Source organism: Tachyglossus aculeatus, chromosome 22, assembly GCF_015852505.1.
Source record: "Tachyglossus aculeatus isolate mTacAcu1 chromosome 22, mTacAcu1.pri, whole genome shotgun sequence".
NCBI classification, from domain to species: domain Eukaryota; kingdom Metazoa; phylum Chordata; class Mammalia; order Monotremata; family Tachyglossidae; genus Tachyglossus; species Tachyglossus aculeatus.
In genome coordinates, this window is record NC_052087.1 from 27,309,398 (window position 1) to 27,426,976 (window position 117,579).

At 48.4% G+C, this 117,579-nt stretch overlaps 1 protein-coding gene and 2 non-coding genes across 8 annotated transcripts; 2 read left to right on the forward strand and 1 right to left on the reverse strand.

Moving 5' to 3' along the window:
- The first annotated feature begins 2,187 nt into the window (after positions 1-2,187).
- LOC119944208 lies at positions 2,188-2,325 on the forward strand. Its single transcript, XR_005455707.1, has one exon. It is a non-coding gene; the product is annotated as a small nucleolar RNA SNORA7 (small nucleolar RNA).
- A 30,277-nt stretch (positions 2,326-32,602) lies between these two features.
- On the forward strand, positions 32,603-100,056 carry PRDM11 (PR/SET domain 11). Of its 6 annotated transcripts, none has more exons than XM_038764575.1 (8): positions 32,603-32,656; positions 72,174-72,295; positions 72,873-72,976; positions 73,550-73,812; positions 75,155-75,222; positions 91,361-91,548; positions 95,789-96,430; positions 97,845-100,009. In XM_038764575.1, the coding sequence occupies exons 2-8, from the start codon at positions 72,180-72,182 to the stop codon at positions 100,007-100,009; spliced, it is 3,546 nt and encodes a 1,181-aa protein (XP_038620503.1). In that variant the 5' UTR covers positions 32,603-32,656; positions 72,174-72,179. The 6 variants fall into 6 exon arrangements, with proteins under 6 accessions (XP_038620503.1, XP_038620501.1, XP_038620502.1 ...); XM_038764573.1 differs by lacking the exon at positions 32,603-32,656 and adding an exon at positions 33,160-33,680 and having other exon boundaries at positions 97,845-100,056; XM_038764574.1 differs by lacking the exon at positions 32,603-32,656 and adding an exon at positions 33,160-33,680 and having other exon boundaries at positions 72,179-72,295.
- LOC119944347 lies at positions 42,380-42,517 on the reverse strand. Its single transcript, XR_005455835.1, has one exon. It is a non-coding gene; the product is annotated as a small nucleolar RNA SNORA7 (small nucleolar RNA).
- Positions 100,057-117,579: the final 17,523 nt, after the last annotated feature.

Here is a 117,579-nt window from a genome sequence, read left to right on the forward strand (position 1 = left end):
AGAAACTAAGATAAGCACTTTACACTTGGGATACTCTCACACCCAAATCACCCTCTTTCTCTATAGCCTTAAAGTCTATCTGCAGCCCACAGGCCTGCTGCATAATCCTGAATTTTTCAGGGGTTACCAGCAGCATTTACCTGCTGAAACAGCACACTAGTAGAAGTCTTTTTTGGAACAGGTACTCTGTCTAACCTGATTAAGTGCTTAGAGCAGTGCTTGACACATACTAAGTGCTTAACAAATTCAATAATAATCTAATAATAATTAGCTACTGTTCTAGCAGGTGGTGCTTTTGCAATCAACCAGTTGATGGTATTTGAGAACTTACTGTGTGCAGAGCACTGAATTTAGCCCTCAGGAAAGTTCAATACAACAGAGTTAGTAGACACACTCCTGCCTCAAGGAGCTTACAGTCTACAGTCATTAAAAGACTCAGCCTCTCCACAGTTTTCTCATCTGCCACATCAGAGACTTGGGGTTGATTTCCATCCAAGGTAGCTCACATCTAGCCATTGATTAACTATGCCCCAGTCCCCCCAGAATTCTGACTCCTCCCTTTACCAGATTCTAAATGTGCAAGATAGATGCGGTAAATTGATTTATAAATTTACTAATAGAAACTTATACATACCCTTCTGGACAATTCCCTTATGCTATATGGGGCCCTAAGTTTGATTGCCTGCTTATCAGTTCCCTGTCCTTCTCCTGGGATTGCTGTTCAAGGGAAGAAACTGGAGGAAGTATCTTATCCAGAATCTGCACAGATCCTCCCCCTGCTCCCCATTCCTGAGGCCTGCGATTTGGGGAACTGGCCTCGACCTGATCTGCTTAAAAGTTCATCTCTCCAGATATCCAACAGTAAAAGATGGTCATTGTGTGAACAGAATTGAGTTCATTGCCTGGGAACCTAGAGAACCACCATAGGGACCCAGACTGAGCCCCCCCTCCTTCCTCTCCCCCTCATACCCCTCCCCATCCCCCCCCCCACCTTCTTCCCCTCCCCACAGCATCTGTATATATATTTGTACATATTTATTACTCTATTTTACTTGTACATATGTACTATTCTATTTTATTTTGTTAATATGTTTTGTTTTGTTTTCTGTCTCCCCCTTCTAGACTGCGAGCCTGCTGTTGGGTAGATACTCTCTCTATATGTTGCCAACTTGTACTTCCCAAGCGCTTAGTACAGTACTCTGCACACAGTAAGCGCTCAATAAATACAATTGGGCCCCTCTCTAAATCTCTTTCCAGAATCCCCTCTCTCCCCTCTCTCCCCTGAGTGGTCCCCCTCTAGACCACCTTCTTCAGACCCCTGCAGGCAGGTTCACAATCTTACTAACTTCAATCACATGTGACAGTGTTGGTCACTTCCCTTCTGACTCACATACTATATTGCTCAGGCTTAGCATATGCTTGGGTGTTACATACTACACTTGTGTTACATAAGCTTGACATAACCATTCAGATGAGTCTCTTGGGACATAAAGAGTGTCATCTTTGCCACTGCTCATGACTGATGTCATAGTGAGTTCACAGGTCAGCTTTAGGGGATCTGTTTCACCTATATCTCAGCAGGGTTTCTCATCAGTTTCCAACTGGGACCGCCTACTCACTTCCTGCATTATTTCAGGCATTCTTAGCATTTCACACACAATCCACTGTTGTTATCTTGGGGAGGTGGTAACCCTGAAAATACAACACCCTAGACATCAGAGGCACCTTAGCCCTTTGTTCCCTAACAGATTTGGGTGTGGGAATGGGCCCTGGACAGAGGGGCAATTATCAATCAGTCCATCAATCAATTAATTCATCTGGAGCTAGAAATCAAACCCAAATTAGCACTCAAATAAGGGATAATACATTTATGGGATTATAGTTGGCCCCCAACATTTCTCTCAGCAGAGACCTGTTTCTATCCTCCTGGAATACAGTCCCTGAAAATTCCTTACAAACAACTGAGCCAGGAAACACTGTCCTAGATCCCCTGTTTATGTCCAAGCTTTCTGGACTGCAGTTTACCTCATAAATGGGACCTCAGCCTTGTCTTTGACCTCAGAAGCACTAAGCTAAGAGTGGAGCAAGAGAGGGATGCCAGTGTCACCTTGCAGGTATTGGGTAAGACAAGGAACACTCAGGACCAGTTTTCCAAATTTCCATTTATGTAGACTCTTTGGAACCAAACCTCTCTCAGGGTTGCACCTGGAGAGTTTCCAGTATACTACCAGTCTCAGCTAAGGGAGGGAGAGTCAAGCAGAGGCATACCCATTCCATTCCTAGCTTGGCCAGTGGCTAGCGAGTGGAAGGCAATCTGCTACAAGTCAAAACTCACCAATGCTGGGCAGCAGCGGCATGGGAGAGAGTCGAGGGCAGACACTCGAGTTTACTGCGTGGAAAGTGGCAATGGTAAACCACTTCCATATTTTTACCAAGAAAACTCTATGGATACACTACCAGAATGATAGCAGATGGAGAGCGGGGTGTTCTCGAGGAGATTGGTCCATGGTGTCACTATGGGTCGGAAATGACTTGACGATACGGAGCAAGATGGCACCAAAACTACAAGAACAAAGATTCACCAGCCCAGTTCTAACATCAGTTTTGACATCTGTTTTGCTGTCACTATGTTGGAGTCACTTGACACTAGTGCCAAATGATGATCAGCTCTCCGAGTCTTCCCTGTTTGTCTAATTCCTTTCACTTTCACCATGGCAGACCATTTTCCCTGCGAGCTAAGAGCAGAGTTTGGCATGAACCTTCTGACTGACTCACACATGCTCGCTCTCATTGTGGAAGGTGGGGAATGGCAGGGTCACCCAGGGCTCACAAGTGGCACAATGGGGGTAGCGTACACATGATCTTCAAACCCTGGGAACCCAGCCTCTTGCCATGTGAGCTTGTGGGCTCTCCCCTGTCCTGGGATCCCTTCTTCTAAATGAGGCAGCAGCAAGGGCCATAATCCTCGAAGGCTTTGGGTGGGCCGACCCCAGGACCCATGGGCTTCAGGTGTCTCGAGAAGCATTCATTCATTCAGTCGTATTTATTGAGCACCTACTTTGTGCAGAGCACTGTACCAAGCATTTGGGAAGTAGCATGGCCTTGTGGATAAAATATGGGCCTAGGAGTCAGAAGAACCTGGGTTCTAATCCCTCCTCTGCTACTTCCTTGCTGTGTGACCTTGGACAAATTACTTCTCTATGCCTGTTACCTCATCTGTAAACTGGGGATTAAAACTAGATCTGGGACTCTGTCCAACTGAATAGTTTGTATCACCCCAGCCCTTAGAACTGTGTTTGACATATAATAAGTGCTTAACAAATACCATCATTATTAGTAGTATAGCCCCACACTCTACATTCCCAGGATGAGCTTTCTCCCTAGTCAGAGTCCCTGCTTGGCCTAGGGAAGGCAGAACAGCCTTATTAAAGGTGGTTCAGAGATAACCTCCCAGAAAAAATGGTTTCTGGGAGGAAAATACAGGTGGGCTGTCTTTTGGGAAAAGGTGTTTGTCACAAGGACCAGCTGGAAAATCATTTACCTCAGGATTGAATTCCACTGCCCATTTTGGCAAAGTGAGTCCCCTGGCCAGTGACCCAGCTCCTGAGCCTGATTTTTTTTTATGGTATTAAGTGCTTACTATGTGCCAAGCACTATTCAAAGCACTGGGGTAGATACAAAGTAATCAGGTTGGACACAGTCCATGTCCCTCGTTGGGCTCACAATCTTGATCCCCATTTTACAGATGAGGTAACTGAGGCACAGAGAAGTTGAGTGACTTGCCCAAGGTCACGCAGCAGACATGTGGCAGAGCCAGGATTAGAACCCATGACCTCTGCCTCTCAAGCCCTTGCTCTTTCCACTAGGCCATGCTGCCCCCAATTTATGATTTATGACTTGGAAGGTGCGGGGAGGGAAAGAGAGAGAGAGAGCAAACGAATGTGCATGCATGCTGCGTCACTAACCCATTGCTATCTGCTGAACCAGAGGGGAAAAGGAGTTTTATCCAGCTCGATGGGGTTGAATGAGGTTTGGGACTAGAAGTTTTTAAGAGCAAAATTTGCTATGACTGCTTAGGGCTGTCCAGATGTGATCATGGAAGTGTTTGGGGTGGGATGGGATTTCCCTTCAGTTAAGTACATTCCATCCTTGTCTCAAAACTGGGTTAGCAAGGAAGATTGTGGGATCTCTGCCCTTGGAGATTCAATTCATCTTGTCTGCTATTTCACTTATTGGAAGAAGCTGTCAAATTGTAAGCTCCCAAGGGCAGCAACCACACCTACAACTTCTGTCTAGGTTCCCCAGGCATCTGAAAGAATACTCTGCACACAGTATTTACCCACATTGATGATATTTTTAAAGACAAAAATAAGTAAACAACTGCCTCTTGGAGAGCCTCATTTTCTCCTACTCTTCTCTTACCTGGCCCCTTCACTCCACCCAGACTCTCTTATCAACTAGTGGTATTTACTGAGCACTTACTCTGTACAGAGCACTGTACTAAGTGCTCTTATTCCCTGACCCCTCTACCAGGGCTTCCCAAACCCAGGATTGGCACATCATTCTCCAAACATGCCATGGCCTTCCCAAGCTCCCTCTTATCCCTCTCTCAAAAATCAACCAATCAGTGGTATTTGAGTGCTTACTGTGTGCAGAGGACTGTACTAAACACTTGGGAGAGTACAACATAAAAGATTTCCTGCATCTCCTCATCTCTAAGAATGCTTCCCCAGCTATGAGGAGTTGGTAGATGAGACACTCTCGTGATCACTAGGATAGGGTCTGTACAGATCAAAGTGGGGAGAGAGCCCCTTTTTGCTATAACAAGATGCTTAAGGAACAAAGGGCATGGTGGCATTCCTGTAGACATTGGTACATTCATGGACTGGCAATGTGAGCCCGCTGCTGGGTAGGGACTGTCTCTATATGGTGCCAACTTGTACTTCCCAAGTGCTTAGTACAGTGCTCTGCACACAGTAAGTGCTCAATAAATACGATTGAATGAATGAATGAATGAGAAAATCTGAGAAGAACACAGACTGGCTTTTCAGAGGCCCAGCTCTGCCACTTGCCTGCTGTGTGACCATAATTAATTAATTATGGCATTTGTTAAGCACTTAGAATGTGTCAAACACTGTTCTAAGAACTGAGGGAGATGCAAGTTAATCAGGTCAGACCCAGTCTCTGTCCCACATGGGCTCACAGTCTTAATCCCCATTTTATAGATGAAGTAACTGAGGCACAGAGAAGATAAGTGATTTGCCCAAGGTCATACAGCAGGCAAGTGGCAGAGCTGGGATTAGAACCCAAGTCCTCTGACTCCCAAGCCTATACTCTTTCCACTAGGCCATGCTGCTTCTTTGACAAGTCACTGAACTTCTCTGTGCTTCAGTACCTCATTCGTTACCTGTTAATGATGATGATGATGGCATTTATCAAGCACTTACTATGTGCAAAGTACTGTTCTAAGTGCTGGGGAGGTCACAAGGCAATCAGGTTGTCCCACGGGGGGCTCACAGTCTTAATCCCCATTTTACAGATGAGGTCACTGAGGCACAGAGAAGTTAAGTGACTTGCCCAAAGTCACACAGCTGACAGTTGGCAGAGCCGGGATTTGAACCCCTGACCTCTGACTCCAAAGCCCGTGCTCTTTCCACTGAGCCACGCTTCTTCTCCCTCTTACTTCGATTGTGAGCCCCATGTGAGACAGGGGCTATATCTGACCTGATTATCTTTTATCTAACCCAGTGCTTAGCACACGGTAAACGTTTAACATATCAAAATTATTATTATAATGCTTTGAGTAGTGTGTTCTATTTTACAGGGGAGAACGATGGTGTTTCCATCTCAGTGGAACTTAGGAGGATGGGATGGGAAATTCAGATGCTTTACAGGAATATTTACATCTGCCAGTGGCCAAGCAGGGATAGCTGAATTACTGGGCATTAGTTTCTGAAAGAACCTATCCTGCAGCCCCAAGACACAAGAGCTCTCAGAACTTCTCTTTCCCTCATGCGCAGCAAATGGAAGTAGCAATGATGACTCTGATGACTGCAGGGCAAGGACCAGGAACCCAGTGGCTTCAGGTAGAATGATTCAGAGCCAGAAAACAATTACAATGGAATCTCCAGTCAGGATTCCTGCTGGACTGGTCCCCCTCATAGGGTGCTCTAGATCACTGTTCAGCCAGAAACTTTCCCCAGATGATAAGGCCACAGCAGTTAGTGCCTGGATCAAAGCCCAGGTCACCCGGTTCCCAGAGAAGTGCTCTTCCCACTGGATCAATAGCAGAGGGGGAGCAGAGGAGGAGAAAGGAGAGGGATGGAGATACAGGTAAAGAGAGAGTAGGGAAGAAGGTGAGTGTAGCTCTTCCCAGTTTCTTCTTCCACTGTCCCATCTGCCCAGTGGAAATGCTGTCCAAGACTGGCCGGTTTACCTAAGACCAGCATGCTGCCTCCGCCCAAGTTGTGGGGCCCTGTGCTTGCCCCAACTGGCCTGGTCCAAGTCTCCCTCAGGCTTGCCAAACTAGGGCTCTGGGGACTATGGCCACCTGACATACTCCCTGCCTGGGACCAGCCCGGCCTCAGCCCGGACCTGGACACCGCAGGCCTGGAACTCACAGGGTTCTAATCCCAGCTCTGCCACTTGTCTGCTATGTGACCTTAGGCAAGTCACTTCACATCTCGGTGCCTCAATTAGCTCATCTGAAAAGTGGGGAATGGGACTGTGAGCTCCATCTAGGACAGGGACAGTGTCCAACTTGATTTGCTTGTGTCCACCACAGTGCTTAGTACAGTACCTGGCACATAGTAAGTGCTTAACAAATACCACAGTTATTATTATTATAGGGTGGCAGCAGCAGCAGCTGACATAAGCAGCCACCTCCCTCACCCTATGACTTTTCCCAACAGGGATCCTACCTGTTTCCACTAGGTTGGTCAGTTCATTCCTCCCAACAAGGGTCCTTCCTGTTTCCATTAGGTTTGTCTGTTCATTAACGTTTCCCTTGGATCCTAAAGGGAGGTCCCCAAACTGTACGTCTGTCCCTCCCAAATTGGGATATCTGATCACCTCAATTCAGAATGCCTCTGACTTCAGGCTTCAGTCGCCACCTCTCCCTGTCCTCTGGGCCGGCCCAGAGGGAGGCTCTGGAGCAGTTCTGGACCTGCTAAGGTGGCCTCTGGTCCCCCCTTGGAGGACGGATGATGCAATAACTGGACTCAGAGATTGCTGTTTTCCAGGTTCAAAGGTCAAGACAGGGAAGAGTGATTCTCTGCAGGTGTGTGAATGGACAGCAATTAATGGGCTTGCTCTGAGGGCTTGACAGACATTCACTAGATTGAGACAGAGAGCTTTTCACTCACATAAAAACAGAGGGTGTGAAAGGGGATGGAAGTGCAGGGTCGGAGACCAGAGATGGGAGAAGGCACAGATGAGACCAAGTCTTTTCTGACTCCACTCTCCAGCCCTCACGAGGTTCTGCACCCTGGCCCAAACCCTCCGGTGAGGCTGTGTGCAGGCACCCGGCACCAGAAAATACTGGCTGTAAGGTCAGGAGGGCCACTTGCCCAAGATCACACAGCAAACAAGTCATTTCACTTCCTCTGTGCATCAGTTACCTCATCTGTAAAATGGGGATGAAGACTAGGAGCCCCATGTGGGACAGGGACTATGTCCAACCCCATTTGCTTGTATACCCCCTGCCCAGGGCTTAGTACAGGGTCTGGAACATAGTAATCATTCAACAAATACCATAATAATAATAATAATAACAATAACGAGGGGTGGGGGCTGCCCAAGATGGATGGGGTAATAGTGAGAAGCAGCATGGCCTAGTGGAAAGAGCACGAGCCTGGGAGTCAGAGGATCTGGGTTCTAAACGTGACTCTGCCACTCATCGGCTGTGTGACCTTGGGCAACTCTCTTTACTTCTCTGTGCCCTCCTTCCTCAAATCCGCCAGGCAATCACTCTTCCCCCACTACAGAGACCTACTGAAAACTCACCTCCTCCAAGAGGCCTTCCCAGACTAAGCCCCACTTTTCCTCAGCTCCCACTCCCTTAAGCATCACCACGACTCAATCCCTCCCTCCCTGCCCCACAGCACTTATGTTTATATGTATATATCTATAATTCTATTTATATTGATGCCTGTTTACTTGTATTGATGTCTCTCTCCCTGTCCCCCCCCCAAGACTGTGAGCCTGTTGTGGGCAGGGATTGTCTCTCTTTATTGCTGTATTGTACTTTCCAAGCACTTAGTACAGTGCTTTGCACACAGTGAGTGCTCAATAAATACTATTGAATGAATGAATAAATAAAATGGGGATTGAGACTGTGGAGTTTCACATGAGACATGGACTGGGTCCAACCTAATTATCTTATGCATATCCCAGTGCTTAGTACAGTTCTTGGTGCATATCAATCAGATTTATTGAGTGCTTACTGTGTGCAGAGCACTGTACTAAGTTCTAGGGAGAGTACAATATAACAGAGTTGGTAGATGTGTTCCCTGCCCACAATGAGCTTTCAGGCTAGTAAATGTTTAACAAATGTCATTAAAAAAAAGTGGCAGTCTAGGGGATCAGGGTCTGAAGATGGTGGAGAGAGCTCATAGTGGAGACTCTCTACCGCTTCGAGGGTCCCCCGTTCCAACCCCATTTTAAGCTGCTTGAGCACCTTTCTTCCAAGGACTCTCCACAGCTGTCTCCTTCAGATTTGTTCTGGTAAGTCTTTCCTGAGATGGCAAACAAGTCAAAGTTACAAAGTCACTTTACGACACCAATAATTTATCTTTAATCTGACCTGTTTTTAACTGTTTGGCCCTTCCATTCCAAAATTTCCTCACAGATTTGAAAAGGCTGACTCCATTCATCACAAATGAACGCCTGCCTTTAACTGCCTACCCAGACTCCTTCTACACCATACCTTCTGAAAGGAGGGGCAGAAGTAATCATTCCCATTTTCCTGATGAGGAAACTGAGACCCAGAGTGGCTGAGGCACAAACCTGAGTCATGTGGTGATAGGATCTGCCAAAGCCTTTTTGAAAAGTCCCTGTAGAATCCACCTGTACCCTTAACTGGGGAAATGGTGAAGCTCTGATTAATAAAACTGTGGTATTTGTTAAGCACTAACTCTGTGACAAGTACTGTACTAAGATCTAGGGTAGATACAGTGTGATCATATCAGACACAATGTCTGTCCCAGATGGAGCTCACGGTCAAAGGAGAAAGGATAAAAGTTACTTAATTGTCATTTTACAGAAGAGGAAACTGAGGCACAGAGTGGCTAGTGACTTGCCCAAGGTCACACAGATAGAAAATGGCAGAGCTAAGATTAGAACTCAGGGCCTCTGATTCCCAGGCCCATGCTCATTCCACTAGGCCACACGGCTTCTCATTAGTCCAAGCTGACTTTGCAAGGAAGTTGCACGAGAAGGAGTGTGGCTAGTGGATAGAGCACAGGCCTGGGAGTAAGAGGGTCCTGGGGTCTAATCCTAGGTCTGCCACTTGTCTGTTTTTTGTTTTTTTAATGGCATTCGTTAAGCGCTTACTATGTGCAAAGCACTGTTCTAAGCACTGGGGGGATACAAGGTGAACAGGTTGTCCCACGTGGGGCTCACAGTCATCATCCCCATTTTACAGATGAGGTAACTGAGACTCCGAGAAGTTAAATGACTTGCCCAAGGTCACACAGCAGACATGTCTGTTGTGATCTTGGGCATAAGACAAAGACAAAAATGGGGAGAAATACTGTGAGCCCCAAATGAGATACTGACTGCATCCAACCTGATTACCTTATATCTACCCCAGTACTTAGTACAGTGCCTGGAACATAGTAAGGCTTAACATTCATTCATTCATTCAAATTTATTGAGCGCTTACTGTGTGCAGGGCACTGTACCAAGCGCTTCGGAAGTAACAAATACTATTATTATTATTATTATTATTATTATTATTATTATTATTATTATTAGTCCAGGCAGGGAGTTCCTGTTTCCCCAGCAACCCCTTGGACCGGAAGTCTCCAGCTCCCTGGAGCCCAAGAGATAATAAAGGTGACAAGGTTATGTCTTCAGGGGAATTGTAACTAAGGTGCCTCACCTCTTCTTCGCCCTGTGTCTTAGAGAAGCAGCATGGCTCAGTGGAAAGAGCCCGGGCTTTGGAGTCAGAGGTCACAGGTTCAAATCCCGGCTCCGCCACTTGTCAGCTGTGTGACTTTGGGCAAGTGACTTCACTTCTCTGGGCCTCAGTTACCTCATCTGTACAATGGGGATTAAGACTGTGAGCCCCCCGTGGGACCACCTGATCACCTTGTAACTTCCCCAGTGCTTAGAACAGTGCTTTGCACATAGTAAGCGCTTAATAAATGCTATTATTATTATTATTATTATTATTATTATCATGTCTCAAATTTGCTCTGGGCATCTGCCTGGGCCTGGTCCTGCGTCGTCATCTAGTGGTCACATTGAACGTTGCCGCTCCTTCGCTCGTTCTTCAGACTTCAGGGTGTCCAAGCCCAAAGACCTTTCCTCTTCAGAAGGAAGCAGGGAATGAAGAAGAAGAACCCTCTAATACGATGCCAGCTTTGTGGGAAGAGCTTTGCCCACATCGAAGGCTTTGGCAGGGACCTAGGTTCTAGCTGCTGGGAAGCTGGGCAGGCCCTGGGAAGCCTCTGAGAAGCAGCATGGCCTAGTGGATTGAGCACGGACCTGTTACTGTTGTTTGTTTTATGGCATTTGTTAAGCCCTTACTATGTGCCAGGCACTGTTCTAAGCGCTGGGGTAAATGCAAAGTAATCAGGTTGGACACAGTTCATGTCCCTCATGGAACTCACAATCTTAATCTTCATTTTGCAGATGAAGGAACGGAGGCACATAGAAGTTAAGTGACTTGCCTAAGGTCATACAGTAGACAGGTGGCAGAGCTGAGATTAGAACTCAGGTCCTTCTGACTCCTAGGCCAGTTCTAATTCCAACTCCGGCACTTGTCTGCTGTGTTATCTTGGGCAACTCATTTCACTTCTCTGGACCTCAGTTACCTCATCTGTCAAATGGGGATTAAAACGGTGAGCCCCATGTGGGTCAGGGACTTTGTCCAACCTGAGTAGTTTGTATCTACTCCAGTGCTTAGTACAGTGCCTGGCACATAGTAAGTGCTTAACAAATACCATGAAAACAAAAAAAGTCTTATCTGTGCCCCAGCCTGAGGAAGGAACCTCTGCTCACTTATGAGAAGCAGCAAGGCATAGTGCATAGAGCACAGGCCTGGGAGCCAGAAGGTCATGGGTTCTAATCCTGCCTTGGCCACTTGTCTGCTGTGTGACCTTGGGGAAGTCACTTCACTTCTCTGGGACTCAGTTACCTCGTCTGTAAAATGAGGATTGAGACTGTGAGCCCCACATGGGACAGGGACTGTGTCCAACCCGATTTGCTTGGATAATAATAATGGCATTTATTAAGCATTTACTATGTGCAAAGCACTGTTCTAAGTGCTGGGGAGGTTACAAGGTGATCAGGTTGTCCCACAGGGGGCTCACAGTCTTAATCCCCATTTTGCAGATGAGGTAGAAGGCACAGAGAAGTAACTGACTTGCCCAAAGTCACACAGCTGACAATTGGCGGAGCCGGGATTTGAACCCCTGACCTCTCCCAAGCCCGTGCTCTTTCCACTGAGCCACGCTGCTTCTCTGGATCAACCCCAGCGCTTAGTACAGTGCCTGGCACATAGTTAAGCGCTTAACAAATACCATTATTATTATTATTATTATTATTATTCTGGTCTCCCTGCATTGAGGTGTGCAGCTTTGTCTTGCTTGACCAGGTTGGGGAGAAGGGACAGCACCAGCCACACATTCCAAACACATTTCCAAATTCCAAATAAGAGAAGCAGCCTAGTCTAGTGGATAGAGCATGGACCTGTGAGTTAGAAAGACCTAGCCTCTAATTCTTGCTCCACCACTTGTCTGCTGTGTGAACTTCGGCAAATCACTTAACTTTTCTGGGCCTCAGTTACCTCATGTGTAAAATGGGGATTAAGACTGGGAGCCCCACGTGGGGCAACCTGATTACCTTCTATCTACCCCAGCACTTAGAACAGTTTTTGGCACATAGTAAGCGCTTAACAAATACCATAATAATAATAACATAGTAAGCACTTAACAAATACCACAAAAAAAGTAGTTGGGATAGCAGAGCAAGTTGGTTTTGCTGGATACAGCACTGGCCTGCCCCAGCAGTGAGGAGCCTGACAATGTCTCCTTTTTTTTTTTTCTGGTACTTGTTAAATGCTCACCATATACCAGGAACTATCGTAAGTGCTGTGGTAGATACAAGGTAATTAGGTTGGACAGAGTCCATGTTCCACATGGGGCTCACGGTCTTAATCTCCATTTAACAGATGAGGTAACTGAGGCCCAGAGAAGTGAAATGACTTGCCCAAGGTCACACAGCAATCACGTGGTAGAGCCAGGATCAGAATCCAGGTCCTTCTGACTCCCAAGCCCACGTTCTATCCATAGTGTTTCGACTGTTATCTTTGTTTTCTTATGTCAGTGTCCTGGGAGTCAGAGGCTGGTTCTGAATTCTCATTCCTGTACCTCTCCCCAGCTCCCAGGACAGTGCTCTAACACAGTATGCACTCAATAAATACCACTGACTGACTGAATGCCTTTCCCCAGCTCCCAGGACAGTGCTCTCTCACAGTAGGCACTCAATAAATACTATTGAATGAATGAATACTTTTCCTCAACTCCCACAGCGGTGCTCTCACGCAGTAGATGCTCAGTAAATACCACTGACTGAAGTAATATGTTTCCCCAACTTCCAGGACATTGCTCTCACACGGCAGGCACTCAATAAATTCCACTGATTGAATGAATATCTTTCCCGAGCTCCCAAGCTAGGGCTTTCACGCAGTAGGTGCTCAAGAAATATAACTGACTGACAGAATGAATAAGTGCATGAAGCCAGTCCTGCATTTTTAATCTTCCAGACAGACCTCACCCACAAGGAAGTCAGCCTGGATTCTGACAACTCAGTTCTGGATTCTTTCCAACTTCCTTAACTTCAGCAGGCACAAATCCACTCATAACCTGAGAGTCTACCAAAGGCTCCAGTGGGCCTGGAGGAGAGGGAGCTGGGAACCCCTTCCCCCCAGCCCAAGACCTCCCAGAACTCGTGGACTCCACCTAATGCTGCTGGGCCTGATGGATGTAAGAGGGGCCCCTGAGGAGACAATAGGCCCAGGGCAGCTGGCCCTTCTGCCCATTAAATAAAGTAGTTCTAACCCACATGATAAGCAGCTTGGTCTAGTAGAAAAAGCATGTGCCCCAGAGTCAGAGGACCCGGGTTCTAATCCTGCCTCCACCAAATTACCTGCTGTGTGACTTGGGAAAGCCGTTTATCTTCTCTGTGCCTCAGTTCCCTCGTCTGCAAAATGGGGAATAAAAATCTGTTCTCCTTCCTACTTAGAGTGCGAGCCTCACATGGGACCTGATGATCTTGTATCTATCCCTGTGCTTAGTACAGTGCTTGGGCTTTGCAATAGTAGTAACAGCTTTGCAATCAGTCAAGCAAGATCCATAATTATTATTACTATTATCATCGTTAGATCTGCTGCTTGTCTGTTGTATGACTTTGGACAGGTCACTTAACAGCTCTGTGCCTCAGTTTCTTCATCTGTAAAATGGGGATTAAATGCCTCCCCTCTCTCCTTCTTGGAATGTGAGCTCTATGGGGGACAGGGTCAGTGATCCATTTGATTATCTTGTATCTTCCACAGTGTTTAGCACAATACTCGTCACATAGTACGGGCTTAACAAATACATCATTTATTAATAAGCATACACTCAGCGAGCTACAGCACAGTGCTCTGTCCACAGTAGAGGCTTAGTATATGCTGTTAATGATGATGATGATGATGATGATGATATCACTTTCTGTCCCTCAGCTTCTTTAAGGATTTAGGCCAAAGTCCAGGATGACTGGGCCATTAACCTCTGAGGTTCCATATCCTTTCTGCTTGGCCTCACAAGGGCTGCTCTTCCTGAAGGAGCTGGATCCCCGATCGAGTCTCTAACCGATGCTCATGGGACAAGAAGTTGATAGATATTGTATTGTACTGGACTTTTAAGTTTGGAATTCAGTGGAAAAAAAGCCAATGAGAGTCATCTTAAGCCTTGAAAAATTCAGCAGTGCCAGGAGGCAGAATGAGAAATAAATCAGATAAACAGTGCCTGCATAATCAGAGTCTATGTTCCAGCTGGTATTGCTACATAAAAGCACTCCATTGCTTAGATTGCATTTATTCTCACCCCTGTCTCCAGGGAGCTAGGCTGGGGATTACTTGTCCTCATTTTAGTGTTGGGAAAACTGAGGCCCAGGGAAAGAAAATTGTTCTATCAGAGTCACGGTTGATTGGTAGCACATCCAGGCCTAAAATACAATTTTCCTGACTCTCCTCAGGCCACTTGAACCCCTAAGCTTCCCATTCTCATAGGAAAACCAACCTGCTTTCATTTCTCAAGCTCAAAGTGACAAACCCAAGGTGGAGAAATAGCCTGGCCTATAATTAGAGCATGGGCCTGAGAGTCAAAAGGACCTGGGTTCAAATTCCACCTCCTCCTTTTGTCTGTTGTGTGACCTTGGGCAAGTCACTTAACTTCTCCATACCTTAGTTATCTCATCTGTAAAATGGAGATTGACATTGAGCCTCATGTGGGACATGGACTGTGTCCAACCTGATTGTCTTGTCTCTATCCCAGCGCTTGGAACAGTGCCTGGCACATAGTAAGCACTTAACAAATACAATAAAAAAAAACAGTGGCCTCCTAGATGGCCCAAGAGATCATGGTAACTAATCTCATCCTGGCCAATGACACCTTCAGAGAGCCCAGCTCTTGCCTATTTCATTATTTAGCTCATTGTTAATTGGGTTGGTCAGGTCCCTGCCTGGTCCCTATTGGCCACACTCTAAAACCAGGTAGTCTACAAAATCCCCAAGAGTAAAGACCCTGGTGGGGTAAGCCAGACTTGGTCAGGGTGCTTGGCCCTGGGGGCCAACAGATCATTAAACTAGGGGGATGGATGGTCTCCTGGTTAGGAGTCTGGGAACCAGCATCATCTACCAATCTCTGCTACTGCTGTTGTTGCCCATTTTTTTCTTCATACTCTTTATTTTTTCCAAATGGTGCTTTTTAAGCGCTTATTGCGTGTCCCATACTCAGCTTTGAGGTAGATACAAATTAATCAGGACACAATCCATGTCATTCATTCAAACGTATTTATTGAGCGCTTACTGTGTGCAGAGCACTGTACTAAGCTCTTGGGAAGTACAAGTTGGCAACATATGGAGACGGTCCCTACCCAACAGTGGGCTCACAGTCTAGACATGGGGCTCACGGTCTTAATCCCCATTTTACAGGTGAAGTAATGGAGGCACCAAGAATTTAAGCGACTTGCCCAAGGTTACACAACACCTAAGAGGTGGAGCCAGGATTAGAACACATGAAGCAGTGATTACAACCCAGGTCCTTCTGAGTTCCAGGCCAGTGCTGTATCCACTAATGTTTCTCATCCTTCTGGCCGGCCTTCACTGTTGGGGCCCCTTCTCTCTGCCTTCTCGGCCCGTTTTGGTCCTCAGTTTAGTGAAATTCACTAATTAATTTGTGAGAGGATGGAGGAAACCACCAGCCCCAATTACTCACGTCCCGCACAGGGACCAGATGATGAAACTCCTCCTGAAAGAGGCTGGCAATGCCCATGATGGCCACACGAGGGAGCATTATCTCAGCTCATTGATCGACCTTGTCAGTTCATTCATTCATTCATACATTCATTCATTCACTCAATCGTATTTATTGAGCGCTTACTGTGTGCAGAGCACTGGACTAAGCGCTTGGGAAGTACAAGTCGGCAACATATAGAGACGGTCCCTACCCAACAACAGGCTCACAGTCTAACCAGTTGAGTCCAATTCTCCCAAAATTAAAGCTTATCAATCAGTCGATCAGTTAATGGTATTTATTGAGTGCTTGCTGTGTACCGAGCACTGTTCTAAGCACTTGGGAGAGTACAGTGTAAGGTTGGGAAACAGTATGGCCTAGTGGAAACAGGACATGTCTGCTTGTCAGAGGTCCTGGGTTCTAATCCTAGCTCCGCCACTTGCTTACCTGGTGAATTTGGGCAAGTCATTTAACTTCTCTGAGCCTAGCTCATCCCTCATCCCTCTAGACTGTAAGCTCACTGTGGGCAGGGAATGTGTTTGTTATATTGTTACACTGTGCTCTCCAAAGCGTTTAGTACAGTGCTCTGCAAACAGTAAGCGCTCATTAAATACGATTGACTGTATGACGGATTTCATTTCCCTCATCTGGAAAATGAGATTCAGAACCTGTTCTCCTTCTTACTTAAAATGTGATCCCCATGAGGAATCCAGTTATCTTGTATCTACCCCAGCACTAAGTACAATGCTCGGCACATAGTAAACCCTTAACTAATTCTTCTTATTTATTATTACTATTAGTTGACCCAATCTCTGCCTTCAAGGTGCTTCCAGTCTAGTGAAAGAGCTTACAACATGTCTGGTAAAGAGAGACCTAGTAGTACAGTGCTCTGCACACAGTAAGCGTTCAATAAATACGACTGAATGAATGAAGCACTTCAGAAGGATTGACTGTTTTCAGCCACTGGGAACCATGAGGTAAAAACCCTGGAACATGGTTTCAGACAACTCTTCCCTTCAAAAGGAGGTGCAATCAGCTCTATGTTGTCTATTTTATTGTTATATTGAATTTTTCCAACCACTTAGTACAGTGCTCTGCACACAGTAAACTCTCAAATACGATTAACTGACTTCCTCCATAACTCCTCCACCTCCCTCCCCTCCAGATATGGTGTTGAGAACAGCTAAGATGTGAGGATATTTACTCATTGAAATCAGCAATTAAAAGTTTAGAAGTTTTGAATATTGGACTTTCAGGGATCAGACTTTCAGGGCTCTTGGAGAAATCACCTAGTCCATCCCCTGTCTCCAGCAGAGCCATCATTTAATTTTCCCAGATAGATGAGATCCTTCTCTATTTATATTCAAGGCAAAGTAGTAATCATAATTGTAGTCACAGTAGTAGTAATAGTACTTTTTAAGCACTTACTGACTCAAGGATGCCCCCCTGTTCACACATGCAGCTATTATAAAAGAGGGAAGTCAGCCTTTCACACCGTTTTCCCCAGACTCATATCTCCAAAATCCCTTAGGCTCAGCTGAATTTGGAGCTGATTTAAGATTGTCCTTCCTGATGTCCAAGAAGCAGCACAAGGCCTGACCAGGACAGACACAAGAGGGTGGGTTTTTGAGGCAAGTGTTAGCTCTTGGAAAGGGCCAGGTGAGCCTGTATCTCACCTGCCAAGGTCCTCGGGGTACATTTATTAGGTGGAAAGGCCCCCGGAGGGGAGAGTCTGAAAGAAGCACTTAAATCTGTATGCTTGGGTCAGAGCTGATTACTATCTGAACACAGAGATACTTCCGAAACAGTTTTCCATCCCAGGGCTAGGTTAAGCAGGGACCTCCTGTGTCAGAATCAGTGAAGCAAAGAGAGCCAGGGCCATGGGCTGCTGTGGAAGCTTTTTAGCCTTCTCTCTCAAGTGGATTCTGACTTGGAAGATGTCTTCTACACTGTATGTTCATCCTCTAAACTGTAAGTGTGATAATAATAATGATAAAAAATTATGGTGTATGTTAAGCACTTACTATGTACCAGACACTGTACCAAGCACTGGAGTGAATACAAGCAAATTAAATTGAATATAGCCCCTGTGTCATGTAGGGCTCATAGTCTCATTCCCCATTTTATAGATGAGGTAACTGAGGCACCGAGAAGTAAAATGAGTTGCCCAAGGTCACACGGCAAACAAGTGAAGCAGTGTGGCTCAGTGGAAAGAGCACAGGCTTTGGAGTCAGGGGTCAGGGGTTCAAATCCCAGCTCTGCCAATTGTCAGCTGTGTGACTTTGGGCAAGTCACTTACCTTCTCTGTGCATCAGTTACCTCATCTGTAAAATGGGGATTAAGACTGTGAGCCTCCCCGTGGGACAACCTGATCACCTTGTAACCTCCCCAGTGCTTAGAACAGTGCTTTGCACATAGAAAGCACTTAATAAATGCCACCATTATTATTACTATTATTAAGTGGTGGAGCTGGGATTGGAACCCATGACCTTTTGACTCGCAAGTCCAGGCTTTATCCACTACACCATGCTTCTTCTCTTAATGATGTTCATTCATTCATTCATTCAATCATATTTATTGAGCACTGACTGTGTGCAAAGCACTGTACTAAGCACTTAGGAGAATACAATATACAACAAACTGATACATTCCTGCCCACAATGAAGTCACAGTTTAGGGAGACAGATATGACTATAAATAAATAAATTACAGATATATACATATGTGCTGGGGGGATGAGAGGGAGGCTGGCTGAAAGCAAGAAACAGCAGAGCAGAAGAGAGTGGGAGAAGAGGAGAGGAGGGCTTAGTCAGGTAGGTAGGGGGCATGTCTATCAACTCTGTCATATTGTACTCTCTCAAGTGCTTAGCACAGTGCTCTGCACACAGTGAGCACTCAATAAATGATTGATTGAGTGCTAAAAAAGTGAGAGATCTTCCCAGAGAGGAAACAGTTCACCCAAGCAATAAGGACTTGTCCAGGAGAAAATTGCAGGGTCCAAAGGGGTAGCAATAATAATAATGATCACAATAATCATAATAATAATAACTGTGGTATTTATTGAGCACTTAGAGCCAAGCACTGTACGAAGTGCTGGTGCAAATGGGTTGGACACAGTTCAGGCAGCCTGAACCTCCTACAGCAGCAGCATTACCAGGAAGCATGAGCAGAGAAGCGGCATGGCTCAGTGGAAAGAGCACGGGTTTGGAGTCAGAGGTCAGGGGTTCAAATCCCGGCTCCACCAATTGTCAGCTGTGTGACTTTGGGCAAGTCACTTAACATCTCTGTGCCTCAATTCCCTCATCTGTAAAATGGGGATTAAGACTGTGAGCCCCCCGTGGGACAACCTGATTACCTTATACCTACCCTAGTGCTTAGAACAGTGCTTTGCACATGGTAAGCACTTAACAAATACCATCATTATTATTATTATCATTAATACATAACAGTTACCTTAGAAATCCCCCATCACAGAACCAGGGCTCTATATTTTATCCCCACAGATCCAACCAGCAACTTGGAAAGACATTGCTCTTGAGAGCACTAGTAAAACTTGAATCAGACAGGCTCCCGTGCTCGCCTTCAAAGCCCTACTAAAATCACATCTCCTCTAGGAAGCCTTCCCTGACTCATATCTGATCTGGCCACCCTATTTCCCCCTTTACTGTATTAATAATAATAATAATGATGATGGCATTTGTTAAGCACTTACTATGTGCAAAGCACTGTTCTAAAAGCTGATAATAATGGTATTTGTTAAGCACTTACTATGTGCCAAGCACTGTTCTAAGCGTGATTAGAAGGTAATCAGGTTGTCCCACGCGGGGCTCACAGTCTTCATACCCATTTTACAGATGAAGTAACTAAGGCACAGAGAAGTTAAGTGACTTACCCAAAGTCACACAGCTAACAAGCAGCGGAGCGGGGATTAGAACCTATGACCTCTAACTCCTAAACCCGTGCTCCTTCCACTAAGCCGCGGGTATTACTTATGCATATGAGTCCTTACTCCCTGAGCATTTATGATGCTGACCCCAACCCTATTCCAACAGCACTTATGTGCTTATCTTTACTTGTGGTTTCTTCTCCTTTCATATAATTTACTTTAAGGCAAGGATCCTATCAACTTGTCTGTTGGGCACTTAGTTCAGTGCCTTGCATACAGTAAGGGCTAAGCATTCACTAAATATCATTGATTGACTAATTGAATCTTTTTTATGGTATTTGTTAAGCTGTTTATTTTATGCCAGGCACTATACTTAAGTGCTGGTGTGCATACAAGAAAATCATGATGGACACAGTCCCTGGCCCACATGGGGCTCACTTTGCTGGCTACCAAGAAGCTAGAAATGGAATCTGCAATCTCTCTCTCTCATAAACCTGCTTATGTACAAAGGAACACCCGAGGGAAAGAGATATTAAGGGAATTATCTCTGCCAGCGATGACTTCACTGGGGATAACTCAGCAGTCTCCTGAGGGTTTTAACGTATAGATATCCAGGAAGGAAAAGATCAATAAAGCCTGGTGCATGGGATGTAATTAGAAGTAATGGGAGGCAATTAAGACAAAGAAAATGCTGGCTAAAGGTCAGGAAAAACTTCCTAATGGTGAGAAAACTGGCTGCTGGATCCTCAGCTCCCAAACAAAGACTGGTCGCAGAGTGGATTACAGAGCATTGGCCACTCAACTAACCCCAATGAGAAGACCAGTCTATACAAGGGTAATGAGTGTTTCTAGGTCACCTCATGACTTCTTTTACCCTCTCATCTACACCCCCCAAGGGAACTTAATAGCAACCAAATCAGGTTAAGCCATTCAGATTGCAGTGGTGGGTTCTAACACACTTCACTCTGAGCTGGCAGTTATTCCTAGGGAAGTGGTTTGAGTAAAACTAACCTTCGAGGAGGAGGAAGAGGAAGGAAGGAAGAGAGAGGAGGAGGGACGGCAGAGGTGGAGAGAGAGCTCACTGTGTCAGCTATGTAAGGAGGCAGGAGAACATAATGTTTTATGGGGACTGTTTCACACATATGAGAAGCAATGCATCGTAGCAGATAGAATACAGGCCCAGGAATCAGAAGGATCTGGGTTCTAATCCCAACTCCACCACTTGTCTGCTTTGTGACCTTGGGCACGTCATTTAACTCCTCTGTGCCTTAGTTAGCTCATCTGTAAAATGTGCATTAATGCTCTCATTTGGTACATAGAATGTGTCCAGCCTGATTAGCTTGTATCTACCCCAGCACTTAGTAGAGTACCTGGCACTTAATAAGCGCTTAACAAATACAATAAAAAAGGGCCCTGTTGGAGTTCAAGTAGCAAGTCCCCCTCCCCATCCCCCCGCCTTACCTTCTTCCCCTCTGCACAGCACCTGTATATATGTATATATGTTTGTACATATTTATTACTCTATTTATTTTACTTGTACATATTTATTCTATTTATTTTATTTTGTTAACGTTTTGTTTTGTTTTGTTGACTGTCTCCCCCTTCTAGACTGTGAGCCCGCTGTTGGGTAGGGACCATCTCTATATGCTGCCAACTTCACAAGCGCTTAGTACAGTGCTCTGCACACAGTAAGAGCTCAATAAATACGATTAAATGAATGAATGAATGAAGTAGCACACTTGGGAAGGCCAAATCAATCCTGCCTAGTTTCCAAAGTCCTTTCATGAATGATGGGAAAGGAAGATATCTCGTTACTTTGGAAGTGTGCCACTCTGGAAAGACATTTGGAAAAGTCACCCTAAATCTTCATAGTTAACAAATATTTCTTGAGGGTCCACCAGGGGCAGAACTTGGTATTAAGGAGCTTGGTATTGTTTTATCAAGTGAATACATACCAAATTCTTCCTGCTCACTTTTCCCAACAGGGAGGACACCTGGGGTGTAGAAGAGCAAATGACCTAGACAAAACATTAATAATGTGTTTCCACCTAGGGTCCTGGAAATTCCCCTTACTGAAGGCAAATCTCCCCTCACCACACACTTGCTCTGAGTAACAATTTTCCCAGGGGAAATTTAAAAAAATGTCCATTTCACTAGTGAATTTCTTATGTATTTGCAAAGACCTTAATATGGAGCAGAAGCAGGTCAGGTATTAATAAAGTCCCTAAGAGAGGTAGATCAGGGATGAAATGTTTTGTGTTTTTTTAATTTTGTTTTTTTTTCTTTATTTGACCCTGGGATCTCCCACTCCCCCATGCTACACCATTTATGGCCAGCCAGCCCTTGTTTCCTATTTATACTTGAAGAAAGCACACTGATGTCAAGATCCACCTACATACATGTGTGCTTATGTTATTGAACAGGCCCCGAAGTTCCAGCTGCCATGTGCACATGGAAAGGTCATCCCTGCTTGATAATAATAGTGTCTTAATTCCCATTTTACAGATGAGGGAACTGAGGCACAGAGAAGTTAAGTGACTTGCTTAAAATCACAAAGCACACAAATGGCAGAGCCAGGATTAGAACCCATGAACTTCCAGGCCCATGCTCTACCCATTAGGCCATGCTGCTTCATGTTTTCAGCCCTTGGTGGTGTTTTCTCTTTTGCCTCCTTGCCTCTCTGTATTTTTCTGCTCAAAAATAGCTTCTCCTTTCCTGACTGCATTGAACCATGCAGCTCTACCCTCTGCAGTTTTCAGGTGGGACTGTAAACTCCTTGTGGGCAGGGATCACATCTTCCAACCTCATTGTATTATACTTTTCCTATATACATGTATATATGTTTGTACATATTTATTACTCTATTTATTTATTTATCTTACTTGTACATATCTCTTCTATTTATTTTGTCAGTATGTTTGGTTTTGTTCTCTGTCTCCCCCTTCTAGACTGTGAGCCCGCTGTTGGGTAGGGACTGTCTCTATGTGTTTCCGACTTGTACTTCCCAAGCGCTTAGTACAGTGCTCTGCACACAGTAAGCGCTCAATAAATACAATTGATTGATTGACTGATTTTCCAAATGCTTAGTGCAGTGCTCTGCAAACAGTAAGCACTTAATAAATGTCACCGATTGACTGAGTGATTGATTGGAATGTAGCATTTCCAAGGCTTTTCTGTGTCCTTAAAATATTTCTTCTGTCCTCCTTGTTCTCATTTTCCCAATTTCAGCTCACCATACAGTTATTGGGTATTCCGTTTTCGTTCATTCTCCTCATGTGTCCAACCAAGGTTAGCTGTGTTGAGGTAAGCAGACCCTCAATGCGAAGAGACAGACTATATTTCAGAAGTTCATTGTTTGTGATCTTGGTTTCCCATTTGATATTGAGCACAGTCTGTAAATGACAATGAGGAACTGCTCAAGGAGTCCGGTGTGGCATTTGTATGGAGTTCAGGTCTCACAGCGGAAGAAAACCATTTCCTACCTTCACCAAATAAAGTGACTAATCTGAATACCTAGGCAGCCCTATGGTTCTACGACCCCAAGTGTGTCTACACGAGAACAGAAAGCAGACCCCCCCCCCCCCCCCCCGCCATCCATTCCCATTAAAGGAGAGCATGTTAGTCATCCAAGCACAATAAACAGGCCTGTTCCAACTGCAGAGGCAACAGCTGAAAAGAAGTGATCTGAAAATTATCTTTCAGGGCAAAGGTTTCTGCCGAAAAGACTGGTGGACAAGAGTATCCATTATCTCATAGAGAGAAAGTGTCCTTTTCATAACATGGGGAAACCTGGTGACTAACCTATTCTAACAGGCCCTCTGTAAGGAGATAATAATAATATCAATGATAATAAAATAATTAAAAAATCAATACTGTATTAAGGACAGGGGTAGGTACAAGATAAGAAGATCGGACAAAGATCCCCGCCACTTGTCTGCTGTGTGACCTCATCATCGATCGTATTTATTGAGTGCTTACTGTGTGCAGAGTACTGTACTAAGCGCTTGGGAAGTACAAGTTGGCAACATATAGAGACAGTCCCTACCCAACAGTGGGCTTACAGTCTAAGTGTGTCTTCTAGACTGTAAGCTCGTTGTGGGCAGGGAATATGTCTGTTATATTGTACTCTCCCAAGCGCTTAGTACAGAGCTCTGCACATACTAAGCACCCAATAAATATGACTGACTGACTGACCTCGGGCAAGTCACTTCACTTTGCCTCAGTTACTTCATCTGTAAAATGGGGATTAAGACTGTGAGTCCCATGTGGAAGAGGAGGGGCTCAGTCTGGGAAGGCCTCCTGGAGTAGGTGAGCTCTCAGTAGGGCCTTGAAGGGAGGAAGAGAGCTAGCTTGGCGGATGGGCAGAGGGAGGGCATTCCAGGCCCGGGGGATGACGTGGGCCGGGGGTTGATGGCGGGATAGGCGAGAACGAGGTATGGTGAGGAGATTAAGCACTTAGTACAGTGCTCTGCACATAGTAAGTGCTCAATAAATATGATTGATGATTAGCAGCAGAGGAGCGGAGGGTGCGGGGTGGGCTGTAGAAGGAGAGAAGGGAGGTGAGGTAGGAGGGGGCGAGGTGATGAAGAACCTTGAAGCCCAGGGTGAGGAGTTTCTGCCTGATGCGCAGATTGATTGGTAGCCACTGGAGATTTTTGAGGAGGGGAGTAACATGCCCAGAGCATTTCTGGACAAAAACAATTTGGGCAGCAGCATGAAGTATGGATTGAAGTGGGGAGAGACACGAGGATGGGAGATCAGAGAGAAGGCTGATGCAGTAGTCCAGACGGGATAGGATGAGAGCTTGAACGAGAAGGGTAGTGGTGTGGATGGAGAGGAAAGGGCGGATCTTGGCAATGTTGCGGAGCTGAGTCCGGCAGGTTTTGGTGATGGCTTGGATGTGGGGGTGAACGAAAGAGCAGAGTCGAGGATGACACCAAGGTTGCGGGCTTGTGAGACGGGAAGGATGGTAGTGCCGTCAACAGAGATGGGAAAGTCAGGGAGAGGGCAGGGTTTGGGAGGGAAGACAAGGAGTTCAGTCTTGGACATGTTGAGTTTTAGGTGGCGGGCAGACATCCAGATGGAGATGTCCTGAAGGCAGGAGGAGATGCGAGCCTGGAGAGAGAGGGAGAGAGCAGGGGCAGAGATGTAGATCTGGGTGTCATCAGCGTAGAGATGATAGTTGTAGCCGTGGGAGTGAATGAGGTCACCAAGGGAGTGCGTGTAGATCGAGAACAGATGTTTGTACATATTTGTTACTCTATTTATTTATTTATTTATTTATTTTACTTGTACACATCTATTCTATTTTATTTTGTTAGTATGTTTGCTTTTGTTCTCTGTCTCCCCCTTTTAGACTGTGAGCCCACTGTTGGGTAGGGACTGTCTCTATATGTTGCCAACTTGTACTTCCCAAGCGCTTAGTACAGTGCTCTGCACACAGTAAGCGCTCAATAAATATGATTGATGATGATGATGTGGGACAGGGACTATGTCCAACCCCATTAGCTTGCCTGTACCCCAGGACTTAATACAGTGCCTGGCATATAATAATGCTTAACAAATACCATTAAAAAATAAATAAAAATGATTGATTGATTTGGACCCCAAAGCACAAAGAGGTTACAGGGGCTTGCTTGGAGTTGAACAGCAAGTTAATGGCACAAAGGAAATTGAATATCCAATATCCAAGTTGAAAATATTCTCCATTCTATCCATATATATTCATATATTCATTTATACATGTATTTATTTATCTTTACCTTTACACACTTTCCCCAACTCCTAGATTCATTATTTTTCCTCTGACTCATCCTAAATATACTAAATGTTGGATTAACTTTGAAAAGGCTGCCCACCAGTACACCTCTTTGCATATCTGAGAAAAACAGTTGCTTTCTGGAGTGTAACATTATGAGTGTACAAACAGTCCACAGCAACACAGAACAGTATTTACACAAATGCAAGAAAACAGCATTCTTGAAATGATCCTTCTGGGGGAATTTAGATGGGCAGACTATAATTACCCAAATTGGGGTAATTGGAGAGCTCTCATGAACAATTAAGAGGTAATTTTTTTTCTTCGCTTACCATCATCCACTTCGCTTACCACCATCCACTTCACTTCCTCAGCTCCACCATCCAAATCAATCAATCAATCAACAGTGCTTATTAAGCATGTACTGTGTGCACAGCACTGTTCTAAGTACTTTAAATCAGTCGTATTTATTGAGCACTTACTGTGTGCAAACCATCGTACTAAGCATTTGGGAGAGTAGAATGTAACAACAGACACATTCCTGCCCCCAACAAGCTCAAACTCTAGAGGGGGAGAAAGACATTAATATAAATAAATGACAGCTATATACAGATATATACATATTCACTTGGGAACGTACAGCTCAAAAGAGTTGATAGACACATTCCCTGCCCACATTAACCTTACAGTTTAGATCCAAACATTTATCCTGCCCTGGAATTCCCAGAAGCCTGCACTTATTTCCATGTTTTATCTTCTCTTGGACCCCAAGATTCGTATTGAACTGGTAACACAATTTACTCTGAACCTGCGGGGATGCCAAACTGATCTTTAACAAACTCCCCTCACCCCAAGGCCAGTTGAAGGTCACTTCTTTGTCTTTGGATGAGGGGTGTCCAAATGGTGAGTTCCCCCGACCCAGTTCCTGGCTTCCCACCTCTGTCTTGCTCTGGGCATCTGGGAGAAAAGGGAGTGAGGCCAAAAGCTGAGGGCCGGCAATCACCTCAGCCAATCCCTACATCTCCCGGCCATCTTGGACCCCAAGAAGGAGTCAGCCCAATCACTTTCTGCTTCTGTGGAGAAATCTCCAGTCAGTCATCTTCTATCTCTGTAGGTAATTAATTGACTGGATAAAGAAGTTGACATTTTGAGGGGCATGTGTCCCCTGGGGTGGTTGTAGTTGTGATGTAAAACCACAAGCAGGGTGGGGCAGGTGTGTGTGTGTGTGCGGGGGGGTTGTCTAGAAGAGTCATTCCTGGAAAAACATAAGGTGATTTGGGATGCTGAATGTTAGTTTTTGTATGAGGGGAATGGGATTTTGTCAGGAGACCAGATAGAAGAAAAAGGGCAAAGGAGAAATAGTCCTTTCTCCAACTGGGAGAAATCTTTCTTTTGGTCCAGTTTCCATTGCTGAATTTCCCTCATTTTCCCAAGTCTCCAAATTCACACATTACAAACCTCTCTCTGCACCCTCCATCCCTTATCCTTTCCAAGGAGAAGAGACTAAAGAACCCAGGGAAATGTTAGACCAAGACCTCTGGGGTTCAGCTTTGAAGATGCTTGTATCTTTGGGACAAACATTTCTAAGTGCATGCTAAGTCCCTCTGCATGCATTCATTCAATCAAATTTATTGAGCACTTACTGAGTGACAGAGCACTGTACTAAGCACTTGGGAGAGTACAATAGAGCAATGAATAGACACATTCCCTGCCCACATCATGTCTCCATCATGCATTATGTCCAGGGACAATAATTAAGGGAGAACTCTATCCAACCTCCAAACATGTTGGAGGGAAGAGGATCTCATGCTTTCTGAAAATTAGAATTCTTAAAATGACCTGAGTCAGCTTCCCAGAGTTAAATTTGTTTTCTACTATGCTTCCCTACAGGTGGCTCACCCACCCATTGGGATATTGCTTATGTAGCTTGAGTCTAGTTTAATGATACTATTGAATGAACAAATGAGTGAATACTAGAGCCCCATTCTCCCAGAGCATAGATTACTGTAACCTTGGGAGCTTTAGGAGGAGGACCCCAGCAGACTGTTTAGTACATTGCAGTAGTGTGTGCTCAGTGTTTTCAGCAATTCTAAACAGTCCCCTGGTAGTCTGAAAGAGTTAATGACCTCCCTCACTCTCCCTTTGGGTTCTGAGAGAATTGGGCTCCATTATTGTTTATATTATATTCATCATATTCACAATAATAACCACCCCACATTTACCACTTTTACTCCAAGGAACTCAGAAGCTTCACATATACATATTATACTATATATAAAATACATAAATATAATATTCATAATATACAATATATAATATATATTTACATTAATTTCCTCACTACCCCTTAGAGGGCAGAAAAGGACAATCATGACTATCCTCACTTAGGTGAGAAAACTGAGGCTCAGATAGGCTAAAGGGACTTGTCCCAGTTCTCAGAGGATCTGACAGCCATGTTCACATTATGCTTCCTAACTTTGCTGTGAGAGACAGAATCAATCAATCAACGGTACTTATGGAGCATTTACTATGTATAAAACACGGTATTAAGCATGCTACAACACAACAGAATTATCAGACACAGTCGCTGCCCATGATGAGACAGAAAATTGCATCACTGATGTAGAGTTGACAGGGAATTGATACTTGAAGTGGAAAAATGATTTTCCAGGTCAGAGGGAGATGGTGGTGAAATCAAGAATGGAACCCAGAACATCTGGCTCTTGCCTGGCATGAAAGTTGAGGCATTTGCAGGGGAATTGTAAACAAGGAAGGAAAAGAGTGGTTTGGGGCCCGACTGACCCAAACTGGCCATCCACACTAGGTAGTTACTGAGTTCTCAATTCTCCACTTCACAGGACCTGCTTAGATAACTGGAGTTCATAAAGCATCCACTAGAGTGCCTACACTCCTGATACTTTCTGCCCCAGCCCCAATTTTACTCACTTTTCCTAGTTCCTTCACAAGTCAGGTGTTCACTAGTGAAGTCAAACAGAACGAATTTCCTCACTAGGCAGCCTGAAACAATAGAAAGAGCAGAACATCAGGAGTGAGGTTGGACCAGGCCCTAATCCTGGCTTTGCCACCAGCCTGTTACATGACCTTGTGCAAGTCATTTGTCCTCATGGGGTTGCCTCATCTGTAAAATGGGGCTATGATACCTTTCATTCATTCATATTTATTGAGCTCTGTACTAAGCCCTTAGGAGAGTGCATTACAACAATAAACTGTTACATTCCCTACCTACAATAAGCTTACAGTCTGGGGGGGAAGACACACATTAATACAAATAAATAAAATTACAGATATGTACATAAGTGCTGTGGGGCTGGGGAGCAAAGGGCTCCAAAGGTGATGCAGAAGGGAGTGGAAGATGAGGAAAGGTGGGGCTTAGTTCGGGAAGGCCTCTTGGATGTGCCTTCAATAAGCCTTTGAATTAAGGAAGACTAATTGTCAGATTTGGGGCAGGGGGGTGGGTGCTCCAGGCCAGAGGCAGGACGTAGGCTAGGGGGTCAGTGGCGAGATAGGCAACGTCGAGGCATAGTGAGGTTAGTACTAGAAGAGCGAGGTGTACAGGCTGGGTTGTAGAAGGAGAGAAGCGAGGTGAGGTAAGGAGGGGCCAAGGTTGTGGAGTGCTTTAAAGCCAATGGTGAGGAGCTTTTGTTTCATGCGGAGGTGGATGGGCAAACACTGGAATTTTTTGAAGAGCTGGGTGATATGTCCCAAACGGTTTTGTAGAAAAATGATCCGGGCTGCACAGTGAAGTATGGACCGGAGTGGGGAGACAGGAGGCTGGGAGGTCAGCAAGGATTGGACAAGTGATTGTATTAACATAGTAGCAGTTTGGATGGAGAGGATGGGGCAGGTATTAGTGATGTTGGGGAGGTGAGACTGACAGGACTTAGTGATGGCTGCTTGCCCTACCTCAGACTATGATCCGGGGGAGGTGAGAGACTGTGTCTGACCTGATTATCTTGTATCTACCCCAGTACTTAGCATAGGACTTTGACATCTAGTAAGTGCTTAATAAAGATCACCATTAATAATACTGATGTCATTATTATTTACCTAGAGGTAATCATCTGGGAAATTTTAAAAGAAAAAAATTCCACAAGATTCCCTTTCACTGTTATCTGGCTACTTCCTGGACAGTCTTGTTGCAACGTGACAGGGAAAAACGTCACACACCAGGAGTTTCTAGAATGAAGATGCTTCCTCTGCCATTGACTAGGGGAATAAGGAAAGTTCCCTCTTCCCCTGACACATTTTCATAACAACATAACTGATCTTTAACTCAAACCACTTTAACCACTTTTTTCCCCCTCACACTGTCTCTGTAAGGCTAGATGGGGCAAATCCCCATTTGACAACCAAGGAAATCGAGGCCCAGAGGGTGAGTTCAGTGACAAAACTAAATCTCTGCACCCCTAACCCAGTGATTGTCTACTATTTCTGTTGTACTCTCCCAAGCGCTTAGTACAGCGTTCTGCACACAGTAAATGAGAAGCAGCATGGCCCAGTAGATAGAGCAAAGGCCTGGAAGTCAGAAGGACCAGAATTATAATCCCGGCTCCAATGCCTGTCTGCCTTGTGACCTTGAGAAAAATCACTTCACTTTTCTGTGCCTCAGTTACCTCATCTGTAAAATGGGGATTAAGACTGTGAGCCTCATGGAGGATGTGGACTGATTAGCTTGTAACTACCCCAGCACTTAGAATAGTGCCTGATAGTAATAAGTGCTCAATAAATACCATTAAATACCATTGATTGATGTGATAGTCACCTATCTCCTATTTTAATGTCTCTCTCCCCCTGTAGATCGGCAGTTCCTTGTGGTCAGGGATCACGTCTACCATCTCCATTATATTATACTTAGTTCTTAATACACTGCTTTCCACACAGTAAATGCTCAATAAATACCAATTGATGTGAAATATTTGTCTATTATTTTAATGTCTCTCCCCAATAGACTGTAAGCTTCTTGTGGACGGGGATTGGGTCTAACAACTCTTTTGCACTGTACTTTCCCAAGCACTTAGTACAGAGCACTTCACAGCAAGCATTCAATAAATGCCATTGACTGATTACTTGAGTTTATCTATCTACTTCATGCTACCTTAGAGTTTGGAAGACATGGGGCTTTATGTTGTGTGTGTTGTGTTTAGACTCTAGCACACTGAGGACAGCCAATAAATATCAAAAGCGATACTTGGTGTTTCATTTGGCAGTGCAACAGATTTTGACATAAAACTGAAGGCTTGGAGACAACACTGACAGAAAGTGCATTTATTTCTGTAACATTGTTTCTATTTATTAACTGAGCCAAATGCCCTTCTCATCCATCCTCCGATAATTTGCAAAGAGCTTGAAGCCACAAGAAAGAACTTTATTACAGTCTCTAGCCTATAAGCTCGTTATACGGCTGGGAACGTGTCTGCTAATTCTACTGTATTGTACTCTCCCAAGCACTTAGTGCAGTACTCTGCACATAGTAAGCGCTCAGTAAATATGATTGATTTGCTTTGCTCTGGTGATCACTTTACAATTTTAGGGCATATTACCTTGGTAAATGCATTGGTTTCTGAACGGCCCGCCACCCCCCCCGCACCCCGTACTCTTGGACGCTGAATGTGACCCCCATTACGGATGGGGAAACAGGTAGAGATTACCCAAAGGATCCAGTCGTCGGGGCAGTAATAAAACTGTCACCAAATAAAAATTAGCAGAGTAGATGCACACTTTGTCTTTCTCATCTCCTCATTTTCTTTAATCCTTCTAGACCGTAAGCCTGTTGGGGGCAAGGATAGCGTCTACCAATCTAGTATTGTATTCTCCCATGCGCTTGTATTCTCAGTGCTCTGCAACTCAATAAGAACTCAACGAATACGATTAATGAGATTTAGGACTCATCCCAGGTGGGGAAACTGAGGCACACACTACCCGAGAGAAACGATCATTGGGACAGAAAATAAAACTGCCACCGGATATAAATTCATCCGTGTCATTTGATCCTTTACTGGGTGCAGTACACGGTACTAAGCGTTTAAGAGAGTACGGTAATGAGCTGAATAGAAACAGTGTCTGTTTGTCCTCCTCCTCTGCTTTTCGTAATATGTAATCCTTCCCAAATGGGATTTAAGGCCCCATTCCGGATGGGGGAAACTGAGGCACCGGTTATCCCAACGAGCCAGTGGATGGGACAGAAATGAAACCGTTACCGGATTGAAATGAGCGGAGTGGATGGATGCCTCGCTTCGCCTTTGCTCCTCCTCCCCTCCCGATTTTATTTAATCCCTCTGAATAGGATTTATACTACAAACCGGTTTTAAAGAGTTAACATTTTGACCCGACCCCCAACTTCTCTCCGCAGAGCGGTCAGATTTTCCTTTTGGGGGCTTCATCTCCGAAAGGCAACCGGAGTCCAACGGGTGAAAAGATGCGGGGGAGGCGGAGCCCCGGGTTGACAGGTGTCGGCCGCTGGGCTCAGAAAGGGTTAAAAATAAACACGCTCTGCCCACTCCCCAGATCTCCAGGGTCATTGCAAAACTTAGACTGCGATCCCACCGTTGGGTAGGGACCGTCTCTATATGTGCTTCCCAAGCGCTTAGTACAGTGCTCTGCACTCAATAAATACGATTGATTGGTTGATCGATTGGCAGTCCAGGGGCAGGCCTCTGCGGGTGCCAACCTCAGGACCGGCAGTAGCCGCAGGAAAATGGAAAAAAATCACACACACACACACACGCAGGCACGGAAAACTTTCCCATTCCTGGAAAACGCGCCCCAATTCCAAAGCGTCCTGGGGAATTGCACAAGCTTCGCCGTCGGGAGCCTCCCCGGGATGCCGGGCTCGTTGGCCCGGGGGAGGCGGGTTGTGCCCCCGCGGGGCTGCAGGGCAACGGCGACTTTCCCCCCCCCTCCCGTGGTCCAAGTTGGGAAGCGTCTGGTGTGTCCCAACTCCGGCCCCTGATTTGGGGGGTCCGCGTCTGCCCCAAACGCCGCTTTCTTCCGTTTTCCATGTCATTTCCTGTACTAATAAGATGGTGGTCAAAGCTGGGAAGGAGAGAAGCAGCGAGTCGCCGTCGCCGCCGCCGCTCCCGGGCTGCGGGCGGTAAAACTTTCCCTCGCCCGGGACTAGCGAGCGGGCGGGCGGGCCGGCGGGGGGGAGCTTCCCGCCGCCTCTTCCCGGCCGCCTCCTCCCGGCCGCCCGCCCGCCCGCTCGCCCGCCCCGCCAACCCCCTCTCCCTCCCGCTTCCACCGGGCCGGGCTGCGGCGGCATTCCCGGGGAAGGTGAGTCAGCCCCGGCGGTGGCCAGTGTGGCCAACGAAAATGGCTTCGGGAAGCGGCCGGCGCTCTGCCAGCCGGATCCGCTGGTGCAGAGGCCGCGGGCGGCGGGGAGGGGGCCGGGGGGCTGCGGGACGGGAGGGCGGGGAGGAGGAGGCTTCGGGCCCCCGAGAGGGGTGGGTTAACCCTCGGCAGGTAGCCGCTGCCGAGCAGTTGGAGACGGTGGTCGCCGCCGCCTCCTCTTCTTCCTCCTCCTCCTCCTTCCACTCTCCTTGTTACAATGTAGCCTCCCTCCCTCCACCCGGTTACGTGCTTTCCTTTGACGGACGTCTGCGCCGGCCAATGGGAGGGCCGGACGTCTCCGCCGGCCAATGGGAGAGGCGGACGGAATGATACAGCAGGGACGGGGTGGGCGGGGCTTAGCGTGTCGGAGGGCCCGCCGCTGCCCCCCGTCCCCCCCCGGGGGGCCCTCCCCCTGCCGCCCCTGGACCCCCCGATTCCCTCCAACCCTCCCGGGCAACCTCGCCCCCCCCGTCTTCGTCCGGGGCATCTCGCCACCATCGCCGTGCCCCCCGCCCCCGGGAGCTCATCTACTTTCCGTTACGTGCCACGAAGCCGGATCGCCGGGCGTTGCTTTTTTTTTTTCTTTGAGTTGGCAACGCCGGAGGGCCCTCCGGAGCCCGGATCCCCCCCGGGAGGGGACCCTCTAATGCCGGAGGAGGTCAGCCTCGGGGCTCGCTGCAGGCCGAACGCCATGCGCAGGTTGATGCAAGGAGAATGCAGGTAGCCCCGCCGGCCTGGAACTGCCCGCCGAAAAGTTCCGGGCCGGACCCTCCCCCTCGCCCTGAGCCCAGGTGGAGGGACCTGGCCCTGAAGGACGCGAAAACCTACCGGGTGTGGACCTGAACTCAGAGCAGAAAAATGCGAAGCACGTGTTTCTTCCGAGACTTATTGTTTAAGACCCTGTAATGTAGAGCAGAAAGGAGAAGTCATGAAACACACCCAGTTCCTGGCACCTGGGGAGAGTAAGGTAATCGTAAAGACGTTTCTCTTGATGCATAGAAACTCTTTTGCCTTTCGGGGTCAGACCGTGGACGGAACGGGCTCCGTTGATGTATGTGGCCTAATCTGCTTTATTTTCCGCCACCTCTAGTTTGCTCCATCGCGTTTTGCTGGAAGGTACCGCAGGAAGGGCTCCTCGGAGGTGTCAGTGGGATCAAAGAGTACCTGTACCATCCTTTGGTCATAGCTGGAACTTGGGCTTTGCTTAGGCACGTACCTGATGGTCAGTCAGATGGTATTGACTGATCGATCGCGGTTCCCTTTTGCGTGAAGATCAGGAATCGATCAGTTAATCACTGTGGTTGATCGAGGGCTGTCATTGTCCAGATCACTTTACTGATACAATAAAGTTGGTAGAAGCGATCCCTGCCCACAATTATTTTACGGTCTGTTTTCTCCACACAGCGAAATGAAGTATCCTAAGTCATTGCTTGTTCCTTTAGTAGTTTTTTTTTTTGGAATATTTATTTGCTTGTCTTTTACGACAGTCAAATCGGCTTCCTCCTCATTGGCAGCTGAATACACGTTTCTCTAGAAAAGTTTAAAGAAAATAATTAAGATAAGTCCATGATGGCTTTTAGAGGGAAAGTGTAGGGATGTTAGGTCTTTCCACATCATGAAGTCTTATGTCCTTTTATTGGCTATCAGACTTCCTCCAATTATCCGTAGGTGCCACAATAGCAGTCAAAATCCTAAGCTGAATGGACCACTGATGTGACCCAATACACTATTTCTTCTATTCCGCCAATGGACAGGAATCCCATCACTTATATTCCATGGAGTAATCCCTTTCTGCCCCATAAATTCAGTAATCAGCCCTAATGGAGCCTACATTTTTGAAGACTTCATAGTTTAACATTTATATGATTCATTTTATATCTGCAGAGTGCTTTTACAGTCCTGTTTATTAGAGAGTCATAATTTCCTCCCTGGCATTGGTTTTATAAGTTGGCATGTGAATGGGGGAGAAATACATCAATCCAAGGGAAAGTTATTCCTGCACTTTAGGGGGCAGGTGGAAAGGTCTGAGACAGGGGTCCTGTGTCTTTCATACTCTTGGAAACTTTGGGTACTGGGGTCTTGGCAGAATGGAGAAAGAAAGGAAATTTGTGAGCATTCACCTTAATGGCTAACAGCAAATCTCTGTCCGCCTAGGTCACCAGGTTCCCTAAGGAAGATTAAACTTAGGTACCAAAATATTCATCTCCCAGTGATCATCATGCCAGTGGGTGAATTACATGAGTCCAGTGAGGTCCAGATTTGGTACTTTAATGGTGTGTGTGAGGCTTAGAAAAGTCATTCCTTTTGGATAAGGTGTGGTGTTTGCTAAGAAGGAGCATTCTACAAGGAATTGGGAATTTGAATTTGGGGTTAGTTATGGTATTTGACAAGCTCTGGAGTAGATGCAAATATAGTGGATCAGACACAGGCCCAGTACCTCCTAGGGAAGACAGATGAAACTAAGATAAGGGACCTCAAAGAACAGCTAGCAGGAGTCACCGAGGAAGAAAACAAAGACAAGTAATTGAACAGTACTCTGAGATTCTCTAACTCCTTTTTGAAGCCCCTATGATCTCTTCCTCCCTCCTTTCCTCCTCCTGACTACTTTGTGAGTTACATTTGTGACAAAATTTGAATCTTTACACTTGAGCTCCCCTGCCCCACACACTTCCCAACTCTCCCCTACTCCTACATTCACTCTCTCATCTTTCCCAACCATCTTTATTAATAATAGTTGTGGTATTTGTTAAGTGCTTACTGTGTTTCAAGCACTATTATAAGTGCTGGGGTGAATACAAATGAATCAGACCTGATAGAGTCCCTGCCCCACATGGGGCTCACAGTCCAAGCAGGAGGGAGAAAAGAGTGAATCTTCCTTGTACAGATGAGGAAACAGGCTCTGAGAAGTTAAGTGACTTACCCGAGGTCACGCAGCCAGATGAGTGTCAAAGCTGGGATTAGAGCCTAGGGACCTCTGACTCCTAGCCCCGGACTATTTCCAGTATGCCTTGCTGCTTCCTGGAAAATGGAAGAAGAGATCGGGAATTGTATAACCCCCAAATCGTTTTCAGCAGCAGGACCAGACTTGGGTGTGGGTGACCCAGGCTACTCCCAGTGATGCTAGACCTGGTGAGCTCCCGGCTTGGAGGTGCCAATCACGAGCCTCCCACTGGCAAGATGAAATGAATACTGTCGTATCATCAGATCCCTAGTAAAGCTGGGAGCCCTTTGGTCAGGAAAACTGTCTCCAAGTTGAAGGATCCTATATCTGCTTCCAGTCTCACCAGTAAGAGCATTCCATTCTAGAGGTGTTGCTTGGGGTTCTCTCCCCTTTTTTTCTCAGAAATGTGGGTTCACGGGAGGGGGAATAAGCACACCCATCAGTCAGCTGGGGGAGTGTTCCCAAGGATACTAGTGAACAACTGCAGTGGGCCCTACACAAACTCACCTCTTCCCCCCTCTTTGGTTTTGGCAAAGTAGATGAGTCCTTCGGCCGGCAAGAAGTGCCATTTAGCTTGAAGTGGCCCTGATGAGCAGCACTGGGAACTTACACCCCTGCAACTAGGCTTTCTGGGCATCAACTGATGAGGAAAAGTGATCACCTTGAGGGAGCCATCTCCCACTCCCTTCTGCATTGCCCTGATTTGCTCTCTTTTCTCTTTCCCTCCCCACCCCCAGCCCCAAAATACTTATGTACATAGCTGTAATTTCATGTTTCCCTTTGCTCTTCCTACCCCTCCCAGCCCCAAAGCACTTATGTACATAGCTGTAATATTATTTATTTGTATTGATGTCTGTCTCCCTGACTCTAGACTGTGAGCTCGTTGTGGGCAGGGAATGTCACTGTTTCTTGTTGTATTTCACTTTCCCAAGTGCTTAGTACAGTGCTCTGCACACAGTAAGCACTCAATAAATACAATTGAATGAATGATCACAGAATACCAGACATTTCCTTGCCCTGGGAATGCCAAGAGTACCAAGTGTGAGAAGTATCTTTGGGGCCACAGGACACTCTCCAGGGAGGCCATGGAGTTTATTATATAAGGTCTCCCTCTGAAGCAGGAAGCAGAGGCAGTCTTTGAATGGACTGTTGCATGACAGAGGTCTCTCCAAGGGGATGGGGTAAAATGACAGACCTGACCTAAAATCGTACAATCTTGGGGCTGGCAGGAACCTAAAGAAATGATCTTGTCATCCCCCTGATTTTGGATGAAAGTGCATGTTTCTTCTGCTCTAAGCCTAAATGCCTCCTGCTGTAATTTCACAATTTTCAGCTTCCAGAGTTTCTGGGGAAGGGCAACCATCTTCCAGATCTTTAGCCCAGGTCAATCAATCAATCGTATTTGTTGAGCGCTTACTGTGTGCAAAGCACTGTACTAAGCGCTTGGGAAGTACAAGTTGGCAACATATAGAGACAGTCCCTACCCAACAGTGGGCTCACAGTCTAGAAGGGGGGAGACAGAGAACAAAACCAAACATATTAACAAAATAAAATAAATGGAATAGATATGTACAAGTTAAATAAATAAATAGAGTAATAAATATGTACAAACATATATACAGGTGCTGTGGGGAAGGGAAGGAGGTAAGACAGGGGGATGGAGAGGGGGACGAGGGGGAGAGGAAGGAGGGGGCTCAGTCTGGGAAGGCCTCCTGGAAGAGGTGAGCTCTCAGTAGGGCCTTGAAGGGAGGAAGAGAGCTAGCTTGGCGGATGGGCAGAGGGAGGGCATTCCAGGCCAGGGGGATGACATGGGCCGGGGGTCGACGGCGGGACAGGCGAGAACGAGGCACGGTGAGGAGCTTAGCGGCAGAGGAGTGGAGGGTGCGGGCTGGGCTGTAGAAGGAGAGAAGGGAGGTGAGGTAGGAGGGGGCGAGGTGATGGACAGCCTTGAAGCCGAGGGTCCTTTGCTTCCTGACAGCTCAGAACTCTATCAATTCACCAGGAAACCCAAAGATTTTATTTTTTCAGGAAGGTTTGCCACCCCGTTCTTCCCTCTGTTTTTACTCCTGTCATCCGCACTGCTCCCCTAGGACAGCTTACTTTTCCCCGACTTTCTCCCCACTCCACGGCCTTATCCCTCTACTATGCTGTTTCCCATTTATTCAGAGGTGTAGTATACTAGGTGTTTGGGAAGTACAGAATAATGAAGTGTCATATTACCTGTCCACTTGGAGCTTCCAGTCTAATGGGGGAAACAGACATAAAAATATTTACAATTAGATCAAAAATAAAGCAGACATATACATAGCTGGAGTGTGTGTGTATAAGTTCGTAAGCGCCTCCAGCCTCTCCCCTTTCCAGTCCAGTCTTTTTATTTTTTTTTAGTGGTTTCCATTAAGCCCTATGTGCTGTAAACACCAGAATGTATATAAGATAATCAGGCACAATCCTTGTCCCACATGGGGCTCACATTCTATGAATCTACTATGTTGGAGAAGCAGCGTGGCCTAGTGGAAAAAGCATTGGCCCAAGAGTCAGAGGACCTGAGTTCTAATCTCAATTCCAGCAGGTACCTGCTGCATGACCTTGGGCAAGTCACTTAACTTCGCGTGCCTTAGTTTCCTCAACTTTAAAATGGGGATTCAATATCTGTTCTCCCTTTTACTTAAACTGTGAGTCCCATGCAAGACCTGATTATCTTGTATCTACCCCAGCACTTAGTACAGTGCCTGGCACAATTGTTCAAATGCAATTGTTAATCTATTTTGCTACTGATATCATATTTTTAAAATGTTTCTCTCTACAATGTCTTTGCATTTCTCAAAAGTTACCTATTCAATCTTCATGTCAAAGTAAAGCTCCTACCCATTGGCTTTAAAGCATTTTGTCAGCTCTCTCTTACCTATAAATCCATCAATCAATTGGTCGTATTTATTGAGTGCTTACTGTGTGCAGAGTCAGTCAGTAGTATTTATTGAGCACTTACTGTATGCAGAGCAGTATATTAAGGGCTTGGGGGGGTACACTATACCAATATAACAGACACATTTCCTGCCCACAACAAGCTTCCAGAGCACTGTACTAAGCACCTGGGAGAGTACAATATACCAGAGTTGGTAGACATGTTCCATGCCCACAAGGTGTTTACAGACTAGAAGGAGAAACAAACATTAATATGAATAAATAAATTCTGGATATGAACAAAGTGTTGTGGGGCTACAGGGAGTGATGAATCCAAGTTCAGGAGTGACACAAGGGAGAGGGAGTAGAAGAAATTAGGGCTTAGTTGGTGAAGTCCTCTTGGAGGAGATAGGATTTTAATAAGGCTTTGAAGGTGGGGAGAGTGATGGTGTGTTGGATATGAAGTGGGTGGGGGGGAGTTCCATGCCTGAGACAGGAGGTGGGCCATGGGTCAGTGGTGAGATAGAACAGATCAAGGTTAGTAGGTTGGCACTAGAGGAGTGAAGGGTATGGGCTGGGTTGTAATAGGAAATCAGCGAGATAGTTAAGAAGGGGCAAGGTGATTGAGTGGCTTAAAGCCAAAGGTAAAAAGTTTCTGTTTGATGCAGAGGTGGATGGGCAACTGCTAGAGGGTCTTGACTGGGGAGGCATGGGCCGATTGGTTTTGTAGAAAAATGATCTGAGCAGCAGAGTGAAGTGTGGATTGAAGTGGGGAGAAACAGGAGGAAGGGAGGTCAGCAAGAAAGTCAATCAAGGTAGGCTAGGATAATTACTCGAGAAGTACCGTGGCCAAGTGGAAAGAGCAGGGGCCTGGGAAGAGGACCTGGGTTCTAATCCCAGCTCTACCACCTGCCTGCTGTGAGAACATGAGCAAGTCACTTAAATTCTCTGTGCCTCAGTTACCTCATCTGTAAAATGGGGAACTAAGACTGTGAGCCCTTTATGTCCAACCCAATTATCTTGTATCTACCCCAGCACTTGGTACAGCACCTGAATCATAGAAAGCACTAAACAAATATCACAGTTATTAGTATCGTGGTAGTAGTCTGGTTGGAGAGGAAAGGATGGATTCTAGTGATGTAAAGGTAGAACCAGCAGGATTTGTGGACAGATTGAATTTGTGGGTTGAATGGGAGAGGTGAGTCGAGGATAATGCCAAGTTTATGGGCTTGTGAGACAGGGAGGATATGGTGCTGTGCACAGCGTTGGCAAAGTCAGGGAGAGGACAGGGTTGTGTGGGAAGATGAGCTTTTATCCATTCTCTTCTACTGTACCCCACCTTGCACTCTCACTTCCTCCCAAACTCACTTGCTCACTGTGCCTTGATTCTTAATTCTCTTACCAGTGACCCTTAGTATAAGCCCATTCTTCTGTGTGAAACCACCTCCTCCTTCAAATCCAGCAGATCACAGTTCTCCCTATTTTCCAAACCTTTCTGGAATTCCTCCTCCTCCAGGAGCCCTCTTGAAATCAGTCCAGGTCACATCTGCTCTGCGATCATCTCAGCACTTTTTCATTCATCATTTCTCGTTGTACCTTTATGCATATCATTGAATGTGCTATAGTATTCGAGTACCTCTTCCTCCTATTTGTACATGACTTTCTATCTGTCTCCATGGCTAGAGTGTAATCTCCTTGTAGGCAGGAAGTCCATCTTCTTGTATTGAACATACCCAATTACTGAGTACAGTGCCTCAGACACAGCAGGTGCTCGATAGTTGCTAAAATAATAGTAATTATGGTACTCGTTAAGCGCTATGTGCCAATCACTGCTGTAAGTGCTGAGGTAGATATAAATTAATCAGATTGGACTGTGTCCCTGTCCACCATACGGCTCACAGTCTTAATCCCCATTTTACAGATGAGGTAACTGAGGCCCAGAGAAGTGAAGTGATTCACCCAAAGTCACACAGCAGACATATGGCAGAACTGGGATTAGAACCCAGGGCCTTCTGACTCTCAGGCCCGTGCATTATCCACTAAACCACACTGATTGGAGGGGTGGGACCTCAGATTCCCCATTGCTCCAAGCCCCAGTCCCTAAAAAGACAGCCCACCTAGGGTTAAGGCTGGAATGCACTCAGTAAATACCACTGAGTGATTGAGTCAAAGGTGGGAATGGGGATTGATGCACCTTTGCAGCACTGGAGAGAGAACTGGTTAGAGCAGGGGATCATGGCTACACATGCATGACCCAATCTTTGCTCCCCTTCCACCCATCACGGGTGTTGATGCAGGGAATGGGGCTTTGCAGCTCTAGTAGAGGCTGTTCAGAAAACAAAATGCCCACCCACTACATGGGTCTGTGAAGTGTCTGAGGATTTCCCCTCCATATAACTAAATGATATCGGGTTTATGGCCGTTTCCTGACTTCCTCAGATAAGATCTGTGCCACAGAATGGATCCTGGTGTTCAAGTCACTAGCGGTTTTTTGTCTTTCGGTTTGGTTTAAGACTGTGAGATCATTATGTGTCAGGGAACGTGTCTGCTAATTCTGTTGTTTTGTACTCTCACAAGCGGTTAGTACAGTGTTCTGCACATAATAACTACTCAGTAAATACGATTGATTGGTATTGTCTACAGTGATGGGAAAGACGGGAAGGACAGGATTTGGGTGGGAAGATGAGGAACTCTGTTTTGGATTCAAGTTTGTATTTCCTCCATTCAGTAGCTGCCCGAGTCTATCGGAGAAGTTTAGAGTGAGTGATCAATCCCAGAAGACATGTCTGAACACAAGGTTGTCTTTTCCTGGATCTGTGACTCGTAGGTACAAGTGAAAGTCGCAAACAGTTCACTCAAAACCCTCTCTTCTACCCAGCAGTGGCATCATTTTGGCCAGGGAATATGTCTGCTAATTCTGTTGTATTGTACTTTCCCAACCACTTAGTACAGTGCTCCACACATAGTAAACACTCAATAAATATGATTAATTATTTAATTGATTGATATATACATAAATGCTGTGGGGCGGGGGTAATCAAAGAGTATTTTAAAGCCCAGCCACCTCAGGAGAGAAACACTCCTCCTCCCACCCCGAACCACTCTCCTCTTGCCCGGGGGGCTTTGTCGCTCCTTCAACCTGTCTGGGTGTCCTCTAAGACCACTCTCAGCCACTCCCTCTTCTGCCAAAGGAAAGGAATTGGGACCTTTCTTGTACTCTCCCAAGCACTAGTACGGTGCTCTGCACAGAATAAGCGCTTGATAAGTACCATTGGTTGATTGATTTGAAGGAATTCTAGTCCCCACCTTCCTCTGGCCCTTATAGTTAGGAATGATTGTAGTTTATTTTAGTGCTTATCACATGTCAGGCATTGTAATAAGCTCTAGGGTAAATCAATCAATCAATCAGTAGTATTTGTTGAGTGCTTACTGTTGAGCACTATAATAAGCACTTGGGAGAGTCTTGTCTTATGCTGTCAAGTCGCTTCCGACCCACAGCGACTCCTTGGACACATCTCTCCAAGAAAGCCCCACCTCCATCTGCAATCGTTCTGGTAGTGTATCCATAGAGTTTTCTTGGTTAAAATATGGAAGTGGTTTACCATTGCCTTCTTCCATGCAGAAAACTTGAGTCTCCACCCTTGACTCTCTCCCATGCTGCTACTGCCGAGCACAGGTGAGTTTGACATTTAGCAATCAGTCAATCAATCGTATTTATTGAGCGCTTACTGTGTGCAGAGCACTGTGCTAAGCGCTTGGGAAGTACAAGTTGGCAACATATAGAGACAGTCCCTACCCAACAGTGGGCTCACAGTCTAGAAGGGGGAATTAGCAGATTGCCTTCCACTTGCTAGCCACTGGCCAAGCTAGGAATGGAATGGTTAGGCCTCTGCTTGACTCTACCTCCATTAGCCGAGACTGGTAGAGTACTGGAAACTCTTCAGGTGTGATCCAGAGAGGGAACTTGGGAGAGTACAACACAACACATTCCCTACCCACAATGAACGTACAGTCTAATAATAATAATAATGATGGTATTTGTTAAGCCCTTAATATGTGCAAAGCACTGTTCTAAGCACTGGGGGGATACAAGGTGATCAGGTTGTTCCACGTGGGGCTCACAGTCTTAATCCCCATTTTACAGATGAGGTAACTGAGGCACAGAGAAGTTAAGTGGGTTGCCCAAAGTCACACAGCTGATGAGTGGCTGAGCTGGGATTCGAACCCATGACCTCTGGCTTCCAAGCCCGCTGAGCCTGTCCACTCAGCCATGCTGCTTCTCTAGAGGGAAATACAATAAATACATAAATACAATACGATCAGATCAGACACAGTCCTTGTTCCACACAGGACTCACAGTCTAGATAGTAGGGGAAACAGACATTTAACCTTTGACTCCCAGGACTGCACTCTTCCCACTAGACCACGCTGCTTCTCACTCTTGGCTTTCAATAGCTGCTTCCTGGAATTGTGATTGAACTCTCACTGTATTTAATTCGCCCTTGGGTGGCAGTTCAACCTTGGAGAAATCTGGACTGGGATGCTGCTGGCTCACATTGGCTTCAGTCTGTCCATCTGTAAAATGGAGATACAGGAAGCTGTTCAGAGAAGTAGCAATAGTTTTGAAAAGGATTTATAAGAGTTCTTCAGTAGTAGCTTAATGATTGGTTGTTAGAAGGGTGGATGTCAAAGACACCTATCCTCCTTTTAATGGTAATATGTTCCAAGTGCTTAGTATAGTTCTCTGCACACAGTAAGCGCTCAATAAATACAGTTGAATAGATAGAGTACTTACCATGTGCCAAGCACTGTCCTAGATACTGGAGTAGATAAAGAATAATCAGGTTGGTCACAGTCCCTCTGCCACCCAGTGTTCATAGTCTAAGGGGGGTGGGCAGGAAGAGGTATTTTATTTCCCTTTTCTAGATGAGGAAACTGAGGCACAAAGACGTTAAGTGACTTGCCCAGGCAAGTGCAAAGCCAGGATACTCTTCCTCTAAAACTCTTTGGAGCTACTATCCTGTGGTGGATGGACCACTATGACCCTGTATGGCATTTTTCTTGTCCTTACTTAATGTCTACCCTCTCTGGCTCAGAGAAATGTTGGGAGATGGCCTGTGACCCTATGGGTGAAAGCACTTTAAGGCCTATCAAAAAAAGGTTCTGTAGAACTTCAAGGTCATCTTTAGTCTCTAGTCCTGGAACACACCCCTTGACTCCTCCCACCCCTGGCCCATCCTTAAAGCTCAATCTCTGACCCACAGGTTTTTGGAGGTCCGTGACGGGTGTGAGACTTGCACAAAAGGCATCTAGTTGGCTTAACAATTTGTCTGGGCATCCTATCAGTCTTGCCAATCCTGGGGAGAAGGGGTTGAACTACCACCAAACGTGGCACTGCCTTACCCCGCCAGTCATATGACACAATCTGATGCCATGCAGCCATGATTTAGCTAGCCGGCGCAGCACTCCCCAGCCCGGGCAGTGCTTCTCGGGGTCCTGCCCTCCCCATTTCAGCTCCTGCCAAGGTGAAAGCCATGTGTGCTCGTATCCTCACTCGTGCACACAGCCCTCTGCTTCCTCTCTGTTCTTTGATCCAGTGGTAGAAACCAGGCACGCTCATGTCACCTTTCACCCACATAGCCACTCTGCCTTCTCTCTGTCCCCTGCTTTAGTGGTGGAAACCATGAGTGCTCACATCCCCCTTTACCCATACAGCCACTTCACCTTCTCTCTGTCCTGTGCTCCAGCAGTGGAAACCATGTGTGCTCGTGTCCCTCCTCACCCACGCAGCCACTCTGCCTCCTCTCTGTCCTCTGCTCCAGTGGTGGAAACTATGTGTGCTCGCATCCCCCTTTGTCCATGCAGACCCCTCCGCCTCCTCTCTGTCCCCTGCTCCAACAATGAGAATTACACGTACACGCTTAGAACAGTGCCCTGCACACAGTAAGCCTCAATAAATGCAATTGAATGTGTGTACTCGCATATCCCTTCATCCACACACACTTCAGCTTTGGAGGAAAACGCGTGTGTTTCCCTGGCAGACAGTCCACTCCCCTGCAGAAGTCCTGTCATCCTACAGAGCTTCATGGAAAGTGCTGCCTCCCTCTCCCCTGGCGCTGTCCCCACTTGGGAGACCGGGCCACGAAGTAACCTAAACCATGAGACTTTCAGTCAGTAGCCACTATAAACTGATCATTTATCAAATCATCTTGAAGAATTTCACCTGTAAGCTCTGCCTCTAGACTGCAAGCTCATTGTGAGCAGGGAACATGTCTACCAAGTTCGTTATGCTGTACTCTCCCTAGTGCTTAGTACAGTGCTCTGCATGCATTTAGTATTCAATAAATACCATTGATTGATTAATATTTCACAACGCAAAATATGCCCACCCATCATGGAACTGTCCTTAGCCCAGCAGAGCCCATCGGGCTTGAGCAGGGGTCTCTTCTGCCTCCTGGAATGGTAACTAAAGACCTCTGGTCCCCATGGTGTTGTAGGAGGGAGAAGGATCCTGGAGTTGGATGAGGATTCCAGATGAACTGTGGAGTACCAGCACTGAGGGAAAACAGCTTTGGACTGGTAGAAAGGTGCCAGCTTGGGGTGGACGTCACTGGTCCGGTAAATATGGAACCACCTCCTTGATGTCAATTAACACACCGTACCTCTTCTGACTGTTTCTTCCCTTCTAACGAAGTGGGGACAAACACAGCTGCTCTTGAGCTGACAGTTGGGCCGTGGGCCTTAGAGGGCCCGGGGCAAATCAGGGACGGTAGCCACGGCTCCTCGGGTGGAGAGGAAGCTTCCGCTCTTCCCCGCACCAGCTTGCGGTGGGGGTTTGAATTTTGCTTGGGGAACCCAAGTTCCTTCATCCTCCCAAAGTGGCTGAGCTAAATGCCCTAGATGTGAAAAACCCCAAACCACATCTGCCTCGTGGCATTGAAAGATCCCATTTCCAAAAGGCAAGAACACACAGTTCTTCCCCAGAGGGAGTAGCACCTCAGTGAGAAAATAGTTGATAGGGCATTGCTAAAGGGACCTTGGAATTTTTTTGGTGGCATTCCAGAAATGGGCTTGGATGGTGTCTGGGACAGTGCTTCAAGCTACTCTCCCCCTTAATAATAAGCATAATAGTTGTGGTATATGTTAAGCACTTACTAGGTGCCAAGCAATGGGGAAGATGCAAGATAATCAGGTCAGAAACAGTCTCTGTCCTTCATGGGCTCACGATCTAAAGTAGGAAAGAAAACAAGTATTGTATTCTCATTTTATAGATGAGGCCCAGAAAAGTTAGTGACTTCCCCAAGGTCACCCAGAAGGTGAGTGGTGGAGTCGGGATTAGAGCCCTGTTCCTCTGTCTCCCAAGTCCATGTTCTTTGTGCTTGGCTACCCTGCTACTCTCTTCCCTCTTCCCCTCCTGCCCTGAAAACAGGAGGCGGGAGAGAAATGATTGCTTTCACTGGGGTGATTCCCTACAGAGCAGAGAGACCTTCTTCCTAGACTTCCCCCCAGCCTCTGAACCCAACCCTAACATTCTGCCCCCGTCTTCTCTTAACCCTTCTTACCAGTGCCAGTGGCCTCGTCAGAGGCAGGCTTCCCCGGGCAAAGTGATTGTTATAGAGAAATGGTGTGCCCTAATGGAAAGAGCACAGGATGGGGAGTCAGGAGACCTGGATAATCCCAGCTCTGCCATGCACCTGCTGTGTGACTTTGGGCAAATCACTTAACCTCTCTGGGTCTCAGTTTCCTCATCTGGAAAAAGGGGATGAAGGGGTATGGTTTCCATCGTTGAACCTAGGGACAGAGAGGAGGCAGAATGGCTGCGTGGGTGAAGGGGGACATAAGCACCTGTGGTTTCCACTGCTGGTCCCTCTCCCTTAGAATGTCAGGCCCACGTGGGACAGGGACTGCTTCCAATCTGAATGTATTTTATCTACCCCCAGGTCTTAGCACAGTTCTTGGCACTTACCTCATTATAGGCAGGGAACGTGTCTGCTAATTCTGTTGTATTGTACTCTCCCAAGCGCTTAGTACGGTGCTCGGCACAGAGTAAACATTCAGTAAATTTGATTGCTTGATAGCAAGTACTTAAAAATACTACAGTTATTATTGTTAGAGTTTGATTTGAAAATGGATTGGACATTTAAAGGATGTGACTCAAATGATGCAGTTTTCATGAGTGGACTGTGTTAATGACCATATTGAGTTGCTTTGACCATGTGGGCCTTCATTTATCTCTGTGAAGAACTGGATTCTTTTGGAGACTTGGGCCAGTGCATTGCCTCCTGCTCTGGATATTCCTTTGCCAGCAAACAATACTGGGCAGTGGGGTTTCCCAGAATGTCAGCATTCCACTCCGGTCTCTAGACTGGCACATCTCTGCAAGCTGGGGAGCAGCTGTGCCACTCTTTCTGCCTCATTCATTCATTCATTTATTCAGTTGTATTTATTGAGCATGTATTGTGTGCAGAGCACTGTATTAAGCGCTTGGGAAAGTACAGTACACCAACAAAGAGTGACAATTCCTGCCCACAACAAGCTCGTTGTCTGGTGGGGGGAGACAGACATCAATACAAATACAAAGACATCAGTATAAATAAATAAAATTACAGTTATATATATATGAGTGCCATGGGTTGCGGGGGGAAGAGCAAAGGGAGCAAGTCAGGGTGACGCAGAAGGGAGTGGGAGATGAGGAAAAGTGGGGCTTAATCTAGGAAGGCCACTTGGAGGAGAAGTGCCTTCACTAAGGCTTGAAGGGGGGAGAGTAATTGTGTGGCGGATTTGAGGAGAGAGGGCGTTCAAGGCCAGAGGTAGGATGTGGGCCAGGGGTTGGTGGCGAGACAGGCGAGATCGATGCACAATGAGAAGATTAGCACCAGAGGAGTGAGGTGTGCAGGCTGGGGTGTAGATGGAGAGAAGTGAGGTGAGGTAAGAGGGGGTGAGGTGATGGACTGCTTTAAAGCCAATGGTGAGGAGCTTTTGTTTGATACAGAGGTGGATAGGCAACCACTGGAGATTTTTGAGGAGGGGGGGGGTGACATGTCCTGAATGTTCCTATAGAAAGATAATATCCAGGCAATGGAGTGAAGAATGGACTGGAGTGGGGAGAGGTAGGAGGCTGGGAGGTCAGAAAGGAGGCTGATGCAGCAATAGTAATAATGATGGCATTTTTTAAGCAGTTACTATGTGCAGTGCACTGTTCTAAGTACTGGGAAAGGATGAGTGACTGTATTAATGTGGTAGCAGTTTGGATGGAGAGGAAAGGGCAGATTTTAGCGCCCTGCTGCCTATGGCACCGCCAGGCCCCATGGGTCAGTGAGGTCAGAGAACATGAAGGGCTGGGAGGGGCAAAGGCAGTTCTCAGATTTGGCTTGGACAGCCTAAGGGCTGCAAAGATTGAGGAGGGCTAGCAACGGGGCCACGGAAGTGGTGGGGTGGGGGAGGGCAGAGTTGGAATAAGTATGGGTGGAAAGGCTGTTTAAGGAGGACTTTGGGGTGGAGGAACAGGGGGCAATGCACCCCACCATCCTTTAGCAGTGTCAAGTCCTTTGTTTAGGCTGCTCAGGCCAAAGGGAGCCTAGGGGTTGGTCTTCTTTGCTCTCCGAGTTTTTCCTCAGTGGGTATTTGTCAGAAAGTCAAGGATTGATGACATTGCATGATAAGTAGTGGGGCAGCATGGACTAGTGGAAAGGCCACAGATCTGGGAGTTGGGGTTCTGGGTTCTAAACCTGGTTCTTCCACTTGCCTGCTGTGTGATCTTGGGCAAGTCACAGAACGGCTCTGTGTCTCAGTTTCCTCATCTATAAAATTCATTCATTCAGTCATATTTATTGAGTGCTTACTGTGTGCAGAGCACTTTACTAAGTGCTTTGGAGAGTACAATAACAGACACATTCCCTGCCCACAGTGAGCTTACTGTCTTGAGGGGGGAATTAGGGATTCAGTATCTGTTCTCCCTCCTGCTTAGACTGTGAATCTCACGTGGGGTAGGGACTGTGTCCGACCTGATTAACTTATCTACCCCAGTGACTAGTACAGTGCTTGACATATAGTAATGTCTTAAATATCACAATTGTTATGATTGTTGATAAATGTGTGTGTGAAAGAGAGAGAGAGACAGAGAGAGAGAATGAATATGAATATTCTGGCTGGGGGGCTTGGTTCTGTTTTCTAAGTCCTGGCTTCAGGTGAGGACAGAGGAACCCAAGGCCAGAGGGATGGCTCTGTTGGCTTGGAGTAGGAGGAGGCTTTGAATTCCACTGCATTGTGTCTGGGGGCTTGGAGAGGGGAGAGACTGGTGCTTGCTTACTTGTGAGTACAAGCCCGTGAAGAGTATTCCTGAGAGTTGGAGGGTGGGAAAGCAAGAAGCATTTCTCCCTGAGGGCTGCCCAACCCTTCTTCTTCCTCTCACCAGCTATGGACAAGCGAGATGAGCTTATGGTATGTTTATTACTGCATGGCTGTCTGCGTCTTTTTTTTTTCTCTCTCTCTCTCTCTCCCTCTTTTCATCTCCCACTTTCAGCCCACTGCTTTACGTACAAGATTAGATCCTAGCTGGGCCTTGTTCCACTCCCCCAGAACTCCAAATAGTTCAGTCCACTGGGGCCCTGAACGGTTGAAGCATTTCCTGCCGGGTGGTGTGGTTTCCGGGGGTCGGGCTGGTTTTGATCGTGCCATCAATCCTGCCTCTTGCTTTAGGGATAGACCAGCGTTAAAACTCCAGGAATCTTTGTTCTGATTCTCCATTGGCATTTGGGGTTTTGTTCTGGGGAGTCTGGACTTGCTCAATCTGGGTTCAGCAACAGCAGCAGCATCTTTCACAGGTCAGGGATGTGGGCAGGCCCCCAGTTTGCTGATTTCATCTCCCAAAACGTGTCCTGAATCAGAACAATCCAAGGAAAACCAGAACTAATGACCCCCCACTTAGGATTTGGGATCCTCCCCAGCTATTACTACCTGGAAGAATGTCTGGTCAGAAGCACTCACTTCTAGAGGGCTCCAAGACCAGCCCTCTAGGAGAAGAGCAAGCTGGCCATGCTCCATGAACTCCTTGTGGGCAGGGAACATGTCTACCAAATCAATTAATCATATTTATTGAGCATTTATTGTGTGCAAAGCACTGTACTAAACACTTGGACGAGTATGATGCAAGAGTTGGTAGACACGTTCCCTGCCCACAAGGAGCTTACAGTCTAGAGAAGCAGCATGGCTCAGTGGAAAGAGCACGGGCTTTGGAGTCAGAGGTCATGGATTCAAATCCCAGCTCCGCCGCTTGTCAGCTGTGTAACTTTGGGCAAGTCACTTAACTTCTCTGGGCCTCAGTTCCCTCATCTGTAAAAATGGGGATTAAGACTGTGAGCCCCCCGTGGACAACCTCATCACCTTGTAACCTCCCCAGTGCTTAGAACAGTGCTTTGTACATAGTAAATGCTTAATAAATGCTATCATTAAATGCTATCATTAGAGGGCAAGGTTATAGTCTAGTTATGTTATCTGATATGTAGTCTATGTCCGTTATACAAATCTGTTATGTTGTACTCTCCCAAGTACTTAGCACAGTGCTCTGTACATGGTTAGCGCTCAGTAAATTCCATTGATTGGTTGGATTAGCACCAGCCAGTCACTGGAAAGTTTGCTCCCAGTGCCCACCTTCGCAGGGACAGCTTTTCCCCTTCCAGGGGCTCGGGGACTAGGAAAGGGGGCATTAGCCTCCTGTTGGGGCCACCAGATTGCCATCTGTAAGGACTTCCCATCTACTTTCTCCAGGCAGAGCTGCTTTTGCTTAGGAGAGATGTAAGGTTGCCGCTAATCGGGGATTCACACCTGGATGACCGACAGTGCTATGACCAAGGTAGGAAGAGGCATGGGGAGGGAAGGAAGGGGGGAGTCTGATGAATGCTTTAACATCTAGCTGCGTGGGGAGGCTGGAGGGAGCAACCCGAGGAGCAGGAAGAGCAGCTTCCTGAGAACAGGGAGGGGAGAGCCCGGGGCCCGCTGCTCTAATGGCTGTGGGAGGCTGGCCCGGGGATGCCTGAATCGACGAGTCTGTGTGGCCGTGACAGCTGGCCGGACGGCCGGGTGGAAACTCCTCCAGGTGCACCTCGTCCAGGGGCCAGATGATATCATCTCAGAGGCTGGGTGAGGCACCCCCAGACCACAAGTTAACCATCCCATGTCTACATCTTGGGCTACCAGAGAAGGGGAGCAAGCTAGCTCCTGCTGATCATCTCCTGCATTGTGGTGTGGGTGGCTCACTGGGATGGACAGGAGGAAGGAAGCTCTTCCTTTTTTGAAAATGGAGTGGATTGTCCATGCGGGGGGGGGGCGGGGGGGGGGGAGAGAGGGTGTGTGTGTGTGTGGGGGTGTGGGGGTGTGTGTGTGTGTGTGTGTGTGTGTGTGTAATTCCCCTAAACCAAAGCAGACTAAACTGGCTGCTTTCCCCCATCATTGTTTTGACTCATCCTCTCCTGAGGCGAAGTGGTTTGCCCCTTGACCCACTTTCCTTGGCCTGTAAGCCCAGGAGTCTAGTAACTTTGTAAGCAAAAATGTTGGGGGGTTTCCCCAATGCAGACTTGCTCCAAATAGGTTTACTGAATAGCATTCTGGCTCGCCCATGAGGAGCCTGGGGTACCAAGCCTGCTGGAGGAGGAGAATGGGATTGGATGAGAGCCATTCAGCAGGGATTTCTTCCCCTCTGGCCACAAGGGAATTGGCACCCCCAGCTCCTACAGGCTTTCCCAGGGGCCTTATCCCACTTCAGCCCCCCTGCTTCCCTCACCCCAAGAGAGAAGAGGGCCCACAGAGATGGGGAGAAGACAGGCTCAGAGCCGGGGCCGCTGGGCCCCTCAGGTCTGCCACATCCCCTGGAAGGGAATGTTCCGATGCAGTGATGGCGCTGGGGAATGCAGCCCACGGGTATCTGATTTCCTGGTAGACTTGACCCCAGGAAATTTTGGCTCAGTGCCCAAAGCGAGGGAAGGAGGTCAAGCTGACCCCCTCACTTGGCTTGAGACATGTAACCTGAACCCCGGGTGGCAGGGAGATTTACCAGCTCTCAATAAAGCAGCCTGTTATACTGGGTGATCACTATCTCTGCCCCCTCAGCAAACGAGAAGGGTGTGCGGGAGAAGAGAGCGGCCCAGCTGTGGGTGCCTCCTGGCCAGCGGCGCCCCGGGAGTCACTCGGGCCTCATTCCCGTTTGGATTTGCTGTTTGGAGGAGGAGGAGGAGGTGGCGCCGGGCTCGGCAGCCCAGGTGATTGGCCGGGATTAATCAGGCTTTAGGGTCTCTTCTTGGTTCTTACCAGGCTTCTCCTCTGGTTGTTTTGAGGCTGAGGCTGACCGTCTTTGGTAGAGGAAGCAGTTTTCTCACTTTTCTTTTGTAAAGAAAGAATGATTCCTTGGAGAAGCAGCATGGCCTAGTGGATAGAGCATGGGCCTGGGGAGTCAGAAGGACCTGGGTTCTAGTCCTCACTCTGCCACTTGTCCTCTGTGTGACCTTGGGCTAGTCACTTCTCTGTACCTCAGTTACCTCATCTGTAAAATGGGGATTACACCTGCAAACCCTATGTGGGGCAGGGATTGTGTCCAACCAGATTAGCTTGTACCTACCCCGGTGCTTAGAACAGTGCCAGGCGCATAGGAAGCGCTTAACAAATACCATAAAAATAACAAAGGGTCTGAAGTGGGAGGGGAGGGACGGGGCAACAGGAGGAAGGGGAGGTCACAGGTTCTGATCTACACACCCATACTGTGTGGTCCCATTGCCTCTTCAGTGTGAGGGGAACAATCCCCATCAATCAGTCAGGGGTATTTGAGTGCTTACTTTTTACAGAGCACAGTACTAAGCATTTGGGAGAGTACTATATAACAGTTTGTAGACACAATCACAGCATGGGGCCTGTTCTGCGTGATGTAACTGTTTCCTAAAGTTGTCAATGTATCTAAGAGCAATCCTGATAACAGACTTGTATGGCATGGAGCCATGGCACTGCGTTGGGTGGTAGGCAACCTGTCAAAGAATGGCCATTACCTGGAAGTGTCCCAGTATTCTCCAGTCTTTACTTGTAAGGATGCTGAGGCCCAGAACCATGTGGGGAATTGCTCAAAGCCACAGAGCAAGCTTAAGTAAGAAGCATCCATTCATTCAGTCATATTTATTGAGCCCTTACTGTGTGCACAGCACTGTACTAAGCGCTTGGGAAGTACAAATCTAGACTCTGAGCCCATTTCTAGACTGTGGACCCGTTGTGGGGTAGGGACCATCTCTATCTGTTGTCGATTTGTACTTCCCAAGTGCTTACTACAGTGCTGTGCACACAGTAAGTGCTCAATAAATACAATTGAATGAATAGGCAACATATAGAGATGGTCCCTACCCAACAATGGGCTCACAGTCTAGAAGGGGGAGACAGACAAAAAACTGAAACAAGTAGACAGGTGTCAATACCATCAGAATAAATAGAATTATAGCTATATGCACATCATTAATAAAATAGAGTAATAAATACGTACAAATATACACAAGTGCTGTGGGGAGGGGAAGGGGGAACGGCGGGGGGGCAAATGGGGAGGGGAGGGGAGGAGGAGGAGAGGAGAAAGGGGGGCTCAGTCTGGGAAGGCCTCCTGGAGAAGGTGAGCTCTCAGTAAGGCTTTGAAGGGAGGAAGAGAGCTAGTTTGGCAGATGAGTGGAAGGAGAGAGAGCATTCCAGGCCAGAGGTAGAACATGGGCCAGGGGTCGACGGCGGGACAGGCGAGAATGAGGCACAGTGAGGAGGTTAGTGGCAGAGGAGCGGAGTGTGCAAGCTGGGCTGTAGAAGGAGAAAAGGGAGGTGAGATAGGAAGGGGTGAGGTGATGGAGAGCTTTGAAGCTGAGAGTGAGGAGTTTTTGTGTGACCTAGTGGAAAAAGCACAGGTCTGGGAGTCAGAGGACCTGGGTTCTAATCCTGGCTCCGCCACCTGTCTGCTATATGACCTTGTGTAAATCACTTACCTTCTCTGGACCTCAGTTTCCGGATCTGTAAAACGGGAATTATATCCAACTCCCTCCTACTTAGACTGTGAGCCTTATGTAGAACAGGGACTGTGTCCAAACTGGGAGTCAGGGGACATGGGTTCTAATCCTGGCTCTGCCACTTGTCTGCGGTGTGACCTTGGGCAAGTCGCTTAACTTCTGTGTGCCTCAGTTATCTCATCTGTAAAATGGGGATTAAAACTGTGAGCCCCACTTGGAACAACCTGATTACCTTGTATCTACCCCAGCGCTTAAAACAGTGCTCGACACATAGTAAATGCTTAACAAATACCATAATTATTATTAATATTATCTAACCCAGTGCTTAAAACAGTGCTTGGCACATAGTAAATGCTTAACAAATACCATAATCATTATTAAATGCAGAGCCAGGAATCAAACCAAAAGCCCTCAGCTGCGAAGCTGTTGCTTAAGACCCATTGTCCAGCGTTGGGGCTGGAGGGTGGGGGGTAGTAGCCCACTTTCAGGAAGACCGCATTGATGACTTTCTGGTCCCCGTGGGCTTATCCACAAGGACTTGATCGAGACCGTCAACAAATGAACTGCTGGGTCTGGTGAGCTTTTACCCACAGTGCAGGGCCACTACATGATCAGCTCCAACTGGTGGCCTCCCCTCGGCGAACCAGAGCGAGAGAGGAGCTCAGGTTGAGTGGCACCTGCTTGTGCCAATCCTTCCATCGCAGATGGACATGGGTAGTCTTTGGTTGCAATGATAATAATAATTGTGTTACAAGTTTGTTATTGGCAGGGAACGTATCTGCTATTTCTGTTGTATTGTACTCTCCCAAGCACTTAATAATAATGGCATTTGTTAAGCGCTTACTATGTGCAAAGCACTGTTCTAAGCACTGGGGGGGATACAAGGTGACCAGGTTGTCCCACGTGGGGCTCACAGTCAATCCCCATTTTACAGATGAGGTAACTGAGGCTCAGAGAAGTTAAGTGACTTGCCCAAAGTCACACAGCAGACATGTGGTGGAGCTGGGATTCGAAACTCTGACTCCAAAGCCTGTGCTCTTTCCACTGAGCCACGCTGCTTCTCTAAAGTGCTCTGCACGTAATAAGTGCTCAGTAAATGATTGACTACTTGTTAAGTGCATCCTGTATGCCAAGCACTCTATTAAGTGCTGGGGTAGATTCAAGATAATTAGGTTGGACACAGTCCCTGCCCCACATGAGGCTCATAGTCTAAGAGGGAAGGAGAACAGGTTCTTTTCCCCGTTTTTACAGATGAAGAAATATAATAATAGTGGCATTTATTAAGCACTTACTATGTGCAAAGCACTGTTCTAAGCGCTGGGGAGGTTACAAGGAGATCAGGTTGTCCCACGTGGGGCTCACAGTCTTCATCCCCAGTCACAGATGAGGTAACAGGCACAGAGAAGTCAAGTGACTTGCCCAAATTCACACAGCTGACAATTGGCGGAGCTGGGATTTGAACCCATGACCTCTGACTCCAAAGCCTGGGCTCTTTCCATTGAGCCACGCTGTGAGGCAGAGAGAAGAATACGATTGAAGGAAGGAAGTTGGGACTTGCCCAAGGTCACCCAGCAAGCAAATGGTGGAGCCAGGATTAGAATCTAGGTGTGCACTCTTCCCACTTGCCCACGCTGCTTCTCTCTTTACTTCTTCTTCATGCTGGCCATGACTGATAGGGAGGGGCTCTCTGCTCTCCTGCAGGGTAGCAGAGCAGTACATGTGCTTCATAGTGCACTTTGCTGTGCCACAAAGCCCCGGAACATGCTAAATAATTCAGGACTGGTGCCTTAGGCACTGAGGAGTGGCTTCACCCAGAGTCTGGGAAAGGCGAAGGGGGTCCGGTCAGTTCCAGGTATTCCTAAACTTGGTCTCTGCTCCGACCCTGGAGGGAAGGACCAGGGAGACCTTCAAGCCCATACTTCCAGGTTATCTCCTCTCTCTGGAGGGGTTGAACTGGGAAGCAGAGGGAGACAGAAGCTTGATTGCTGTCCGGGCAGCTTCTTTGCGGGCAGTGGAGATGCCAGGTGGAGCTGGCAGCGTCGGCCAGCCAGCCTGCGACTGTTGGGACGCATAAATTATTTTGCTGCCTTCTGGCTAATTTTATCCTCTCCGTTTTCATGAATCATTTCCCATCCGGGGGCGTGTGTGTAAGAAATGAAAACGGCTCTGCCAGCTGGAAGGGCTGTGTTTGCCAGCCCGAGCGAAATGCCAGCTCCTGGCCCCCCGCCCCTCCCAAGGCTTCCCTGACTGCCGGAGCAGCAGCCCAGTTCTTCTCCGCTCAGCTGTCGTTCAGTTTACCTGTGGTGGCCCACTTCCCAAACTGCCCTGGGAGGTTCCCAGGAACGCAACCCGGGCCACGGCCGTTGGGGCAGCTTGACCTGGCTGATGGCCCAAGTCTTGGCACGGGAGAGAGGAGCGTGGTAAACGGTTGCAGTTATCCCCAGCCGTTACATTTTCCTGCAAAGGCATCGGCCAGTCCCCCAAGCTGGGGTTGGCTGACATGTAGAGAAGCAGCATGGCTCAGTGGAAAGAGCCCGGGCTTTGGAGTTAGTGGCCATGGGTTCAAATGCCGGCTCTGCCACTTGTCAGCTGTGTGACTTTGGGCAAGTCACTTAACTTCTCTGTGTCTCAGTTCCCTCATCTGTAAAATGGGGATTGACAGTGAGCACCCTGTGGGACACCCTGATCACCTTGTAACCTCCCCAGCGCTTAGAACAGTGCTTTGCATGCAGTAAGCGCTTAATAAATGGCTTCATTATTAGTATTAAATGTAGGGCAAAGTTGCTTGGCTAATCCAACTTCGAGGTGGCTCGAATTGGAGGTATAATATGTTTTCCATGGGTTCAGGCTTATCAGTTGTGATACCAGAATTCATTGTGCCACTGGGGCAGAAGCAGTAGTAATAATGATATGTATTTATTTTTCAATGGTATATGTTAAGCACTTACATGGCCTAGTGAATCGACCGTGGGCCTGGGAGCCAGAAAGACCTGGGTTTCAATCTCAGCTTCGCCACTTTGCTGCGTGACCTTGAGCAAGTCACTTAGCTTCTCTGTGCCTAATTCCCTCATCTGTAAAATGGGGATTAAGACTACAGCCCCATGTGGGACATGGACTGATTAGCTTGCAACTACCCCAGTGCATAGAACAGTGCCTGACACATAGTAAACACTTAATACCATAAAAAAATGAGCCAGGCACTGTACTAAGTGCTAGGGTATGTACAAGATAATGAGGTTGGACACAGTCCATGAGAAGCAGCGTGGCTTAGTGGAAAGAGGACGGGTTTGGGAGTAAGAGATTGTGGGTTTTAATCCTGGCTTGTCAGCTGTGAGACTTTGGGCAAGCCACTTAACTTCTCTGTGCCTGTTACCTCATCTGTAAAATGAGGATTAAGACTCTGAGCCCCACGTGGGACAACCTGATTACCTTGTATCTACCCCAGTGCTTAGAACAGTGATTGGAACAAAGTAAGCGCTTAACAAATACCATAATTATCATTATTTTTATGTCCCACATGGGGCTCACTGTCTTAATCCCCATTTTACAGTTGAGGGAATTGAGTCACAGAGATGTTAAGTGAATTGTCCAAGGTTACACAGCAGACAAGTGGTGGAACTAGGATTAGAATCCAGGTCCTTCTGAATTCCAGACCTGTGCTCTGTTCAGTAGGCCATGCTGCTTCCTAAGGGCTTATTGTGTGCAAAGCTCTGTATTAAGCACTGGTGGTTTGGCTTTATGTGATTTAAGCCACAGCTGGGGGATTCAAGTGGACTTAGTGTCTTTAGACCTTCTAGTCCTGGGCTGGACAGTCCGTGTTCATGGGTCTGTTGGGAGACCCCAGGCAGCCTAAGCCCTTCCACAAGTGGCAGCTGACCAGCCTGCGCAGAGCCAGGCAGGTCCTCTCATTGCTGAGGGGGACTACTTGACCGACCTTGGTTTAGCCAACAGCCTCAGCATAGATGTGAGGTTGGGGCCATCTGGGGTCATGGTTGTCCTGGTCGAACAGGTGGCCACTTTTCTACAGAGTTCTCTACGCTGTCCTGAGAGAACTGGACAGCACCCTAAGTTTTGAGCAAAAGCTTGTTAAACAGCCTTTCTATTTCTTTTCCCTCCTCTGCAATGACAATGATAATAGTACTAATAATAATTGGGGTATTTTTATGGTATTTATTAATAATAATAATGATGATATTTGTTAAGTACTTACTACTTAGACTGTGAGCCCTCTGTGAGACAGGTACTGTGTCCAACCAGATTAATCAATCAATCGTATTTATTGAGCGCTTACTGTGTGCAGAGCACTGTACTAAGCACTTGGGAAGTACAAGTTGGCAACAACTTGTATCTTGTATCTGCCTCACAGCTTAGTGTGGCTTAGTGGAAACAGCATGGGCTTGGGAGTCAGAGGTCGTGGGTTCTAATCCTGCCTCTGCCACTTGTCAGCTGTGTGACTTTGGGCAAATCACTTAACTTCTCTGGGCCTCAGTTCCGGGTAATCAGATTGTCCCACATGGGACTCACCATCGTAATCCCCATTTTAGAGATGAGGGAACTGAGGCCCAGAGAAGTTAAGTGATTTGCCCAAAGTCACACAGCTGACAAGTGGCAGAGGCAGGATTAGAGCCCATGACCTCTGACTCCCAAGCCCATGCTGTTTCCACTAAGCCACGCTAAGCAGTGAGGCAGATACAAGATAATCAGGTTGGACACAGTCCCTGTCTCACAGAGGGCTCACAGTCTAAATCAGAAGGAGGAGGATTTTGTAAATGAGGCATCTGTTTGTAAGGGAAAACCAACACGGCCTAGTGTAACAGGCCCTTGACTTGGAATCAGTAGATTCAGATACTAAGCCCAGCCTTGCCACTGTAGTGTGATGACCTTGTCACACTACTTTTCTGTGTCACAACTTTTCTGTCTCAGATTCCTCATCTGTAAAATGAGGATAAAATATTTATTCTCCTCCCCCTGCCACCTTCTTCCTGAACTTGTGAGCCGCATGTGGGATGGGGACTATGTCTGATCTGATTATCTTGTATACACCCCAGTGCTTAGCACAGTGCTGGGTCCCTAGTAAGTACTTAATATGATCATTAGTAAGAGTGGTAGTTCTGTTACTGGCGTGGGGAGAGTCCTGAGACCGGTTCTGGGCCCAGCTCAGTGGCCTTTCTAATCTTTAGGCCTCAATTTCCTCATCTGTAAATGGAAGAAAGTACAGTACCAACCAACTTGGTAGGGTTGAATATGGTGATGGTTGTTGTTCTGTACTTCCTGAAGAAGAAGAGAAGTTTTGCGAGATCAGTTGAGGTGCGGGGGTGGTGGGGGTGTCCGGGGTAGTTGACTTGGACCCATAATCTAGTGGATAGAGCACGGACCTAGGAGTCAGAAGGACATGGGTTCTAATTCCGGCTCCAACACTTGTCTGCTGTGTGACCATGAACAAGTCACTTCACTTCTCTTTGCCTCGTTTCCCTCATCTGCAAAATGGGGATTAAGACTGTGAGCCCCATGTGGGACAGGACTGTTTCAAATCTGACTGACTTGTATTTACCCCAGTGCTTAGTACAGTGCTGGGCACATAATAAGAGCTTAACAAATACCACAATCGTTATTATTATTATTATTACAATTAGGGGATTACAAGGACTAGGGTGCCAGAGACTATTGGCACTGATTCTGCCTCTGACAGAACTTCCGGAGTGTGGCCGGGCCTTTGCTCCCCCAGAACTAAACAGATGCAGCGTGATGTTGTCCTAGAGAAGCTTTCACAGAACCACCCAGAGGCTAGAGCACATCCCAGGGAGAACCCTGGCCTCTCCCTTTGCCCCAGGGCCAAGGCATTCCCCTCTTAGATCTCTGGGAACCCCGAGGCCGTTTCTGGCTTGTGGGACTTGGTGGTGGAGGGAGGCTGAGTGTTCAAAATGAAAAAGCTGGACCTAATGGCATGCGGAGGCCTAACTGCAAACCAGATTTCCTAATAGAAAACCAGATGGATGGACCCTCATCAGTGGCATACAGGTTCCTTCTCTGCGTCAATGGCCGGAGATGGGGAAGAGGGTGTTGAAGGTATTTGTGCCAAACTGGCTAGCCCCATGATAATGCCTGCTCCTGTCTCTGCAGTCTCTCTGAATCCAAACACTGGTACTGTGATCAGAGGTTGAAGCTCCCCAGGGTTTACTCACCCTGACTGTGAGCCCACTGTTGGGTAGGGACTGTATATGTTGCCAACTTCTACTTCCCAAGCGCTTAGTACAGTGCTCTGCACACAGTAAGCACTCAATAAATACAGTTGATTGATTGATTGGAGGATCAGGGAGATTGGAAGGTTTGAGCTGGGAGGTGACCAGAAGATGCTGGTCACTTTGTCTTGATTCCACGATAAATAAGCCTGGTAGTGTCTTAGATTGGGAGCTCGTTGTGAGACGGACTTTATTCAACCTGATTATTTTGTATCTGCCCCAGTTCTGAGTACAGTGCCTGACAGAGAAGGCACTTAACTACTGCTGCTATTATTATTATTATTATTATTATTATTATCATTATCATCATCATCATCATCATCTTCCCTCCCCCACCCCAGTACTTAGGTTTTGATGGAAAGAGAGGGGGTGTTTTTCTTTCCCACAGGCTGGGAACTTAGGTTAGGCCCTATCCACAAATGAGAAGTATGATCAGGACCAAGAGAAGCAGTGTGGTCTAGTGGTAAGCACCCGGACCTGGGAATCGTAGGACCTTGTTTCTAATTCCAGCTCCACCACTAGTCTGCTGTATGAGCTTGGGCAAGTCTCTTAACTTCTCTATGCCTCTTTTACCTTATCTGTAAAATGGGGATTAAGACTGTGAGCCCCACAAGAGTTACAGACTTTGTCCAACCTGATTAGCTTGTATCTACCCCAGTGTTTAGTACAATGCCTGATACATAGTAAGCGCTTAACGAATACCATTTAAAAGAAAAAGAAAAGTAAAAAAAACAAGGAAATATTTGAGAGTTTGGTTTGAGAGGTCTTTTTCCCAGTGGGCAAAGCTGCAATTGAAGGGCAGATACTGAGGCAGTGGTAGCTAGTCTGTTTGTTGACAAACACCCAGTCTCTCTCTTGGCCTCTCACTGGTGGCCTTCTTTGCCCACCTTGCCTTGACAACCTCAGTTTATCAGTTCAGAACTTCCTTTCTGTCTCTTCTTCTCCGCCCCCCTCTGTCTTTCCTGTCTCCCCCGCAACTGTTTCTTCTCCCCTGTCTGCCTGCCCCTCTTCCCGTGGCCCCCCGTCCCCCAGCCTGGGTGCCCCCTTTTCTCATTTGGGTTTGGCTCTAGCTAGGTAAGTTGTTGCTCACTGTGACTTCTGGAGCTTTAATGCTCGCCTTGCCAAACAACACTTGCCTTGGCCCTCGGGCCCCTGGGGCTGGTCGGGAGACAAACTGGTTGGGTCTTCTCCAGGTCTACAAATTGGATCCAAGAGCTGGGTTTGGACTGAGAACACAAAGGATCTTCCTCCTTCCTTCCTTTCTTCCTCCCCCGACCCCTGCATGCAGATGACCGCTCTCGTCCTTATTCCCTGTCGGCCTGGAGCTCAAGGGCCAATGCAGTCCAGGAGGCGGCCCTGGCAAGACTCTAGGTTCACCGGGTTCTCGTCTTTGAACATGACCTTTCACCTTTCTGGGCTCTGTAAAATGGAGTGAGTGGGGGAGATTGGAAGGAGGAATGGCTCATAAAATGCCCATCCTCCTGCCAAGAACTCCCTCCCTCTTCACCTCTAGCAGACCAAAGCTCTCCCCAACTTCAGAGCCCTACTAAAATCACGTCTCCTCCAGGAAACCTACCGTGACTCACCTCTCATTTCCCCACCCAATTTTCCCTCCCTGCTCCATCACCTGTGCACTTGAGTCCTCAATCAGTCGTATTTATTGAGTCTTACTGTGTGCAAAGCACTGTACTTGCTTGGGAGAGTACGGTATAACAGAGTTGGTAGGCACGTTCTCTGCCCATGAGGAGCTCCCTCCTTAAGCACTGAGCTACTCACTCCTTCCCTGCCCCCAGCCTTTAGAAACAAGTCTTCATACTTGGTTGCTTCCTTTACCTGTAATTTTTCAGTGTCTATCCCTGTTAGCTTTATAAGCTCTTCGACAGCAGGGATCATATCTTCTTGTTATTGTACTCTCCCAAGGGCTTAGTACAGTGTTCTGTACACAGTAAGTATTCAATAAATACCATGGATTGATTTAAAGTGACTCATAACAATAATAATAATAATGGCATTTGTTAAGCACTTACTATGTGCAAAGCACTGTTCTAAGCACCGGGCTTTGTGTAAATATAAAAGGTTGTAGTTAGGCACGCAAAAGCAAAACCCAGCAGTACTAACAGAAACTTCATCAAGCTGTTTCTCCCATCTTCTCACCCCATTCTCTGGGGGTCCTGCCTCCTCCTACTCCCCCATTCCCTGAGGGTCTTGCTTCCCCTTACCCCATTGACTGGGTTCCCTGCTTCCCCCTACCCTATTCCCTGGGGGGTCCTGCCTCCCCCAACCCATTCCATAGGGATTCTCCCTCCTCGCTCCATTGGGGTGAAGTGTGCCCAGGCTTCCCTGGAGTTCATGAAAGTGGAATTTTGGAGTCCTAGGCTACATCTGCTCTCCCACTCCACGGAACCAGGCTCTGGCATTCCCCCTCGTTGCTGTGTTTCCTTGCCTAATCTATGTGTCTCCAGACACTGAGGAGCCGGCTGGCACGGGATACCCAGGCAGAGCTTCCTTGTGTCTGAGCCAATCCTTTGGGCTCACCAGCAGGGCTGCAGTTCTGTTACCAAATGCTGCATGTTCTTTTGCATATAATTTGCATGTTGCTCTTATAATGCCAGACGCTGGCCCTGGAAACCCACTCCCCGCTGCTGCCGCCTCCTCCCTCTCCCCTCAGCTCCTTCCCCCCTAGGGCCTCCCAGTCCCTTGAATGTCAGTTTGGGTTAGCCCAGCCTGGAAAAAACTCCTGGCAGGATTCGCCCAAGACAAGGCAAACGGATGTGCCTCCAGCCCACATTGCCTTAACCCTCTCGGCTCCTGAATGGCCTTCAAGAGGAAGAACTGCCTGCACCTTGATTCCCCAGCACCGTTTTCTGCTCTGAAGGGCAGGGAAACAAAGAGCAAAGACAAGTTCCTCATTTTAACAAAGGAGAAACTGAGGACTGGTGGAGGAAAAGGAATCTCTGGGGCTCTTGGCTCCCACCTCCGGGCTCTATCTTCATGCCTCCCCCAAGCAAAAATCTCCATTTGGGTTTCTGGAGCCCCCAGCAAAAGAGGTTCACGGAGAGCGTCACCATCAGAAGGTAAATGAAAAGCCTGGCAAGACATTAGGGTGGCCTCTGACAGATACCGGACAAGGAGATGCCAATGTTGCATGCTAGGAACGTGATGATACCGTATGCCCCATTTTGCTGTGGTGTACCTAATTTGTCCAGTGTTTTTCTCAGGGGGACCCCTGACCCTTTTACACTTTCCTTAGCACTCATGTATATAGGTTTCTGCAATGTATTTACTCTAACAGTATCGAAAATATTTGTGTGTTAGTCTCCCCCAATGGAGCATAAGCTCCTCGTGAGCAGGGCGCATGTCACTTTATTTGGCACTTCCCAAATGCTTAACACAGGGCACCACACCAAGTGGGACCTAAATAAATGTACCTGCTTTTGCTCCCCTCCTCCCAACTTGCTCCAGAGCCTCTTCACGCCCCTCCCAGGTCCACAGGAACACGGGGCGGCTTCCAATCAATCAGCGATATGTATTGAGCGTGTATTGAGTGCAGAGCACTGTACCAAGCGCTTGGGAGAGTACAGTACAACAGAGTTGGTAGACACAGTCCCTGCTTTAATGGGCTTAAAGCCCCAGAATGTGGTGTTAGGAGCTATGGTGGAGGGGCCCTGACAAATGGACTGGACGGGGGACTGATCAGCTGTAAATGGAATTGGCCACCCTGATTGTTTTGTGTTTTTTATGGTATTTGTTAAGCACTTACCCTAGGCCGGGCAGTGTTCTAAGTGCTGTCGTAGATACAAGGTAATCAGGTTGGACTGCGGCTCAGTCTTAATCCCCATTTTACGGATGAGATAATTGAGGCACAGAGAAGTGAAGTGACTTGCCTAAGGTCACACAGCAGACAAGCGGTGGAGCCGGGAGTAGCCCCCAGGTCCTTCTGACTCCCAGGCCTGTGCTCTAACCATTAGGCTACGCGGCTTCTCAGTTGCAAGGACCACACAGTCTAATATCTCTCTTGAGGCCTGATGCCGTTTAAACTAGGATCTAGACTTTCAGGCAACATCAGACCTCAAGGAACTGTTTGGATTTCTTTCTTTTTTTTTTTTTTTTTTTACTCTGTGTGTGTGTGTGTGTGTGTGTGTGTGTGTGTGTGTGAGAGAGAGAGAGAGAGAGAGATTCCGATTCCAGCTTGGAATCATACACACTTTTTTCTAATGGAAAAAGTTCAAGGTTTGGTTTCAGGAGACTTGGATTCTTTCCCAGTTCTAACACTGACTTGCTGTGTTCATTTGGGCAAGACTCTTAACCTCTCTGCTCCCGCCTCAATTTCCTCATCAGTCCCTCCCTACCTCATGGGGATGTGGTGAGGACAAAATGAGATGATCCATGTGAAAACATTTTGGAAAATAAATGCTGGATAAATTCAGCAGAGTACCAAAAACTGAGTAGCTCACCAGCAGCATGGAAAACAGTGTGGCCTAGGGATAAAACATGAGTCTGGGATGCAGAGGAGCTGGGTTCTAATCCCAGACTCACCACTTGTCTGCTGTGTGACCTTGGGCAAGACACACAGCTTCTCTGTTCTCACTCCTACTTGACTGTGAGCCTCATGTGGGACAGAGACTGTATCCAGCCTGATTAATTTGTATCTACCCCAGTGCTTTGAACAGTGATTGACATAGTAAGTGCTTAACAAATACCTTTTTTTTTTTAAAGAAAAGCCATCTCTTCCTTTAGGAAGTAACCAGGAGAAAAATCAATTACCAAATAAAGTGTAGTTTTAAAAATACATTTTCCAATGCCTAGTCACCTTATGGAATGTATTACCATAGGAAGTTGTGGAACTAGAAACTAGGTTCTGAAAGGGCTAGGATTGAGGGATCCATGGAGGAGGGATCCATAACAGGTTACTAGAGAGGTAAGTAGGCTCGAGAGTGTCATATAATGAGCCATGGAAAGTACATCCTTGTTGAAGTTAGATAGAAAAATTAGGAAAGGTCTCTGCAAATCCAGTGCTCTGCACATAATAATTGCTCAATAAATGCCATTCGTTGATTGATTCTTAAACAGGTGGTTGGAAGAGCAAGCATCACTTTGCTAGGGTATTATTATTATTATTGTTATGTGTTAAGCACTTCCTATGTTTCAAGGACTGCTCTAAACATTGGAATAGATACGTGTTAATCAGGTTGGACCCATGGGACTCACAGTCTAAGTAGGAGATATGGTTACAGATGAGTTAACTGAGACACAGAGAAGTGAAGTGATATGCCCAATGTCACACAACAGGCTCTGGCAGAAAAAGCTTATTGACATTTCATACATTTGGTTCTACAAATATGATTTTCTTTCCCCTCCTCTCACTCATGTTATGCCTCACCCTGGGCAAGTGACTAGGATTTGTAAACACACATGTGCAATGTAACAGTTGCTTACATGTGCACATATGTGAGTTCTTTAGAGTGAACATGGTAGCCGAAAACACCAAAGTAAAGAAATCCGGGGAATGTTTTGTATTTCTGTGAAACCTATCTCCAAGGAACTCAACTGCATCATGATGAGGATGATGGCATCTTCCATTGTAAAAGATGGACGACCCACATTCCAAGCATGAAGATTTCAGGACCGAGAGCTTGTGCAAGTGAAATGGTTATAATGCTAGTTATTGGTGCAGGGCCACTTTTGGTCTCTGGTCCCTGCCAGGCCCGCACCCAATGTGGCAGTAGGTGTAAGAAGCAAGTTTCAAGTGAGCAGCACAGGAGATGTGATCCCAAACCCATTTACACCACTGTCCCTAAAAGGGAGAAAGCGGGAGTGATTATCCCAGTTTCACAGTTTGGGGCAAAGTGAGGCACAAGAAGAGGTGAGGCTTCACCCCAATGAACTGAGGTGAAGCTGGGACCCAGGAACTTGCCTTTCCTTAATTTTTAATGGCATTTGTTAGGGGCTTGCAATGTGCCAGGCGCTGTACTAAGTGCTAGGGTAGAGACAAGCTAATTGGGTTGGACACAGTCCCCATCCTGTATAGGGCTCACAATCTTAATCTCTATTTTACAGGTGAGGTAACTGAGGTCCAAGAAAAGTTAAGTAACTTGCCCTAGGTCATTGGCAGAGCTGGGATTAGAACCTTGGTCCTTCTGACTCTATGGCCCTATTCTTGCCATTCCGTGCCCCATGGTCCGTGCCTTAGTTATATGATTTCAGGACCTCCTTCAGACCTTGAACCCACCTCTCCTGGGCAGCCAGAACCAGCAGGAGGGAAACTACCCTGTGGAAAATATTCTGGGAACTACTGAGGAGTAAACCTAGTATTTAATGAGTCACCTCCTCAGAAAATCATCCATCAGTCCAGGGTGCACTTGGATTTGCGCTTAGCACTTAGTACAGTGTACTGCACACAGTAAGTGCTCAATAAATACTATTGAATGAATGAATTTGCACCCTTTATTCACCCCACCCTCAGCCCCACGGTACTTATGCATGTATCAATAATCTATGTATTTAATGATATTATTGTTTGTCTCCCCCTCCCTAACTGCGTGCTCCCTGAGGACAGGGAACATGTCTACCAACTCTGTTATATTGTATTCTCCCAAGTGCTTAGTTGGTATTTATGGAGTGCTTACTTTTTGTAGAGCACTTTACTGAGCCCTGGGTGAATTTGAAAGCGTAAGACACACTCCCTGCCTTTGAGGAACTTGTGATTTAGCCAGGCAACCAGACATTAAAATAAATTACAGGTAGGAGAGGCAACTGAATAAAGAGTTATGTATGTACTTAAGTGCTGTGTTGGGGAGGAGGTGTGTTGAGCTTTAGGGGGTGCGGACTCAAGTGCATAGAGTGACATAATAGGGAGGGATATTGGGTGGGGAGATGAGTCAGAGAAGACCTTGTGGGGAGATGTAATTTTAGTAGGGCTTTGAAGATGGGGAGGGTAGTGTACTGTTGGATGTGAATGCTTCTTTCACTTGGAGATGAAAGAAGGATTCTCTGGAGAGGGCCAGGCTTCCTAGATAGAGTACCTTGGACATCGTGACCCTAACACCAGTGGAGTGGAGCAGAATCTTGAACCTGTAGAGTTTGCAAATAGAAACTTTTTCAGACCTCCCCATCTGCTGATGGGTAATGCCGGACTCTGGGGACACGTGAAGACAGTCATTCATTCATTCACTTGTATTTATTGAGCACTTACTGTGTGCAGAGCACTATACTAAGCACTTGGGAAGTACAAGTTGGCAACATATAGAGACGGTCCCCACCCAACAGTGGGCTCACAGTCTAGAAGGGGGAGACAGACAACAAAACAAAACATATTAACAAAGTAAAATAAATAGAATAAATATGTACAAATAAAATAAATAGAGTAATAAATACGTATAAACATATATATATACAGGTGCTGTGGGGAGGGGAAGGAGGTAAGGTGAGGAGGATGGGGAGGGGGAGGAGGGGGAGAGGACGGAGGGTGCTCAGTCTGGAAAGGCCTCCTGGAGGAAGTGAGCTCTCAGGGCTTTGGAGGGAGGAAGAGAGCTAGCTTGGCGGATGTGCGGAGGAAGGGCATTTCAGGCCAGGAGGATGACGTGGGCCGGGGGTCGACGGCGGGACAGGCGAGAACGAGGCACAGTGAGGAGATTAGCGGCAGAGGAGCGGAGGTTGCGGGCTGGGCTGTAGAAGGAGAGAAGGGAGGTGAGGTAGGAGGGGGTGAGGTGATGGAGAGCCTTGAAGCCGAGGATGAGGAGTTTTTGCCTGATGCTTGCCGAGCTGTCCCCAAGACACCCCCCCAAGCCAGTGCTTGGGAGGACATAGTGCTGAAATAATCGTTGTGGTATTTGTTAAGCACTTACTATATGCCAAGCATTGTAGGAGCTCAAAGAGCTGTTCAAGGCTCAGCCCCCACTGACCATCCCGGTGCCTCAGTGACTAGTTGATGGAATTTCCATTCTTTGGATGCGGGGCGGGTTGACCTTCAAGTGGGGATGCTCAGAGATGGGGCAGAGACGCCCATCAAGTGAGGGATAATAATAATAATAGTAATTATGGCATTTGTTAAGCGCTTACTATGTGCCAAGGACTGTAGGAGCTCAAAGAGCCATTTAAGGCTCAGCCCCCATTATCCATCCCAGCGCTCCGATGGCTAGTTTATGGAATTTCCATTCTTTGGATGCAGGGGGTAGATCTTGAAGTGGCGATGCTCAGAGGTGGGGCAGAGACTCCCATCAAGAAAGGGATGATGATAATAATAATAATAATAATAATAATAATAATAGTATTTGTCAAGCGCCTACTATGTGCCAAACACTGTTCTAACCGCTGGGGTAGATACAAGGTAATCAGATTGTCCCAGGTGGGGCTTACAGTCTTAATCGTGTTGTGGGTTCTTATCCCGGCTGCACCACTTGTCAGCTGTGTGGCCTTGGGCAAGTCACTTAACTTCTCTGTGCCTCAGTGACCTCATCTGTAAAATGGGGATGAAGACTGTGAGCCCCACATGGGTCAACCTGATGACCTTGTATCTACTCCAGTGCTTAGAACCGTGCTTGGCACATAGTAAGCACTTAACAAATACCAATGTTATTATTATTATTATTATTCCAGTGCTTAGAACAGTGCTTTGCACACAGTAAGCACTTAACAAATACCATTATTATTATTACTTTGTATCTACCCCAGCATTTAGAACGTAGTAAACGTTTAACAAATGCCATCATTATGAGAAGCAGCATGGCTTAGTGGATAGAGCATGGGCCTCGGAGTCAGAAAGTCACGAATTCTAATGCAGACGCTGCCACATGTCTGCTGGGCGACCTTGGGCAAGTCACTTCACTTCTCTGTGCATCAGTTCCCTCGTCTGTCAAATGGGGATTGAGACTGTGAGCCCCACGTGGGACAGGGACTGTTCTAACCTGGTTTGTTTGCATCTTCCCCAGTGCTTAGTACAGTGCTTGGCACATAATAATAATAATAATGATAGTAATGGCATTTATTAAGTGCTTACTATGTGCAAAGCACTGTTCTAAGCCCTGGGGAGGTTACAAGGTGATCAGGTTGTCCCGGGGGGGCTCACAGTCTTAATCCCCATTTTACAGATGAGGGAACTGAGGCCCAGAGAAGTGAAGTGACTTGCCCAAGGTCACACAGCTGACAAGTGGCGGAGCCGGGATTTGATCCCATGACCTCTGACTCCCAAACCCGTGCCCGTTCCACTGAGCCACGCTGCTTCTCTGCATGTAGTAAGCGCTTAACAAATTTAACAATTATTATTATTTATTAATGCGGTAACTGAGGCCCAGAGAAGTGAAGCGACTTGCCCAAGGTCACACAGCAGACAGGTGGTGGAGTCGTGATTAGAACCCACATCCTCTGACTCCCCAGCCCGGGCTCTTGCCATTAGGGCGTGCTGCTTCAGGGCCAGAGGGAGGCAGGGGCCCACGGGCCAGTGGTGAGCTGCCATCCGGTCTCCTCCGTTTAACAGCCGCGTCTCCAGGAATCCCACGTGCCCGCCCAGCAACCAAACCTGCTGCTGCCAGCTAGAGCATTCATTCATCCATTCATTCAGTTGTATTTATTGAGCACTTACTGTGTACAGAGCACTGTACTAAGCGCTTGGGAAGTACAAGTTGGCAACATATAGAGACGGTCCCTACCCAACAACGGGCTTACAGTCTAGAAGGGGGAGACAGACAACAAAACAAAACAGAACATGTGGACGGGTATCAAGTCGTAAGAACAAATAGAATTAAAGCTAAATGCACATCATTAACAAAATAAATAGAATAGTAAATAAGTACAAGTAAAATAAATAGAGTAATAAATCTGTACAAACATATACAGGTGCTGTGGGGAGGGGAAGGAGGTAGGGCGGGGGGATGGGGAGGAGGAGTGAAAAAAGGGGGCTCAGTCTGGGAAGGCCTCTTGGAGGAGGTGAGCTCTTAGTAGGGCTTTGAAGGGAACACCTCGGCCGGGGGCCCCCAGGAATGCAGCGGCCCAGCTAGCTGGGCACGGAGCCCCTGGCCACTGAGGTTAGTGAAGGGGAGAGAAAGGCCGGGGCCCCACACCCACTCCTAGAGAAGCAGCATAGCTCAGTGGAAAGAGCCTGGGCTTGGGAGTCAGAAGTCAGGGGTTCGATTCCCAGCTCTGCAAATTGTCAGCTGTGTGACTTTGGGCAAGTCACTTAACTTCTCTGGGCCTCAGTTACCTCATCTGGAAAATGGGGATGAGGACTGTGAGCCCCCCAAGGGACAACCTGATCACCTTGTAACCTCTCCAGCGCTTAGAACAGTGCTTTGCACATAGTAAGGGCTTAATAAGTGCTATTATTATTATTTATTATTTTATTCTGCCCCCTCCGGCCGCGGTGCCCCTTGGGCTCTGCCTGCCACTCCGCACCGGGGCTCCATGCCACGTTTTCTGGGGGCTTCCGGGCGGCTGGGGTCCCCTCGTGTTTACCCACCTCCCGCCATGCTCGTGCAGTGGGTGAGGGACACCACCATTCATTCAGTCAATCGTATTTATTGAGCGCTTACTGTGTGCAGAGCACTGTGCTAAGTGCTTGGGAAGTACAAGTCAGCAACATATAGAGGCGGTCCCTACCCAGCAAGAGGTTCACAGTCTAGAAGGGGGAGACAGACAACAAAACAAAACATGTAGACAGGTGTCCAAATTGTCAGAACAAATAGAATTAAAGTGATATGCACATCATTAACAAAATAAATAGAATTTATTGAGTGTTTTCTGTGTGCAGAGCACTGTTCTAAGCACTTGGGAAGTACAAGTCGGCAACATATAGAGATGGTCCCTATCCAACAGCGGGCTCGCAGTCTAGAAGGGGGAGACAGACAACAAAACAAAACATGTAGACGGGTGTCAGAATCGTCAGGACAAATAGAATTGGAGTGATATGCATATCCTTAACAAAATAAATCATATTTACTGAGTGCTTACTGGGTGCAGAGCACTTGACTAAGTGCTTGGGAAATACAAGTCGGCAACATATAGAGACGGTCCCTACCCAACAACGGGCTCACAGTCTAGAGGGGGGAGACAGACAACAAAACAAAACATTTAGACGGGTGTCAAAATTTTCAGAACAAATAGAATTAAAGCTATATGCACATCATTAACAAAATAGAATAGTAAATATGTACAAGTAAAAGGGAGTAATAAATCTGTGCAAATATATATACAAGTGCTGTGGGGAGGGGAAGGAGGTAGGGCGGGGGGATGGGGAGGAGGAGAGGACAAAGGGGGCTCAGTCTGGGAAAGCCTCTTGGAGGAGGTGAGCTCTCAGTAGGGCTTTGAAGGGAGGAGGAGAGCTAGCTTGGCGGCTATGTGGAGGGAGGGCATTCCAGGCCAGGGGAAGGACGTGGGCCAGGGGTGGACTGTGGGGCAGGCTTGTAGGTGACGCAGGCACCCCCTGGCGACTGTGCACCGCGGTTGGGCCGCCTTTCCCCCGTAACCCCCTGGGTCCCCATCCCCTCCTCCTCCCATCTCCCCCACCCCCAGTTTCCTGCCACTCTGGGCAACTGCAAGCCCTGTGCCCCTCTTTTGTTCTCCCAGGACCTCAGGGTGCTAAGAGATCCCCCCCCCCCCCCCCCCCCCCGACCAACGCTGGCGATGCTGCGACCCCGTCTTATAATAATAATGATGGCATTTATTAAGCGCTTACTATGTGCAAAGCACTGTTCTAAGCGCTGGGGGAGGTTACAAGGTGATCAGGTTGTCCCTTGGGAGGGCTCACAGTCTTCATCCCCATTTTACAGATGAGGTAACTGAGGCCCAGAAAAGTTAAGTGACTTGCCCACAGTCAGCTGACAATTGGAGGAGCCGGGATTTGAACCCATGACCTCTGACTCCAAAGTCCGTGCTCTTTCCACTGAGCCACACTGCTTAGGTAGCTATCTCGGAGGCAGGGGAGGACCTGGAACTGGGTCCTGACCCCCAGCCTAGGGCGATTCCCATTTGTCCCCCGCTACCCTCCGTGACTTTGGACTTGGGGACTAAGGTTGGATTCTGGTTTCCCCCGTCCCGGCCCCCAGTGGACCAACTTTCTGTCCAGGCGGCTGGGGCCACCTCTATCTCCAAATTTCATCATATTTCCAGGATGACAGGCCGGGACTGAGCCGAGTCTACTCCTGCAGGGCCACCCAGCACCCCTCTGGCACCCAAAGGGCTAATGGCTCCAGGCGGCGTCCCTGATGGAAGTGGCATTTTTTCTTGGTCTGAGAACAGATGTTCCCATTGCCGATGAGGATCCCCGGGGCTTTCCAGTCAGAAGGGTAATGACACCACACCCCCCACTTCCGGGTTCTCCCCCATGTTCACCTTTCTCTCCTGTTTTTTTATTCCCCTTCTTCCCCACCCCTGCCCAGAACAGGATGACTGAGAACCTGAAGGACTGCTTGGCCCAGACCCAGGCTTCCATGGGGGAGATGGTGACGGTGAAGACAGAGGTCTGTTCCCCACACCGGGACCAGGAGTATGGCCAGCCGTGGTAAGACATCCCCTCTGCCCCTTGACCTCTCCAACCTCTCTCAGTGTCTGATGGTACAGGAGGAGTCTCAGTATCCCTGGACTCTGTAAATCTCTGCATTTCCCTGGGGCATTAAGGGAGCTTACCTGTCCACCTTCCCTTGTAGACTCTAAGTTTGTGGTAGGCAAAGAACGTGTCTACCAACTCTATTGTTTTGTCCTCTGCCAAGCACTCGGTGCAGTGCTCTGCACATAGTAAGTGCTCAATAAATATCATCGATTGAGTGATTGACCTTCCCTCACTCCTGCCAGTGACCTTCCCAGAGCTTAGCCTGGCCGTCACTATGATGAGGCCTGCCCCGTGTTGGTTATGTGGTGCAGCCAGAAGATCACGTAGCCACAGGGCCCTGGGCTGGATCCGCAGGTTGCATCTGGTGAGGAAGATGGGAGGATTGATTCATCCAGTGCTGGTGAGGCTGAAGGCAGGATCAGCTCCACTTCCTGGCCTCTGGCTTCACTGTCTATCCTGTTTTTCCCTCCCAAGTGACTTCTTCTTGGCTTTTTTTGCTTTCCCCCACCCGACACATACACCCGACCAGCTCTGGGAGACCTGACCCCTCATCTATGGAAGTCGAACCCAAGAAGCTGAAAGGAAAGAGGGACTTGATCATGTCCAAGAGCTTCCAGCAAGTGGATTTCTGGTGTAAGTACGATTTTTCTGTGGGACTTGCCTTCCCTGGCAGGAACCGAACCTGGGGAGGGGTAATCGGGGGGTTGAGGGCAAGGTTTTGTGAGCAGTAGGATGTTGCCTCAGTGGTTGCATCTGCATATGTTGGTGGTGCACCCCCCCACCGCTGACAAGGGAGACGGGTGCCCCATGGGAAGAGAAGAGTGGGTGGGCAAACAACCTCATTCTGTGAGGGCTCTTTTGGGTCATTAGTGAGCTTTTTTATGGGGGGAAGAGGGGATGCATAAGCCCTCATAGCCTGGGTTCTGATCTGTCAGCATTGGGCTGATTTGAGGAAAATGTTAGTGCCTGCAGGACACCACTGTCCCCTTCTGACTGGTTTTATACCTCCCCCACAGCTTCTTGCTCTCCCTTGACCACATAAGTCCAGGCTAGACGTTTTCCATAGTTTAGGGAGCATCTTTGTGGACCTGTGGTGGAGTGGCCCAGACAAGTATAGAGCAATCCTCGAAGACTTGACCATGGGTGCTCAGTTTCTCTAGTAGTCTCGACCTAATCCTTCTTAACCCCTGCCCTCTCCACCTCCAGTCTGCGAATCCTGCCAGGAATACTTTGTGGATGAGTGTCCGAACCACGGCCCTCCTGTCTTTGTCTCCGACACCCCGGTGCCCGTTGGTATCCCGGACCGGGCAGCCCTCACCATCCCACCTGGCATAGAGGTGGTCAAAGAGGCCAGCGGGGAGAACGATGTGCGGTGCATGAATGAGGTCATCCCCAAAGGACACATTTTCGGACCGTACGAGGGCCAGATCTCCACCCAGGACAAGTCTGCTGGCTTCTTCTCCTGGCTGGTAAGTCCTCTTGCCACCCCAACAAGAGCAGCTCTCCGAGGGCCTGAGTTCTAGGGGTTGGGACTGGAAAGCCCACGGAGGGTAAATGACATGCTGAGAAGTACACCCAAGGAGAACCTTCACCCAGAGGTCAGATCCCGTATCATTCCTCATATTAACCCACAGCATTTATTCACTGCTTATGTCGTGCAGAACAGTGTGCTAAGCACTTGAGAGAGTTCATGGGGAGTTAGCAGGACTGATCCCTACCCCTGAGGAGCTTACAATCTAGCATTCATATGAATCTTCAAATTCCCCAAGAAACTTCTCTCTGTAGTAGTCCTTCGAAAACAGGCATTGTTCAAAGCAGTGTGCCTTTAAACCTAGCAAACTTGAAATTGGATGTTTTTACCTATCTAAAAAGCTGCCAACCTAAAAAAAAACCAAAACTCCATCCCTTCCCATATGTCTTTGTATTTGAAAGTGACACCACTGATGATGAAGTTCACATATGGATATGTGATGCCAGGGAAGAATCTACTGCCCCATCCTGCTCTTGCTCTCTCTCTCTTTCTCTCTCTCTCTCTCTCTCTCTCTCACACACACACACACACACACACACACACACACACACACACACACACACACACACACACACACACACCCCCCCCTCCCCCATCCCCATCCTCCTGCAATGCTGCTTTGTTTTGCTGCTATGGTTATTTGCATCCCCTGGTACTGTTTTTGTGTCCTGGAGGCAACTCCACTAGCTCAGTTGTCCAGTTGCACTCTGTTACTGTGTGTGTCCATGTAAATTAAAAGTCTAACTAGCCTCCTGTGTAGTAAAGCACTTAACGAATACCACAGTTATTGTTATCATTACCATCATCATCATCATTATAGTTGTCTAATTGCTGGCAAATGAGGTATACTCAATTAGACAAAACTAGGCAAAACGGGGACAAAGTGAGTTGATTTTTTCCAATTCATTGAGAGAGTCAGAAGCAGAGCCAGCAGTAGAATCCACATCTTCCCTTTCCCAGCTCAGGGCTCTGTCTACATAGGCAAGACTACCCTGCCGGTGGAATCAGGTCCCCATGTTGGGAATCCCCTGGACTCCTCCAGTGGAGTCTGAAAGGAATGGGGGTGACCCAGTTCAGAATGGGATCAGGACATTTGGATCAGGAACTTCGGGGAATCCTGGGAAAGACCAATGTCTTGTGTAGCATAGTGGGGGCTGAGCCAGGTCTCTTGGGGCAGTAGGCTACCCATCTTGGTGCTCTCCACCTCCAAAGCTTCTCTCACTCTGGCCCAATGCCAGAACGCCCACAAGTTCTCATGGTATTTGCCCTTTTTTCTCCAGATCGTGGACAAGAACAACCGCTACAAGTCCATCGATGGGACAGACGAAACCAAAGCCAACTGGATGAGGTGAGTCCCGCTGTCTGCTTATTGACCAAGTAGAACCTTTCAGCCTCCCTATGGGACATGAAGTGGGAGAGACCTCTCCCACCCCTCACCAACTTGTTTGTCCATGCCTCTTAAATTTCCTGCTCTGTATTTCCTGTCCATAACCAGCACTACTAATTGGCCAGGGTTGAAATTGGCTCTTGGATTGACGGTGTTAACAAAGAGAGAAGGCCTGCACCCCTTGTGGGTTGACCTGTCCTGGGCTTCATTTGTCTGTTGCTTTGTGGTCCAATTCTTTCCATGCCGCTGTATTTGGTTTGTTCCATCTGGGACATTTTGAGAAAGGAGAGAACTGTCTCCTTTCCTTAAGATGCCTGAAGCCACCGTTGCTCTCTCATGTGGGTAATCCTGGCATTGACAGAGTTGGTGTCAGCACTCTCCCAGGAATAGAAGGCTGGCTAAAGTATCTGGGCCCCCATCTTGGTTGATTGCATTGCTGTAGTTCAGTAGAGCATCAAATATGACACAGCTCCTTTGTAACTGGCAGTTCAGTGATAGTGGGAGGGAGGTTCAAAAAACTGTCAGTGATATTTACCTCCCCAAATACTCAAAAATATTTTCAAAGCTGGTTCAGATGAGAACTAGAACTTTTTCACCTGGACATCTCTTTTCAGAGGAAGGCCATAGCTGGAGCTCATTTTAAAGGAGGGGGAGAAGGAATCCAAGCCGTGGCTTCTGGACCTTCCCACTTGGCTGTCTAACTCACGGGCAATGACTCCTCCTATTCACTGGGAATCTTGGGCAAGGCTAGGGAAGGTCACCCCACTGGAGTGTCCTGCCTGTTGGGATGGTTGGTGGATGCTCTTGAAAGGGTCCAATCTCTGCAGCTTGCTGAGAACCTTAGCAGCAGCATGATGAAGTCATTGTGAGAATCATGTGAATAATGGATGGATGGATGGAGAGAGGGTGGGATGCATGTATGGATGGGGGGAGGAAGGGATGGCTGGAAGGATGAATGGATAAGTGGTAATACATACAGGTTTGGGGAGGGAGGACACAGCTTCATATGGTAATTTTCCTCTGCATTTTAACTTTTTTTCTTTGCTACTCATCAAACAAATGAAGAGGAAATTGTCTCTCTAGAAATTGATTCTGTGTTGACTGTAAGACTTCTGGCCCCCTCTCTTTTCCACAACTTTACCCCCCTGACACACACACACTTTTCCTCTTTCTGATGTTCAAATCCTCACATAAGGTAAGCGAATGTAATATCTTGCAAATTGTTAAGCTGCTCTCTCCATTGGTAAAGCCATTCCTAAGGCCTGGGGAACTCCATTAACCGACTGGATGGCTCTCTGGTATTGCCTTTGAGGAACTCACTCACCACTCTTTCCACATAAACCCACTGGCACTGGGGCTAAAGAAGTTCCTGTATTTGGCAGAGAGAGCGTGGCTTGCATAGCTTTTTCAGTTTCCTGAGTGTGCTTTGTCCCAACATACAGCACTGATGCTTTCAGGGCCTGGAGGAGCCCATTCCCAGCCATCACGGTCCTGGCTTTCTGGTTGTTCTTCAGCAGCTGTTGAAGTGGTAGTAGTACTATTTGTTAACCATCCACTTGGTACGTTGCACGGTATTAGGCCACTGGGAAGAACAAAACAAAGAAGCAACGTGTTCCCTGTCCCCTAGGAGTTTGTACTCTAACAGGGAAGATAGACATAAGAATATTTTCAACAAGAGGGGGCAAAATAAATAATTGAATGTACAGCAGAATCAGTGAATGGAAGTGTCCCCCCATGAAGTGAGGGAGCCTTAGGGGTAACACAGAAGCCAAATGGCTCTATATAGTCTCTGGCTGGTGAATCTCAAACTCCCTTGGGAGAGTCCATAAAGCTTTATGAACTGCCTCCCAGCTTGTCTGTTGACTGAGAGGAGCTGATCCAAGATGGCTGTCAAGAAGCTGCAGTGGTCTCAAGTTGTGTCTGCAATCAGGGGTAGGTGATCTCACCAAGATTCCCTCTGAGTAGGATTCCCTCTGAGTACAGCTCACTTCAGAGATCCCAGAAGGTTGTCTGTAGCCATTATCACTTCCTGGGGCTTGGATATGATAGTTAACACCCTCTGATTCTTTACCCCAAGGGATGTCAATGTGAGCTGTGGAGCCGAGGGGCAGTCATTAGCCTTCTTAGATACATTTCCCTTGGGTGCCCTGGACTCTGCAGTAAGGCAGGTGCTTCTGTTGAGATTACTACTACTACTACTACTCTGCTGCAGCTCTAAACTGGGAACAGCCCTCTAGACTTAAGCTCATTGTGGGCAGGGAACATATCTACCAACGCTTGTTATATTGTACTCTCCCAAGCTCTAATAGTGCAGTGATTTGCAAACAGTAAGTGCCCCATAAATAGTAAGTGCCCAATAAATATGGTTGGTTGAGGGCTGATACCTTCCTCCCTGAGGGGTGTCCAGCTGCACTGAGGATTCACTGGAGGACTAGCGATAAAACTGAGGCCCTGGTTCCCTGTTGGGACACCCAAGCCACAGAGTGTTAGATTTTCACTGGAAGTAGTATTAGTAATGGTATTTCTTGAGTGCCAGTACAGTGTTAATTGCTTGGGAAAACACAGCATAAAGAAATGACCTATTTGCTACCCACAAGGAGCTTCCACTCTATCAGGAGAGATGGGTATAAAAATGTTTAAAACTTATGTCCTCCTAAGAATACAGGGGAAGAATACAAATTCCATACGTGGCAGAAAGTCTGCAAGAAAGCCTGGGGACCCTGTTTTGGAGAAGGTGTGTGTGGTCTGGGGATGTCTAATAGCTGAGATACGTCTGATTGGTGTCTGGCTCCCAGCTCTGCCTTGTACCCCATGGTTAGCCTGGCTTAGGGGGCAGGGTGATTTTGGCTTTTTGGCCACAAGAGAATCCCCTGGATGCCAAAAGTCAAGTGTGCTCAGTGTCAAGGAGCCAGAGTCCTGACTAGGGACGCATTTAGCCCCCGGTGCAGAGCCTTTGTAGTTTGGTTGGACTTGGGTTGGCTTTGGCTGGTCAAGTTGGGCTTAAGTCTGGAAGTCCATTTCCCTTCCCCCATCCTTGATTCCCCCTCCATCCCCCACCCCCACCCCCCTCTGCTTAGGGAGGTACTCCCATGCCCTTGTTTCAAGTAAGTTTGTAGGGAACTTTGTGCCCGGGCTCCAGTCCTTTCAGCATGTGGACTCCAGAGGATTGATGTCTGTGTGTAAGACAGTGATTCAGTGGAAAAAGTGCTTCTGGGCCTGTGTGAAACAAGCCCCCCTGCCCCCTTCACCGCCACATTTCCCTTTCTCCCAGCGGTCAGGTTGGGACTGAGCCTGATCAGAAGAAGAATAATGGTAGTATTTATTAAACACTTCCTACGTGCCTAAGTCTTGAGGTAAATTCAAGATAATGTGATCAAACACAGTCCCTGTCCCACACAATGCTTCAGTCTGAGGTATCTTTGCCCCATTTTTCAGATGAGGAAACTAAGGCCCAGAGACTTTTCCAGAGTCACACGGCAGGCCAGTGCATGGGTTTGGGCAGGTGTGCATGCCCCATGCTCGTTGGGGTGAGTCTGGCCAGGTTTATGCCCCAGGACCCTCTGGGTGTAATAGCCTCAGGTTGAGTAGTGGACAGTTCCGAAAAAAGCCTCGTGCTGTTTCTGGGGCCCGACCTCTCACGAGTGCTGCAGTTGCTTCTCCTTCTCACGGGATAGGGGATGTGGGGGGCCCCCAGTGGGCCCACTTTCCTCAGCAGGTCTAGGGACAGCTTTGACTATCCAGGGCCCCGAGGGCTGCTGCCGACCCCTAGGACCTGGGACTCATCGTCTGGAGCCGCCCTCGGTCGCTCCATCTGTTTTCTGCCATCCTTAAGGATTAAGAGGTTGTGGCTGTGGGGAAGAGATGGGGAGCCTTCTTGATGTAGCAGGGTATGCAAGGGGACTTCACCATCAAATCTAAGAAACAGAGGTGGATTGAAAAAGCCAGTTCTCACTCCAACCCATTTCACACCTCCCGATTGCACACCAGGAATAAAAAGGAGTAGCTGCCATTTAAATATTTGTTGTGTTTCTTTAGCGCTTGTCTTCCCAGGAACTCCCAGCACTTTTGAGTGCTGTTTTACTCATTTTTCCTGAACCATGGTGAGGTCTGAGGCAGAATGAGGACATGCTTGCCTAGGGCCAACTCACAAAGGAAATACTAAATTCATATTTTCTGACTCCTGGTCTAGTTTTGTTTTGTTTTTTTATTATCACTATCATCGTCCTTGTAGTAAACACTGTGGGCCAAGCACTGAACGCATTAGGCCCAAGCCACACTGCCTCTTGACAAACCCTCTGGTGGGTGTTAAGTTCTGCAAAGTTTTGTGAGGAGATGGCACTCTTGGGGGCATTGAGTACCACGTTCATTCCTCAGCTTGCTCAAGATATTTTTATGCTGGGGAGCAATCTTTGGCTTCTTCTGCAAAGACTCACTCCCTCTGCGTTTCCTCCTGCCCTTCACTGTGCAGTTGGACAAAGCTAAAGGCTTTTTTCTTCCCCATAGTCATGTCCTTGTTGAGGCAGTTGGGTCAACTGGACCCTGGAACTTAAGGCCCCAAACTGGGCCCCAAAACATAAACAGTCTAGGTAGGGAGCTGTCCCAGGGCTGATGCTGTGGACCAGAATCCTGTGCAAGAGACTGGCCTGGGGGTGGGCGGAGGGAAGAGGTTTGTGCCTGGCACTTGTCAATGGGCAGTGCGGCCCGCAGGTCCCACGAGCGGACCCGGACTCAGACATTGAGACCCATTTCACCCACTTGTGTGAAACTGTACTTGTGTATGCCACCCTGGGCCGCCAGTTGCTCTGTAAAGAAACCAACACCCACCCTTGACTTCCCAAACTCTCAGCTCTTGGGTGTCACCGCCCGCCCCCAGAGCCCCCCTCGGTTTAAACCGGGCAGCTGCTTCCCCCCTCATCTTCTTTTCCGGTTTCCACGGAGGCGTCATTGCGCCGCGTCTATATGCCGTTCTCGGGGCCACGGGCTGTGCTTCTCCCGCCGGCCCCAGCCCACCGCAGAGTGGACAGAGAGCGCCTCGGTCAGCAGACAAAGCGGAAGCCTCTGAATTCTTCTCCATATATAAATATCTTCTTTTTTGTTTTTCCTCCTCCATGTCATTCTGCCACGGGCGAGTCCCCGTAAAAACGGGGGACACTCTCCGGCCTGCCCGTCGCGTGGTGGGGAGTGGGGGGAAGAAAATGGGTGAGGAAGCGGGAGAAGAAGGCACCCGCCGGTTCCCTGGCCAAGGGCGGGCGGCGGAGAGGTAGTGGCAGGGAGCCCCAGCATTGATTTTTATTTACCCAATTGTGCTTTGTGGGATATTCAACCCAAGGAACATGGCGTCCATGACTGAACGTAAGAGGAAGCCCAAGTTCTCCAAGGAAGAGCTGGACATTCTGGTCACTGAGGTGACCCACCACGAAGCCGTTCTGTTTGGGAGGGAGACAATGAGGCTATCCCATGCCGACAGGGACAAGATCTGGGAAGGCATAGCCCGGAAAATCACCTCAGTCAGCCAGGTTCCCCGCTCTGTGAAAGACATTAAGCACAGGTGGGATGACATGAAGCGGCGAACCAAGGACAAGCTGGCCTTCATGCAGCAGTCGCTGTCGGGCCCGGGCGGCGGTGGCCGCCCCCCGACCATTGTGCTCACCGCCCACGAGAGGGCCATCGAGTCCACCCTGCACGCGGCCCACCCCCTGCACGGCTTCCGAAGAACAGATCTGGATGGCGTGGATAGCCCTTCTACCAGCTGTGAGTATCGCTGCCTTTACCTCATTTTCTCTCTGCCTCTCTCTCATTGTTTTTCTCTCCTGTCTTTCTCTTGCCCTCACTCCCCTGCAGACCACAGTTTGACCTCTAGACCATGGAGAGATAGTTCTGTGGCCAAGGCCAGATTAGTGCAAGGCTCAGAGGGGTTAATCCCAGGGCCCTGGGTTTACAGGGGCCTCAGCGGACTTCCAGAATCACACTCGCTTTTGACCCTACCGACCTAGCCCAATATAGTCATGAACTGGGGTGTTCTGAAGTTTCTCAAGGCAGCCTTCCTAGCTTGTCTGGCTTCTAAAGGGGACTCTGACCTTGACCTCAGCCTCAATTAGGGGTAGTGATAAACACAAATAGGGGCTAATCACCCCTGCTTATCACCGCCCACCCCTTACCTCTTCACCTTGTTGATTCTGCCGTTGGGCGAGATCATTAAGCCGATAGTGACTAGAAAGGGGAAAAGTGTGTTTGATGTTTAAGCAGTGGAGAGGTGACACTTGTCTGGGGGAATATGTATGTTTACTCCCTGGGTTCCACACCCACTGCACCCCAATCTGCTTTCGCTTTCATTCATAGATTCATTGTCGTATTTATTGAGCGCTTACTGTGTGCAGAGCACTGTACTAAGCACTTGGGAAGTACAAGTTGGCAACATATAGAGACGGTCCCTACCCAACAACGGGCTCACAGTCTAGAAGGGGGAGACAGACAATAAAACAAAACACGTGGACAGGTGTCAAGTCATCAGAATAAATAGAAATAAAGCTAGATGCACATCATTAAGAAAATAAATACAATAGTAAATATGTACAAGTAAAATAAATAGAGGAATAAATCTGTACAAACATATACAGGTGCTGTGGGGAGGGGAAGGAGGTAGGACGGGGGTGCGGAGGAGGAGAGGAAAAAGGGGGCTCAGTCTGGTAAGGCTTCCTGGAGGAGGCAAGCTCTCAGTAGGGCTTTGAAGGGAGGAAGAGAGCTAGCTTGGCGGATGTGCGGAGGGAGGGCATTCTGGGCCGGTGGGGGACGTGGGCTGGGGGTCAACGGTGTGACAGGTGAGAGAGAACGAGGTACAGTAAGGAGGTTAGCGGCTTAGGAGCAGAGGGTGCAGGCTAGGCTGTAGAAGGAGAGAAGGGAGGTGAGGTAGGAGGGGGCGAGGTGATGGAGAGCCTTGAAGCCGGGAGTGAGGAGTTTTTGCTTGATGCGTAGGTTGACTGGCAGCCACTGGAGATTTTTGAGGACGGGAGTAACATGCCCAGAGCGTTTCTGCACAAAGAAGATCCAGGCAGCAGCGTGAAGTATAGACTGAAGTGGGGAGAAAGGGGAGGATGGGAGATCAGAGAGGAGGTTGATGCAGTAATCCAGTCGGGATAGGATGAGAGATTGAGAAGAGCAAGCCTCAGGGCCGAGCATCCTCCCAAATCCTGCTCCCTCCTTCTCCCCCAGATTAAAGGCCTTCAGCCCCAGCAGCCAAGGTGGCCCATGGCTCCTCTGCATCTCCGTTGCTATTCTGGCTGGTGGTGCTATGAGGAAGTCATCGAAGGTATCGTGATGCCTTGGGGGAACCCCACTAGATGGTCCAGCCCAGGGCTCTAACTTCTCCCAATGTGGCCCTGCCTAAGGGGACTGTGCAGTGTTTGGGGCTGATGAGACAGAGGGGAGGAGTTCTCACAGTCATTCAATGGTATTTATTGAGTGGGTACTGTGTGCAGAACACTACCAAGTAATAATAATAATAATGTATTTGTTGAGCGCTTACCATGTGCCAGGCACTGTACTAAATGCTGGGATGGATACAATAATAATAATAATAATTATGGTATTTCTTAAGCGCTTACAAAATGCAGAGCACTGTTCGAAGCGCTGGGGTAAATACAATGTAATCAGGTTGTCCCACGTGGGGCTCATATTTTTAATCACCTTTTTACAGATATGGTAACTGAGACACAGAGAAGTTAAGTGACTTGCCCAAGGTCACTTAGCAGACAAGTGGTGGAGCCGGGATTGGAACCCACGTTCTCTGACTCCCAAGTCTGTGGTCTTTTCACCAAGCCACGCTGCTTCTCTAAGCAAATAGGGTTGGACACAGTCCCTTGTCCCATATGGGGTTCACAGCCTCAATCACCATTTTACAGATGAGGTAACTGAGGTACAGAGAAGTGAAGTGACTTGGCCAAGGTCACACAGCTGACAAGTGGTGGAGCTGGGATTAAAACCCGTGACCTTCTGACTCCCAGGCCCGTGGTAGATCTGCTATGCCAAGCTCATCTTCTAGACTGTGAGCCCGTTGTTGGGTAGGGATTGTTTCTACCTGTTGCCAGATTTTACTTTCCAAGCGGTTAGTACAGTGCTCTGCATACAGTAAGCGCTCAATAAATACGATTGAATGAATGAAAGTGCTTGGGAGAGTCCAGTAGTGACAGCTACCTCCAATTTCTGTTTGACTCCGTGTCCCCGCCTCCCTTCCACCCTCTCTCAGGGTGCTTCTTTAAAGAGTGGAGGTGGCAGGCCATCCAACCCAGGTATGGGGAGCAGTCTGGGGAGCAGGCTCTTTCTCTGTTAATGGGACAGAGGAAAACACTTGGCAGATGCCAAATGAATGTCTTCAGCCCAGCAGGATAGTAAAAGCCTGGCCTAGGGAGAGATAAGTGGAGGGAGGAGCCCACTTGGTTGCATAAATTACTCCCCTTGTTCTCCTGCTCCTGCCCCCAGTCCCAGAGCAAGGCTGGCATCAGTAGGAAAGATGACCTTTAGAGCAGCCAATGGAAAGCTGGCTTTCAGAGGCTCAAGTCTTTGCCCGAAGTCACCCAACAGGGTGGGTGCAGAGCCCCTACTCCCCCCCACCACCCATTCTGGCAGTGAGTCACTGAGTATTTGGAGGTGGCCAATCCACTGTAATAATAAGAAGAATGGGAAGCAGTGTGACCTAGTGGAAAGATCCCAGGCTTGGGAGTCGGAGGAACTGGGTTCCAACTCAGGCCTAGCTTCTGAGATGCAACCAAAATGAAAGTGACCAGAAACTCAGTCGGTGTTGCCCCATGGGCTCCTGGGACTGGCAGCAATGCCCCCAGGGAGGGAGTTTCCGGCCGCGTCCAGTGCCTGCTGCCTGTTGGTCAGTGCCCCAGAGCCCCCCAGCTGAACCTGGGGCTCACATCCCAGAGAACCAACAGGTTTCCCAGGCCCCTGCAGAACTCAAACCCCCTGTGCTAAGCTTTCCGGCCACTGCAGCCAGGCCCACCTGAGCTCTGCCCCTGGAGCACTGAGCAACTCGGGTGCTCTCTGCTAGACTGGGACCTTTTCTGTGAGTCTCAGGGCAGAGGACTCCAGAGACAGGGACTGGAGGGACAGGGACGAGAGTCCAAGCAGGGATCCCACTGCAGTTAAGGGAAAGTGGGCATTTGGTCATTTTGAAAGGACCGTACCCGGTGGGCAGAACAGTTTGACTGTGTCTCCAACCGCTTAGGTGATGGGGGGCCCGGAGGTCACTTGTGTGGGCATTTGGTCCTTTGTATGGACTCTGATGTGCCTGGTTGTTGTGCTCAGGATCTCACAAGCAGGAATCTAGTGGTGTGGGTTTTTTTTTGTGTGTGTGTGTGCGTGTGTGTGTGTGTGTGTGAGAGAGAGAGAGAGAGAGACAGAGAGACAGAGAGAGAGAGAGAGAGAGAGAGAAACAATACATGCATGTTTGTGCCTTGACAACGCTGGTTTAGGGCACTGGATGCATAGACTGTAGATGGTGGCATTATGTTAGGTGTGGTGAAAGTTCTGTTTTCCTCCTGCCCCATCCCATCCCCACGCATGTGGCCCCTGCCCACTCCACTCCCCACTTTGGGGACCCCGTTTGTCAAATCTGCTTTATTCCACATTACCACAGGGTGGCACCAAGTAACTCAGTGATGGCTATGGAAGGGGAGTAGGAGCAACACCTAGAGAGTTTGGAAGAAGTCCGCTGGGCAAGGAGGGGCAGCCGGAATGCTGGGAGACTCCTTCACTGCCCTTGTTCCCCTTCCCCAGGGTGCCCACGGCCTCTCAGCCTACACCCTCCCAGGCCCCTTGGGTCTCCACTGGGTACTGCTTCCCACCCACACAGCTCTAGGGCTCAGGAGTGGGTGGGTTTTGGAGATGTGGGGTAGAGAACTTGGGGAGCTGCCAGTTATTCTCAGGGAGCAGTTCAGGAACAGTCGTGGGAATCACAGCCAGAAGTTCTCTAGCGGCCAGGCAGTTTGGAGCAGCAGGAAGGTTGGGGCCGGCCTCTTCCCACCTTATTAATCTTGTGCACTTCTTGTTCTGTTTCCAAGACGACGAAGATGAAGAGATGCCGGGGCCCTCCCGCGAGCACCCCCTGTCATCCCTGCAGCGAGATCCCGAGGAAGCCGCCCACCTCCCCAGACCGGTTCTCCTCCGCTCCTCCTCCTCCTCGGACCAATCGGAGACCATCGGTCAGAGGCCAGAAGTGCCGCTCCGCCCTTCCCCGCGGGCCCAGGCCTCTTGCAGGGCCCCCCGGCCCCGGAGCCCACCCCTCTCCAGCTGGGACCGGCAGCTCCTCCATTCCCACGCCCAGCAGACTGATCTGTTCAGGCAGTTCTGCCAGGAGCTGGTGACCGTCCACCGGGACATGGCCGACAGCATGCACGTCATCGGCCAGGCCATGGCCGACCTGACCGGACAGGTCAGCCAGATGTGCCAGACCCTGACCGAGATCAGAGATGGGGTGCAGGCGTTTCACTGGGCTACGGGCCAGGCGGCGGCCACTGCCGCCCGAGGTCCCCCATTCCAGCAGGAGCCCCGCCGAGAGGAGCCCGACCCGGCCCCCCAAGAACCAGCCCCTCGCCCTCGGACTACCAGATCCCGGAAAAGAAAGCACCATTGCTAACCTGCCAGGCTGCCCTGGGAAAGAAAAGGGCAGCCCACCTTGGGGCTGGGGCAGAGATGCAGATGTGGGAAGGATCTGTGTCCTCCTTTCCCACCTTGCCCACCTCACAGTCCAGGGCCATGACCAGAGGCAGCTGTCACTCCCTCTGGGAGTGTTGGACCATAGCCCTATACTGTCAGAGCTGGGAAATGCCGCTCTCCCCCTCGCCACCCGCTGCTTCAAGTGCAATAGGTTCCGCTTGTCTGATGCTTGCTTGCCCTCGAGTAGTGCTCCACCCAGCTTCCAGGTACAGTAGAGGGTGGGCCTGGCTCCTGCAGGGCGGGACTGTATAAAATCCGAGGCCAGACAGGCCTGACCGTGGTTCCCCCAGGGGCTGCTGACAGCCCCTCCCAGACTGGCTAGCTCTACATCATAGTGTGGGAGCCTTAAACCTTCCCCAAAAGACCTCTCCTCCCCCTTCCTCCCCACCCTCGGGGTGGAGGCCGGGGGGATGCTCCTCTTTCCCAAGATGCCATTCCCTCCTTCCAGGGAGCTTTTGTGGCCAGAATGGAGCTTTCAGTAACTCCTTGTTGCACGTTGGCAGTACTCATTGCTTGCAGTTCCTGGGTGGGCTTGCTGGAAAAGAGCAGGAGGACCTTGTTGGAGGGGTGGGAAATTCCTTGCAGAAGAAGCAGAGGGCAGTATGGGAAGCTGCTTTCCCCCATTTTTGGCCCATCTGGGTGGGGGCAGGGGTAGACTCACCTCTCCCCAGTGGTCCCACGGGCATGGCAATTTTAGAGTGATAGTGGGAGGCTTTGGGGAACCACGGGGGGAATCAGAAGGCCTGGATCCCAGGCCCAGGCCTACTGCTAGCTCACCATGTGCCCGGGGCAAGTCTCTTAACTGCTCTGTGCCTCAGTTTCCCCATCTGCAAAATGAGGATAATCCCTCCCTGTCATCCAGTGGTGGATGGCACGGGATCCCCGTTTCCCCTACGCCCACCTCTTCCGTATTGGACCCTCTTCAAGAAGATGGGCGGGACCAGGGAGAGGACCTGAAACTCAGGTCATCCTTCTAGAGTCCTTCGGGGAGACAGTTTTGAAGGGGAAGATTTTGAGGTCTGCCTGTCGTTCCGACAGCTCATCGACGTGGTGATGGAGTCACTTGTCGATACCCTCCAGGCCCAGCAGAGGCACCTCCTGCTTTCCTTCTCCCTCTGACCTCGCCATTATCTTACTGAAGGCAATAGGCCACAGGCCCCCTGTGGGCTGATGCCACACCTCTCCAGGACTGTTGCACTTTGGGGTTGGACCAGCCCAGGCTTTCCAACCTCCTTCCCCTCCCCTTTTCCCCTCCTTTCCCTTCCCCTCCCTTACTCCCTCCCTTCCCTCCCCTCACCTCCACCTCTTTCTTGCCTGGGAAGACTTAACTCAGGGAATGGACAAAATATATGAGTGGGGAGACTGACCAGGGAGAGTGAATCCAGATGTATCAGGCAGCAACTAGCTGGAATGTTGGCCAGTGGATGGCCCTGAGTCACCTGGGAGATGTTTTAAAGTAATTCCAGTGGTATAAGTGGATGTGGTGTTTCTCTCAATTGTCAGCAGCGTGCTGATCAAGGCCCAGGATCAGCCCTTGGCCAACAGAGTAATAGAGACCCCTAACACAGACCAAAGAGAGTTCTTCTGAACCAGAGTCGACTCCACTATACCCCGGTCAGGCAAAATACAGAGGGACAGATTGAAATGCAAGGTGCACTTCGGAACTGAAAGTGCCCACCCACCCAGAGCAGACCCCTAGCCTGTGATGCCTGCCAGCTCTCTCACTCATTGTGCCATTGTGCAGAAGCTGGCTGATCTTGGCTCTTAGGCGTTTTCATTCATTCAGTCGTATTTATTGAGCACTTACTGTGTGCAGAGCACTGTACTAAGCGCTTGGGAAGTACAAGTTGGCAACATATAGAGATGGTCCCTACCCAACAGCGGGCTCACAGTCTAGAAGGCCAATGTTAATTAATCCAGGTTGGCTTCATGTTCTCTCCACTGTCCCCCACAGAGCATCATGGATGGGGAGTCTGAGAAGGGTAGGGTTTGGCCAATAAACATAGAGGAAACCCAGGACGGTCACTCCTTAGCTCTTCCGCTCTGCCATAGCTTCCTGCTGACACTCTAGCCCGGTCGGAGGGGGTATTTCTAACTGTCTTCCAGTCCGTTTGCTTGAGGCAAACATTTGTACATTGAAGACAAAGATATATATATTTGCCCACAGCGAGCCATCCATGCAACCATCCAGTTCTGTCTCAGGAGGTGAGATGAAACCAGGGTCTCTGGGTCATAGGAGGGATCGTGTCTACTTATTCTGTTGTACTGTCCCAAGTGCTTAGAACAGTGCTCTGCACACAGTAAGCGCTCAAAAATACCATTGATTGATTGGGGATGTCTGGGGGAAGAGTTGGTTGTCAGGAGCTTGTTTAATGCACTAAAGACTTCCAGACGACCCTGAGTGGTAATTCAGCATTCTTCCCCAGTCAGTCTTGGGTGGCTGATTGACCTTGCTTCTCTTCCCACCTTCATTTCCTGTTCTAATTGGGCCCTCCGCCATTAGGTCTCAGTATGAGCCCCCTGTTTGGGCAGCCCTGCCCCAACACTCCCCATATTTCCTTTGGGGTTCAAAGAACTGACTCTCCACTCAGACCTTCCCCTACCCTTCGCTCCCCACCACACCCACCATGACTCCTCTTCCTTCTCCTGTACCCCAACAATGCTGATGCTTCCTTCCCACTCCTCAAACCTCCCAGCGCAGTGACCAGCTTCCCCAAACAACCCCAGGCTGAAGTGCCCATGTTGAGTAGCATATTGCTATGCTGATTCCCTGATCTTTTCTCCTTGTATATGCTGGAAAATTTCTTTCAGAAGTATTTTTGTTAAGATGGCAATAAAATATATATATCTCTATATAACACTTTGAACACAGCCAGTCTCGGGGAATCTTTCTTTGGTCCGTGATTTCTTTCTTCCTCTCGTGGCAGAGCGGCCCGGGCCCGAGGCAGGGAAGTGTGGTGGAAGTATGGCTGGCAGGCTTGAGGGCAGGCAAGGGGGAGTGAGAGCCTGGGGCAGCTGACTCGGGGAAGGGCAGGAAATGGCCAAGATCTGAGGAGCCTAAACTTCCCGTCAAAACCTGTAGGAGGTGAGGGGTGAGTTCTGCAGCAGGGGACTGGGAGACTGCTGTCAGCCAGCCGCTGGCGAGTATCCAGGGACCGAAAAGCCACTGGGGCCATCAGTGCCGTGCCTTGGCTAGCCTTGCTTGTCCAGGTAGTCGGACATTCACCGGGCCTCAGGGAGAGGTTCAGCATCTGCGACATTTGGCCCCTGAACTAAGAGATTTTCTGTTTGCTTTGAGGGGGCTTCAGCTGGAGTGGGAAAATGGCAGACTCTTACAGGATCTCCAAGCCAACCTTTACTTTCCGGTGACAACAGTAAGAATGGGTTGGGATGCGTCGCTTCACTTCAACTATAGGGGTTGGCTGACCGGAACCAATGTCAGTACTGTCCTCTCCTCTCGTTAAAGCCCCTTGTGTTTCCATCTCTCTCCGTGGTGAGTCATGACTGGGTCCTCATTCCCCCTCTTCTCTCTTGAATTGGACCTGATGGGCTCTGTAGGGCCCAGGTTGGGTCGCAGGTTTTATTTGGGGAGTGGGCAACATCCAGTAGGTCAAGCCAAAATATATCCTCATGAGTCCTGTGACAGCAAATGTAGATGAGCTTCAAAAAGTGCTCCTGCTTTGGGACTGCTTGTCCCAAAAGCACTGTTTGGAGGGTGGGGGGAGATCTTCTACCGTCATCCCTGCAACCCCTGAGGAAACAAATCGGCCTCCAAGCACGTTTTCTGCACTGGGCTGGATCATCCAAATTTCCCCCTGTCGTGCAAACTTCAAAATCTTTCTGGAATGTGGTTTCTCTGTGACCACTCCAGCAGCCTTGACTCTGGCACGTGCTTGGGGCACATCATAAAGAATGTTGATTCCGTTGATTTTTGCAATCTGGGGTGGATTGCGCGGGTTAAGAAAACCGGGAGCCGGTAAATTGGATCTTGTTACAAGATGGCACAGAAAATGAGGTTGAGAGAGATGTTCTACATAACACGCGTCGTCTTCACTGGGGGCCAGGAAGCCCTCCTTCTGGTCGCCGGTCTGCCCACTCTCCTTGGTATTTTGGGCTTGTGAGTGTGTGTGTTCTGTTGCCCAAATTGTAAAGGTGCTGTGGCCGCCACCCATTGGGTTAGCTGTAAATGCATTCTTTTCCCCCAGCACTTGGTGGCTTCTGTGATTCTTGCCAGATAAAATGCTGCCACACACAACAGACCCGGGAGGGAGGCTCTAGATGATGCTTTGAATCAATCCTAGTTGGCCCCGAAGCTTGGACAACTTGGATTCCAATTCTCTGTGTCTGGCGCAATTTGGAGAGGAGGTGGTATTTTACACTTACGAATGGGAGCTCAGATTTGTCAGGCAAGATGAAAAGGACCCACTAAAATGAAGTTCCGGTATAGTTGGGAGCCAATTTAGAGTTGCCTTTCTGACTTTGGGTGTTTCTGTTTTTTTCTTTTCACTTTTCCGGGTTGTTTGTTGTACTGTGACTGGTTGGTGTGTAAGGGATGGTGGGACTTCTTTCAGGATATGTTTTGGGAGAGTACAAGGAATTGGGTCACATGAACATGGGAGAATGGTGAGAGGAGGATTGGGGACAGATGACCTAATCATTAGGAGGATGTGATTGTGTCTTGCTAACCTGCTGTCTCATCCGCCTCCATCCCTTTTGAAGTCAGTGGGGTGCCCCTGTGTTGGGAAGACGCAGGTGAGGAAGGCCCAAGGAGATTTCCACCTTTGCCTGTTGCCCTCAGCTCAGAGGCCCCTCTGAAACGTCCTGGAAGCGCTCAATAAATACGATTGATTGATCGATCGATTTATTTATTGATTGATCCTGTTAAATTCCGCCACTGATGCCTGAACTGTGGCTTGCAAAGTACTTCTGGTGATACCCAACTGCAAACCCTAAAACATCCTCCCAGACAGACATCATGAGTCATTGTGGGCAGTGAAAAGATGGGGAAATGCAGAAAACCAGTAACCCCCAAAACCCTCACCTGGAGGCTTCCAAGAATGACCTTCATGTCTTCAGTCCCACAGAGGGAGAGCAGCTCAGCTGTCACACACATATCAGCAAGCAGCAGCTTGGTTTCCCTGTCCTCTGCCAGGGTGATTGATTGACCCTTTCCCGAGCATCCATATGGTAGCAAATAAAAAACACACCCAAGCAGGTTTCCCCCGCCTCCGGCTACCTTCTGGTCTCCCTCAGATAAGTCTCCCTCTGGAGATCAGCTGCTGTTAGAGTCCTGTCGGTGGACGGATGGTGGTGGAGGTCTTTGTGGGTATGGAACCTTGGCAAGAAGCCCATGACGTTCTTACTGGTCCTCCTTGCCCTGCAGGTACATAGTCATCTCCCGAGAGGAGAGGGAACAGAACCTGCTGGCGTTCCAGCACAGTGAGAGGATCTACTTCCGGGTGTGCAGGGATATCCGACCTGGGGAGCGGCTGAGAGTCTGGTACAGCGAGGATTACATGAAGCGACTGCACAGCATGTCCCAGGAGACCATTCACCGCAACCTGACCAGAGGTGAGCTTCCTCTTTGGCCTGCTCCACCCTCCCCTCCAGCCCGACCCTGCCCTGTGCCTCCCACCCAACCTCTACTTCTGGATGCCTACAACCTCAGAAGCTGTTGAGCCCGGCCCTGCGAGCACTTTGCGAGCCCTATGGGCAGGACTCAGCCATCTCACACTGTTCACTGGTCCAGTCTCCCCCGAAGGAGGAAGTGAGAGGTTCCCATGTCTTATGGAAACCTGAGGCTAAAGGCGGGGTAGTCAGGTGATGGGGCCTGGCTGGTGGGAGTGGAAACAGGAACATAGATCCTAGTTGATTATGAGTAAAGAATGCTCAAGCCCGAGGGATGCTTTCTCACCCACTCTCTGAGTCTTTCTCAATCAGGTCTGTAATGCCAGAATGCCAGAGATGTGGACGCTTCAGTCCATCAGAGAAAGGGGGCAAAAGAGGGTGGTAAATTGAGACTCAAAGTCTAAAACCTATGCGTGTTTGAGAAAAGCAACTTTGCATACTAGACTTTGATTCTCCATCACAAACTGGGACGGCAGACTAGAAGCAGTCTCTACACTGTAAACTCATCTCTAGACTGTAAGCTCGTTGTGAGCAGGGAGCGTATCTACCAACTCTGTTGTACTGTACTCTCCCAAGTGCTTAGTACCATGCTCTGCACATGGTAAGGGCTCAGTAGATATCAGTGATGATGGTGATGACGATGATAGAAGCTATTAAGCTGATGACTTTCTCTTCCTCGCTCCCCTCCTCCTTTTCTTCTCTTGCCCTTCCTTCCTTCCTTCCTTCACTGCCCTCCCTCCAAGTTTCCTATACCAACCCGCCATTGTCACAGTTCCAAGGAGCAACATATGAGAGGGAGAACCTCTGGAAGGCGTGAACAGGGGGCGTATTTCTTGGAGGAGGGATGTTCGGCATTCCTAGATTTCCTACTTGGTTTAGCTCCTCTCCTTTTGATGGCCTTCTCTTGAAATACCTTACCCTGTGGGCCTCTCTGACTATTACTGACATACTCAGATTGCAGCAGTGGTAAATGGTGGCATCGTGGTCCCCCCTCGGAGTGGCTTCTTCCCTGCATTAAAGGTTGTGTCTTATTCTAAATCCATCCCATCCAGACAGACCCAGAGGCTGCCTGAGGCAAGGGCAGTCCCTTCATGTCATGTGCCACCATATGACAGGAATTGGGGAGAGTAGTTCCACCCTGAAGAAGAGGGGTGGAGCGGCCCACTGAAGTACAACTTTCATATCAAAAACACATCCCTACTGTGATCTGACTTGGTAAAAGGTGTCTTTGCAACCCAGTGGAACCTGGGAGAGAACGACAAATTTTGCCTCCTGCCCTATCTCACCATTGGGCTTTCGGGACATGAGCACTTGACTGGTGAAACGCATTTAACTAATACAATTGCAGTGGTTTAACCTGACTCCCAGAGATAACAGGATATCATTATTTAACTTTTTATGGAGCTACCGGAAGCCATTAGGAACTATGGGCAAGGTAGCCAGGATGGACCTGAAACCAACACAAGAGCAAGAAAGCAACAGGAACAGATTGCCAGATCGTGTCTGGTGCAGAAGGGGTTGCTTCCCGTTGGCTTCAGTTTCCTGGCTCCTTCTAGATTTACAGGGTCTTTTCTCCTTCTCCATGCAGTTATGTCATCTCAAAAGAAGCCTGAAGTAAGATTGGAAGGAGAAGAGGCAGGCAGCTGGGCAGGGAGCTAGAAAATGAATATACCGGGTGGAAAGCCTAAAGATAGAGAGGGATTGGGTCGGAAGAAATCAGCAGAAGCAAAGGAAAGGACGAGGGAGGAATCAAACAATCAGTTGTATTTATGAGTCCTTATCGTGTGCAGAGCACTGTACTAAGCGCTTGGAAGAGTACCGTAGTAATTTAAAATATGTAATTTAAGGATATGTACATAAGTGCTGTGGGATTGGAGTTGGGGAGAATATCGAATGTCCAAAGGTCACAAGTTAAGTTGCATTGATGACACGGAAGGGAGAGCAAGCTGGGGAAAAGGGGGCTTAATCATGGAAAGCCTCTTGGAGGAAATATGACCTTAGGCTTTGAAGGTGGGTAAAGTGGTGGTCTAGCATATGCGGAGGCGAACAGTTCCAGGCTTGGGGGATGATGTGGGAAAAGAGTTGGAGGCGAGATAAATGATTTCAGGCACAGTGAGTAAGCTGATGCTAGATAATCGGTGTGTGTGGGCTGAGGGGATTAGTGAGGTGAGCCAATTGAGTGCTTTAAAACCAATGGTAAGGAGTTTCAGTTTGATATGGAGGTGACTGGGCAGCCATTGGAGGTTCTTGAGGAGTGGGGAGACATGGACTGAACGTTTTTGTTGATAGGTGATTTGTGGAGGAAGCCGAGAGAAGCAAGAGGAAAGTAGGGGAGGAAGACTAGCAATATGCCAAACTTTCAGGCCAGAAAGAATATAGGATTCTCTGATGTTTTGGTCTTTGGGAGCCCATCACACCCCCGCATTCAGGAAACCCCTCAGAATTCTAGCAAACGTGACTCAAAAACGGAGAACTGTTACTGACAATTCCAGGGGACCTGGAAGAAGATGGCCCACCAGACCGCTCCACCTTGAAGTTACTATTGTGAAGAGAGAGGAAGTTCTGCTTTTCAGAGATCCTAGAGTTAAGAGAATCTCCCCTGATCATTGGAGTGAAAGCTATCGGTTATGGGAGACTCCATTTTTTTTTCTTATCTGCCTTCTCTGGTTTTGCTGCCAGGGAATGGAGCAGTACCATGAGTTGAGGGGCCCTTCTGTGATCCAAGATGTAAGAGCCGAAAGACTTGCTCAGACTCAGCCCCCCTAGTCTTATCCTCTTCCACTTAGACGATAGTTCCAAGAAGCCCAGCGTGGGAAAATTAGGCAGAGTTAGGCTCTGTTCCCAGCTAGCTATGTAGTAAATTGTCATGTAACCTTGGTGGGGCAGTGGGGTCGGGGTCACTGAGCCTTTCTGGGCTGGTTTCCCCATCTATAAAACTTGGCTGGTGACGACCACCTCCGGATCTTACCTGAAAAGGGCTGCGGCCGCAAGTTGTGATAGAATCACTTAGACTTGTGATGACTTTCCTGGATGTGGCTGTTGAAAATCGGGTCTGCTGAAGATGATTGAGTCGTTTGTTGAAAATCTGATCAGGGGACCATGATTAATTAATCTAGGAGCCCGGCAAGAAATTTGAGCTCCATTCACTCCCATCCAGATCACCTCCAGTGGCTAAGGATGTTGGCTCGAACTCTTCCATATCTTCTCTGCCTCCTTAGTCTCACTTCTCCTGGGGAACACTAGCGCCTCCTACACCATAACTGGTACAAAATCACGAGCACCCTAAAAAAAAAAAAATCAGCCTAATTCAGCGTGTTGTTGGGGAGATCACCAAGTATCAGGAGACTTGAAGTTATTTACAAGATAGAAGAGAGATGGAAATTGAAACATCTTTTGAATTTTCAGGTAAGGAAACCCGGCTTTATTTGAGCATTAATGGTTTGGGTCTATGTTGCCATATATAGGTCATTTTTTTAGCTTGCCAGTGGCTACCCTCTAGGGTGTCCCAAGTCCTGTGGATTTTCCCCTTCTGCCGTTCCATCCTTATGTTTAGTTCTGGCTCGATTGGCAGGAAGTACCAAGGGAATGTTGGATTATTCAGCTCTGATCCCTCTGCCCTCTGGTTCCGGGAAGAGCCTCCAAACCAGGTTTGGTAGCTAGGGCATGAAATCAAGTGGCATAGCTCTAGGGTCTCATGGAGAACGTTCTCTCTGATAGTCCACGTGCCATAAACCTGACGCCTTTTACCAAGTCAAAGCAAACCATTCCACATTGTTCTGATTGAAAATAAGGCATGGTGACCACAGTGAGCCAAGGATGGCTTGGCTTGCCAGGGGCACTCATTGCCACCAAGATTGGATAGGTGGGCTTTGGTGAACGCTTATCATCCTAGAGTGTCACAAAGAGGCATTCCCCTTAAGGTTGCTCTCCGTAAGCTCACGAGTCCTTTGTAGGAGGCCATTCCCATTTCTGGGCTATACTTCCCCTTGGCCCAGGCTTCCACTATCCCCTGTTGGCCCGGTTTCCCCAGTTCCCCATGCCCACCCAGTAAAAGCAGCCCTAGGTGGCCCAAGGGAGTTGACAGGTGACGCCCTCAAGAGAGGCCTGCTTTGCTCTCTTAGTCTTCCTTCGGTGGGGTGTCCAGTGAGCCTCCTTGCCCCCTCACTGTGGTTTTCCTTTCCAGGAGAGAAGAAACTACTGAGGGAGAAAACTGACAAGGCTCCAGAGAGCCAAGAGGACCTCCGTGGTCCCCTGCAGTTCACAGTGCTGAAGCAAGGCAAGAGCCCCTACAAGCGGAGCTGTGATGAAGGGGATGCCCATCCCCAAACCAAGAAGAAGAAAATCGACCTCATTTTCAAAGATGTGTTGGAAGCCTCGCTGGAGTCTGCCAAGATAGACGAGCATCAGCTGGCCACCAGCACCCCTCTGGCCCTCAAGAAAATGCCCAAGTTTCAGGCAGAGGATGTTTTTGAACGGTGTGGGGCGATCCTGCCCCATGGCACCCAGAGCTTTGGGCGGACCCACAGCGAAGGGGATTGGAAGCTAGCCCATGGTACACCGTATGGCCCTTCCAAGGAGAAAGGCCTGCTGGAGGAGGACCAAGGAGAGCCTTCGCCCATCAAGGCAGACAGCCCAATGGAGGCCTCCCTCACGGGTGACAGCCAGGAACTTCCCACCACCTCCTTCTGCCCCAACTGCATCCGGCTGAAGAAGAAGATCCGGGAGCTCCAGGCGGAGCTGGACATGCTGAAGTCAGGCCAGCTGCCCGAGGCTCCCTTAGTGCCACCTCAGGTACCCGAGCTGCCAGAGTTCTCAGACCCTGCAGGTAAGTCGAGCCAGATAAGAACCCCGGGCACACCTGCCCAGCGAGAGAAGCGTGTGGTAGGCGGCGCGGCCCGGGGGGTCCGACACGCTCCCTTCCAAGCATGCTGGGTCCGTGGCCTCAGCCGTGGTGCCGCTAAACACGGACTGTGGGGTGGGGAGACCCTCCACATGTTTTCCGTTGTACCCAACCCCTTGTCAATAAATCAAGTTCCACCCCAGCTGGATTGTGTGCTATGTTCTTGCTACGGTGCCTTCCAGTGGAGGAGGCAGAGCAGACAGCAGGGGAAGCCCGGCCTCTAAGCCGGGGTGGTTTTATTGACCAGAACGTGGCAGCCTGACCATGCCAATGGGGCCTGAAATGTTAGAGATGGGACCCTTTTGGGCAGTTCTCGATCTTCCTCTTCCTCCTCCTCCTCTCTCAGCCTTCCCCTAGGAATCCGGGCCATCTCACGCACGGCATACTTCCTCCGCCTCGGCTGCCTTGCCCTCTCAGTCTGAGCGGCTGAACATGGTGAGCCGGAGTTAGCTGCTGGAATTGCAGCAGCCTGTTCTGTTTATTTCCCAATAGTCTGGCTTTGTCCTCCACTACCTGGACTGTGGTGAATTGAAAATGAGTGTAAATACTTTGCCTGATGTCTCTCGACCAACTGATCAGATGACCTTATTGACCTGCAGAAAGGGATGCTCCAATTAGTAGTAGTAGTAGTCGTAGTAGTAGTAGTAGTAGTAGTTGTTGTAGTAGTGTAGTATTGTACTTGTTAAGCACTTCCTATGTGCCAAGCGCTGTATTAAGCTCTGGGGTAGATATAAAATAATCAGATTGGACACAGTCCCTGTCCCACATGGGGCTCACAGTCTAACTAGGAGGGAGTAGGATTGAATCCCCATTTCTACTCCCTCCTAGTTAGACTGTAAGCCCCATGTGGGACGGGGACTGTGTCCCCGGGGATTGAATCCCCATTTTACAGGGGAGAAAACTGAGGCACAGAGGAGTTAAGTGACTTCCCTGAGGTCACACAGCAGACAAGTGGCAAAGTCGGGATTAGAACTCAGCTCCTCTGAATCCCAGGCTCTTGCCCCTTCCACTAGGCCATGCTGCTTCTTATGCCTGTTTCAGAAGCTCAGAACAGGATGTGGCCAGCACAAGACACTCCTCCCCATACAGGTTACCACAGCCTGATGGCAAATTCCCACCGCAGCCAATGTCCTCGGTCCGAGCGAGGCAGTGTAGGCTCCCTCTCGGACTGGGGAGCCGAAGGCCGAGACTCCCTCTCCCTAAGGAGGAATTGCCTCCCTCCTGGCCTAACTCCGTCCCCCTGGCACCTTCCTCGTTAACGTTTTCTGTTAGCTGTGACCAGGTCCCGATCCCGAGGTGTAATATTTCCCACCCTCTCTGCCCCCTACTTGTCTTCCAGCCTCAGAGAGCCTGGTCTCCATCCCAACCATCCTGGAGGACGACGACCCGGAGGTGGATTCGGCCGACGAGTCGGTCTCCAACGACATGATCGCCGCAACAGACGAGCCCTCCAAGATGTCCTCGGCCACGGGCCGCCGGATCCGGCGCTTCAAGCAGGAGTGGCTGAAGAAGTTCTGGTTCCTGCGCTACTCGCCGACCCTCAACGAGATGTGGTGCCACGTCTGCAGGCAGTACACCGTGCAGTCGTCCCGCACCTCGGCCTTCATCATCGGCTCCAAGCAGTTCAAGATCCACACCATCAAGCTCCACAGCCAGAGCAACCTCCACAAGAAGTGCCTGCAGCTCTACAAGCTCCGGATGCACCCGGAGAAGACGGAGGAGATGTGCCGCAACATGACTCTGCTGTTCAACACCGCCTACCACCTAGCCCTGGAAGGCCGGCCCTACTTCGACTTCCGGCCCCTGGCCGAGCTCCTGAGAAAATGCGAACTCAAGGTGGTGGACCAGTACATGAACGAAGGCGACTGCCAAATCCTGATCCATCACATCGCCCGGGCCCTGCGGGAGGACCTGGTGGAGCGCATCCGCCAGTCTCCCTTCCTCAGCATCATCCTGGACGGCCAGAGCGACGACCTGCTGGCCGACACCGTGGCCGTCTACGTCCAGTACACGAGCAGCGACGGCCCCCCGGCCACCGAGTTCCTGTCCCTGCAGGAGCTGGGCTTCTCCACCACCGACAGCTACCTGCAGGCCTTGGACCGGGCCTTCGCCGCGCTGGGCGTCCGGCTGCAGGACGAGAAGCCGACGGTCGGCCTGGGCGTGGACGGGGCAAACGTCACGGCCAGCCTGCGGGCCGGCATGTTCATGACCGTCCGGAAGACCCTGCCCTGGCTGCTCTGCCTGCCCTTCATGGTGCACCGGCCCCACCTGGAGATCCTGGACGCCATCAGCGGGAAGGAGCTGCCCTGCCTGGAGGAGCTGGAGAACAACCTGAAGCAGCTGCTGAGCTTCTACCGCTACTCGCCCCGCCTCATGTGCGAGCTGCGGCTCACCGCCTCCACCCTCTGCGAGGAGACGGAGTTCCTGGGGGACATCCGGGCCGTGAGGTGGATCATCGGGGAGCAGAACGTCCTCAACGCCCTCATCAAGGACTACCTGGAAGTGGTGGCCCACCTCAAGGACGTCAGCGGCCAGACCCACAGGGCCGACGCGTCGGCCATCGCCCTGGCCCTCCTGCAGTTTCTCATGGACTACCAGTCCATCAAGCTGATCTACTTCCTGCTGGACGTGATCGCCGTGCTGTCGCGCCTGGCCTACGTCTTCCAGGGCGAGTACCTGCTCGTCTCCCAGGTGGACGACAAGATCGAGGAGGCCATCCAGGAGATCAGCCGGCTGGCCGACTCCCCCGGCGAGTACCTGCAGGAGTTCGAGGAGAACTTCCGGGAGAGCTTCAACGGCGTGGCCGTGAAAAACCTGCGGGTGGCGGAGGCCAAGTTCCAGTCCATCCGGGAGAAGATCTGCCAGAAGGCCCAAGTGATCCTCGCCCAGCGGTTCGACTCCCGGAGCCGGACCTTTGTGAAGGCCTGCCAGGTCTTCGACCTGGCCGCCTGGCCCAGGAGCTCCGAGGAACTCGTGAGCTACGGCAAAGAGGACATGGTGCAGATATTGGAGCACCTGGAGGCCATCCCCTCGTTCTCCCGCGAGGTCTGCCGGGAGGGGGCGGATCCTCGGGGGGCTCTGCTCATGGAGTGGCGGGAACTCAAGGCCGACTACTTCACCAAAAATGGTTTCAAGGACCTGATCGGCCACGTGGGCAAGTACAAGCAGAGGTTCCCCCTCCTCAATAAGGTCATCCAGATCCTCAAGGTCCTCCCCACTTCGACCGCCTGCTGCGAGAAGGGCCGCAGCGCTCTCCAGCGGGTGCGCAAGAACCACCGCTCCCGCCTGACCCTGGAACAGCTCAGTGACCTTTTGACCATCGCTGTCAACGGGCCGCCCATCGCCCACTTCGATGCCAAGCGGGCGCTGGATAGCTGGTTTGAGGAGAAGTCCGGCAACAGTTACGCGTTGTCGGCCGAGGTCCTCAGCCGGATGTCGTCCCTGGATCAGAAGCCGATGCTCCAGAGCGTGGACCACGGGTCGGAGTTTTACCCTGACATGTAGGAAGCGATCTCCTCGGATTACACCAAGCTGTTGAATAATTTTTTTTAATCTATACTCTTAAGCTTTGATATATTATATAAAAAATATATATATATTATATATATGAAAAAACCCACACTGAAAATTTTAAAAATTAAGGTGACGTGCATCGACAGAAGCTACTTGGAGTTTTCAGAATGGGATGATGTTGGAAACAGACTGATGTCCACAAAAACATGGCAGCTGCAATATACGTGGCAACTCATTTTCACTCATTGAAGCATGTGCTGGGGCCATATGTGTTCAAACCTAACAATCAACCAACAGTATAAGCTAAAATGACGGGTCTCTGTCAACCACCTCTTTGGTAGCCCACTCTGTGTTGTTTTTTGTTTTTTTGTTGTTTGTTTTTACGGTCTTTTTTTTTTCCTCCGTTCATGTGTTCGGTCCAGTGCAAACCCGATTCCTGATTTCCACTCAAGTGATTGAGGAGTCTGGATTGGGGTGTTTTTCTTCTCTCCTCGCCCCCCACATTCCCCTTCCAGCCCCCCTCCCCTTCTCGACTTGTTTGGGACTTTTCTTTTCTATTTCCATAGTTTTCTCCCTTCTTTTTGCTGCCATAGAATCAAGAGTGTCAGCAAAACTGTGACGGTCCCTTCCCTCGCCTCCTTCGTCTCCGTGCCCCCCTCCTCCTGTCAGGATGGTGAGTAAGACCCAGGGAGTCAGTCCCCCAGGCTCTCAAGTTACCCAGTAGCAAGAGGCATCCCACAGATTCAGCTAGGATTGTTGGGGAAGCACAAGGGGCTTCTCTCCGCATTTACATTTTGCTGTTGTAAGGAGAAAGGAGATGGGATCAGGGCTAATGGGCCAGCTGGTAAAACAGCCAGCAGTTTGAACCCCAGTCAGGGGTAGAGATTTGGGACTGGAAGCAAAAAGCCAACACAAATTATAGTATAATATACCTGAATAATGAACACTCTGTCTTCAAAATCAAAATGGGTTCTTTTGGTGTTGTTTGTTTTGTTTGTTTTTAATGAGCAAGGAAACACCTGCTATTGTTCTGAAGCAGGGGAGAAGCAATGCACGATTTGTACTGGGTTAGTCTAATAAGAGTCTCCTTAGAGGTTCATTTGTTCTCTGGTGACCAAGGAATCTGTTCCACAGCCTGACAGGTTGACAGTGGGAAATTGGACACTCAACCTATTCCTGGGCAATTTTCTTTCTTCCTCGAAGGGTGGAAATGTCCAAAAGAGAATGAAAAAGTGCAACAGGAATCCCGGAGCCCCTGTGTGACCATTTATACTTAACAGTGAATATGTAATCAGCCTTGGAAATAGCCACCTGACTACTTATCCAGGGCCAATGCCAATTTATGCCAGGTGAGTAGAAAAGAACGCGGATTAATTTAATTTGACTGCCAGTAGTGTCACCCCCATGGGGAGGTTTTTTAAAAAAATAGGGGCTGATCCATTTTTTGGTGCTGATTTGCAAGGCTGATATGTGCAGATTTGAATCATAAGTCCAGACTGTCTGTCCTACGGGATACACGTCAAATTGGGGACCCGGCTAAAAGTATCCAGGATCAAATCTCTGCTGATTCCCAGGCCTTCCCAGAAGTGTTAGGGGCCCAGGGTTGGCCTGGCCTGCCCACCAGCAGGAGCCTGGAGCTTCCTTCCCTGCTAGGACGGAAGCCAGGCCCGCAGGGTTTCCTGTTCGCTTTCCCACTTCTCAGCGGACCTGGCCTTGGTGCCAAAGCTGTGTTTAGAACCATGGTGGAGATGTCATCAACACTGAACCTTTCATTCTCTTCCCTATTCTCCTCTCCTGTCCCTTCCCTCCCACCTTCCCCTTACCCCCATCCCTTGGTCTTGGTGCTAAGATAACTAGAACCATTGCTGCTAGGCAATAGCTTTTCATGATATAAATATATATATATATATATTATTTTTTAAACTTTTTTGTCATTTTCAACAGTGATGTAGCATGTTTTTCCAAAACCGGTCTCTCTCTCTATCTCTCTGTCTCTCTCTCTCTCTCAATAGTCCCACTGCCAGGTCTTGTATGCTGCCTTCTATGATAAATCAATGCACCTCTGCCTGGCTCCCACCCAGCCTCACCCTCACCCCTCACCTGTCCCGACCCTCTCTAGAATCGAATGGGTCGGGCAGGAACCAGCACCTTGGAGCTTGGGCTCTCTTTGTGGTGACCTTTAGCTCCAAAGCCTAAGTCAGATCCTCACCCAGGCCACCTGCCAGGCTTAAAGCCAATCTCCTGCTTCTCCACGTTAAACGTGTGCTTTGAAGCGCTGTGGCAAAGTGGCGAACAATTGAAAGCACTATATCCAATTACCCTTCTACCCTGCTTCTTCAAGAAGAAAACACACGCACACACACACATACGCATCCACACACCCTACCCCATCCCAACCTGGGCATTCCACCCAGTCCCCGAGGGAAGGATAAAGCAAGTAGGAAGGGTAATGGAGAGAGAGCAGCATGTTACCTCCTTCCTCACCTTCCTCTCCACTCACCTCCCCCTGCCCTTCCGCATCGCGATTCACCTGCACGTTTTGAGCGGGATTATTGCCTAACCTGATTGCAAACCACTTATTTTCCCATAAGGAAGAGAGGACTGTAAGTTCCATCATGGGAACCAACCCAATGTTAGGTCAGTCCCGATGGTGCTGACTGATCCAGATATCCTACCCCCAAGGCTGCAGATACCAATAAGCTACAATCCCCGCCTTAGCGTCTCTGGAACTGACGTCTCTAGTCCACTTCAGGTTGGAGCAAATTCTCCAACTCCAGGCCTGCTGCAGTCCAGACCCAAACCTCTGGGGCTGGGCCAGAACCAGGGGTGGAGGGCCAAAGTAGGGATTACCCAGGTGCAATCTGCTCCATGTCAGATGCTGCTCTCCCTCCCTTCCCCACTCCTCCCTCGCCACTTTCCGGGGTCCTCCTCCCCATTAGGCAAGTTTGACTCATGCTTCAGTAGGGATTTCAGACCACAGGCTGGCCTGGAAAGCCTCTCCAACTCCATCATTCACCCCTTTGACTTCTCTGAACTTCAGCTTGGCCGAAGGCCCAAAGACCGTATGTAAGTGATGGTACCGGAGGAGTGGGTGGCAGCTGGCTGCCCCCAACTGACTCCTAGGGACCCTCTGTCATTTTGGCTCTGGGAATAACTAACTGGCAGAGGGACCAGAGGCCCCAGAAGGTTGACTGAAGTTGGGATCGAATTTCTCACCTTTGTCCTTGAAGTTCTGCTTGAGATTCACTTCTTTCTGGCTCTAGCCCAGTGAATTCTCTTTGTCGCTATACCCTGTGGGTATTTCTCACTCCTCCGCCTCTTTGTGAAGGGTTATTTGGCTGATGCACACCCTGGTGTGAGTTGCCTATGGCACAGGAGACAATGGGATTCTCCTTCCTGGTCATCAAACTTCAGTTCAACTGGCATCAAAAGTATTTATGGCCCCTGCCTCAGGGTTGTCACAATCTCCCCCGATAATCCTCACTGATTTCCACAAATCTTTGCCTGGCCAGCAGTTTAGGTGGCAGATGCACTGGTGGAGGAGGTGGGGAACAATCATGGCTTTCAAGTGTTTTTCAGGGGATTTCCATAGGGAAAATCCCTGAGAAGAAACTTCGCATTTAGAACAAAAGTGAAAACTGGGTCCCCTCTTCCCCACTCCCATTTTATTCCCAAGAGAGAATTGGATTTGGACTCTAATGTTATGATCTGTGTGGAATGGGAAGTGCTTCTTCCTGTTGATGGGGTTTTGGCTTAGACTCACCAAAGGGAGTTTAGCACATGGATTTTTCTCAGGGTGACTTGAGGAATTCTTTCTATTTCAAAATGAGGCAGAAAGGTGCCAGAGGTCCAAAGAAAATCCCCTTCACTTCACCTGTCTATTCCTGAAAACTGGAATAAAATAGATCCATTGTGCATCTGTGAAAGACAAGGACAGATAAGTCTGAACTTCCAAACAAACTTAGGATGGGATGTTTCAGAACCGCTCTTTGGGAGATATTCTCCAGGTTTGCCCCATGGTGACAGGGTGTATACAGAGACCTGAAATATCAGCCAGTTGACTGCAAATGTCAGGAAGCAAACTGACCCTCTGGCCCTCATCCTTGCTTTGGGCAGTGGAGCCCAAAGGCTGTTGTGGGAGCCAGAGTCAGTCCCCTAAGCTAGAAGTTGGGAATCAAGGAGCCTGATTATTGTGTTGTGACACAAAGCCTCAGGCTGGATCGATGCCCCCCCTTATTCCGGCCCCCCGCCCCCCACCATATTTCAGGCTCGGTCTCTGGTTTCAGAAAGTGAGTTTATTTGATTTTTTAAAAAAAGTTCAGTTGGGGGACTAGGAAGCAACGTCCGAAAGGGATTGGGAGCAAGAGGTTAGAGTGGCTAGCGAGGGACAGCAGAGAGGGCATCAGTTTTCAACCTGGAAGCAGAGCAAGACCACTGTTTTCACTGCTGTACTTGGACTGAAACTGATGCAGCCTTGAGCTTGAGGAGGGTCCTTGTTGTGGTCTGAGAGGCTCCTCTCCCTACCTGTGGGACACAACCTCAGACCTGGGTGAATGGTCTTTCTTTGGCTTGGAGGACATACAGTAAAAATCATTTCCAAACACTTTCTCTCAGCTCTTCTTTTTCTTTCCCACGTTATAATTCCTTCTGCCTTCCAGCCAGGCCCCTTCTTCTCCCTTTTCCTCCTTGCCCTGGAGCAGGAATGATTTGGAGCCCATTGGGTTCCCCTGGGAGAGCCTGTCTCCCGACCCCCCTCATATGCGTCCTCAGTTGCTTGGGAGGGAAGCTTTAGGCAACTCCCAAGACACAGCCTGGGAAGCCATTTGAAGGACCAGGTCTCCCTAGGTAGATCCAGAAACCCCAGTGCAGCTGAATCAGAGCCTTTGGGCAAGGCAAGAGACTCTCCAGGCATGGGAGAGTGTAAAGGCACTTGCGCCTGCCAAACCAGAAATCCCTTGGGGGTCCTGTTCTCCGCTGGGCTCTAGAGCTACTTCCTAGAATCCTCAGGCTGGAAAACAGTTAGTCCATTCTTCTGCCTCTGAGGAATTTTCCCTTTGTTCTACTTGGCTGGGCCTCATTCCTTGATCTTCCAGGGGCATAAGGGTCTCGGCAGCCTCATCTCGGGGTAAGAAAATATTATATCCTTTTAGGAAGGAAAATGGTACGTATCTCCCCTACCCGCCCTCTTCCCTACCAAATGGTATATCACCCTGGTAATGCCTATGCAATTCCAGTCTCCCTAGGAGACGCATAGAGTGTGTGCATGTATGCAGGGGTATGTGCAGTGTATAATACAGATGCATTTGGTATATATATTGTATATTCGGTCATATACAGTACGTATACACACAGAATAAGAGATTAAATCACATCTATATATATCTATAAATAATATCCTCTATATTTATACATTTCTATGTTTTGAATAGATATAAAAATAGAGTCTATCGAGAGGCTGGGACACCTCCGGGAGAGCCTGTCTTTGTGTTAGAGTGAGTTGGGTGGCTTTTGTCTGGGAGGAGCACAAACTCCCCAGGAACATGTGAGCTTTGGGGAGAGAGGGAAAGAGAGAGAGAGAGAGAGAGAATGAGAGAACAGAGACAGAGAGAGAGGTGGAAGTTTTGAGCTTGGGGCTCTTGCCTCAAGAGATTAGAACAACTGCCGGACCAGAGGCTGCATTGTTGGGGTGCAGGGGGATGAAGGGATCCCCTTGCATTCCAGCCGAGAGTCCTGGGCTCCCAAGGTGTCCCTTTTTATTACCCTTTTTCTCCCATTCCTTGGACTAGTCTGAGGACCGACAGACACTAAGGTGACGTATCTTGCTTCTCTTCCCTCTTCCCTCTCTTCACCTCCATACTTCCCCTCCCTCTCCCTACCCGCAACAAGCTCAGTGTCATTGGCCCAGGTACCCTGTGCCTCATGGCTGCCGCGGACAACATTACCCAAAGCTCTCTGAGGAAGAGAGGAGGGGCACAGTGTGGTTGTTCCAGGGCCCAGCCACCCTCCCCCCCAGCCCAGTCAAGAATGGGAAACAGCAGGGGAGCGGGCAGGCTGAGCCTTAGACCCAAGAGTGCCCTCCTTCCCAAGAGACCACATCCCCCGACTCCTTGCTGCTTTTCAAGCAGCCTTGGCCTCACTTACCCACTTACTGTAGAGTCTTCTCAGGTGACCGGAAAGGTCAGGGGAGGCAGCTGAGCAATCACTGGCTGACCGTCTTGGCGGCACAACGGTGTGCCAGGCCGGAGACGCCCGCTGCTTGGGTGGGGTAGAGATGCCCACGAGTTGCCCTCAGTGGGAATTGAGGCTCGCACCCAGGGCTTCCTCCCCATGACCGTTGCACGGCAGGTGCTGCTGGCCACAGGGTGGCACCTCCCCCCCAACACCACCCTTACCTCCTTCCTTGAGGGGGACCCCCTCCTCCGGGCAGGTTTAGTTCATTTACACTGTTCAGATTCTGTGACAAAACTTCCGCTCTGCAAGGCCCACAGCCGAGCCCATGCAGCGCATAGGTTCCTGTGGCAAAGGGTCCCTTCCTCTTCTCTAACCTTATTCCTTCCTCCCGGCGAGGGGGGTCGGCTGGAGCGGGGGGCGGCTATCAGGGAAATAGCGCAGACGAAGGGCTCATCCGGCCCTGATGGGAATCAAGGGCCCGTTAAACTTCCCATTTCTCTTTCCGTATTTATCTTCTAGGAGCAGGGGTGGAGGGGATGGGGTTGGATGAACCTGGGAAGTCACTCAGGGGAGGGGCTGGTGTCACTGATGGTCATGTGGGGGCGGAGGAAGACTAGGCCATCCTCCGTCCTCCACAGCCCTTAGTCCTTGCCACAGCTCAGCCGGTGAACCACCCCCAACCAGGTGGCCTCTTCCAACCCTGGCCCTCCCTTCACCACCCCCCACACCCCTCACAGTTCTACCAATGTACCTCAGCCTCCAATGGATCCCCACCACAGCTGCAATCCAGGGTCCTGGAATCTTCCCTCCAATCCACTCAACTCACCGGCTCTGCCAATGTCCGCCTCATCTCCTCTCTGTCCGACCCACTCCCCCGGGCAGTCTTGGTTTCTGCCAGAGCCGGGCTTCAGAACCAAGCCATCACTCAGTCTGGGAGACCGAGCCTAGCTTGAAGCTTCTCAGTGGGGCCGGTCACATCTCTCCCCGAGAAATAACAACCGATCAATCCACCAGGCTTCCAAAGCCAGCCAGGCTGGTGGGAAAAAGTAGCTCCCTGGGAGAGCAGGTCTTTATGCCCCACACCTCAGAGTCAGGAGGCCCCTCTGGGCTAGCCAGAGACCCCAGTCCCCCTGGAGCTAGAAAGGAAGATTTGGGGTGGGGCTTTGTAAAACTGACTTAAAAAAAGAACTTTTGGCACCGAGTGCCTCAAAGCTCCCGAATAGTCTTTACTTTTGTCTCTTGGGGAGAGCCAAGAGTTAGATTTTGTATTTTCAACTCCATTCTCTCTCTTCCCCCTCCACCCCCCTGCCCCACCCCAACAACTACGCTGCTGAACCGTTAGTTTCAATCACAAAGGAAAAAACGGGGGGGGGGAGTATTTAGAAGTCTATTATTACATATGTATTAATATGTTAATATCACCTTTCGATAAAAAAGAAACAACTTTCAATGTTATTACTTTGCAGACTATGCTTTATAGTACCTGTGTGAAGGGCCCTAGAACACTGGATACAAATAGAGCTATGTTGGTATATCATAGTATGTACACGGAAACTTTCCTTTTGTCATATTATCCTTGTAATGTAAGACGATTGTTAATAAAATCATTTCAATTTATTCCTTCATCCCAGCCTGTGTTCGTTCTCGGGTTTATCCAGCGTGGTTCCGCGGCAGGCTGTCCAGTTCCAAATCTTGTGGTCCAGGTCTCAGGAGAGCGCCCCAAGGATCCTGTCTGTCCCAGGGAGGATCCTGAGGCTTTGAGCTCCCTGATCCCATCCCTTTGTCCCCAACCTCAACCTGATCTCACCCTGGGACACTTGGACCCAGCAGAAGCACACTGCCCAGTGAACGGGCTCTTGACCGTTTGTCTTCTGAGGCCTCTTTTCAGCAAGATGGCTGCCAGTAGCTAGCCATTCCAGAGCACTTTAAACTGGAGGCAGTTTGGTCTCCACACCCAGGTGCTTTGGACTTTGTAATAAGCACTGTGTACAGAGCACTGTACTGAGTGCTTGGGTAAGTACAATATAGAGTTGTTCAGGGGTAGATTCCCCTCTCAGGATCATACCTGGAGAGTTTCCAGTACTCTACCAGTCTCAAATGCAGAAGGGTGAGTCAAGCAGCGGTATCCCCATTCCACTCCTAGCATGGGCAGTGGCTAGCGAGTGGAAGGCAATCTGCTAAAAGTCAAAACTCACCTAGGCTGGGGAGCAGTAGCATGGGAGAGAGTCGAGGGCGGAGACTAAAGTTTACTGCACAGAAGAAGGTAATGGCAAACCACTTCGATATTTTCACCAAGAAAGCTCTATGGTTACACAACCAGAACGATTGCAGATGGAGTTGGGGTGCTGTGTGAGAGATGTGTCGAGGGCGGAGACTAAAGTTTACTGCACAGAAGGTAATGGTAAATCACTTTGGTATTTTCACCAAGAAAGCTATATGGATACACAACCAGAACGATTGCAGATAGAGTTGGGGCACTGTGTGAGAGATACGTCCATGGAGTCGTATCCCCCCCCTTGTATCCCCCCAGCGCTTAGAACAGTGCTTTGCACATAGTAAGCGCTTAACAAATACCATCATTATTATTATTACTATTATTGCAAGTTGGCAACATATGGAGACGGTCCCTACCCAACAGCGGGCTCACAGTCTAGAAGGGAGAGACAGACAATCAATCAAATCAAACCAATCAATCGATCAGAGGTATTTATTTTGTTAGTATGTTTGGTTTTGTTCTCTGTCTCCCCCTTTTAGACTGTGAGCCCACTGTTGGGTAGGGACTGTCTCTATATGTTGCCAATTTGTACTTCCCAAGCGCTTAGTACAGTGCTCCGCACATAGTAAGCGCTCAATAAATACGATTGATGATGATGATGATGATTTATCGAGTGCTTACTGTGTGCAGAACATGGTACTAAGCGCTGTATTCTCCCAAGAGCTTAGTGCAGTGCTCTGCTTGTACTTCCCGAGCGCTTAGTCCAGTGCTCTGCACACAGTAAGTGCTCAATAAATACGATTGAATGAATGAATGCACACAGTAAGCAATCAATAAATACCACTGACTGATTGGGAGGAGACAATAGAGTGAGTAGATAAGATCCCTGCCCTCAAGGAGCTGAAGGTCTCCAGTGTGCAGAGCACTGTACTGAGCACTTGGGAGAGGACAGTAGAGTCAGTATTTATTTATTTATTTTACTTGTACATTTCTATCCTATTTATTTTATTTTGTTGGTATGTTTGGTTCTGTTCTCTGTCTCCCCCTTTTAGACTGTGAGCCCACTGTTGGGTAGGGACTGTCTCTATGTGTTGCAAATTTGTACTTCCCAAGCGCTTAGTACAGTGCTCTGCACATAGTAAGCGCTCAATAAATACGATTGATTGATTGATTGATTGAGTCACTATGGGTCAGAGACGACTCGACAGCATAATAATAATGATGCCATTTATTAAGTGCTTACTATATGCAAAGTACTGTTCTAAGTGCTGGGGTAAATGCAAGGTAATCAGGGTGTCCTATGTAGGGCTCACAGACTTCATCCCCATTTTACAGATGAGGGAACTGAGGCCCAGAGAAGTTAAGTGACTTGCCAAAGCCACATAGCTGACAAGTGGCCGAACGGAATTAGCACCCACGACCTCTGACTCCCAAGCCCGGGCTCTTTCCACTAAGCCTCGCTGCTTGTCCATAAGACAAGACCAGGGAGGTGGATATTAAAAGAGATTGGAGTAGAGAAAATAGTTGAATAAAGATATTTATTCTGTGGGGCTGGGGTGAGTATCAAAGTGATTAAGGGACTCACCTGAGTTGCCTCTAGTTCTCGCTATAGGACCTTGGAGCTTTTTGGACACCCTTTCCTGCTCCCCATGCCCCATAATAGACCATTTAAAGACTGTATATAGAAATGTGGGGGGAGGGAGAGAGGAGTGGGGAATCTCTGCTTTCTGTCACTATTGGATTTCTTCTCTTGCAACCCAGGCTCCTTCCCCAACCCCTCGTTTAGTCTCCTCTTTAGGTGACTCAGACTCTACCAAGGGCCTCTCCTTGGTAAGCTCCTCCCTTGGAGTGAGTACAAGACACTGCAGGGGCTGACAGTGAACCTGGACTACATCTCCCAGCTCTTCATAAATGCAGCCAAGGTGGACCTGAAGCGTCAAATTCCCTGCTAATGAAGCAGACTGACTTCAACCCGGTTTCCATGGCAACCTCTGCCTTCCTACTTCACTTTCTCCCTCTTGCAGGTAAGTGGACCAGCCTCTCAATTAGGTAAGTAGCTGAAACAAAGGCTTGAGACAAAGGACCATCTGTGTTGGCTCACCTTGCCCTAGCTGGGGGAGAAGAAAGGAGGGCATCCATCCAGAAAGCCCAACGAGAAAATGACTGAAACCCTCAATCTGTCACCCACGTTTTCCCTTGCCAGGGCACTACTCTGGGAGGGAAATGAGAGCAGATGCCAGGGTTAATAGATCAGGGCCATTCCAATTGGCTCTAAAAAAACAGAAAACCATCAGTGGAAAAATACCACAGGATACATCAGCACTTCAGTCCATAGGGCCTGACCTACTTGGAGCATTGAGAGATCTTGCAAGTTAAAACTCAAGACTATGGTCGGAGAATGCAAAGCTGGGAGAGCAGAGAGACCCTACCACTCGAGGTGGCCCAGGCCTGGGGAGGTGGGGCCATTTTGGATAGGCTCTGCTGTCCTATATTCATCCATCCATTTATTCATTCAATTGTATTTATTGAGCACTTACTGTGTGCAAAGCACTGTACTACGTGCCTGGGGGAGTACAATATTACAACAGACACATTCCTGCCTATAATGAGCACACAATCTAGAGGGGAGACAGACATTGATAAAATGCATTCATTGAGTCATTCAATCGTATTTATTGAGCATTTATGAAACTCAAGTGAGAAGTAATACAAAGTGAGTGACAAGTTGTCAACCATCTGGGTATTTGGTCCCGACAGGCCAGTCATAAAATTCAGCCTCTAATCCCCAATTTTCTGATGGGGTGACCTGCAAAGAGCAAATTAACTGGATAATTGAGAACTCTTTTACTTCACTTTCTGTGGTGCATAACGAGCCATCCCAGGTTGCTTCATTGAAGCCCTGGTCTTTGAGCCCTGTGGAGTAGTGCCAAAGACAGCCCTGTCTTACGTAGTTCCCTGGTGCTTACCAAGGGCCTCAGGTAAACACCTTGAGTTTTCTGAGGCTCTTTCAGTTAGCTATACAGGGAAATGTGTGCAGTGCAAGAAGTGGTAAAACTTAATGGCTTTCTCACTTTACTTCCTGTCAGAGAATGCACTTCCCACATCTTCCTGGTTTGTTTCCTCTCGCAATGTCTAGAACTTAGCTGCTGTCAGAAAGATTGACCTCATGAAAAATGAATACAGAGGTTTTAAGATTTTTTAAAAGCTGACTAAATTCTCCACAAACTGCACTCAAAAAATCTGAGGCTTTTGGTCAAAGCCCAGCTGGACCTCAGATCGCTTCCTTTTCCTCACCACCCAGCTATTCTGTGGATGTTATTTACATCCAGTTCTCCCATAATATGAAGATTGCTTTTTTTTTGAAAACCCTGTAGGAAGGAAAATTCACTTTACTATTCACCCATTCCAATGCTCTGTGCAAAGACATGTGCCATTTCTTCTCACCTTGCCACATGTTATTTTCAAACGGGCTTATGTCAGACTAATGTTCTCTAATTCTCTTACCAGTTTACACATGAACACAGTGAACACATGTATTAAGGCACAACTGAGTGTACTTGTTAGATGAATAGCATTCCAGTTGGATACAGTGCCAAACAGGAGTGTTTTATTTGAGTAAAAGACCTGTTTCCCCCAAGTCCCAAATACACAACCCACTTCTCCCCAGATACCATAATTATTATTAAAACCTAACATAAATACACATAACAGGCCCTTGTCATCTAGTTCTTCCACTTTCATTCATTCAATTGTATTCACTGAGTGCTTACTGTGTGCAGAACACTACTAAGAGCTTGGAAAGTACAATTCGGCAACAGTCAGTCCCTACCGAACAACAGGCTCACAGTCTAGAAGGGGGAGATAGACGACAAAACCAAAAAAATAGGTGTCAATACCATCAAAATAAATAGAATTATATAGAATTATAGAATTTCCCTGGCCCTTCCAGTCGCTTAGACTGTAAACCTGTGTGGGACAGGGACTATGTCTGACCTGATTATCTGGTATCTACCCCAACAATTAGTGCAGTGCTTAGAACATAGTAAGCACTTAAATACCACACACACACACACACACGCACACACACATCCCACTCTTCCCTCATGTATGGCAAGAGAGGATAGCGAAGAAAGAGAGTTTGACTGAGAGAACTGCTTTTCATCAATTTCTCTACCTTCATGCTGAAGCCTTTGATTTCCCATTGTTTGCCCTCTGCCAGGCACTAGAAACTGAAAGGCAATGCTCACCTCTTCTGTCCATTTCTGTTGGCCCAAGGCAGAAATTCAACAAAATGGTATCCCTGAGTAACATGGAGTTAGTGAGGGGATGGGGGGCAACCTTTGGGGAGACTTCTCCCCCACCATCTCGATTAGGAGCCCCTAAAATGGTTTTCTATAGCTGGAACCCAACCCAATGGCAAATTTCAGTCAGCCTCAATCAATCGTATTTATTGAGCACTTACTGTGTGCAGAGTACTGTACTAAGCACTTGGGAGAGCATAGTGCAATAGAGTTGGTAGCCACTTTCAGCCTTCTAATACTGGGTCCTAAGTCAGCTTCTTGGTGTGTGTGCTGTCTTCTTTGTCAGACCATAAAAAAGCATCAAGGAGCTTCAATTGTCTCACTGAAAATGGACTCTGTACTGTAGAGGCTTCTGTCATCTCTTGGCTCTTTAGATGCTATATCACTGATTGCAGTGTCAAAGAAAATGAAGCATTAAGGACTCCAGGAAAATAAAAAACCCAACACACTGGTTCCTGTTGGAAAGTGTTTATTTACCACCAAAGATTGTTTCTTCATTTATCACATCTGACATAGGACTGCTAAATCTCATGCTGTTTCTTGTGCTTTAGGCTATGATCCAGAACAACCAACAATACTCAGCACTGTATAACAGAAAACATCAAGGACAGGTAGGAACAGGGTACGAGGGACATAACTTTTACTGGGGATCCCATTCTCACTTGAGTTTACATTAACAACTTAGCAAACACTCTTACAGCCAACCAAAATTGCCTGTATGGAAGAACATTGCATTCAGCATTCTTAGTGTGAGTGATAACCGTTCAATTCATAGATCTGCCATCTCCAGTAGCCATTGGCAGAAATACAAACAGTCAAATCCCAGGTTGGTTAGCAGACTGTTGAACTCAGTGCCTCTTACGAAGGCGAGCCAGGAGACCGTGAGGTCTCAGATTTGGGTCACTTTGCCGTTACACTGGCTGCAGTACCCATCTGATCTGGTCTCCCTTTTGGTGCCACCTCTTCAAATCATGATTCTCTCAGAAAAGCGATTGCATGATGAAGCCCGGGGTTTGTAGAAGGACATGTTCGCTCTCACAATTAATTGCCCTAATTCAGTTGTAATTACAGACATCTATTAAATAAAACCACAAAGATCTTTAGAGCCTTAGGCTGGAGGTCTTACAGTCACGGGAACCAAAGCATGATGTAAAATTCACCTCAATGGAGCATAGTGAAATATCATAGCAATTACTATCTTGGAACTTGTTCAATACAAGACCCGTACGTTGAAGTCAAACAGTGCCTCAAGAAGAGGACTGAATGACTTAGTGATGGGTCTCTAAGGAAATGCAGGGACCATTACTGTCATTACTATCCTGAAGGGCGCTCAGTAGAATTGAGATTTCCACATTCCTTTGCATCACCTTAAATTCAGCCCAGCGTGGGTTGCTTTTATTGTTGTTATTATATTGTACTCTCCCAAGTGCTTAGTACAGTGCTTGTACGCAGTAAGTGCTCAATAAATATGATTGAATGAATAAATGGTCAGGCAGACAGCTTTTATGAATGGAGGCATGGAGGGTTCAGAGATGAGGGGGCCAGGCTTGAAAGGCAATAATGATCCCACTCTGGGGTGCTGGCTGGAAGACTCATTTTCAAACCTCCATGCCCTTGCCTCAGCATCTGGATCTCTGACCTCTTAATGGACTCAGAATAGGGATTGTAATGCCACATACCTGATATAAAAGGTCACAAGAGATGGGTGTCAGTTTATCAGCCGAAACAAAGGAGTATAGACCCAATTCCCTTACCAACTATTTCCACCTTCCCAAACAGCCTTCCCTTTTTAACCTTAGACAAGTGATAAAACAAAGGACAGAACCTCCAGTCCAAGTTTCTGCCCCTAGATGAGTGCAGCCACTTGCCCATCTAAATCAGACCATTTGATTGGACTGCCTCATCTACTCAATACCTCCTACGAAAAGCAGCAGGCCTTATGCCCTGTGTGGCCTTGCTTTATGATTTTACAGATTCCAAGGCAGCACAGCCTAGGGGCCCGAACTGGAAGGGAAGGTCAAGAGAAGCCAAGCCCAGTTTGCTAAACCCCCTAAATTAACTGTGTTTTCAGAACAATCAACCAATCCCTTCTCCATTCACTTCTCCCTTAAAAGTGTGTTTACATTGGTCGTGTCATGGCGTAGTGGCTAAAGCCTGGGCGTCAGAAGGTCATAGGTTCTAATCCAAGCTCTGCCACTTGAGTGCTGTGTGACCCTGGGCAAGTCCCTTAACTTCTCTGTGCCTCAGATAAAATGGGGATTAAGACTGTGAGCCCCACATGGGACAACCTGAATGCCTTGTATCCACCACAGTGCTTAAAACAGTGCTTGGCACATAGTAAGCACTTAACAAATACCATAATAATAATAATAATAATAATTAGCCAGGTAATGTGTAAGAAAAGAAAGGGCCTATGTTATTAATGTCTGCAACTGCAAATTTGCTTATTTTTTAAAGTACATTGGAATTAATGCACATTTGAGAGAAATTAAATGAGCACCGAAGAAAATGTAGTCCATAAGAATCTTGAATCTGCAGAGAAATTTTATTTTCCCCAAGTGCTTACTTATCTTATTTTGCCCTTCTGACATCCCTATGAGGTAAGGAGAGGTGGGGATTACTATCCTCATTTTAATAAGGGGGTACAGAGAGGTTACCCAAAATCACACAGCAGCCTAGTGGCACAGCTGGGATTAGAATCCAGACCCTTTCAACTCCCCATAAATCCCATGATCCTTTCTCCAGTCCAAACTGCTGCATTTGGATTTAGACCTTTCTAAAGGTATTCTATTGTAACTGAGACCAGCTAGTGGTAAATTACCATAGCTAAACAGGTAGTAAGTTCTATGAAATGCCGTATAAAGCTTGCAGACCAGTCACTCAAAGTTTGCATGTCCACCTATTCTAGAGAACTTCTCCCTTGGAATCTAGCTCTACCATCTAAGCTCACTTGTGTCTACACAGACAACTGGTACTTTCCTAATTTCCATTTTCTGTTCAAAATTGCTTTCCATCCACAATTCCCTACACAGTGTAACATGCCGTGCTCATGCTTCCAGTTCTGAAGCGGAGTTGATAGTGTGCCTCAGAACCAGCCCCAGCATACTTGACAGCATATTTGACAGCGCCTCATTAACATACTTAATGGGGAGCATCTTGGGCTCTTTACTCCTCCCCAGTTTATATCTAGGGCAGTCCCCGAGGCCAGTCAAATCAGAATGGGGGTTGAAAATGGAAAGCAAGCCCACCAAAATCACTGGCTATCAGCTGTCAATATTGCTGTCTTCTGATCCAACCAGAATCTCCTACACGGCTGTGTCATCAAAATCATCGAAACACAGCACATACAAGTGAATTGACAAGGCAGCTATATTTATCCCTAGGTCATATCATGCTATTAGTACCAAACTTAGCCCTATCAAGGATTTTTTTTGACAAACTGAGGCAGTCAACAGTTTAATTTTGATTTTTGAAAACATCAGTGAGTCAGGAGAAGCAGGTATTTCTTAAATGGCTGCCATGTTGCCATACAAATCCTATTTAAACATCAGGTGGTTTTTAGTATTGGTTCACCTTCCACCCAGTGAGTCTTTTGGGGTTTTTGCCAATTTACAGGAGTGTGTGAATTACCCTTTCTCAGGCACCCTTCCCCCTTCCCTCTCTACATCTAGACCCTAGCAGGACTCTCCCCACTGTAGATAGTGCTGCTGTTTATCACACCTTTCTGAGACACAAGGCAGGAAGAATATAATTGAGTTGGAGAGAGAAATAAAATCTGCTTCTTAATAGAAAACTCATGACTGACTCTCCAGCCTCCATCATTTGCCTAGTGTCTGAATTCCTTGGGGAGATGGCCCCAGATGGGCTAAAATTGTTAAAATTATTCTCAGGCATCTATGGGAGAAAGTGACGTTCAATTGGTTGCATGAATTGAAAAATAAAAAGCGGCTGTCTGCAGCAGAGTGCCACAGTACAGATGCCTCCAGACACTAGAGCTGGATTGGACCAAACATGTGCCATCATCACTAGTCATTAACTGGGATAGGGCCAATATTCCGGTTAATATATGCATTGGCTCCCTGTCCTCATTCCCTGAAAACAACAAGACAACTGGAGACATAGACTGACTTTACATTTTTATTCAAGAGCCTGCTTTAAAATGAGCTATTTTGCCATTTGCAGAACTCATCATCACTTCTGAAGCACTGAGTAGCATCAGGGGGCATCGCTGTAGTTCTGGATTTTATGATAATTGGGTATTGTTTTGTTTCTTTTATCTCTGGGCCTGCCTTAGTCTCCTCTCTTGACCTAATCATAGTTACACTGCCTTTCTTACTACTTAGAGGGCAGTGCCTTAGAGTCAGGGATGAGTGGTACCAATAACCACTGCTTACACACTATGAGAAGAGGTTTCCTCTTTGCTCATTTTGAAGCCAAGGGTTAAGTTTGTCCACTGTCCAGTGTGGAACTGCCCTGGCTTTGGCCTGTGTCAACAAGACACTAAACAGGGTCAAGGAGATGGTATGAAATCCAGGAATGAGTTGCTTGAACAAGTTTTCCTTGCTTTCCCCTTGCCCATTGACATTATGGTGCCTAAAGTAAAATTCAATCAATCAATAGTATTTCTTGAGTGCTTACTCGCTAGGGAGAATACAATACAGTAGAATTAGTAGACACTGTCCGTGCCCCAAAGGAGCTTAGGTGAGCCATCCCACCAACAATTTCAGAATAGAAAAGATAGGAGAAATTGCTTTCTCTTCAAGTATAAGTCCAGCTGCCATGTCTCCTAGCGCTGAAAACAACCTCCATCACCTCTCACAGGCTACCAATCTCCAGCTCTTGGTTTCCAGGCTTCTCTGTATGGCAAGCTTTTT

Excerpts from the sequence above, each read along its gene's own strand:
- PRDM11 (XM_038764573.1), top strand. The coding sequence starts at position 33,642 with ATGAAACACACCCAGTTCCTGGCACCTGGGGAGAGTAAG. Across the intron at positions 33,681-72,173 it reads TGGCACCTGGGGAGAGTAAG|AACAGGATGACTGAGAACCT; the intron begins GTAATCGTAAAG and ends ACCCCTGCCCAG. Across the intron at positions 96,431-97,844 it reads AGAGTTCTCAGACCCTGCAG|CCTCAGAGAGCCTGGTCTCC; the intron begins GTAAGTCGAGCC and ends CTTGTCTTCCAG.